Source organism: Lepidochelys kempii, chromosome 8 (genome assembly GCF_965140265.1).
Source record: "Lepidochelys kempii isolate rLepKem1 chromosome 8, rLepKem1.hap2, whole genome shotgun sequence".
NCBI lineage: Eukaryota > Metazoa > Chordata > Testudines > Cheloniidae > Lepidochelys > Lepidochelys kempii.
In genome coordinates, this window is record NC_133263.1 from 11,329,100 (window position 1) to 11,473,278 (window position 144,179).

The 144,179-nt window shown below is 43.3% G+C and overlaps 1 protein-coding gene and 1 long non-coding RNA gene across 5 annotated transcripts; one reads left to right on the plus strand and one right to left on the minus strand.

Annotated features, from left to right (window-relative positions):
• Positions 1-23,598: 23,598 nt before the first annotated feature.
• SLC25A48 (solute carrier family 25 member 48) lies at positions 23,599-72,440 on the minus strand. 4 transcript variants are annotated; one of them, XR_012160525.1, is made up of 11 exons: positions 72,213-72,440; positions 69,534-69,577; positions 62,454-62,525; positions 59,669-59,921; positions 50,287-50,535; positions 48,114-48,247; positions 42,888-43,017; positions 27,451-27,489; positions 27,308-27,334; positions 26,382-26,519; positions 23,599-23,818 (listed from the first exon to the last, which is right to left on the minus strand). XR_012160525.1 is itself a non-coding variant. In XM_073358148.1 (8 exons), exons 1-7 carry the CDS (start codon positions 72,256-72,258, stop codon positions 42,895-42,897), a joined length of 921 nt encoding a protein of 306 aa, XP_073214249.1. In that variant the 5' UTR covers positions 72,259-72,440; the 3' UTR covers positions 32,707-32,763; positions 42,888-42,894. The 4 variants fall into 4 exon arrangements, 1 of the variants encoding a protein (XP_073214249.1); XR_012160524.1 differs by having other exon boundaries at positions 42,766-43,017; XR_012160526.1 differs by lacking the exon at positions 69,534-69,577 and having other exon boundaries at positions 42,766-43,017.
• Positions 72,441-88,260: 15,820 nt separating this feature from the next.
• On the plus strand, positions 88,261-90,641 carry LOC140916489 (uncharacterized). Its single transcript, XR_012160527.1, has 3 exons — positions 88,261-88,409; positions 88,905-88,984; positions 90,114-90,641. It is a non-coding gene; the product is annotated as an uncharacterized lncRNA (long non-coding RNA).
• Positions 90,642-144,179: the final 53,538 nt, after the last annotated feature.

Consider the following 144,179-nt stretch of genomic DNA (forward strand, 5'->3'; position numbering starts at 1 on the left):
GTCAGAACTAGGGCTCCATTGTGCTGACCAAAATCTAAGTCCCTGTCATGAAGAGCTATATTGTAAGTATTTCACAAATACTACTGTAAATGCAATGACCAATTTTGTGTTGTCATTCTTTTCTTTACAGCAAAATAGTGAAGCTATTGTATGATTAGACAGTGCAGCTCTAATGGCTTGGAATTACCAAGGAGACTGAATGACAGTAATACCCTGGAAATGACAATAATAGCCTGGAAGTAGGTTAGCATGTCATGTTTGGTGGAGGCTTGCTAGCAACTCCACTAGGCAACAGCTGTTTTCAAGGGCATGTGACAAGAAGAAACCTGCTTTAGTAAACATGTAAGTTTCCAGATTTGTTTGTTTTTTTTTAAAAAAACATTTAAAAAAATAGCTGTAAACTGTCATTTAAATTTTTAACAGCTATTTTTTAAAAATGTCTTCCTTAATAGTTAAGAAAGAGCAGGGAGGAGGTTTGAGATGTTCAGATATTTTTAAATGCTATAGTCAGGCTTGTAAAAATGTATTAACATCTTCTAAAATTACTGACTCCATAAACAAACAGTAAGCATGATTTACTAAGCAAGTCATCTGAACTGTGGTACAACCATACAAACCATTCTTTCCCCCTTATTTGGTCTGTGAGTTCAATAGGTGGTATATTTCAAAATCATTTATTTATTATGTCAGACACTGAAAACATGCCTTCCAGAAAAATCTAATAATAGGTGCAGGTCAATAGCATTCACTGAATTGCAAAACAAAAAAAGACAAAGGACTGGTCACTCAGTGAAATATTAACACTGGCTGCAACTTTCTCTGTAAACAAGCAGCTCGAAGAAACATTTTAGCAGCTTTTAGTTTTTCTGAACACATACACATCTGATTTTTCCAAAGTAACCCCCTTGTTTCCTTTTCTATTAAAGAATACTAAAATATTCATCTGGCAAGTCATGGTACTTTAGTGGCAACACTGCTGGGAATCCTAGGGTACATAAGGCTCCTGAAACAGAAAGTTTATTTTTCTGTATTGCACCATCAGACTCTTAATGTTTAACAAATGATGTGCAGTAAAAGTGCCAAAACACTAACACATGGTGACACGAGGTTAAATGTAGGCTAAAAGTTGATGAGATTACTTGAATAGAAAAGATTATGACTGTCATTTTGAAAGAATGCTTGTCTCTAAGTTCAAAAGTGAAAAATATTAAGAAAATCAGATGTGGAATGTAGTTGAGATTTTCTATTTCTCTGTTATCCTGTATGCTGGGTATTAAATCTCTTAAGATCAGTGTATTTTAGTCTCTAAAAGAAAAGTAGGAGCCATCCTTCGTAATAATTCTGATTAATCTCTCTGCACATTAATTTTTAAATTGAGCTGTAGCTCACGAAAGCTTATGCTCAAATAAATTTGTTAGTCTCTAAGGTGCCACAAGTACTCCTTTTCTTTTTGCAGCTTCTGACAGGTTACTCTGCCCACTAATTATCCACAAGGTATGGGCTACTTGCTATTAAGACTAAATATGTTCTAATGATCATAGATATCAAAGTTGCCAGCAAGCTTAGAAGTTTTCTGCTGTGAAAAAAAATTGTCAAATATATAGTTGTCACTTTTGAAAAACAATTATATTCTCCAAATCAGAATATTTATCACACACACACGTCATGGATGACTTAGAAGTGACAAGTTACATACAGATGGCTCACACATACTTGAATTCTGATTAATACCTTTAAATAGGGGGAATACATAATATATACTTAGCTCCTGTGTCATCCCTAATATATTTACAACTATAATTAGCACCTTTAACTAATGGATGTCACTGCCACAAGAAAACACAAAAACATCAGGGCATGTATGGCAAAATCCTCCCCTGCGGATTAGTCCTGTGTAGAGAAGAAACTCATGAGGCCAGATCTTGCCTCTATTAATTCTTCTTTGCACAATTCCATATACACAAAGCTGATTTAAAGATGGCCTAGGTGGCCATCTGAGGATTGTATTTAAATAGGAACAACTCCTTGTGAGTTACTGCAGCCTGGAGTAATGTAGGTTATCTAGTTCATGCTGGGGATTGAACTCTGGCCCTCAGCAGCTCCAGAGATTTAGTGGGTAATAAAGATGGCCCACAGCTTGGTCAGACCCAAATATCAGTCCCTCAAAAGAAGGAATTTGAACGAGTGTTTTCATTAGTTTCCTGCTTTACTAACATCTGCTAAACATTATCAGATTTATCTTCCAATTAACTGGATTATGGAGAATCTTCTCAGAAATGTGTGTTACATTTCACCTAGTCCATGGGGAGAAACTACAGACCTGCCTCAAAACTTTATTTTGATAAATCCTTAACCAAAGCCATTTATCTAGCACAGTAACTCCATTTTGGACATCTGTAAAGTCACAGAATGAACAAAATTGAAAAGCCATAATCTTAGAAAATTTGAGAAATGGGAGATGCCAAAATCTTGGTTCATTTGAAACTACACTTGAGTCTGCTAGATTTTACAGTTTATCAGCACATCACCATAATGTTGTGGAATTAGTTTATTACCATGAATCTAACTCTTTTCTAGTCAAGCTCCACAAGCCTAGGCTAGATGTTTTCTAATTTGGGAAAGCTTAGTTTTTTGTTGTGATCCATTCTTCAAATCTTGCAGAAAGAGAGCCATATGTTAGGAAGGTTTCAGAGTAGCAGCCGTGTTAGTCTGTATTCGCAAAAAGAAAAGGAGTACTTGTGGCACCTTAGGACTAACCAATTTATTTGAGCATAAGCTTTCGTGAACTACAGCTCACTTCATCAGAAGGATCACCTTTCTAGGAGCAGATTTACACTGATGTTTGCAAACCAAACTTTATCTTCTAATTTTGCAGAGGAACCTGAATGCAGAATAATTTCTGTTCTGAACGGTCTTCAGCCTTGCTTTTTAATGCTACCCTCTCCTGTTCTCATTTGTCTTTTTTTTTTTTTTTTTGTACTAAATCTGCCCATTTATTTCTTTGTTCTCAGGATCTGAGCAACTTGTTGCTTAGGTGGATCCAATATCAATGCCTCTTCCTTGCTATCTTGTTGCATAAATTTCTGATCTTTCTTGGGTGGGTATACACATTAAACCTGCCACACTGGTAGGTTAATAGATAAATGACCCAGATATACCCAAAGCATTTGGTTCTGTTGTATATTTTCAGATGCAAATGTTTTTGAGCAGCTCTGAATTTTTCACAATACATCTTCCTATTCTTATTTTCTTAATGGGGAGAGAGAGGAGGGGAAAGCAAAACACACTGTAGGCCAGTTTCATTCCTTGCGCAAGTCCATTGACAGCAGAAGGATTGTGTAATATGCATGTTATCTTGTGTAACGTTGCAGCAGGCAACAAGCAATGGAAAGTTGTATATTATATAAATATTACTCATACAAGTTTGTTGGAGTACACACTTGCATGGCAGGTGTAAAGGAGCACACAAGGTGCAAGGCCATAAGGACAATCAGGCCCTTGGAGTTGTAGAGTACTGGTTGCAATTTAAAATCCATCTGAGTTCTAGAACTGTATACATTCAGAGCAATATCAATAACCTTTCAGTTGATATAAGCAATGTGGAGAAATATTTATTTATTTAACCTGCAAAAGTGGCATCATACCTTTATATACTATATGGCAATGTCCTTGTATTGATTTTGATAGAATTTGGTTGTTTCATAAGAGTGCACGTCTTTATTCTGGACTAAATACTCCTGATATCCTTAGTATGACAAAAGATTTGGAAAGTGGACACTGAGAACTTTCTGTTACTTGTTGGTAAGAGACAAATCAGTTTCTGGTGTTTTTTAAAATCTTTCCCCCACTCTGTCCAGTAAAACAATGTGGGCCCCAATTAAAACGAATAAAATATTCTGTAATATTTAGTCTTGTACTAACATCCTTTTAGTTATATCTTCCCATTGCATTTTTCTGTAGTGTTATTACAAACAATAGAAACTCCCTTTCTATCACAGAAGGAAGAGTAGGAAAGAAGGCAAAGTACAGTGACCAGTTGTCTCTGAAAAAACAGGGGTGTTTCTGTTGTCAGGACTTGTCCTTGTGTCACCATCAGTTTCACCAAGGACAGTTTTGCTGTGCTTTTTGTAACCTCTGCATACAGACTGCCTGCTAGCTGGGTCAGTGACATTGACAACAGGCCATCTGAGAATATATGCATATCAGGGACCTCCCCAGCAGGCCTGTTATATGCTGATACCTTGCCCTTTAGGGTAGAAGGGGGGTTGCTTAGCTGACGAGCAAGCATCATGTTCTTGTTCACCCCCCATGCACACCTCTTTGATGTCTACTATAAATATCCCCTTCATACTACTGTCCTCTCCTCCTGCTCCCTGACAAATGTTCTGTTTTTTCACAATCAAATCATAGAATATCAGGGCTGGAAGGGACCTCAGGAGGCAATCTAGTCCAACCCCTGCTCTAAGCAGGACCACTCCCCAAATCTGCTCCCCTAAAGGCAGCACATCTCTTGAAGAAGGAAGGGCAGCAACTTTTGGGCTCTGCAGTGTTTAACGGTTATGCCCCCTCCTGTAGCCAGGAGGCTGTCAGTCTCTTGTCCACAAGGGGAGCATGTGATGGAGATAACACTTCCGTAAGTGTTTTTAGCAGTTTTCCCTTCCTGTGGATTTGTCCATGTTGCCCAGAATTGATGCATGAACAAAAGAACCATTTTAGTAGTCTTGAATTGTCTAGGATATTCCATGGTACCTTTTCTTCACTAATTCAAATGTATGACCTCTTTTAACGAGAGAGGCATTTGTTCTCTCTCATTCATTTTTCTGTGCCATATCCAATGCCCTACAATTCTCTAAAATATTTAGATCAGTTAAGCTCGATTGCCCCATTACATCTAGTTTCTATATAGAAGCCTACCTAGTGAACAAACAACTCAGAACTAACTGACTTTCTACTATTTGAGATGTGGTTCCTTTGCACAGCACTCCAAAGAATGGATTATTGCTGCATGAATCCGCTCGGTTTGGTGTTACTTTAAGAAGTTGCAATAGCACCACTCTGTCACAAGAGGGAGCTCACATTACTCTAGTGCAGTGGTTCCCAAACTTTAACAACCCGCAAACCCCTTTCACTAAATTGTGAAATTTCGTGAACCCCCTCCTAAAAATGAATATTTCCTGGGGTTTAAGTTTAAATTCACTCAGCACTCTGTGGGGCTCCTGTTGCTGGACCCTGTTGACCGCCCTGGTCAACTGAGCTCCACTGAGCTCGGGCTGCAGGTCCTGCTGACTGCAGGGGCTCAGGCTGCCAGCCCCAACTGCCCAGCCCCACTCTCCCTGGGGCTCGGGCTGCTAGCCCCACGTTGAGCGCTGGGGTTCGGGCCACCGGCTCCCCTGCTGACGGGGGCAGGGCTCGGGCTGCCAGCCCCATCTGCCCTGCCCCAATCTCCCTGGGGCTCGGGCTGTCTGCCCTGCACCCGGGTCCTACCTGCTGCCTCCAATGCCCGGGGTCCTCTAGCTGCCATGAGTGAAATTTTTCTGGCGAACCCCCTATAACATTCTGCGAACCCAGTTTGGGAACCACTGCCCTAGTGACATCTCAAATAGTAGGAAATCAGTTCTATGAAAGCATCAGGTATTAGCTACTGCCAGAAGCAGGATAGCTAATACCTGATAGGATATTATCCTATCAAATACATTTATTCTTAAAAAATGGTAATTACAAATCGTATGCCATTGGTCCAATATCCTGCCTCTAGCAGTAGCCAACACCTGATGCTTTCCTAGAAAAACCCCAGCACCACTTACCAAATTTAGTGTGTCAATTCAATGGTACAATACTGGGTGTTTCAATTTCTAACCTAGGAACTTAAATGCCAGAAGCAGCATTAACTCCCTTCTACGCTTCCCCCACTACTGGAGAGGGTAGGTAGATCACAGCCACAAGGGACAATAACCCTAGAAAACAGAGCAGAAGGCAGGGCCCAGGACCCATAATATTAGTTCTGTTTTCCCTATGGATCTGCAGGTTGATCCTCTTTCCACACATCTTGTCTGCACATCTACCCCATTAGAGGTAAATATATCAGGGTGCAGAGTCAGAGTAACAGTAATCCAACAATCCCTGTCCAGCAGAGGAGTACCCCTAAAGGATGGCTCTAACCAACATAATTTAGAGCAGCCCATAGGTTCAGCCCCCAGTTAAGCCAAGGTTCACGTTTCACTCCCACCATGGATCCTCTGCTAAATTCAGTTTAGCTATGCCCTGAATATTGCCCAGAATTCCTAATATTATATTTTATCTCTAATTCTTCTTTATCACTATTAATTCTATGCATTAAAAAAGGAGAACAAAACATAAATAAAGGTCACCCTTCTCCCAGCTGCTAATGGCAGCTATGCTGGCTGGGTTTACTCTGTTTAGGGGACTTTTTTTGAAAATAAATAAAAATATGGTTCAAGCCCACACCCAGAGCCCTACTCCTACTTCTATCTCTGAGAAACTGAAATACAGCTTTCCTGGTCACCTTTCTAAGTGATTCTTTCCCACTTGTAAGAACTCAGAGTCCTTGGGGACATAGAATCAGAAGTATCTTTTATTTGGGGAAACGGGGAAAACTGTAAAAAGACATATGAGAACTCTCTCTCTCATATTCAGCAAGCTGAACAACCCAAATCAGTGCATCAGGAGTTAGGTCAACCCCAGTTCCAAATAATAATGGTCTGACTTACAGAGGTTCAGAATTTAGTCCCACCACAAAACCCACTCATGGGTACAGTTAGACTCAGTAACAGTTAAGGGGTAATTGGCCTCTGCCAGACTGCTCCAGTTCAGAAAGAACCACTCTGCCAGGTCCCACTCCACTGGGGCTGCCTGGTCCAGTTCTGTGATATCAGCTCTGATTCCACTGGTCTGGTGAATCAGGGTGAGGTGAAGTCAGTTTAAGCACTGCCACAGCAGGAGAGTGAGTTTGTGTGTGTGGGGGGCGGAGGGTGAGAAAACCTGGATTTGTGCTGGAAATGGCCCAACTTGATGATCACTTTAGATAAGCTATTACCAGCAGGACAGTGGGGTGGGAGGAGGTATTGTTTCATGATCTCTGTGTGTAATTAATGTCTGCTGCAGTTTCCACGGTATGCATCCGATGAAGTGAGCTGTAGCTCACGAAAGCTCATGCTCAAATAAATTGGTTAGTCTCTAAGGTGCCACAAGTACTCCTTTTCTCTTTCCACAATCTGTTGTATCACTGCATAGTCATCTAGGCTTTGCTGCTGACCCAGCCAGGCTTCACTGTGCAGTCATCTCTGCATGGCTGCTACCACTACTCCACTCCTGCAGATTCACTCCACACCAGGCACAGAATCTCCAGCTGGGGAACCCAGAGCAAAACAGGACCCTTCATCCGAGTCTCTGGTTCTCGGAATAGACCCCCTAGTCTCTGGGACAGAGCCTTCCCCTTCTGTATTAAGCTTGAGTTTTGTTGTTACCAAACCAAAGTCCACTACCTGGAAAGTCATGTTAACCCATTTACTCCAGAACACAAATTCCTTTGCTCTTTCATCAGAATAGTATTAATAATAGTTATTTATACAATCAGAACAAAACCCAAGCAAAGAAACAAAACTCAGTAGGTGGAATTACTGGTAAGCAACGTTATAACTGCTGTAAATGAAGGTAGCCCCGGCTGGTTTCTTCCTTTTTTCCCCTACAGAGGGAACAGAGAGTTCCCGCCCTGTCTTCTGGCTCTGGGGTTTATGGGAGTAAGAGAAGAAAGTTACACAAAACCAGTCTAATTAACAATGCCACACCTGCATGCCAATGTTTTCCTTAACTCCCTGTTTAAGTTTGTGACAAGACTGTGTAAACAAACTTGTGTCAATCTATTTTAAAAGCTTCTCTAATTCTGAAAGTCTGGGCTTCTTCCAGGAACACTAAATATAACAAAGTTGGTCCCCAAGCCAGGTGTGCAGTTGTAAACATGTCTCAAGCTGTTAGGACTCATCAGCATGGTACAGTAACCTGGAAATGTTAACAGACACACTCAGAAAAGGCCTGGAGATTAAAATCCTGTCTAACCTATAACTTTTAACTGAGTTTGAAACCATTCTAAGACATGGTCAACTCTAAACTTGGTTTGTGTCCTCAAACAAACACACCTAATGCTTGTTTTGCACTTGCTGGTGGCCTAGGCTAGCATGCAGGTGTCTTCCTGTAACAAGTTCAGCCCACTGTTTTTTGCAGTTTAGATAGGACCCCCTATCTTAGTGGCCTGGTTGGTACTTTTTGGATATGTGGAGGACACTCCAGAGTACATTGTCCCACAAGCTGCTGATGTTATTTTATGTGCTCCAGGGACTTTACTCTCTGATGAGGCAATATGAGATAGCTACTCAGATTTTTTCAATATACATTGATATAAGCATGATTAGTAAGCTAGGTGTGAATTCACAGTTATTACATGATCATGTTGTTTTGAAAAATAAAGTAAGAGAAGTACATTCATAAAACTCAACTGTGTTTCCAGGAGAGATTCTGATGAAAACAAAAAAAGGTTTCATTTTTACTGAAATTCTTCCAAAATTTTCAGATTTTCACTAAAAAACCCTGAAACTTGAAAATAGAGAAAGTTTTCAGCTCCTGAAAACCAGAACACTTTTAGTTTGGGGGTTTTTGATGAAAACATGAAAATTTAGTCAAAACTGACATTCTGATGAAAAAATATTTTTTGTCAAACACATGTTTAGAATGAAGTAATTCAATTAGCTCTAGTCACAAAACACAGTTGTACTTGCAGTGTTAGGGTATCTAAAGAGATACTTCCAGGTTAGATTGCTCTAGGTTAGTAATGAACCTTAACAGCTGTTTCAGTGAACACTCTTCCAATGTGAAAAGATACTTTACAAAACAACACTGGATATAGGGAATTATTAACAAAAATTTCGACATTCATTTAGATGTCAGTACTCAATATTCTCTCATGGATGTATCATAGCAATACTATCTAATGTAACAAAAAATTTAAGTTCACCTTGACTTCTTTATACATTTCAGTACTGTACTTAACAGCTGCATTTTTCATGTGCAAACAGACCCTCCACATATTCCCCCCTCTGTGCTTACTTTGTTCACCTCGTGCCAGTCACCATCATGTTAAGCTACACACCTCCAAAGGACATTAAGGTTGCAAAGTCAAGCACTCCAAAGTTAGGAAATGTCAGAATTAAGGTTGCCTGTGCAATCTTAATGCAGCCTCCTTGTGCATATGTATTATGGTACAGTCTCTGACTACATGATCACATACTGCTTTTTCCTGACAGCAGCCTAATGGTGACACTTGGAAATCTTGGGTTCCATTCCAGGCTCTGGAAGAAGTGTGGTCTAGTGGGCCCAGCCTCCTCTGCCTCTTCCTCCCAATCTTGACTTCTGCCCAGACCCCTCCAACCTGTCCCCATCCCAGTCCTGTCTTTTCCCTATCTCTGGATCCTTGTCCAAGTCCTACTCTCGTGACCCAGCCAGTCCCAGTCTCCCACTCCAGGCCTGCTGTCTTAATCCCAGTCCCCACCATTACTCCCAGTTTTCTCTCCTTCCCCATGTTCATTCCTAGTGTCTTGCCCCACTGGTCCCAGTTTGCCCCTCCTGTCCGGCCAGTCCCAATTCTCCCCACCCAGTTTCTCATCCAATCTATCTTTCCTCTCCAACCCACTGATTACTGTCTCAGTCTCCCCCCATTCCTAGCTACTTGTCCCAGTTTCTTTGCCCAGCCAGTCCCTATTCTGCCCCTGCACCACAACTCCTTCTCAGATCTCTCTCCACGCACCCCCATTCCCACCACACTGGTCTTAGTCCCAGTCTTTGTCCAACCAGTTCCAATCCACCTCCTTGCCCCACTCCCCCAGCTCCTTAACCAACCAGTCCCAGTGTTCCCAACCAGTCCCAGCCTTTCCCCAGCCCTGGCTCCTAGTCTCATTGTCCAACCAGTCCCACTCTCCCCATCCCAGCCACTAGGCCTAGTTTTCTTGTCCAACCAGCCCCAGCATCCACAACCCTTCCGGCTCCAATTTCCAGCCTCTCCCAATCAGCTCCCAGTCCCAACCTCTCCTCCCCCCCTTTAAATTCCTAATCCAAGCCTTCCCACTAGCTCCCAGCTCCCTTACCCAACTAGTCCCAGTCCCTCTTCCCACTTCAGCTCTAGTGTCACCAGACTCCTTGCCCCAATCTAGTTCTTTCTTTACCTCTGGTCCATCTTTTGTCCTCTCTGCATTCGAATCAGATGGGTTCTTCCTTCACGCTACTTGGCCAGCAAGTTGGGAAGTGTCACTAAGAACACAGTAGAGACAGGCTCTGATGAAAACAAAAACAGTTTCTGGACCAAGCCTGGAGCAGCAACTACTGGGAAAGTCCTTCTGAACCCTTGTGATACCTGAGCTGAAGCATGCTCAGTCACTCTCTGAGGGTAGCACGTGCACAGTTGAGCCACATATAGGAGCTATGAAGGAGGGATGAAGCCTGCTCAATGAGGACAGAATCTTTGGAGAGTTTAAATGCTAAATATCAAAGAAGTCTTTACTGGGCATGTGGGGCTACCATTTTTCAAAGGCCTATAACCTGGCCAAATTTGGGCAGATTTCCATGGAAATAAAGGCACAGCCTAGACATAAAGGCATCCGTCCCCCATCACATTTCAAGTCCCTGCTCCAAAGCATGAGGGCCCTACATCTGTTCAAGAAAGGTCAAGAATTTTTTTTTTTTAAACATGGGCAAAAAATGTTTTAGTCCCAAGCCTCATTCTTGGATATAGCTGAACCATTTGAGCTGAAATTTTCCAATAAATAATCAGCCTGAGGCAGACAACCAGCATGAGAAATTTCAGCCCAAATGCTTAAAGTTTTAAGCAACTGAAAACAGGGTCTTATAATGGGCCAACCTTAATAATAGGAGTGCTACCAGCCCTGCATATAATACCTAAACTCTGGTAACAAAGGTTTGGGGTATGCTTGTGTATGAATAGGATTCTTTTCTACATCATTTTACTTCTTCCTTAAGGGGCCTCATCATCCTCTTCTTGTTTATTCACACATTATTCCTTGACCATCTACAGATGTCCCTTTCTTTATATTTTTTTCTCCTTATTCTTCTTTTGCCCTTTTTTTGATATCATTGTCCCCCCTCTCACTTATTAAACCACTCCTGCTACTGGGCCTGTCTCTTTGTCTGTTCCATATGGTTGTCCTACCCTGAGCAATTGTTCTTACCATGAAGTATGTTCCATTGTCACTCTGGAAGAAAATTTAAGCATAATTTAATCCAGCACGGCAGGCATCTCCTACCACCCATCCCTGGAGAAATCTTTGAAGTTCCACCAGCTGGGGAAGTTACCTACTACAGGACAGGCCCAACAAAGAAAATAACAGAAACAACAGAAAATAATAACAAAATAACAGAAAAATAACAGAACACCACTAGCCATCACCTTCAGCCCCCAACTAAAACCTTTCCAATGCATCATCAAGGATCTACAACCTATCCTGAAGGACGACCCATCACTCTCACAGATCTTGGGAGACAGGCCAGTCCTTGCTTACAGACAGCCCCCCAACCTGAAGCAAATACTCACCAGCAACCACACACCACACAACAAAAACACTAACGCAGGAACCTATCCTTGCAACAAAGCCCGTTGCCAACTGTGTCCACATATCTATTCAGGGGACACCATCATAGGGCCTAATCACATCAGACACATCATCAGAGGCTCGTTCACCTGCACATCTACCAATGTGATATATGCCATCATGTGCAAGCAATGCCCCGCTGCCACGTACATTGGCCAAACTGGACAGTCTCTACATAAAAGAATAAATGGACACAAATCAGATGTCAAGAATTATAACATTCAAAAACCAGTTGGAGAACACTTCAATCTCTTTGGTCACTCGATTACAGACCTAAAAGTTGCAATTCTTCAACAAAAAAAACTTCAAAAACAGACTCCAAGGAGAGACTGCTGAATTGGAATTAATTTGCAAACAGGATACAATTAACTTAGGCTTGAATAAAGACTGGGAGTGGATGTGTCATTACACAAAGAAAAACTATTTCCCCTTGTTTATTTCCCCCCTACTGCTCTTGTCAACTGCTGGAAGTGGCCCACCTTGATTATCAATATAAAAGGTTCTCCCCGCTCCCCTGCTGGTAATAGCTCACCTTTCCTGATCACTCTTGTTACAGTCTGTATGGTAACACCCATTGTTTCATGTTCTCTGTGTATATAAAATCTCCCCACTATATTTTCCACTGTATGCATCCGATGAAGTGAGCTGTAGCTCACGAAAGCTTATGCTCTAATAAATTCGTTAGTCTCTAAGGTGCCACAAGTACTCCTTTTCTTTTTACTGGTTGTAGTGCTTTCCCTCCAATTTGCATGCATGGGGCTATTCTGGTAGCTGGGGATTGCTGGAGTGCATATCCTTTGCCCCCCACTCCCAACCCTGATGTAAACCCCACACTGTTCGACACCACTGGAAATTTCCCCTGTGCAGGGTGGATCCTCAGTTTTCCACTTAGGGCAATTTAAAGACATTTTGCACTATCAGAAAAAGTGGGTGTGGACAGGTTGTCCCTATGTCCTGGTATTTCCAGTTGCTGGAACAGTCTCTGGGGACCATTAGTTTATAGTAGTGTTGAGGCTTTTCTAATTTGTATTGAGGGACTGGCCTAGAAGCTGAGCCAGCCAAAGATTGTGTGTGGGGTGGAGGCACAAACAGCATCTTTGGGCCCTATGGTAAAGGACTGTAAATAGGTAATACAAATTAAAGGACCATCTGCACTTATCTTTCCCTTAGCAACTAACAAAGTTTACTTCTAATTGTATTGCTATTCTGACAAATGTCCTATGGCTTCCAGGAATGTTGCAATTTTCACAGTCTGATAGGATACTTTTTTTCCCCTGTTGTATTCTCCTCTTTTATTAATACGTGATTAAGGCTTTGGAAGCTTGCAAAGCAAAATCAGTTTGGTGGGAAATGCTTTTTCTGACACCATGGAACATCTATATAGCCAGATGACTGATTTATATCCTGCCTGAAGTCAAATAAAACAAAAAACTTATCTACTCTCCCACAGGGTGCTTATAAAGTCAGAAGTAGACTGATTATTATCTGTACCTCAAAAGTCATGATTTCCCTTAATATTTCACTCTATTATAATTCCATTGTATTGGGGAGGCAGGGGAAACTCCCATCACTCCTGGGTTTTTTGTTGACATAATATCTGGAAATGAATATTTGATATGAAAGATCACAGATGAAAAAAAAAACAATTATTGACTCAATAAACAAATCTAGCAAAGCTATTTTCCTGTGCAACCTGTTCCTGCTGGTATTCGTCCGCTTGCCTTTCAATTTGTGACAGTAAGATACTTTGCATTGTAAAACTACCAGAAGTTTAGCATTTCATTTACTCTGTGTGATGTTACCATTTTTTTCTAGATTACAGACTGATACAAGCTTAGTATTGTTTTCTTTCTTGATACAATACCAAATTTAAGACACCCAAAATTATACTAGTACTGAGAATATTTGTGTGTGTGCTTGTGTGGTTCAGTTTTTAATGCTGTGTATATTTCAGAAAAAAATTAACTCTGATGACAAAGATCAAGTGGGAAAGTGGTAGCATGAAGTGTTTAGTAGGATTTGCAACCTTTAAAGCTGATAGGGACCACCTGATGAAGGCAAGTAGGGTCCAGACCTGTCACTCTTCAATCAACAGCGAAGACTCGTCGCTGCTCCTCTGCTGAATATGCCTGTGCAAAGTGGGTGTGATCCCCTCTTGCAAAGAAGATAGTCCCTGTACTTAACATCACCTGCTGCTATATTACAGGATACCTTAAGCCTACTCACATCAACAGCCTCTACATCCTTGCAGGTATTGTTCCTCCTGATATACGCCAGGAAGCTGCTATTAAAGCACACAAGTCTGTGCACAGATCCAAGACATCCGCTATATGATATGATCACCAACGCTAAGTTGACTGAAATCACAACAAAGTTTTCTTGCTATCATTAAACCACTAACATTCTCACCCAAACAGACAAGGGTTCAATTATGAGAAACAAGAGTAGAAAACAATCTTGTTACCACTGGTGCAGATCAGCACTGGACGGCATGCTGTTGCCTTAATCAACTCTGCACTGAAGTTGGCTGGTCTAGAGAGGCAACATCATTGGCCACGATTCTTGTGACTGCAGAAGAGAGCCTCAAAATATGAAGCATCACCTGCTATGATAGATGATTGAGCGCAAATGCACTTCCAGTGACCTGGTGAAGTGCAACTTTCTTATGTTTGTGCTCTCTGATTGAAATGAATATGGGAAGGCAATGTTTAAAAGTGTTACTGGTTAGAATGCATCCGATGAAGTGAGCTGTAGCTCATGAAAGCTTATGCTCAAATAAATTGGTTAGTCTCTAAGGTGCCACAAGTACTCCTTTTCTTTTTACGAATACAGACTAACACGGCTGCTACTCTGAAATTGTCTGTTGCAGGACATTGTCTGTCTAGACAAGTAATCTTGTATGACAAGCATTTAGCCTACTTTACCCTGTTCCACTTCCTTTCAAGCAGAGAGTATAACATGACAGACTGTTTTAGTGAGATTACTAGATAAAGATATTGGAGATAACAGAAAATGTAACTTTGTTACAGTAACAAATGGATTACTGTATATGCAAAGCTTGTTTTCTTTTGGCAGCTATGCAGTGGTGGGGGGCAAATTGGCGAGAAAGAGAAGTACCACAGAGAAAGTAGAAGTTTCTCAGATCTGCACAAGAGAGGCAGGTAGGAATATCCATAGCTGTGAAGTAGAAGTGGAATACACTCCTGTACACAGAGGCTTAGAGCAGAGACAGCCTTCCCAACAGGGTTGTCTCCAGGCTTGCAAAGTGTCCCACTGACAGAGTGTTAGGATCTGCTGTGAAGGTGTAATTCTGCCACTGGGGAAGAAGCAGTGTGAGGACACAGGATTAGATTTTGTGCTGCATGCCTCAGAAGAGGCAACACTGAAGGCACAGCCCAGGAAGAATGGGTTATACTGGTAGGTGTCTGTACTCATCTTGGTTGTGTACCCATTGCAAATGCTGGAGATTTTGGTGGTTATTATTGCCCTTGCCATGAGTTGCACTATGATGCATCTGGCAGAATTAGAAAAGATCCTGCTCCATCCAACAAGTTCCATATTATGTATTTGCTTCTGATTACTTAGTTGTGGTTGGTTAAATAGCTGGACATTTGTCTGCTTCATCTTTTGCTGTATGAACATTGTGAAAAAGGGTTAATATTCTGGTGTGGTAAAAAACCTGAATGATTCTAAAAAATGTACCTAAGTCACTCTTATCAAGAAGTATGATTTAATGCTTCCCAATAAAGAATCAAACTGGAGGGGGGAGGAGGGGGAAAGAGCAGTGGCAAAGGGGACTTGACATCACCTTTGTGCTGCCTGGAAGCTGGATTGCTGTGGGAACCGAAACTGCCCAGCATAATTTACAGCAGGCTCCTCATACCTACCTATGGAAGCCTGGTGGTGCTCAGCACTATTCAGCTACACCCTTTATGTTCCCCTGTCATTTCTGGGCCTACTTCAGTCCTACACTACTCCTGTACTGTGAGAATTCTTTGGGGTTCCTTCAGGGCACCTGTACACAGAGTAGTGTATAGGGGCCAGAATCCACTCCAGAGTGTGTAGTTTGAAGTAGTGCATTTGAAGAGCCTGACATTTGAGTTTACCTATCTCAGTATGGAGGAATTTCTCAACTTTCATGAGCTCCGTCTGAAGGAGAAATAGCCTGGGTATCCAGCAAGGGTTAGCTTATTGTAAGTGATAATACCACCTTGTGTAAAATTGCTCCTATCACAATGGTGTCTTGAACCCAAATAAGATCACTGGTAAAATTTTCAGAAGTGCTTAAATGACTTTGGAGCCTAAGTCCCATTTTCCAAAGTGACTTAGGTGCTTGAGACTCTCTCTTTGAAAGTCACTTAGCTGTTTATGAAAATTTTACCCACAGCTCCATTATACAAAAACACAAAGTAAGAGTTTGTGTAACTCTTTTGTAAACTCACCTACCCAGATGAGTTTACAATCAAATCATTCAAAAAAAGACAGAGGATGGAGAAAAGGAAGTATTATCCCCATTTAATAGATGGGGAAGTCATATGCAGAGTGATCAAGTGACTTGCCCAGTGTCACACAAGAAATCTGTGCCAGAGTTAGGAATTTAACCTCAGTCTAATTTTTTCCTCATCAAATGCTTTAAGCACAAAATCATCCTCCCTTTCATAATTGCGGCGTATGACTAATATATTGCAAGCTGAGATGAAGGAAATGTATATCATAGAATATCAGGGTTGGAAGGGACCTCAGGAGGTCATCTACTCCAACCCCCTGCTCAAAGCAGGACCAATCCCTAATTTTTGCCCCAGATCCCTAAATGGCCCCCTCAAGGATTGAACTCACAACCCTGGGTTTAGCAGGATAATCTCAAAACACTTGAGCTATCCCTCCCCACAAAAGTAGTAGAAATCTTACAAAACAGACACATTTTGCAGATTGCTAAGTATTTTTCCTCCCTTTTTCCTCTCTCATTATGATGTTACAAAGGTAACTTTTCTTTGGATGCAGACTACATTCATCCATTGAATAAATCTGACAGTCAAAACTAAGCTTACCAGCTGTAGCTTGTGATAGGTACAGTTATTGTGAAATCATATGTCTGAGTTCTAATCAAAAGGGTTGTGGGACCAGAAGTGTCAGAGTGTATTCCCCCCCCCCACCTTTATTAAAATAAACAAGTTTTAATAGTGTATCTGCAATCTTATGATCCCAGAGATCTTCCAGTCATCTATAAAAGTGCATCATTGTTTTGATTTTACATTTGGTTTTATAGAACATGCACACAAAGTGCCACAATAACAGCGTGATGGAAATGTTAAAGCAGTTTAGATGTGCAACTGGAGATACATCCCAGGAATCCATGTATTAGCAGCTAGGTGAGCAATACGCAGCTCTGCTCAGGTTCTGACACTAGACTGGAGGCCTGATTTGCACGCTATCTGACAGCAGTGGAACTACTTATGTATTTAAAGTCAGATGCATGTTTAAATATCTTGCTGACTCAGGGCTTGATGGGTGAATTTGAAAGTGGTTAATTTGGACTAGAATCCAAACCATATGGATGCTTAGTTAAATGTAGCCAAAGCTGTTTGGTATAAAATGTATAGAACAAAGATTTTGTAACTTCCTGATTCCAGCTGTAGTGGGAATACCACAAGAAAAGAAAAAAGTCTCTGTTGTGGTATTTTGCTACTCTTCATCTTGCCTGAAACCCAAAGGCAAAGAAACCCAAAACACACACAAAAATACATTGCATCAAGAAGTGTACTTGATCTAAAGCGTATCCCATAAAATGCAAAATACATTTAACTAACTGTACAGGCATATCAAGTACATTTTTCTATCTGTAATTCCAGGCCTGTTTGGTCATGATTGGTATTTATTCCTGTACAATGAATAACTGAAGGATATCATTCCTGCCACCATGCTGCACTGGGTTCCCAGAGACATGCCCAACCTCACTACCAGGAGGCTTTATTTTGAAAGAAAAAGAAAAAAAAGGGGTGGGGGGGGACTATATCTGTGTATGGGACTCTAGGGCTAGTAAAGCCTCTGTAAGGCTCCAGCTGAGATGGTGAAGAACTGACTTCCAGGAGACTTTTCCAAGCTTCTTGAAACTCTGGAGGCCCTGGATCAGATTTGTGGTCCCACTCCACCTCTTTTGCTCCAATTTGAATACAGAGGGGGTCAGATTTCATCCCTCTCTCTCCTGTTTGGGATTCCCCAGTGGCTGGCAGTAAGGTGGCATAGCTGGTTCTTGGGTCACCTTCCCTCCTGCCCTTGATGAAAGGGTATGTTTGGGCTCGTGAGGTCTGCTGAGTGGAAGCTTGGTGCAGCAGAGAATCTGGCCCTAGTTCACCCTCAACTCATGCAGGATAGAAATAACTCACATGAAAGTCAATGGGAGTTATATCCTGAGAAGGAACAGGAGGGCTCTTGGTTGGAAGAGCAGAAAAGGCCACCTCAGACAAGGGCAGTTCTCCTAACTTGTGCCTAGGATCTGGTTCAAAGTTCAATGAACTCAAAAGGAGTCCTTCCATTGACTTCAATGGGGCATTGGATCAGAATGTAAGTTGTGTTAATTGCTACTTTTTTGTCCCTTAATGATAACTCTCTCTTTTTAAAAAAAACACACTGTTAGCATAAGGAACTCACTGCCAAAAGATATCATTGATGTGAAGGGCCAGATTGTTAAAGGTATTTAAACCCCCTAAAGATGCAGATTCCACTAGGTGCCTATCTGCATCTTTAGGCACCTGTAAACTTTTTAATATCTGACCTTAACAGCTCATGATTTAGAAAGGATTGGACATGTAAAAGAGGTAGTCAGCAGCTTTAGAGGATGTGGAGGAATTGGCTCTTCCTTCATACATAGTGGGAATGCCCTATGATAATAGTATTTGAGGAAAACAGACTGAGTTTAAGATGACTAAAAAGCTAAGCTACCAACAGACCCAATGGTGGTTCTGTCAGGTTACAGTCTAAAGGAGGTTATTGACTTGAGGAAGGGGTCATGGGATAGGTACACCTCATTAGGGGGTGTCAGATTGTGGGGGTTGTCAAAATGGCTATTTGGTGTCCCAAGTAGCCTGGATCTAGATGGTGGCCCTGCAGCTCAGGGAAGTATGGCCCAATGGCCAGAGTCAGTAAGGCTGTCCTTTGGTCAGGGCAGTATGGCCTCATGGCCCAAGTCTCTGCAGCAGACCTTCAGCTCAGGATAGTATGGCCTAATAACCAGAGTCAGTGGGGCTGTCCTGCAGTTCAGGGCAGCACAGCCTAATGGCCCAAGTGCATGTAAGGGACAAGTTGGCCCCTCCAGGCATCAGCTGCCCTGGTAGTGGGGCAGGCAGGGTAGGAGGACCCAGGCCCACCCTTCTCCACCAGGTCATGGCCCAGGGCTCTAGGGAACCAGCACTTCTATAATCAGCCTCATTCAGTCATCCAATACTACAGTTTTGTTCCCTTGGCTTACCCTACCCTACCCACTCTCCTTTCTTCCAGTGTTGGTAGTATCACAGCCTCCATTGTCTTTCCTTCGTCAGCCTCAGCAGTCAGCTGGAGGTCTTCTGGAGTCTCAACCCAGATGGCTTCTATGTCCTGGAGCTCTGGCAGTCTCCTGACAGGTGTCTCCAGCACACACATCAGCAGTCACCAATAGCCAGCCCAGACTGAGCTGAGCTACACGCTTTTATACTCTGGTGGTCCCAGTTGGAGCATGCTCAGCAGGGGCAAAGGGGCGTGGTTTGCTCAGCCCACAGAGTATGGTTAACACCTGCTGAATTGGTGTGGAGTAGATACAACCTGTCACAGAAGGACTCACTGGGTATGTCAACACTGCAGTTAAAAACCCACAGCTGGCCAGTGTCAGTTGACTCGGGGTCATGGGGCTCAGACTAAGGGTCTGTTTAATTGCACTGTAGATTTTTGGGCTCAGACCTCAGCCCAAGCCTGAATGACTAGATGGCAATTAAACAGCTCCTTAGCCTGAACCCCAGGAGACCGAGTTATTTGCCACAGGCAAGCCAAGGGTGTCTAATTGCAGCATAAACATACCCACTGATTACACACTTACTACTAGCAGCCTGTGTTCAATAGCTCATTTTTGGAAATGTACAGATTCCCCACAATATAGAGTCATGGAGGAATAAAGTACAGGAAGTCTTTTCAATGACCACCACCACCAGACATTATATCAGGACCCCATCAATTTTATAATGTCTGGTTACTTTTTTGGAACAGAATAAAGAGGTTGACCAGACACAAATGGATCTTTTAAATAAGGTAACAAATATGAGTTATGAATAAGATTTGTTAATACTTGTATTGAAAGTTCACGTATGTTAACAGTGAACACATAAAGGTAAAAAAAAACCCCGAAATACGGATAACTGAAGTGGCATTATTTTCCTGCAGAGTTACCGAAACTAAGCTGGATGTCACAAATGTCAACCAAATAAAGTCACAGGAAATGTGCCTTCTTTATTGAACTCCTGGGAAGCTTATATTCATAACTTTGTTAGACAGTAAAAATCAAGGACTCAGTAAAGACACTGGATTTATGGCTCATTGCAGTCTATAATCCATTAACACTCCTTTGTCGTACAACTGCAGAGATATTAACTGCCCATTTCACCTTCAATGGTCCCTTAGAATGTGTTAACTAATTTAGCTGTGACACAGAGTACCTTTCCCAGACTTGAAGAAGAGCTCTGTGTAAGCTCAAAAGTTTGTCTCTTTCACCAACAGAAGTTGATCCAGTATGAGATATTACCTCACCCACCTTGTCTTTAATTTTTTTTCTGGGGAGTCAACCATGCTTGGCAGTCCTGGGGGAAATCCACATAGTCCTGCTCCCATGGAGCCAGGAGGAGACCATGGGCAGTGTCCTACAAATGCCCTGAATCCCTTGGGACCACTTGCATGCAGAGAGACGTAATTAAAAAGATCTTAACGTGCATATACAATAGCTGCTTTAAAATCTGCTCCTCCAAAAAGCTCAATGTATGCTGACCCATATTAAAATCACTGCATTTGTTATGCACTGTCCCTGCAAGGATTTCAAACTGCTTTTCAAACAGTAAAAAGAAAAGGAGTACTTGTGGCACCTTAGAGACTAACAAATTTATTTGAGCATGGGCTTTCATGAGCTACAGCTCACTTCATCGGATGCATACCGTGGAAACTGCAGTAGACATTATATACACAGAGACCATGAAACAATACCCCCTCCCACCCCACTGTCCTGCTGGTAATAGCTTATCTAAAGTGATCATCAAGTTGGGCCATTTCCACTTGCTTTTTCCTACCCCCCCCCCCCCCCCAGACGTTCTGGTTAAACTTCGAGAGTGATCAGTTTGGATGAGCTATTGCCAGCAGGAGAGTGAGTTTATGTGTGTGTGTGTGTGTGTGTGTGTGTGTGTTCCCAGGAGTGAGGGGGGGGGGGGGTAGAAAGCCTGGATCTGTGCTGGAAATGACCCACCTTGATTACCATGCACATTGTAGGGAGAGTGGTCACTTTGGATGAGCTATTACCAGCAGGAGAGTGAGTTGGTGTATGTATGGGGGTGGGGGAGTGAGAAAACCTGGATTTGTGCTGGAAATGGCCCACCTTGATTATCATACACATTGTGAAGAGAGTGGTCACTTTGGATGGGCTATTACCAGCAGGAGAGTGAGTTTGTGTGGGGGGGGGGGCGGAGGGTGAGAAAACCTGGATTTGTGCTGGAAATGGCCCAACTTGATGATCACTTTAGATAAGCTATTACCAGCAGGACAGTGGGGTGGGAGGGGGTATTGTTTCATGGTCTCTGTGTGTATATAATGTCTACTGCAGTTTCCACGGTATGCATCCAATGAAGTGAGCTGTAGCTCGCGAAAGCTCATGCTCAAATAAATTGGTTAGTCTCTAAGGTGCCACAAGTACTCCTTTTCTTTTTGCAAAGACAGACTAACATGGCTGTTACTCTGAAACTTTTCAAACAGTGTTAAATAATTAAGTTTCATAACCCATCTGAAGTATGTAGTATTATCCACATGTTATAGATGAGCAAGCAAGGCACAGAGGTTACATTACTCACCCAAAGTTAAAGGGTGGGTAAATGGCAGCACTAGGCATAGTTCCCAGGAGCCTTGTCCCCCAGTCTTCTGATCTACCCACTATTCACACTCCAGCCTTCGGTACAGCATGCCATTTATACGTTACTGTGGAAAACTGATTTTTGTAAGTGCTTTGAGGAGTGAAGTTAGTGGAGCATTTCTTTAACAACTTCTGCAAAGAAGTGTTCTCTAATACAAGCAGTATCAGAGCAGCACATGATCAGCATATAAACAGAACAGCTTTACCACAGGTAAGAGTGTTTTTTCCCCTTGATTCCTTGGCCTTTGTCACAATCCCCCACACCGCCTTGCAGCTGGGTGCAGTAACGCAGGATTACCATCTCAGTTTCTTCTCTCAGGCTGCTTTAAAAACTCCACCACAAGTTCTCTTGCATCTGAGATTACCTCTGCCCAGGATCAGTTTATTATCCCACATAGTGCAAGTAGTCCTTGAAAGCCCAAGACAGTAAATTTGTCCCGTACATAGTGCACATAGTCTGTAAAATCCCAAAACACAGTCCAAAAACACACTTCACTTCATACCCCTGCTCCAGCATCTTCTGCCATACCCAGGATCTTCTTTGGTCCGTACCTGTTCTTTTACTAAAAGAAGCCACCCTAGACCTTCCAGATAGAGTCCTTCCCAGGCTTCTTTCTGATTTGCAAGCCTCTGCCTAGGAAAGGTCAGCACACTAGCCCCTCTGCTGTTTTCCTTACACTTCTGTTCTCAGCCTTCTCCAGGAATGCTGTGCCTCTAATTCTCTCCAGAGATCTTCACCCCAATCACAACTGTCTTCTTTTCATTTATTTACCCCAGATACCTGCTGTCTTAATCAGGTCAACCTGGGAAACACCTGTGCTGGTACAATCACTCCAGACACATTTCATGGAAAGGGACCAGCAACCCTGTGACAACTATCACAAACTTTAAAACTTATTATTTTACAGTTTCTTTTTTTAACTGAAATGTCACATGACATCTGCAGCACAGGTGTGCCAGGGTTTGCATCAGGTTGCTATTTTTGAATGTAAATAGTTTTATGACCTTCTTTTCACTGGAAATTCAGAAAACAACTCAAGTGGACATTTAAGTGAAAATCTGCAACAGGGCATAAAGGAATCTGCCACTGTCTTAAGTTTACACAGATAATATCATCAAAGAGTAGGACAATGATGCAGAAAGAAAACTTCAGTTTTCCACTTAAAATGGGAATTGAAAGTCTATGCCACCATCAAAGAGGGGAAAAAACTAATGGCACCTACTCTCCAAAGCTTATAATTGCCAATAACTTCACCCACTTAAGATGCTGAAAGGAGATATGAAAATTTAAAAAAATCACTGTGTTGTATAATAGGATCATCCCCCTTCTTTCTTGAGAGCTTTATTCATTAGTGAAATAGTGACAATGTTGACATTTAAGACATTGTTAGCATTCAGAGTTAACCCTGACTTAGTTGCATAGGCGAAGTTCACACCTCTCTGGACTATTGTTTCAGGCAGTCTGCGGTTTCAGACATCACTGTTGTAATAAGTTTACCTTTAATCAGTCTAATTACAGCCATAGGCTGCTCTAACTCATGATAGAGGATGATTCAGCCTCCGGACTGGAGAAGGTGGAAAAGTTATTTAGAACTACCTTTGCCTTCCCTCTCACCACCACCTTAGCTGTGCTGAACATTAGCTTGCGTTAGCTAAGGATCAAGGATTCTATTGATTTCAATGGAAGTTAGGAGCCTAAATAGTTTTGTGACTCTGTGCCCAAGCCTCCATATGACCAGACATAAATTCTTTTGTGCCACTGGAAAAAAAAAATTGTAAAAAAAGGATGATTGAAAGTCATTAGTGTTCATGTAAAATATAGTTTTATTGTTTTCAGCAAATTACTGTCTTTCATGTTTTATTTAGATAATAAATACAATAAATAACATTTTTTTCTCCTTTGTCATTTTTTCCCGCTTTTCTCCTTTTTCACTTGCTGAAAGGTTGTTTTGACGAGTGTTAAGAATTTCTCTATGTTCCCAGTGGAATTTGTGTGACAGTGTCCTTTACAGAACAGGAGCTGTGGTAGAAAAAAAAAAGGCAATTAAACAAACAACAAAAAATGGAAAGAAAAATAAAGTCCCTCCCTCAACATTGTGGTTTTAAGTGCTTAGGATCTGAATAAAGACCTGTGTGATAAGGGGGGTTGGGTTGAGGGTGTGGATGGTGATGGGTTCTGTCACAATGAATCACCTTAATTCTTTCCGCATCTCCCTAAGACCAGGTCTACACTACAGACCTATATAGGTATAGCTACATCGCTCAGGGGTGTGATAAATCCATACCCCTGACCGACGTAGTTTTACCAATCTAATTCCATGTGTAGACAGTGCTGTGTTGACAGGAAAGCTTCTCCCTTCGACATAGCTACTGCCTCTTGGAGAGGTAGATTAATTATGCTGACGGGAGAAGCTCTCCAGTTGGCGTAGTAAAGTCTTCACTAAAGCACTACAGTGGTGAAATGTCACCAGTGCACCAGTGAAACGTCACCACAGTGGTGAAATGTCACTGCGCTGCTGTAGAGCTTTACGTGAAGACAAATCCTAATTCTTCTGGCAGTTTCAGTGATTTGACCATTTCCTTAACTGATATGTCCGAGCCACTATTTTTGTCCTATGGATACCAGTGGATTTTTAAAAATTGTATTTATGCTGCTATATTGACGGTGAGCGTCAGACCAACATCTGGCTCATGACCACAAATCAAGTTCAAATCTTGAAATAATTTCTTTCCCTCAATCAATATCCTATGACAACTATGCTTTCTTCCGGATATCCAGGAAAAGCTATGAGCAGTCTAATTATTTTCACATTAGAACTGTTGGAACTATCGATTTAACCCAACAGAGTTTCCAGTATCCTTTTTTAATGCTGCACGTTACTTTTGGCTAAACTGCCATCGTTACCAGCTGAGAGACAAAACAGGTGCGCTGCTATAAGCGTGCTCGTGTAGCCAGTGTCTCTCTAAAGCTCTGTCTACGCTAGCACTTTTGTCGGTAAAACTTGCGTCGCTCAGGAGTGTGAAAAAACCCCCGCCCCTGACCAACGTGAGTTGCATTGACAGAAGCCCCTGTGTAGACAGCGCTGTGTTGGCAGGAGAGCTTTTCCCACCAACGTAGGCTACCGCCACTCATTGGGGGTGGTTTAATTATGCTGGCAGGAGAGCTCTCTCCCATCGGCATAAAGCAGCTATGTGGGAGATCTTACCGCAGCGCAGCTGCATCAGTACAGTTGTGCAGATGTAAGGTCCCTAGTGTAGACATAGCCTAACATCCAGGGACCAACACAGCTGCAACTACACGGCATACAGCTAAATACCAGATGGAACAGATTGTTGAGCATAAGTAGTTAACACATATTTCAAGGGACCATTCAAGGTGAAAAGTCATAGGGAGGAAAGGAAGGGGGGTGGGTGGAAAGCAGCTGTGGGGGAGCTGTTAATGGGTTGTAGATTGTTCTAATATAATGTTAACTTCACCTTGAATGGTCCCTTCAAATATGTATTAATACTCATGCTAAACTATCTGTTCCATCTTGTATTTAGCTGTGACACTCTGAGTAAGTTTCCCTGACCTGAAGAAGAGCTCTGCGTAAGCTTGAAAGCTTGTCTCTTACCAACAGAAGTTGGTCCAATAAAATATATTACCTCACTCACCTGGTCTCTCTAATATCCTGGGAATGACAGGGCTACTGCATATTGCTACCCGGTGTCATAAATTTCATATTGGCCAGCCTTCTACAGACAGAACAGTTGGCTCATGAATCCTAAGTCCCCAGAAAAGGGGAATTCAGGTGAACTTTTGTTTTTCCCTCTGTATACCCTTCACCTAGTACTAAAAATGCACAGACCTCATTGGGTGCATCTACGCAGCGAGTAGCAGCCCATGGCAGTTGACCCCGGTTGACAGACTCGTGCTCGTGCTAGGGTACTAAAAATATCTGTGTAGACATTTGGGCTCAGGCCAGAGCTTGGGCTCTGAAGCCTGGCCTGGAAAGCTGCACTGAATTGTTTTCAGCGCTCTAGTAATACTGCTCCTGATCATCCAGAAGTTGTCAGTTGAGCTGTCTAAGTGTAAATCAAAACCACAGCAAGTTTATTTTTTTCTTTACACATCAATACTTTAAAAAAGGATTTAAAAATCAAATTGCCAAATCAGCATTGAAATATATGCCCAAATTCTGGCAGGCAGCAGCTCCAGGGGTATCCCCAGAAACATGATTTGTCCTTTTAGGAGCCTGAAAAATCTATATAAAGGTCCATGCACATTGTTGAGTCAGGAGACACATGCTCTGATATGTGGATCATCTCCTGTCACATATCGGTGTCACTCCAGAACACCTTTCTGCACCTTCTGTCAACAAAGGACCATGTAAACTCCTCTCTGTGGTTTTGAAAGGAGCCAAAATAGGAGTTGCCAATTTTCACGCCTCTTTCCCACAGCTGGACACGTCTTAAAGTTGGGCACCTTTGCAAACAGTTTGCTATTGTCTGGCACAACAAATTTAGTCAAACACTTAATTATAAAATATTTAGGTTCAAAATCTCTTATGTAAAAGAAAGAAAATAATAAAAGAAATTTTTACATTGTTGCACTGTTTCTTCTGCAGTAACCAAAGCGATCGATGAACGTGACGAATCTTGTCCCTCACGTTGACACCAACTTGCAGTGTTTCATTCATTCTTTTAAATCCATCCACAAAGCATGACAATTCACAACCAGTCTGGTAAATGAAGAATGCATTATAGAAAACCTAATGCAGGCTGGATTACATTTACTTTAAACTATACTCATCACAAGAAAGGAGAAGTGCTAATTCATTAACATAGTGGAATGTCACAACTGAAGTAATTAAGGTTGCATTATATTGCACACTGACTGAAGAACTTTGGCTAGTTTTTAAAACAGAAAAGCATCCTATCTTTAGTAAGAAACCAGTGCCATATTTCACTTAAGACTTGGATACCTGAAAATTTAAAGATATATGGACTCAAACATAATCCAGGCTAAAATTAATTTTCTCAGCATATCTGGACATTTCAAAAATGTGGAGGCCTGGTGTTGCAGCTTAACCCTCACACCAGGAGTCTTGATCGCTAATCACTTAGCCTCTCTGCCCAGATTTACAAAGGTATTTAGACACCCCAACATTCAGATAGGCATCTGGTAGGATTTTCAAACGCATCTAATAGGGTAGGCACTTAACTGCTATTGAAATTGCAGATAGGAGCCTGTCTACATCTTTAGGTACCTAAATACATTTGTAAATCTGGCCCATAAAGAATTTATAACTGATTATGCACCTGATCCAGCTCCACTGACATTAGAAGAGCTATTTTTGCCATTTATTTCAGAGGAGGCAAGATCAAGCCTTATATGTTTCATTGTTGCTCATATATTAAGAAACTTCTTCACAAACTTTTAAAAATCAAACGAAACCAATTTCAACATGGAAACTGAACACTTTACACAGCTGCAGTATTTAAAGAAAAATCGGGCATATTTACTTACCCAAGAAATAGGGAGACATAAACATGACTGAAAATGAAAAGAATAATCATTACAATTCAGTATTACCAGCCTAGTAAATATTTTGCATACAAATTGCAATTTAATTTTGTAATCAATTTCAAAGGGAGAGTTCAGCCACTTACATCAGTCAGACTACAGTCGCAGGTTTCAAATTTTTCTTCCTAAAATGATAATGAGTGAAAGGTCCACAATTACTATCATTTTATAATTTGCAAATCTCTATTTTTACACAAAATACCAAATAATCACATCACTTACAAGTAGCTCATGCGTATTCCTAATAATCTCATCGACTTTGCAATACCCTTTTGCTTGCACATAGAGCAGGCCACAACAGAAGACTATGTATGACAGCATTCTGGTGTTCAAGTGCAATGCAATCTGATGGTTGACAGAAGAGCAGGCAGACGCGCCTTTAAATTGAGTCTTGCACAAAATTCCCTTTCTAATGGGGAAAAACCCTGCTACTAAACTGATACCAAGTGCCCACTATTTTTCCCTCTAAGTTTGGACTGCATTTGGAAGAATCAAATACGTAACTGAGTCACCTAGTGAAGTGGCTTTTCCTTCATGGTGGGGAAATTCATGAATGCTCCTCTGAAGTGATTAATTTTTATCATTGTTTTGTCAGACCACAGCAGGAAACACAAAGGTTGAAAAAAATCTTCCACAAAAGCATTTTTTTGTTCAGATGCGGATTTTGCCTCTCATTGTATTTCAAATCATGTATCATGAAAGCAAATATACAACAACGTTGCCCAATGCAAAGTGTCTGAGAAGACAGTACAGAGGCACACAGGCTGTGGCTTTTCCCCTCAGTCAAAGAACCTTTCTGTAAGAGGCAAAAAGGCTGCAGGATCTTGTTGACACCAACATGGCAGTAAAAAGGCCCAAGTCCTTTCTACAGGTTCCACAGGTAGAGTTGTATCCACAGTGAACTACAGCTGCAAAGCTTGTGAGTGCCTCCTTTGGGCACTTGAATCTGACCTCAGTTTCATGGGTGCAGAACTTTGACAGGATAGTCCCTTTTCTAGTCTCGGCCTGAGCAGGTAGGAAAAGTTGGATACAAAAACGTGACCAAACAGGGATTAGCCTGCAAATCCAGAACAATAGCAGAAGTTGTGAATCAGGCTGAGCCTAACAGGACCAAGGCTCCTGGGGCATAAAGACCCTTTCTTCAAACTGCACTCATTGGCAGTGCAAGAGTTAGTCCCCATCCCTTTTCCTTTATAGGTTTATATAGGTTTTTGAAGTTTCCCCCCTTCTGTTATGCAACGAGATCTTGAATCCTCCACTGGTCAGTCTGAGCGTACCCTGAGTGGAAATTTTCTGAAGATTGTCTTGAAAAGAAATTATCCACTTCCCATTTCACAGCTACACTTCTTGATTACAATGTAGACTGTCTCTTGAGGAAAGAGCTTTCTGTTTAGGAAGAGCAGTGGGTGTGCCTCTCTCTGTTTCTTTGGACAAAACTGCCCCACGCCAACGTTCAGTGGTGTTGGCCTGAAGTATAAATCCCTTAATAAAATTGGTGTCGTGTAACATTGGCAGGCTACTCAATGTCTCAGAGAGATGAAAAGGCTATTTCACAGGATTTCAAGCAGTAAAGTTGTCTGGGGGCTTTATTCTGGGTAATGTTCACGAGGGAATTGCTGTGGTGACAAACCCTGGCATGAACTATCAGTAACAACCTGGGAATTCTCCCACTGCTTTTCTGTGTTAAGGGAAGGCACATCCACTAGATTTTGCTTACTGGCAGCCAGATTTGGCCTTTTATCAGGGGATACCCTAGGTAATAAGTTTCATGCTTTCTTATGCAGTATTTAGCAGGGTTTGCTAGTAGGTCTACCTCTGTTAGGGATTGCAATATCGTTGCTATCTTCTGTAGATGAGTATCCAAGTCAACATGTTAGATCTCCATGTCATCAAGGTATGCAACATATATTGGTTATGAGGCTGAAGGATTTGATCCATCATTGGGGGAAATTTGCATGCTCCAGGAAAGCCAAATGGCATTGTCCAGAAGAGGAACTATTCACAGAGTGTGGAAAAAGCATGTTTCTCCCTGACTCCAGGGCAACAGGAGTCTGCCAATACCCTTCTGTGGGATCTAGCATAGTGACATAATGCATCTTTCCCAAGCTACCTAAAAATTCATCTTCACAGGACAGAGCGTATAAACTGAATGTGTACCCAGGACACAGAAGCAGGATGTTTCTGTGCATGGAATGGGATTATGTCCATGCCTGGATGGCACAAAGTCAGAACAAAAGAAAATAGCTGTTAAAAATGCAGTATTTTACTCTAGGTCAACGGGACTATAAATGGGTACCATCTGCAGTCCTGGCTGGTAAGCCCTCCTGGTGATTAAACAGCATGCACACTCTACCAGAGTACCCATACCAAGTATCTTTATTATTATTTCGTGCCTTAGGCTCCAGAGACAACACAGCATAGCAGCAGACGGAAAAGGCTTCCTTCCTGCACCCTGACACAGTCTTATTCTACTTGTGTTCTTCTCTGAGCTATCTAGCTGGTGACCTAATTACCTCATTAGCTCATCAGACTCTCTACAGGTGCAAGTGATCCCCACTAACCTTCCAAAACCAAGCAGTCTACCTAACTTCCTACTACTCTAACGACCCATTGCCCTGTTCTAAGTGACCAGGGTGCTGCCTCCGAAAAGGGGCTCTATTTACAGCTGCCAACAGCACCCTCTCACATACCTCTTCCCTTTCTGTGTTTTCTCTAGTTAGCTAGGACCCCCTTTCCACTGGGGCTCAGTTTTCCCCTGCCCATGCTCTGTCTTCCTTGTAGGGGCAACAAACCCTCACCACCTTAGTATGACTTTTTGTGGACCATCTGTGAGGGTCTTCCATTCTCCATCCACAGAATAAACACTGTTTAGAATAAACACTGTTTAGGTGTTTTGGCCCACAGGTCATGACACAATGGACATCCTGCAGTCTTTTGCCCGTGATCTATCCCATCCTTTTCAACGCTCACGGGGGCTCTTCCCCAGCCAGCACCTCACAGTCTGATGATCTATGTTTCCCCATAGATGTTAGGGATCTCTCATGCCTCTGGGCCTTCTAACTGGGGTATAGTGGGCTTGGCTTCCACTCTTTCTTTGGGTTGTCCTTCTACAAGGTGACCCTTGCTCCTTCACTCATGTCTCCTCCATTCTGGTGTTCTCCACCTGGGCTCTGCTCTCTCAGCCTTTTAATATCTGTTTAGGTTGTACTCTCTACAGCTTTTCCTCTGCTCTGGAGTTTCCTTCTTGGGCCCCACTTTCTTGGCCTGTTAGTATCTATCTAGGATTTACTTGTATCTCAACTTCTGCCATCCATTGAGGTTCCTTCCACAGGGCCTCCCTTCACCTACTTAAAGGGAATGGGTCCCAACCCTAAGACCATGGGATAAGGAAAAGTTTTCACAACTTCAACACTTTTTCACCTGAACCTCCCCATACCTCTCATGGGACTAAGTTCTTTTCTCCCCTTGTATGCACTCAATGACTAGAGTTTCTCCTTCCCATAACCACTGCTGTTCAACCAACCTGCTCCGCAGGAGCAAGCAGACAAATGCGAGCATAAACTGTTCTAAGATCATGGCATCCATGACTGCTTCCACATCCTGCCTCTTTAACCTCAGCCATTGGTTGGCTCAATCAGTCAACTTCTGCGTAAAGGTTCTAGGCCGTACCCCATTAGTCCACCTGGTGGCCCTAAATATCTGTCTGTACCTTGCAGCTGACAAGCCTGCATGGTCCAATATAGCAGCCTTTAACACACTGTAGTTCTTGGTGTTCTTCTTGCTTAACACCATGTAAGCAGCCTGGGCTTCTCCTGCCAGATAAGGGGCTAACCATAGGGCCCATAACCCTTTATCCCAGACTGGGCCAATAGCTGTTCTCTCAAAAGTCAGTAAGACTGCACTGGTGTCACCCCCAGGGCTCATTGTACAGAGCTGCAGCCCTGCCTCCGACTTCTGTTTCCCACAGCAGGACGTATCAAATTTTGTATGTGCTGCTGTACTGAGTCTCTGTCTTCACAAACTCTTAAAACGCTTGCTGGTGCTCTCCCTGGTGCTTGCCATCCCAGCCGTCTGCTGCAATGCCTGCAGCATCCTCTGCATCTCTTTCTGTTGCTCAGCTAGCCCCCGTATCAGCTCCTCCATCTTTTCCCGGGCTTAACCTGTCCTCATACAGGCCACCTCTCAAACCTTCCTGGCTTTAGCTGACAGGTGTATCACAGACAAGTGCCCATTTGCAAACAGGTTTCCCCTCCAGCCTGGAAACCCTGACTGGTAAGCCCTTCTGGTGACTAAACAGCACACATAGTCTACCAGGGTACCTTCATCAAGAGTCTTTATTATTATTTCTTCCTTAGGCTCCAGGTCTAACACAACATAGCTGCAGATTAAAGGGGCTCCTTCCTGCTCTCTGGATTAGTCTTTTATACTGCTTGCTTTCTTCTTCGAACTGTCCAGCTGGTGACCTAATCACCGCGTTAGCTCACCAGATTCCCACTAACCTTCCAAGCCCAACTTGCTCCTATTCTGACTACCTAGTGCCTGGTGTGTTCTCACTGTGGGCTGGCTCCCAAAAGGGGCTTTATTTATAGCTGCTAACAGTACCATGTCACAGGGACCAAGGCTGAATCGCTAGTCAGTGCTGGGTGTATGGCCAAACTTTAGTCCCACAACATTTGGTAAACCATAAAGAAAGGACACATGCTGCACTTTCGTTGTGGATTCAAAAGTAAAACCAGAAAACATCAGTGAGAATGAAAGGAAATGACCATCAGCATTGTCCTTCAAAGATACCCCAGCAGTAAAGGGTTCTGAAATGTTTTACACAATAAAGGCCCAGTCCTGCTCACAGTGAGGTCAATGGCAAAACTTCCATTTGGTGTCCATGGGTGCACAGCCTAGGTGAAACCGAAAAAGCTTGGTGTTTTCTAAAAAGCTGCGTGGTGGGGAAAATGACCTATTTTACCCTGAGCTTTTTGAGGAATATCTCCATTCATTTGCATAGAGAAAATGTACTCATCACTTCTAAAACTGCATCACACTGGAGGAGTGCATAGAGGATAAAAGAGACTTTCTCTTTTCATTTATGTACTCTCAAGAGAAACTTTATCTACCTAATCTGTAGCATTCAGTCACTCTGACAGCAGGAGGTGGGAGGCTCAGGTTAATCAGCAGGAAAACCTCAGAAATACACTGTGCACTGACAAAGATGGTTTCAAAAATGTTCAAAGAGTAATTACTTCAATTAGATTTTATTCATTGCATCCAACCTTCTTGTGTCAGGAGGGACACGGTAATGAGACTAGAGGTGAGTAAAAGGAGGAAGATAGAAGAGGATTCTGGAAGGTCTCGCTCCAAAAGGATTTCAGACAATATTTATGGTGTGCATTTCCTTTGTCCTCCTGTGAGAATGGGAGAGAACCATGGAGGATGAGCACTGCGGGTGAGAGAGAAAGAAAAATACACCTCACCGGCCAACTGAGCCACATGACTCCTCCCTTTAAACTGCACTTGTTGGGAGTGCCAGGACTGTCGCTACATCTTTTGTCTCTTTCTCCCCTTCTATTACGCCATGAGATCCTTGTCATGTCTGATTTACAGATAAATCTGGAGCAACTGCCATAGGTGCTGGAACTCGGGATGCTGCCACGCCCCCTGGCTTGAAGTAGTAATAACAACCCAAATACATGGTTTCCGCCTTTTAGCACCCCCACTATAAAAATTTTTCCAGCACCACTGGCAACTACAGTTAATTTACACCTTTATATATATATATATATATATATATATATATCTCAATCAAACGGGGTAGAAGCCCTTTGCTTTGTGTGTATATATATATATATATATATAAATCAAACGGGGTAGAAGCCCTTTGCTTTGTGTGTATATATATATATATCAAACGGGGTAGAAGCCCTTTGCTTTGTGTGTGAATATATATATATATATCAAACGGGGTAGAAGCCCTTTGCTTTGTGTGTATATATATATATATATATAAATCAAACGGGGTAGAAGCCCTTTGCTTTGTATATCATGTCTTCATCTATTTTGTTCCCTTGGCCTTTCTTTAAATAAAACATGCCAAAATATATTGAGGTATTAGAAATTTGTGGATTTCAACACAGAAAAGGAAAGTGAATTCAAAGTAAATTCAGCATTCAAGGCGCTGTGCTCATCCTGGCTTCTGTCTCTCACACGGCACCACCATTGTTTCCAGGATATCCCAAAATACAGAAGTAGCAGCAACATTATCAGTTACTTTTGTTTACACAATGGCATTTCTGGCAAACGCCATCATTAGCTAGCAGAGTGCAATGACAGGCAGGTTACAGACCTAGGTTCAATTTAGAGAGTAAGATTGGGATTTTTCAAAAGAACCCAAGAGAGTTAGGCATGCAAATCCTATTGAAATTCAGTGGGGACTGGGCACCTAACTCCCTTAGGCATCGTTGAAAATTCCAGCCCAAAGGTCTTTGATGTTCTGGCTTTATGTATCAACCCTACGCGATATATTTTTATGATGATGCACAGTAATATATGAATGTGTGCCACCATTAATATAGAGAATTTGTATGCCTAACATATCATGGGAAGTGAGCTTTTAGGCTTTGGATTGTGGATAATCAGGATAAGCGTCCGGACTTTTGAGTGCTTATCATTAAAGATAACCCATCACCAGGCTTCTAAGAATATTCTCATAATTCTTTCCCTGTTCAGTAGAAAGATTCCCTACAGATGGAAAACACCAAAATGACATGCTGTCTTGTTTTAAGTATCAAGAAAGTTTACGGTATACACTTATCAAGATGTTGCAGAGAGCATGCAATTTGCTAACCACAAATGGGACATGATAGTGTTGAATAGTTTACTTTTTCCGGAGATAAAGCTGCTTTGAACTTTTTTTCATTTAGCTGACGCCAACTCATGTGCCACCACCTTGCTGCAACTGTACGAATAAAAGCAACAAGCTACACAATGTTTCTCCACCAAAGTGTGACTCATACAGAACGAATGCTGAGATTGGCTGGGACTCAAAGTGACAAAAGCAAGAGGAGCCCAAGTAAAACTCCCACTCTGCCTTTATTTCTAGACAATGAAGTGAGAGCTTACTATGAAGAGCATCTCCAGTTCTAATCAGTCATGTCATGGTCACTGGAGAGATCCTTAGAACTGAAATAGTCTCTGTGGGTTTGGAGCCCGGAAGTCAATTACTAATGATTGTCAAATCGTTAGATATTATGAAGAAATAAATAACCATAGTACTTGAATTGGTCAGAAAAAAGAAGTGTGGGGTTTTATTCAGCAGAAAAGTTTGCCTTTTCATTGAAAAACTGACCTTCTCCAGGTTTCAGAGTAGCAGCCGTGTTAGTCTGTATTCACAAAAAGGAGTACTTGTGGCGACTAACCAATTTATTTGAGCGTAAGCTTTTGTGATGCTTATGCTCAAATAAATTGGTTAGTCTCTATGGTGCCACAAGTACTCCTTTTCTTTTTGACCTTCTCCAAATTTCTAAGTTCTGACAAAATTCAAAACATGTTCAAGGAAAACAGGGTGCTGAAGCCTGTTCTTTTCACAGGTGGGAGGGAGGAGGCAAATTCTGTTTTCCTTGAGAACAAACTGGTGAGGACACCATCGCATTTCCAGTTCCCAAAATACATTCAGATCTAAGTCATCCAGGTCTCACTTAACAGCACAGTAGAGGCCAGTGCAGTGACAGACCCTGAGGACAAGCAACATTGCAGGTGATCCTTTCTGCCCGTACAGCAGTCACAAGTCTGGTAACACTTGAGGCATTGCAAAGTATGAAGCCCTTGGAACAATTAGCTGGGTATTTTGTTGCAAGAGTATCTCACTCCCAACAGACTCTAGAAGCAGGGGAAAGCAGGAGTCACCAAACCTCACATTTTTTCTTATCTTTTAAGGTTTTCCTTTTATCATTTTTACTGCCAGCATCTGCTGTCACAGGAAGGAGTCCCGTGGTGGTGGAACCTGCTGTTCTCATGCCTGAACCTAGAGCCCAGATCACTCTAGTGATTAAACAGGATTAAACAGCTTTCATTTAGGAAGCTCACGTTCATCAGGCCCAGTTCTTACACTAATTTTGGCCCCTGTCATTAGAAATCTCTTTGTTGTCTTCAGAACCAGGATGTTGTGGTCCAGCTAGTTGTCCATGCATGGCCTTTTTCTCTATAACTCAAGAGCCTGTGTATATTATCTCTAGGAATTTGATGATCTATACTGAAGCCTTAATACCCCACCTGTACTGCAGGGTTTTGCTTTATTTTTTGGCTTAAAGAGTAAATTACATGTAAAAACCATTGAGTTGTTATTAAAAAAGACATTCCCATTCTGCAGGACATGTGGATCTTAATAAGTCTTTTGCTTCTCTAACTTTTGATTCTAGAGCTTTGTTAGCATATATAATTTCTGAAGAATTTCTTTGAAAATTGCAGTAATTGATACAATTTTCTCTAAGACTTGGATCCAGCATCCACTGAACACAATGGCAAAACTCCCGTTGTCTTAAAATGTACATATAACACATTTATTTAATTTGTATTCTGGGGAGATGGGGTATGTGCATGCTTGTCCTGTATAATTTTAACAATTAAGGTTTTTTTCCCACTTCTTACTCTGGAGTTCATTATTTTTTCCTGGAATGCACTTCTATTTTTCCTTTATGGTTACAAAAAGTCATTTGATGTTCTTAGCTCAAATCAGTGATACGTTAGAGATGATAAATCTCTCACGAAGCAGAGTGCTGTTTGCTACGAAACACCATGTCTGAATATTGAAAGAAATTGGGGAGACGACATTTCACTCAGAGTTGTAGGAAAAAAAACCCCATATCTTAATTTCTGACAGATAGATTATAGTCTGTGGTTTACAAGCAAAGTATAAAGATGTCATGGGAGAGAAGATCAAATATGAGACACATGGTAAATTAATTTTATCACACGGAATATTGGTTTATGTGGTGGTCTTGAAGATGCTAGAGATAAGAATGTAAATGGCATCATACTATAGTATCCATTGTTGAAGCTATTTCATTTTGGTTACATAATTTGAAGACAATGGGCCAGATTTTGGTCTTTACTATCGTATTTTTATACTGCTCTCTTGGAACAAAAGGGCCATCCAGCTGGCCTACATGAACAGCTGGGGATTCTTTAGATGTGGAAGAATCCCTGGCTGGTGCAGCGCCATCATAACTATGATTTTAACAGGATCTGTAAAAATCAGTAGGAGCCAAATTCAAAGGTGTGTAAGAAGGGAGTAAGTAGTGGGTAGGAGACAAAGTGAGTTTCCATAAGTGAATATCAGTAAGGAAATCTCAACGATTCTAAGTTGACATATGTAGTATGGCTATAAGAAAATGGAAATTACACTACATTAGATTGTGTCTAAACTCCCCTTTGATTTGGCCCGGTGCTTGGTCTGGCCCTACTGGACCAGCAGTAGCAGTTATCCCAGAAATACTGACCTTAGGTCAGTCCGGAGTACTGCCTTAGTCCTGTGGTGCACTTGGTAACAGAAAGAGATGTAGGTGCAGTGGGGAAGACATCCTATTGGCTAGCAAACAGGACAGTGCAGGACCCCAACAACTCAACAGGAATGGACTACTTTATGAGACTGTTTCAGAGGACTTTGGTTTAACAAAAGTTGAAATCCATTCCTAAGAGTGATTTTTTACTTCAAGTCCCAAGTGATGACTCGAGGTGAACTTTGGGGGCTAGTCTCCACTGCAGTCAATGGGAGTAGTACCAGTGACTTCCCTGGGAAAGGGATCAAGTCCATAGGTCCTGGATGTATCCAGCTACCGCATGGGAGTGCAAGGAGGGGCTGGGAGTTCATGAATCCCTCTCATGCTGTTGCATCCCTGCTCAACAGCTGGGGCCTGCTCCCCATGTGTACCAGCGAACTCCGTGAGGCATTATTTGTCCCAGCCACAGTAACTTTTTAAAAGACGGAGCCTTTAAATTAAATTTCCAGGTCATTAGGGAGCAATTTGGCCTTGCTCCTAGGATCTGTCGGAGATCAGGTCCTTAGTTCAAAAACACACTAAAACAAAGGATTTTTTCTCATTTTAAACAGAGGGGGGGAAACAGCAGCCTACGAAATTGAGCATCCTCAAGCCTCTGCATAAGAACTTCAAAAAGATCTTGTGAATGCTGATCTGCAAGTAGAGTTATAACTACCCGATGCCTCACCCATATCCTACCTTGCAGCCAGAAAAGCCTAACATGGTCAGGAGAAGATAGAAAAACAAGTATCTGGGAGATGTTATCATCCAGAGAAATTGCCAGTCGTAACGTCAAATACTGTAACTGGACTCATTTAAAAAGTGAGAACATTTCAGTCATGCGTTTTCTCTACCTCAGTCAACTACAACAACAATAGTAATATCTGAACCATTTTAAAAAAAACCAACTCACAACACGTTTTAAGCCCTTCATTCTTTATTACTTTGAAGACAGGTTTTAAACCTTTTCAGAGTCAGTCTCCATAGACTTGAAGGCCAGCAGGTACCATTATGATTATCTAGTCTGATCTCCATAACCAAGCCGTGGAACTTCACTCCCTAATTTCGGCCTCAAGCCCACCGCAGAACTGATGCATTGGCTGAGACTCAAAGCCAGACCTCCTGCATGGCCGACAAGAATTCTGTCACTGAACCACCAACGCTGCAAAAAGCCTGAGCAGCAAATCTGCGTGAAAGTGTCATGAAGCAACCTTGCAGTGTTTTGCTTAGTTTGTGGTTTTGTTAAACTCAAGCTAAGCTCATCAAAAGATTTGTCCAGTGCCAGCAAATGGTTCCATCAAACTGGGCCATGTTTTGATCAGACCTGTTTCCTGCACACCTGGTCAGCATTTTGAATGAAGCCAGGCAGAGTTCTGAGTGTTCTCAACTCTTTCAGCTGTTCTGTAATAAGCTGCCTTTTCCCGTTTCTTAAGGCAGGGTATGGCGCCATCATGTGGTCAGTGCTTTCACCTGTTTTATATTTTACTATTTTCCCCACCTCTTCTCTGTTTTATTATTTAACTTTCTCTCCCCCTCCTTCTTTGCCACTTAGGTAATATGCTACTATGTTTGATGGCCCATTCCTGCAGTCTTCTATTTAATGTGAGTTTGGCTGAGTAAGCACTGCAGGACCTATCTCAGTTTGGTTTGTACTGCTCCAAACAGAAATACACCAATAAAAATAACTGAGAGAAACCCATGTTGCTCTCAGTGCTGTATATGCAAGGAGCACTAGAAAGAATAAAGCAAAAGAACAAATGATTTCAAATACGCATTGATTAGCACTTTTACAAACGTTGTAATACAAGAAAATTCTATAGTGAGATTCTGTTCCCAAATCCCTCCAGCTCTCCTCCCATAGGCCCCACTCCAGCAAAGCATATAAATATTTGCTTAATTTTGTTTTAAACGTTTTTGCTGGATTGAGTCCTTCCCCTACAATAGCCCTAACATTTTAAAAATGCTAAGCAATCTCAGTGGACCTATGTCGTGGCCTAAAGTGCCTATTCCACTTGAGTTCGTTTTGTTTTTTAATTAAACAATATTATCCATATGCTAAAAGGCCTAAAGCCTTAACATCCCATCTGCCCTGTAGGAGATTTCCCATCATGCACTGGTTTCCAGGAGCACAGTTGGCTCCAGGATGTACCTTTCATAAACATGTAGAACCCCTTTGTGCCCACTTCCTCATGCACTTATTCAGACACTTTGTTCCACTGTAGGGTTGCCAACTTTCTAATGGCACAAAACCAAACTCCCCTTCCCCGAGACCCTACCCCCACTCATTCCACCCCCCTCCTTCTGTCGCTTGCTCTCTCCCACCCTCACGCACTTTCACCAGGCTGGGGCAGGGGGTTGGGTGCAGGAGGGGAGTGAGGGCTCCTGCTGGGGCTGCAGGCTCTGCAGATGAGGGCTTTGAGATGTGAGAGAGGGCTCTGGGCTGCCTTAGCCTTGGGCCCCTGTTGTGCCACTGACCGGATTTTAATGGCCCAGTCATCGGTGCTGATCAGAGCTGCCACAGTCCCTTTCTGACTGGGCATTCTGGTCAAAAACCGAATGCTTGGCAACCGTATTTCAGTGGGATTACTCACTTACTCAGCATGAAGAAGGGTGGCAGAATCAGGTCCTTAACTGATATTATGCATTACAAGAAACCCTAAGGCACAGTGAACAGATGTAATAACATTGCAGGTGTCAGGCAGTCTTGCTCTGCTTATATTTCTTAGCCCATAAAATTAAGTTCTATAATGCACTGGACCTGAGGCATGTTCCTATGTCATTTCTAACACAGCAATTCACATTTTTACACAAAAAATAATCAATAGATACACACATCTATTCTACAGAATGAAATGGAATCTCTAGATACATTTGGTACATTTTAAAAATTGTTTCATGTGATGTAAATTCTCTATATAACTAGGAGAATAATTGTTTGCTCTTGTTCTGTTTAATTTGGTCTATATTTTCATCTTTCCACAAAAAAGCTATGTCCCTAGAAATAAAGAGTTAAGGAAAGACCGTTTTCATTCTTTGCTCTCTGCAATTCCATGTGTCAGAGCTAATCACATGTTAATGTGTAAGCTGCTGGAAAGTGCAATTTTTGGTGCTCTCCTTCCAGCATCCAGCTTTGAGTTAATATTTAGGCCAGTGTTTCTCAAAACAGGGGCTGGTCTTCTGTGTCCAATCCTGGAGCAGTACTGGGAGAATGCTGGGGACGGGAGCAACCCTATCCAGCCATCCTTGGCTGAAATGGCCCCACAGGAATGACCAGTTACTGAGCCTTGGAGGGTGAAATAAAGGAGACAATAGGGAAATCTTGCAGGACAAACAAATGTGAAGGTTTTATTGGGATCCAGCAGTAAGAGTGGCCCCAGCCACATGGATCTGTGACTAGACTGATCGTGGAGACATTATTCCTCTGGTAGAGATGGCATGCTCAGAAATGGGGACAGCAGGCAGCATGTTCTGCTGGCTCATCCCCCTTTCCTCTGCTGAGGCTTGATCCTATGCTCATTGAAGCCGATAGTAAAGCTCCTACTGATCTAATGGTGCAAGATCTTGGGTCTAGTTTCTAAGTCTTCTGTGCTCCTTTGCTTTGTGCTGGGAAGAGAAGGGAAGTGTATTGGCCTATTCTTCTCTTTCCAGCATTTTAGCAAATAAAACCAAAGTCTGGCTGTTTAAGGCACAGATGCCATGCATGGCAGAACAATTCAGATACACAGTTCATAGTCAATCTTCCCATGACTTTCCATTTTAATTCATTCATGTTCCATTTTACACAGAATAGGCAAATAAATGACATATAATTTAGTTTTCATTGAAAGGAAATAATATTCCCAACTGTCCTTAGATGAGAACGATGTGTTTCAGAGTAGGTAATGTGGAGAGAATGACGCTTTAAATGTAATCAGTGATGGAAGGACTTTTGCTCAAAGGGCGCTTGTACCAGATGTATTTTGTTCTTCATTTATGGAAAACTGACTACTCTGGTTAATCTCAGCAGTAGCAAATGCGAGGCCCAAGAGCAGGCAGCAGATGAGCATCCTAGCCCAGAGAGCCACCTCCCAGTCTGGCTGGTCCTCAAGTGGGGTGAGACTTTGGCCTTGCTTCTACTCCTTTTTAGGCCTAGTGGTATAGGGACCCTCTTGGCCCCACTCCCATTTTGTCTTGGGCTCAAGGGGAAGGACCCAATCCAGTCTCAGGGCATAGGGAAAGCCTCCTAGAGCCCACATGCTTAGCAGCTCCTTTCTGGGTTTAGGGGGCGGGACATTTTGGCCCTGCACCTAGTCACTGTTCTTCTAATGTTGGAGAGAGGAACGGAGGGAGGCCTGCAACTCCCTGTTTCCTTCTTCTGGCTCGGTGGAGGGGAGTGGGAGCACCCTCCTGGCTGCTACTCCATTCCCTTCTCAGCTTGTCTGCAGGGGCCACAAGGAGGGGGAAATTCTAGGTAGAATTGCTCCTGTTGTTTCCCCCACCAAAAACTCATGGAGCAACTTGACGGAGGGGACCGAGGGGACTATACCTCAGAGCTCCCAACCTCTGCTCACCTAATGCACTGCCCTTCTGCCCACTATGCTTCTGGCCCCACAGCCCTTCCCCCTGGGGTTACAGGACCACAGTGGGCAGGACCGGCTCCAGGCACCAGCAAAGCAAGCACGTGCTTGGGGCAACACATTTCCAGGGGTGGCACATTCATAGGCGCTGACTTTACCCGGCCCCGGTGGGTGCTTGCGCCCCCCCCGCCCCTAGCCCTGCCTCAACTCTGCCCTTTCCCCGCCCCCATTCCAACCCCTTCCCCAAATCCCTGGCCCTGCCTCCTCCCACAGGCACACGCCGCCGCTTCTCCCCACGCGAAACAGCTGTTTCTCAGCAAGCCTGGGAGGGAGGGGTGAGAAGCGGAGCGGCAGCAGTGTGCTCAGGGGAGGAGGCAGAGGCGGAGGTGAGCTGGGGCGGGGAGCTGCTGGTGGGTGCAGAGCACCCACCAATTTTTCCCTGGGGGTGCTCCAGCTCCGGAGCACCCACCGAGTCGGCGCCTCTGGGCACGTTTCCGGGGGTGGCACATTTCTAGGAGCGGCATTCCGGCCAAAAAAGAGGGGGGCGGCCAAAAATGTTTTGCTTGGGGCAGCAAAAAACCTAGAGCTGGCCCTGGCACTGGGTCCTATTTACTCCCACCTGTCACCAGAAACCTTGCATCTGCCTCCACTTGCTAGGCTGCAACAGCTTGCACCAGACACCTGCCCCTTAGGAAAGATAGCATGAAGATTTTTTAAAAGTGTAAGCAAGGGCAGTTATGGTGATCCAAGTAAGCTAAAGGCTCAAGGGACGCAATAGACGAGACTGAGATCTGATATGAGAAGGTTCTGCGCCACGGATTTAAACGGGATTACAGCTACGCCCACTATGTTTGAAGCTGAGGCATATTTTAGAGCCAACCTTTTGGGTCTACTGGGAGCTTTGTCACCTTGACTAAGTCACTTAGGCCAAGATTTACAATGCTGGGTGGCTAAAGTTAGGCACCTAAATCCATATTTCGGCATCTTCGGGTACGTCTACACTGCAGCTGGGAGGGTCCTTCCCAGTATGGGTCGACAGGCCCCCGCTAGCTCAGCTGCAGCTAGCATGCTAAAAATAGCACTGTAGCCAGGATTAGCATGGGCAGAGGCTCACAGGGTCGGGGCGGCTTTGTACTCAGGCTATCCCAAGCTGCTGCTGTGTGACCCTAGACATGTCACTTAGTCTCTCTGCACATCAATTCACCATCTGTAAAATGGGGAAAATAGCCCTTCCCTACCTCACAGGGGTATCATGAGGATAAACACATACATGACTGTGAGAGGCTCAGATACTACGGGGAGGGGGCCACATAAGTACCTTAGATAGAGGGTTTTCAGGAGTTCTGGACAACCACAACTTCCACTGATTTCAGTGATGAGGTCTCTATTTTTAATAGCGTTGGTGGCTCTGAAATCAATAAAGATCTTTGTGAAGCTGACCTGGGTGTTAAGGATTGGTCTCAGCTTGGTCTCCTCTTAGTGCTTTGCGTGAAAGTTCATATCCAAGAAACATGGCTGCACTCATCGGGAATCCTCGCACTGCATTGACTGTGATGCCCCTAACAAAGACCTGTTCAGGAGGGGAAAAGATGACAGCAAAGGAATAGGTCAGATATTTTTCTGAAGGCAACACCAAGCTAAATCATTGGGAAATGTGAATAACAAAACATGGTAAATTGTGATCTGCTCATAGACATTTTGTGAGCTGGAGAAGTTAGTGCCTTAGTTCCTATGCTCATGCATCTGTGCATTTTCTGCCTGAGCACCAGAGAGTCAAAACACAATAGCAAGTTGCTAGTTTGACAGGGCTGCATACATACTCTGCTGCTTGTACAGAATGCCTTCCAAGCAGCAGTGAAAAGCAGGAGGTGGCTCTCAGAAGTTTCTTTTCCTGCATTAAGTAAAAAGTGGGCTAACTAATACATGTTTAAATCTTTGTGACCAGAAAACAGGAAATCTAAATCTTCTTCTTAATCACCCCTCTCTTATCTGTCTCTCCCTTCCTCTCTTGCACATGCATTGAAAACTATATTGAACGAGCTGAGAAAAAGAAAGGCAAGATTACAGGGCCGCTTGCCTTTGCAAATGAAGTGCTCAGAATTTATGGGCTAGTCTTCAGTTGCACCAGCGTTGTGTGTGAGACAACTGGGACTTGGGGAGAGAGAAGAGGAGGTGTTACAATGTGGATTCAGTCTCTGCTGCAAGCTGGAGAAGCCATAGGTCTCTTCCAAGGATAGCTGGAATGCCCCTCTCCTATTCTCAGGAGACATGAACACACCATCCACATAGCAGGGCAGGAGTAGGTGGCAGAGAACCAGCTACACTGGCTCTGTGGGGCTCCAGGAACATAGAGTCTCCTAGCCGGGCCCTGAATGCAGTCACTTATGACAGGGCAGTTCCCAGTTTCTCCTTTATGGCAGCTTTAAGGCCCTGACCCAACAAAGCACTTTAGCACATGCTTAAAATTTAAGCACATGAATAATCCCATTGACTTCTGCGGAGCCACTTGTGGGTTTAAGGTTAAGTACATACGTAGATGCTTTTCTGGATCAGGACCTATACCCCCTTGTCTTTGCTTTGGTCCAACTCAGCGCAAGTAGAATATTTTGTAGTTTTCTCTTCTGCTTTCACAAAACAATTTCCAATCCAAGGAAAAATGTTCAATTGTTCTGTGCCTTATTGAGAATTCGTTCACATGACTGTAGACCGGACTCAACAGCAATATTTCATATAGGCCAACACTTCCAAATCTGATTTCCTAAAGTCAGGGGCCTAAGTACATATTTAAGCATCTCTTTTATTTGGGTGACAAAATATGGATTTAGATACCCAGGTTTGATAATTTTGGTCATCATATTTTGAACTGATATGTGTTTCTGAGAGTGAAAAGGGCTTCATTTTTTGATTGCTTGAACAGTAAAGTGGAAAAGGGGTCATTGTATTAATAACAAACTTCTAGTGCTAACTTGTATCCTGTTTTAAAATTCTGCCATCCCACATAGCACTATTGCAGGGGTGGGCAAACTTTTTGGCCTGAGGGCCACATCAGGGTTGTGAAATGGTATGGAGGGCCGGGTAGGGAAGGCTGTGCCTCCGCAAACAGCCTGCGCTCCGCCCCTCCCACTTCCCGCCCCCTGACTACCCCCTCAGAACCTTCGACCCATCCAACTCCCCTCCCCTTGTCCTCTGACTGCCCCCTCCAAGGACCCCCCAGGACCCCATCTGCTATCCAACCCCCCCTTGCTCCCTGTCCCCCCACTCCCAGGACTCCCTGGGACTCCCTATGTAACCCCCTTGCTCCCTGTTTCCTACCGCCCCCCCCTCTCTGAACCTCCGCCCCATGCAACCGCCCCCATCCCCTGACTGCCCCCTGGGACCTTCTGCCCCTTATCCAACCTCCCGTCCCCCTACCCCCTTACCATGCCGCTCAGAGCAGCAGGACAGGCTTTTTGGAAAGCCTGGGAGATTGGTGGGCACAGCTGTGGGGGAGGGGAGACAGCGGGGGAGGGGCCGGGGGCTAGCCTCCATGGCCAGGAGCTCAGGGGCAGGGCAGGACAGTCCCGCGGGCCATAGTTTGCCCACCTCTGCACTATTGCACAGACCTCACTGTACTAAAAACCAATATCAACTTGATTTTACCAACACCCCATTTAACTAATTCCAGAATGTTTAGTGGAGTGTTTCAGTTAGCAAGCTACTAACAGAATCATATTATTAAATAAATTCACTGATAAAATTATCATTAATATCTAAATTTAGATTACTGAATTTTGGAATAGGAGTGGGGACCAAAATCATAAAATCATAGATTAGGGTAGGAAGAGACCTCAGGAGGTCAACTAGTCCAACCCCCCAGCTTGAAGCAGGACCAGCACCAACTAAATCATCCCAGCCAGGGCTTTGTGAAGCTGGGCCTTAAAAACCTCTAAGGATGGAGATTCCACCACCTCCCTAGGTAACCCATTCAGGTGCTTCACCATTCAGGTGCTTCACCAAAACAGTTTTTCCTAAGAGCCAACCTAGACCTCCCCCACTGCAACTTGAGACCATTGCTCCTTGTTCTGTCATCGGCCACCACTGAGAACAGCTCCATCCTCTTTGGAACCCCCCTTCAGGTAGTCGAAGGCTACTATCAAATTCCACCTCACTCTTTTCTTCTGCAGACTAAATAAACTCAGTTCCCTCAGCCTCCACTCAGAAGTCATGTACCACAACCCCCTAATCATTTTCGTTGCCCTCCGCTGGTCTCTCTCCAATTTGTCCACATCCTCTCTGTAGTGGGGGCCCCAAAACTGGACGCAATACTCCAGATGTGGCCTCACCACTGCCAAATAGAGGAGAATAATCACTTTCCTCGATCTGCTGGCAGTGCTCCTACTAATGCAGCCCAATATGGGGTTAGCCTTCTTGGCAACAAGGGCACACTGTTGACTCATATCCAGCTTCTCGTCCACTGTAATCCCCAGGTCCTTTTCTGCAGAACTGCCATTTAGCCAGTCGGTTCCCAGCTTGTAGCAGTGCATGGGATTCTTCTGTCCTTCGCGCAGGACTCTGCACTCTCCTTGTTGAACCAGATTTCTTTTAGCCTTATCCTCCAATTTGACTAGGTCACTCTGGATCTTATCCCTACCCTCCAGCGTATCTACTTCTCCCCACAACTTAGTGTCATCCGTGAATTTGCTGAGGGTGCAAACCATCCCATCATCCAGATAATTAATGAAGATGTTGGACCAAACAGGCTCCAGGAGAGACCCCTGGGGCACTCCGCTTGATACCGGCTACAAAATAAATGCATTTAAAAAATCCTTCAGTCCTTACAAAGGCAAAAATTAGAAAAGAAAAAAGGAATTTTGCCTGATTGTAGTCCAGTACTAGGAAGTCTAGCATTTAAAATTTTAAAAGCATTTTCTTTGAAATCCAGAAATTTGCTAATCAAATAAAAAGGCCTCAGGGAATAGAACCCAGCTTTACAAAGCTTGGAACAACTGATAGTCCCACGGTGCCACCAGGAGGCCAAGCAATAGTACACCCAGAGAGCAGTATGCAGAGTAGGCACTACAGGATGTACAGCCCAAGAGATTCAGAGTGACAATACCCTGTGGCCCTCTGAGTGGCCCAGCTCCTGCCCGGCAGCTACCGCCAATGGTGGTCAGACCTGAGCCCAGATGTAACCGCTAGGCCACACCACCTACTCCCCAGTCCCTTATGCCACTGAAATGTACGATAGAGTATCTGAACATGGTGGAGTTTGTACTATGGGGCGGGAGAGTTGTGTGTTTTGTTTTTTAGAGATGATGGAATTTTATATGACAAAGGTGTGACTCCTGTCCGCATTTTTTAAAAGTCACATTCAAGGACAAAGATAAATATCAACTGAGATTTACAGAGAAAGGCCTTAGGACTTGATCTTCTTATATTCAGAATGAACACGCAGGATACTGAGTGGGCAAAGGGGCCACAATTCCTTTTTGTACACTCTGAGGTTACTTGGGGTTTTAACAACCCTGTTCTATCTCCCCTAATATAAACATCCAAATCAGGGTTCGACATCTCCCAGCAATGCTCCATTACTTTGTTTTCACCCAATAGGACACTGACAGAAATAGGTTTTCCTTATGAAACTGTCCTTGTATTCAGCTCTCTGGTGGACCTGCAGATTCCCTCTCCTGGCACTAGAAGTGACAGCAGCACAACCATGACTGGCTGCAGACTCTGTACATTGAAATTTGGCCATCGAGGGTAGATGGGGTAAGATCAGAAAGACAAAATGCTGAACTCCTGCAGCCCTTATTCCTGTGACCGTCCAATCATTGTTTTACATGGTTACTTGCTGTATATTTGTCCATGCTCCATACTCCCCTGCATCATATGAGTGAGAATAAAAGGTGGAAACAGCCCTCATCTGGGAAAAGGATCAGACTCTGAGCTTCTGTGGCTGTTGGTCTGACCTACTAGCACGTTGCAAAAAGATGCCAAATATTTAGCGGCTGACAATTGAACATTTGCCAGTTATTTTTCTAATTGGTTATTTTTCCTCTCAGAAGTTGGAACTTAGCACTCTTTAGTTAAGAACTACATAATGTTTTGGTGAAGGCTTAAGATGCACATGGCATTCAAGTGTCAGAGACCATGACGCAATGTTCAGTCATCGTCGGTGTATAATACAGTAAACCCGTGGGCTTCATTCTCTGTCATTCTGATTTAACAGCTTTTTACACCCACTTCATCCTTGCGTGAAACGACTTTAGGTGCTAAAGGACATCAGAGAAACAGACCCATCAAATCTTATCCAAGAATAACTAAGTACATAATAATTCTGGGTGAAATCCTGGTCCTAGCGAAGTCAGTCGCAATGTTCCCATTGACTTTAATGGGGCCAGCATTTAACCTCATGATGAACAGCACTCTAGTCTCAATTAAACCTTTTAATTTCAATGGTGTTTCCCATGGAGTAAAGTACTACTCAAAATGGGTAGCAGAACCTGACCTTACATCATTTAAATCTTTGGTTCTTTAGGACATATTCTTGTCATCAATATTATGACTTGTAATTAATTGTACTGGCTTTAATGATTGATTGTCTAACTGCAGTTTGGATAACAGCCATTTCATTTTTCACTAAAGATTAATGCCTAGTAGCAATTTTTTTCTTGCAATACCACTTACTTTTAAGCCCTCACTATGGTAGCTCTGGGAGATGCAATCAATGACTCCTTTGTATTTGTTTAAATAAACCCCATCAGCTTGAAGTCGACTTTTCACAACATCCATCGGAGTAGCAGTCCCCCAGGAAATTGCTCCTAGAAATAAGGAAAAGAGAATTCCTTCTGTATACTGCTGCGATGCAACCGTGCTGCGGTGATTATGACTGGAGATATGTGGGTAATAATATAATCTCTGCTAGTGCATGCCTATACACACCCTTCCTTAACCCCAGCCTGCTACCCCCACTAATTCACCACTCACCTAGTGCATCCAGTTGGTGGCACTTCCAGGAAGGATGAATACACTGGAATGATAGTGTAAAGTAGCATTTCTGGCATCAACACGGCATTTCTGGGGGTAATGTACCACATTTCTGGACAAACTGTTTGAGGAACTGGTTGTCAGTGTAACACAGGTAAAGAGCAAGGCAGGTAACCAATTACAGGCAGATCAGAAGTGCCCCTGTGTGTGGGGATACTGCTGCAGTGCCCAGGACTAAGACTTGAGAAAGTATCACTTAGTACAAATTTGTGAAAAAAGGCTCTTCCCCGCCCCCAACCCCAAAACTTCCCAGGCTCCACAATCTACAAAAATGTACCCAATTTCTAAACAATTTAGGTTGCTAATAGAAGCAATTTAAAATAACTGGAATCCTGGGTGTATATTGAGAAAGAGGGCATTGGGTTAAGAAGGTGGGTGTGGATGAGGTACTGATTTAATCACATGGGGATGGACTGAATCTGAATCCTGTTGATTACTCCACAATCGGATGGGATGTTTTTCCTGGTTGCAAAGGTCAGTGGGGCTTACATCACTTATGACTGAGGTCTTCCAGCTACTCAGGATCTTGCTCACATATAGAAAACCTAGCCCTCTATTTGCTCCCTTTTTGCCTCTGGAATGTGATGTTTCCATGCTGAGAGATGTAATGGTTTGAGAAAGTCTCATGCATATTAATTCAGTATTATAATGAAACCTGTGGTCTTTCATGCCAGTGACTGTGTGATTGGGTTGTATGGGGGAGATGGATGGAAGGAGTGTGCCTAGAGCTGTGCCAATGTCCTGACATACTAGAGAATTTGTTCAAATCAACCAGTGCTCTGTTTGTCTGCAAGTGAAACAGAGCCAGTGAGTTGTAATCATTACCAAGGCTAATAAGTAACTGTCTTCATTTGGGATCCAGAGATTTAGGAATTATAAATAAACCATTAGCTCGTTTAAGGGCAATTTTGTATATCTAAACGTATATGTAAAAGTCGTACTGGCCAGTATAAACAGAGAAAGCAGGCTTCAGCCTCCAGCACTGAGACAAGATTAACAATGACTCCCTGAGTTTTGCGGCTTCTCCTGCTGTGGATGCATGTTTATCCTTATGAGGTACATACAGGGTAACATACTTCCTTCCAGGCTTATGGGCCATTCAAAAAGCTGAAAGGCAAGAGTGAATTGCAGTCCACTGACGCTGATACTAATTACACAGGCTTAGGGCCTGATGCAAAGCCCATTGACATCTGTGGGAGTCTTTCCAATTATTTCAGTGGGCTTTGGATCAGGCCTTTAGTGAGAAGAAAATAAAAACCTGAGGCTCTAATCTTGCAAGTAGTTATATAGGTGCTTAACTTTACCCACATGAGCAGTCCCACTGCACACAGACTGGGGCCTGATGTGAAATCCTGGCCCCATTGAAGTCAAAGACAAAATTCCAGTTGACTAGAAAGGGGCACGATTATATCCTGAGTTCATAAGTCACTGCTTCAAAAGTACAACATTAAAGCCTGAATCTCCAGGGTAATTCCACTGACTTCAACAACACTAGGCCCGATTTACGGCGATGTAAATGAGAAGAAAATAAGGCCTTAAAACACTGACATTTTATGATTCAGATTGATTTTTGCAGAAAATTATCCAATATACAGGTACATATATTGTGCCTAATATACAAAGACTAAACACAATAAAGAAATCTTACCCTGCCAATAAAATTAATGCTTTGGCTGTTCTGCTTTTTACTGGTTTTGGGTATGGCAAGGATCTGACTAATACTTACTAGTACGACTTCTATAACGTTTCTGAAGTTTAGATTAAGCTTCATGTTAATTTGTTTCCCAACCTTGTGAAACAAAAATGACCTTACCTGCTATACCTCCTGCTATCCACACAGAAGAGGGACTAGGAGATACGCATCCCTCAGGAGTAATCCAGCCACAGAGAAATGTATAAGGGATGAAGTATAGGCAATACCCAGGAACATCCCTCAGAAGCATTGCGCCGGCACCTCGGTATATTCCTGCTAAGCCCTCCTGCCGAAGGATTGAACTAACACAGTGAATTGGGCCTCTGTATGCGGGAAACCCAGTTGCCCTGTGCCTTAAGTTTATGTTTGCTGCAAAAACAGATACAAATCATTTTAACAACTGCACATACTTTGGGCATTCTCACATTTTAGTTTGTTTAACTTCCCTTATGTAGTTGCTCCTTTTAAAATTAATCCATTGAAGTCTTTTTCTCTTTATTATTTAAGTGAAACGTGAAAACAATCAGTGGGTAAAATTTTCAAAAGTGCCTAAGTGACTTAGGAACCTAAGTCTTGTGTTCAAAAGAGACTTAGGTATTCAGGGACAGATTTCAAATGTATTTAGACACCTAAAGATGCAGACAGGCATCTAGTAGGATTTTCAAAAATGCCTAAGCACGTTAGGTACCTATGTACCATTGACTTCAACCCCACTTTGCACCTGCTGACAAGTTTAGGCATCTAAATCTGGCTGTGAGACATAGGCAATTTTGACACCAAAGTGACTTTGGCATTTTTGAAAACGTTACCCAAATTTTTTAAATTAAAGCGAATATGTAAACTTCTTGTATTTTATATAGTATTGCTAATTAAATACCAAAAGCCCCCTTAATATTTTAATAACAGGACAGTTATTAAAGAAGCTGACAAAAGCCAGGAACTCCTAAGATGCAGAGTGCTTTGCCCTCATTTGTTTGTGTGTTTTTCATTAAGAATTCTTTCCCCAAAATCAGAAATCTGTTCTGTATTGGAGGTCAGCAATATAAATCTCACTGAATCTCTACCCAAAGAAATGGGCTCATTATTATGCTGGCCTAGGCTAACTTGTGCCTGCCTGTGGATATCCTGCCTTGGGTGTCATTTCCACCTGGTAAAAAAATGTATTCCCTTTGAAGTTTATTGCTACAGTTACCCCGGCAACTATTTTTCAAATATATTTTTAATGTCACCATTCATTCCACTTGTATGTAATGAACAGAGATTGTCAGGATACCAGATCTCTCTTGTGTGCAAACCTTTTGTGGATAAACACTAGAAATAAATTCTATAGGCAGTGATATAAAGTTACAGATGATAGATGCATCTCTCTGGTACATATACGTCAAATACTGGTATTCTAATAGAATGTTTATCATTCCCCCTAAGCTCTTCACCGTAGCTCTCTTTGGTAAGTATATGTATTTCCGTGAGATTCAGTGGAACCTCAGAGTTACAAACACCTGAGGAATGGAGGTTGTTCCTAACTTTGAACAAAACGTTATGGCCGCTCTTTCAAAAGTTTACAACTGAACGTCGACTTAATATAGCTCTGAAACTTTACAATGCGGAAGAAAAATGCTGCTTTTAACCATCTTAATTTAAATGAAACAAGCACAGAAACAGTTTCCTTACCTTACAAGTCTTGTTTTTAAACTTTCCCTTAATTTTTTTAGTAGTTTACATTTGACACAGGACTGTACTGTGCATTTTTATTTTTACTTTTTTGGTCTCTGCTGCTGCCTGTTTGCGTAATTCCGGGTCCAAATGAAGTGTGCACTTGACTAGTCAGTTTATAACTCTGGTGTTCATAACTCTGATATTCTACTGTATAAATACAGATATACTATCTCTCTCTCTCTCTGTCACACATCCTAATGAAATATATATACCAGTACATAGCAAAGAGAGAGACTGTGAAAAACTTATATTAAAGGAGTACTAGCAGCTAACAATAAAAATCTTAGTAGGACACTAATATTTGGCCTTTGAGTTCAGAACTCACTACTTACAATCAAAATCATTGTCAGACATGACAGCTTTCCAGGAGCTCAAGCTACACTTTTATTTTCTGTCTCAGCTGCCAGCATTAATGATGATTCCAAATAGCTTTTCATTGCAATAAATATATTAGGCCAAATTCTGATCTCTGATACACTGGTGTAATTGAACAACAGAGTCATTGATGTCATTGTAGTTACTCCAGATATACACTGGGGTCAGAGAGATCAGACTTTGGACATTCAACATGAGAGATTAGCTGAATCAATCTTCTAGTACATCTGAACCTGAATGTTTGCAAAGAAAAGTTGTGTCTATGTTGTTAGAGTCAGGAAACAATACATTGCTGGTTGTGGGCTTTTTTTCAAGTGTTCCTACAAGCTCAGCAAGAAGCAAAACTATTGCCTATTCTTCACATGTCTATTTGGGACCTTTTTCTTTGCATTTTATACAGTATGTCAGTCGTGGTCTGTCTCTCAGCCCATTACCAGTGGCCTTTGGTCTGGAGCAAAATTCAACAAGTTGAAAGAGAGAAAGATCACAAGAGAGTGAATTAAAAGACAATATTTTGGGTGCTGTTCCTATAAGAGGTTCTAGAAAATCCATTAAAAAATCCATTTTTAGAATGCCATGTTATTGCTGATTAACCCAGCTCACACTGGGGAACTAAACAAAAGAAGCCCATCTTCTAAAGAGCATTGTTTGTTACTACTGACTCAATCAGGCAGCTGACTGAAGTGACACAGCTGAACACCTGCCTCGAGTTAAAAACAGACAATCACAGGAATACAAAACAGAAAAGACCTGTGGTCTCACCCTGCCCACCTCCTGCTCGTCAGCAGTATGCCATAAAGCACATTTTCTATTAGTATTTTGTCCAAGCTAGTATTAAATGTCCCAAATGAATGGCCTTTAACCATCTCCTGTTGAAGTGGTTGAAACGATGGCAGCGCTATGTTCCAGAAAAAGTTATTTAAATCTCATTGTTTCATATGGGAGAGAATTCCACCACCTAGTGCATCTTGCTGTCAGGACGCTTTGCCTGATACCAGCTCAACTTTTCCCCTTCTGAATTTCATCTCATGAAGACTAGGAATGGTCTTAAGTGCCATGCTCTACATTGCTTAGTGTTTATACCCTTAGACATTTATAGGCGTAACAAATCCCTCCTTATTTAAGTAGCTCTTCTCTGAACTGCTTCTTGCTTGTCAAAATCACCTTGCAATGCCCAGAAAGCAATGCAATGAAGCTATACTGATTTACACCGGCAGGGGAGCGGGCTCAAGAGTTTAGGTGCAATTGTTCCAGATCCAGAGGGAGGAGGGGTCCTTTTGGCTGGCACTAGGACTTTCAGAGTCTGAATTCAGCGCTAACCAAATTTAACTTCAGGAAGCTGCTTAAAGAGGGTTCTGGTCTTAGAATTAAAGTAATGTTTCAGTGATTCCATATACCCAAAGGCATAAAGCCATTTTGACCAACAGTTACCTTCATATGAGAACCTGAAGCCTGAAATCAGATTCCTGATGTGAATTCAAACTTGCCCTTTAGAACACCTAGTTCACTAAGATAGCCCATTGGTCATTTGCCTCAGCTGCTTGCTTGAGCAAACATATCCCTATACCGTACAGTTCCACCATATCTTTGAGAGATGACTAACCTAATCTCAAAAACAACCGTGGGCCTGAAACCCAACATTTCCACATTGTTGACCTTACCAGGAAAAACATCAGACTCCATTTCTTAGCTTTTCATGCCTCAACCACATAGATAATATCACCTAGGCTAGTCAGGGGCATTTGCCATTATACTGTCATTTATAGCAAAGCATAATGTGATTAGTATAATCCACGACCATGGCTTTGATGTTAATTAATAGTTAGACTGTAAATATTTTAAGTACCACAGATAGCCGGAGTCATTGCTGGGCTCATGAAAATAATATTCAGTTTTCAAAAGCACCTCTATCTTTTCTCCTTTTTATCATCATTTGTATTTTGGTAATGCCGAGGCACCCTCATCATGGACCAGCACCCCATTGTGCCATGTGCTGTACAAATACAGAACAACAAAACAGTCCCTGACCCAGACCGCTTATTTTTGGTGCTCAAAAAGTTGCAGGACTTACAGTAGCTGAGTCTTGTACCTTTGCAGGTTTGCCCACCCTGCTGACAAAACGCCACCTCCCTAACACGGCAACCTCCTGGACATGGCAATAGGTTTCCTTTTATATAGAACGCTTGTGTCAGATGGAAAGTACCCACGTGATATCTTCCCCTAGTTATTCGCAGGTTAAAGGGCATGGCATTTTCTCTACTCCTCAATCACAGCCTCCTCTCTGGCCCATTCCTCTGCAGTTTGCTAGAGCAAGGGTGGTTACAGAAAAACACCATTGCTTTTTTGTTTGTTTTTTGTTACAAGGATTGAGTACTTATTTATTTGTCCTAACTCATCTGTCCAGAACTCTCAGACCCCTCCCCACAGCCCTTAGTCATTGACTTTGAAACCTTTATTTACTTGGACTGGGAAAAACAAGTAAAGAAAAAAGGAACAAACTGTTTCTATGTTTTTTATATATTTCTCTCCGCCTCTGCTCTCCCTCCTTCTCCTCTGTCACTCACACAATTTGGGGTCAAGGTGTAGGGCTCTCTTTTCGGGTATTCAGACCATGCACATTTTGATGAGAAACAGTTAACTCTTCGCTAACCAGGAGCATCTTTTAAACCTCTTTAGCCCCAGTTAAACATGTATCCTGTTAGAAAACACTTTGCTCCTTTATCTGGGGACGCAAAGTACAGCAAATGTTTTGCTCCTGGGCGCCTGCTCTATACACTACTGGAATATGCTCAAAATTATGATCTAACAAAAACCACAATTCTGCTCCCCTTCCAATACCAGCTACCCTCCAAATATGGAAGTAAGTCTTCAAAGAGACTTAGTCACTGCTTCTTACTGTGTATCAACAACCCTTATAATTAAGCTCCCCAAGTTTCTATCACAGTTTTGCCAGCATAAATAGAAACAACTCAAGAAAATAACCCTAGAAAATAACTCAAGTGTCCTTTGTATTTGCCTTCCCAAATCTCAGCAATCCTGTATTTGCAATGCCTCACATGCCAACTGGAACCATCCTGGAAATAGGCAGAATCTGGTCCAAGATTTTTAGAAATGAGCCAAGTTGTCATGGCTTTTATACCCAGTTATCTGTTGTCTCATCATTTCTGATATCTTCGTAATATTGCAGCAATGACAGATCTCAGCACCTCTGTGCTCTAAGGTATTAACTGGATTAGACATATGGTCTCACCATTCTTAAAGCATGCCTTCCCTCTCTGTGATGCATAAGGGTTTGGAATATAGCTTTTTCAGAACAGTAATGTAAAAATAATACAATGAAAGAGTCAAAAAACACCCACACAATGGGACTTGCACAGTCAGTGGCACTATGATTCCTAAGGACCCAAGGCCGAATTAATAGAGCTATTACAATTCCTACAGTGAGAATGGTACACCAAGAGCAGCAATTGTATTATCCTGGTATAGAACAATGAATTCTGGGAAGTAGGTAGCTGTTTTTCAAAGTTAAATCATTTTGGCAGTACTGCAGTCAATGGAAAGCCTCCAATGGACTGCCGATCAAGCCCTTAAGCAGTGTATTTCTATTGTGATTTTATTTCTCATAAAAAACATCATCAAGACATTCCCCTTTAACCTAAAAAATCTTCATTCAGTTTTACCTGCAGCTGCCTGCAGTGATGAAAGCTTCTGACCGTTGAAGGAATGAAAAAAGAGGTGGGAATCATATTTATAAATCATGTATAACCATAAATGCTTAAGCCTGTGGCAGGTTGCACATGGCAGCTTTTCAGGACCAGGCACATCATTATCACTGCTTTTGGTTTTAAGAACCAAAAAAGTTTCTATGTGTAAAGAGCTGAGGGGAGTGCCTGGGACTTTGTTCCATATTGGGGAGGGATGCCAGGCAAAACTGTGCTGTGTGGCTGTACTCCACTGATGGGCAAGTGGGAGAATTTGCTTTTTCACCAGATGGAGAAGTCTGTTTACAGATAAGCTCAGCCGCAATATTTTATGTTTGTGATGATCAACTGGCACAAGGTTTTGCTTTTGAAAACTTTGTGTAATGTTATATTTTGTAGAATACCATGAATGCCACGGGACTGAGTGAATAGTTTATGGGCAGAGGATTCAGATAGGTCCAAGGTTTCAAAGAGTGTCCTGCCTTGAAATAAGAACGGGTGAAGCCAAAGGAGTGGAAATAGTGCTAAAATTACTAACAACTACAATCTGAACAAGAAAAGATTCTAGGTTCATCAGTGCCTTAGGGCAGCAAGCAAAATTTAGTCTTGCCACCTCCCTCACACAGGAAAAACTGTGTCACTGATGTTCTTGGCAAGCGGGAGGATTCAGCAAATATGAGTTAATTTAGTTTTGATTCCCCATTGGACTTCTGTAAGAAAAGTTCTCTGACATGCACAGAAAAGTGGAACATCATTAAATTCAGTGGTGGTTAAAAATATTCCACTGGATAACAACCATAACCACTTTTTAAAAAAAGTATGTAAAACGGGGGGACTGCAAAAATCTTGTTAAGAACATAAGAATGGCCATACTGAGTCAGACCAAAGGTCCATCCAGCCCAGTATCCTGTCTACCAACAGTGGCCAATGCCAGGTGCCCCAGAGAGAGTGAACCTAACAGGTAATGATCAGTGATCTCCCTCCTGCCATCCATCGCCACCCTCTGACAAGGCTAGGGACACCATTCCTTACCCATCCTGGCTAATAGCCGTTAATGGACTTAACCTCCATGAATTTATGCAGTTCTCTTTTAAACCCTGTTATTGTCCTAGCCTTGACAGCCTCCTCGGGCAAGGAGTTCCATAGGTTGACTGTGTGCTGATTGAAGAACTACTTCCTTTTATTTGTTTTAAACCTGCTGCCCATTAATTTCATGTGGTGGCCCCTAGTTCTTATATTATGGGAACAAGTAAATAACTTTTCCTTATTCACTTGCTCCACACCACTCATGATTTTATATACCTCTATCATATCCCCCCTTAGTCTCCTCTTTTCCAAGCTGAAAAGTCCTAGCCTCTTTAGTCTCTCCTCATATGGGACCCATTCCAAACCCCTAATGATTTTAGTTGCCCTTTTTTTAACCTTTTCTAATGCCAGTGTATCTTTTTTGAGATGAGGGGACCACATCTGTAAACAGTATTCAAGATGTGGGCGCACCATGGATTTATATAAGGGCAAAAAGATATTCTCCATCTTATTCTCTATCCCTTTTTTAATGATTCCTAACATCTCGTTTGCTTTTTTGACTGCCGCTACAGACTGCATGGACGTCTTCAGAGAAGTATCCACGATGACTCCAAGTTCTTTCTCCATCATATTGTATGTATAGTTGGGGTTATTTTTTCCAATGTGCATTACTTTACATTTATCCACATGAAATTTCATTTGCCATTTTGTTGCCCAATCACTTAATTTTGTTGTAGCGGAGTTGGTCCCAGGATATTAGAGAGACAAGATGGGGGAGGTAATATCCATTCTCTCTCTCACCAACAGAAGTTGGTCTAATCAAAGATACTCCCTCACCCTCCTTGTCTCTCACAGATCTTGTTGGTGGTTGTGAGGGATTGTACTTAACTTCTGCAGGAATCTCACTCAGGAAAACTGGTTTGATTGGAAGTGTGTTGTACTCATTTTAAAATGCTCAGTGGTAGGACAATAGCACAATTTGCTACAGATGTGGATGTTCTGAGGCTCAGTCCTTCCACTGTAGGGTGGGTGTAACACCCATTGGGGCCAACAGACAGGAAATTCAGGCCCCCAGCATTGAACTGAGATGTCAAACCCTAAACCATGCATCTATTTTGTCTTCAGGAAAGCTGCTTTCCTACCGTCTCAGGCTGGAGTAAGTTTTCCTGAGAGAGGTGGGGTGGTGAAAAGGCACAAAGGACAAACTAAATTTGTTAAAAATGCAAAGTTAGTTCTTGCCCAAACTTCTAATGTAAAGGGGGTTTCTGTGGAGATAATTCACTAGGACTTTATTTTTAACAGTCAGATGCGATACCTCCCAATTTCATGTATTTGTCTCCTTTACAGACGGTGCGTGTCATCTTTATGAGTGCTCACCTTTGCGCCGACACTGCTCCTATTAACGACAATTTATCAGGGACTTCAACGGGAGCAGAGTTAGGCCAACAATGAGCACTTCCAAAAATCCCACCTTGAACTGCATTAAATGTGAACTAAATAACTGAGTGGGTGGCATGCTCTGGAGATACTTTGTATTGACCTAGCATGCAACACTTACCTAGTGACAGAACTGAATTAGAGATTTTTTTTACCCTGAGCGTTCTGTTTTCCTGTAGCCTAGATTCTAAATAACGTGCTTGAAAATGGAGAATTTTTTTAATCCACTTGATAAGCATAGTTGCTCTTCTTAACATTAATGGGAGTTATATGAACACAAAGGGTTTGAATATTCTATTGCTTTCTGCCCCCATAACTCCTATGGACATCAGAGGCAGTTTTAACGAAGGAACAAAGGATGAAAATGCCCATAAACTAGACTCCATCAATGTGTTCTTGTGTAGCAAATCTATAGGAAAAAAAAATCACTCTCAACAGTGTGGATCTTAATGATAAATGGTGAGAGGATACTACCATGAGCCAAATACTATAGTCCATCATCAGTGCTTATTCAGGGAAAATTGCAATTGAAGCTTGAGTAAAGACTGCAGGATTGGCTCACATTGTTCCACCTCCTGTTGGGTCACTTGTTCCACAAACAAACAAAAAATCAGACTATTACTGAAAAGAAAGTTTACCCTGTGTCTCAGGTGACTGTGCCTTTAATGCACTGTCTAATCCGTGGCTGATCACCTCTCCTTCAATGCCTGGCTGGTGCAACTGCTGCAAATTAAAATCTTTCTGGATTCATTGCAGTTTATGACAGGTTTCAGAGTAGCAGCCGGGTTAGTCTGTATTCGCAAAAAGAAAAGGAGTACTACTGGCACCTTAGAGACTAACCAATTTATTTGAGAATAAGCTTTCGTGAGCTACAGCTCACTTTAGTACTCCTTTTCTTATTGCAGTTTATGAGCATCTTATGGCATACAATTTAATTTAGGGACCATGGACCTGATTCTCTGTTGCCTTGCATCTGGCATAGTCATTTACATTGGTGCAAAGTGGTTGTAGAACATATCCATTGGTGTAAGGGCCTGATCCAGAGGCCACTGAAGTCAATGGGAGTCTTTTTACTGGTTCCAATGGCCTTTTGATCAGGCTCTGGGGGACTGGAGAATTCTAATTGGTAGAGTGTTTGCATTAGTGTCAATAAGCGCCATGGATGCAAAACAGTGGTGAATCCAGCCTTGAATCACAGATTCAATTAATCTGAATAAGGAGAAAAGACTGAAAAACAACCTTCTTACCTTTAATAAATGGCTGTGTCTGCATCTGTAGTCTTATCTTTATTAGGTCCACAGGACCACCAATTCCTACTGAGACAACCCCTGCTACCATGCTGGCAACAATCAAGTCTGAGAGTGCCGGGGCATGGTTAGAATCTCCATAGCGCTGCTGGCTAATAAACCTTTGAGTATTGCTGAAGACACCAAATGTCACCGAGCTGTAGACAGCAATGCTGGCCAATGGGAATGACATCCCTTTAAAGAATCCGACAACCTAACAGTGAAATAAAGCAAGAGTTAAAGGAGATGTATCAATTTGATTATTTTTCCTAGTTTGTCACACTTCACAGTAAACCTTAGAATTCCACAGTCCCTGTGTGACACATGACCAGAAAGTATCCTGCAGGCTAAATAACCGAAATTCAACCCTTAAAGACATATGGGTAGATATGTTTATGTTTTTGTGTTTTTACATATATATTGGTAGAGGTCAATAATGTAATCAAATAGTCACTGTCTATGCTGTATTCTTTGGTCCCTCTTTGGTGAGGGAACTTGTCAAAGGCTTTCTGGAAATCTAAGTACACTATGTCCACTGGATCCCCCTTGTCCACCTGTCTGTTGACTCCTTCAAAGAACTCTAATAGATTAGTAAGATTGGTAGAGCTTTTTTTATATGATGAATATGATTTTCATTAATCCTCATCATTTTTGACTTGGGTGTTTAGTTGGAAGCCTGAGGCTGGGTTACTTTAAGGTAACTGTGTTGTTGACTTCTGAGTAACCAGTGAGGTACATTAGAAGCTTTTTTGTGCTGGCTTGGTAAATCTAAGTATTGGAATATCCACCAGTTTTGGGGATTGTCTGCCCCATTCTTTGCATTTCACTCTAACTGAGTGACCTCAGCTGGCACCCCTGGGATTCTGGTCACGTCCTGCTATACTTGACTTTGCATATCTCCACTTCAATTCAGTTTCCCAGGAATTATAAATCTGCTTTTATACGGGGTAGGAAATTGATCTCTGAATACTTCTCTTGTCATTTTTTTAACCTATGTTTTCTTTGATCCCTTCATAGAGCTAATTGGATGTGAAATGTAATGCTCTAAGTAAATTCTCAACAATTCTTTAACTAATGTCATGTCAGGCTAGCTAGCTAGCTAGCTAAAACCCAAGATGGATGTCAGACTGAAAATGCGACAACTGAATAGCAGATGTTTCTTGGAGCAGAGCAGTTACACTTAGAAAATGGAAGTGAATTTAGGACACTAAGAAATTACTGTCAGTGCTTTTCACAGATTATACAGCATAAGGGAATATTCTTAATATAGCAAATCTGGAGACATAGGAAAATACTGTCAATATTTAGGGCCAAATTCTCTTCTGGTATCACTCCATTGGAGTCAATGGACGGATACCAGCAGAAAATTGTGCCTGTAAAACTTCAAGGAAGAGGTACTGGAGCTTGCAATATGGTGAACAGGGGAAGCTGAACCAGGCACAAGAAAAGAGACAGTCACGAGTAATGATATGTTAACTATGCTGTACATATAAAGCAGATGGTGGTGCACTATCAGTTCAGCATTATTAACCTTTCATGAGGTTGCCCCCTTCCCCCATGCATTGTTTGTCAAATTACACAGGTGGAAAACTTGCCCATTTTACCTAAGCCAATCTTGCCACGCTATTCAGTCTTCACTAAGGCAAAACTCCCATTAAAGTGGATTAGACAGCACAGTGAAGGTACAGCAGTGTACTACCCAGGGTAACCTTGTTTCTAATAATCATTTGGCTTAATGTTTACTGGGAGTTTTGCCCGAGTAAAGAATGTAGGATCGGACCATCAGTGTCATAAGACCTAAATCTGTGTCATGGTTATGAGCCAGTTTCTGTACTGATTTACACCCAGGCCATTCCATTCACTTCCATGTTGTCACAGGGGGACTAAGTCAACACAGAACTTGGCCCCAAATTACCTTCAACGGGCCTGGCTGGCTGTTCTAACAATTCAGAATCTGAACAAGAGGGCAGGACACCTTAGGGCTTGTCTACAGGGTGCAGTATGGCACACCAGGGTGGTGTGAATTCTAATGCACACCAATGTGTTGCATACTCACTGGCCCACGTAGACCTGACTGGCGCAAACTGAAAGCTCACTATCGTGCATTAAACCTAGTATTGTTTGAAACGTGGACTAGGGAACTTTTAGTGTATGTCAGACAGGTCTGCATGAGCCAGTGAGCGTGCAACATGTTGGCATGCATTAGAATTCATGCCTCCCCGGTGCGCATTAGCTCCCCATGTAGACAAGCATTTGGTTTAGGAACAACTTTGGATTTCTCCGTAAGAGTAACAAGAAAGGAGATTAGTCTGCTCCCAGTGAAGTCCAGGGAAGCTCTGTGAGTGAGGTCAATAGGAGCAGGATTGGGCATAAAGTCCACTTCTGTACTTCCAAAGTTTAGGCTCTAGGTCGGACCTGTGTCGAAAGAGGTTGTTTGCCCTCCCACTCACAAGCAGGTTTATTCTGGGAAAAACAGTGTTCCGGAAATAGAAAGGAAATTGAAAGTCATACAAGCCTGTGTCCTGCCCACTCAAAGGGGCCAAAAATCCTTAGGCACTTCTTTGAGGAGGAGGAGTCTCTCTTGTAGGTCAGGGTTAGCTGGGGCAGAGGAGATGGATGGATGCTTGCAGCTCTTCACGTAAGGGTTTTGAATGCTATTGCACTGAATGCATACTGTTTTGTAATCACTTTTAATATCTTTTTCATTTTCTATTCTGGCATGTTATAGACAAACCAAGGTACTTACACTTTCATTTCTGTACACGGTAAGGATACAATTAAGTGTATTTCCATATCCTTGTCCAGCTTGTAAGCGAGTCTGCAAAATATATTGATGAAGTGTAATTGAAACAATGCATTTTCAAGTCAGTGAAAGCGCATGCTATGCAAACAATGCACATTTTGATTTGACGGTCAATTATGGCTTTGCTCCTAGGACAAATGGGACAATACAGTAAATAAACATGCAGCAGCCCAGTTTGCACTGAGCTAGTGGCAGATCCAAACAGAACCTCAGAAGTTCGGGGCTCTTGGCTTCATCCAGAATCCGTGATTGTCACACTGGTATGAAATATGGAAAGGCAAGGCCTCCCAGCTCTGCACAGAATCATTAGCACATGTGTTATGCAGAATAATACCATTTGCAAAGGAGACTATTAGCTACCCAGGAATGCAGTGGATTCTCTGTTACCTGAAGTCTTTAAACCAAAATCAGATAGCTTTCTGAAAGATATACTCTACGTCAACAAGAAGTTATAGCTTTTATGTGGGAATCACTGGCTAAAATTCTATGGCAGAAGGACAGACTAGACCATAATCGTCCCTTCTGGCCTTAAATTCTATTAATCTAATGTAAGCGGAAGCTTGCCTATGATTTTAAGCCTTTTGTTATTAGACTTCAGGGAGTGTAGCAGGTAGTTCATCATTTATCATGTGTTCTCCTTTAAGTTAGTTGATATGCCTGAAAGAAACCTTGAATAGCAGGAAAACTTACCCTCTCCCCCAAAGTCCAAGTAAATGGCAGGAGAAGAAAATGAGTGCTAGGTTTCTGGAATTCAGACTCTCAACATATGTTAGGTCATGGCTCCATGGCTTCTACATAAGCATATGTGCTTGAATCGGTGCCACAAACCTTAAACCCCCTCCACCGGGGATTGTGGCCACTAGATCATAAATCCAATGGCCTTGCCCCATCTGCAACCTAACTCTCATTGCTGGTGGAGCTGGTGCAGAGCTTAGCTGCACTTTATGCAGGGTGTGCAGAGTACCTCACCTACTGCTCTTTAGCTGCCCATCCCTGCAGATCAGACCTGCAGCAGTTCTGTTGCGTAAGGTGCCTTCCATGGCCCTGACAGTGCTAGGTGAATTTCACGCTAGATGTCTAAACATTAAATTGAGCCAAGGCAATCATTCCAAGCCTCAGAAATATCTAACTTCTAATGAAAAAAAGGTGTTTTAGACATTGCTCCAAACCAAGAGGATTTGTTTCTGGAAAGAGATATTTATATGTTTTCTAAAAGGACCAACAGCAGTAATGAAACCCAGCACATTAACCATGACAAACCCTGTGTTGTTTAACAGACATTTCACCTCTCACATATATAGCTCATCCATCAAGCTGCTTTCATGTTTTTAATAGAAAAAAGTCATTGCAATCAACTGACAAATTTTCTTAGCTTGCAGGTTTATTTTAGGGGAAATTCAGTCCCTGTTTTTTATCCTAATATCAAGAGCACTGACCCCCTTTCCCCCTCTGTAAGTGGCTGCACAGAATGATGGCCTAAATGACCCTGTAGTGTTTGCATCCACCCCTTAAATCTGCAATGACATTTTCCCCCTTGTCATGACCCCTCTGCACAGCATGCCCTATCGCTAGCTATCTGCATCACCATATCTTGCCCCCAGCATATAGTCCCAGTGCAATAGTCTTTAGAATGGACACATCAGTAGGCGGTTGGTAGGATATCTCTGAATAACAGAACCCGGACAGTTTCCAAACTGTCTTTCAGAAAAGAACAGCCAGCTACCTATAACTGGTTTTAGTGGAGCTACACCATTTTACACCAGCTAAAGATCTGGCCCAATTGTTATTTACAACATATAGAAAATTGGAATGTGTGACACTGGCAAGTTCTTCAGTTGGAAGGAGGTTTGAAAAACAAGAAACAAAGGCTTACATGAAACATAAGGAATTTTGCGATTGGCCTCAGTAGGATCAAGATTTAACCATCACTAATGCTCTCTGACCTCTCTCTTGCAAACGGTGATTTCCCTCAGCCCAGCCTTCGATTTCCATTATTTAATTACATTTTTTTCATATACAGGAACCCCAGATTTGGCAAAACTCTTTTCCCCTTCTGCAGACTATTATCCATTTTCCTCCAATGCAAAACCTCCTCCCTCGTTACCTACTGCTTCATCTCCCCACTCCCTCTTCCTCTGATCATCATCACATTATGGCACTACACTAACAGCTGAGAAAGCAACGCATGCCATTTTCTCCAGATCAGGATAAAAGTTGCTTACGAAATAAGTATACACAACCATATCCCTACTCAACATCTACATCATTCCAGTTGCTCCAAAATCAGCATAGCTGGCAGCAGCATCCTCTCCCTCCAAGAATGAATGGGACATTTCATATTGCACCCAATTGCTTTAGCAAGCAGAAGTCCCCAGGTATTTTACTCTGGCTATATCAATAGCTATCTATGCTATATATTTAAGATGAATATTGAGAACTCACTGAAGGACATGCCACAGATGACCCATGGAGAGGAGTTTTCACGTTGAAAGCACGGAATGAGCTACTGCGGGAATCATCACTGGGATCCTAGCCCCAGAGGATGAGAGAGTAAACCCAAACTTTGCAGGTTTATCTAGAATACTGAGTGCCATTGCCATATGCCATCGTCTTGATGTATGGGACACGATGCACATAACTCCTCATGTAACAAAATGAGTCCGTGGAGGAATGGTCCATAATTTTTTTAAAAATGTGCAATCAAAGAGAAATATTTTCACCATCCTTTTTAAACACTCGCCATTCTAGAGGCAGGCGGCAGCTGCTGTTCATGTACCGCATATAGCAGGTCTCGATTTCAAAAAGACAGGCACAGAATTGCAGTTGTGTGGAGAGCGGCATACCCGAGTTGTGCATCCAGTTACCATCATGGCAGGAGTAACTCAGATATTTGCATAGATATGGGCCTGAATGGCTATTTGCAAGGGCAAGCCTTGCCCTTGCCATCATGGTTATTGCTTACTGTGACTCTGAATTCTTTCTTGTACGGATTTGCGTCCTTAACATGGGGTTTTTCCATTTCATCTCCTCAGGTTTGTTTTCTTTTCTTTTACACACTAACCAGGTTCCTAGAGGTTAAAGTTAATGCGTTTTGGAGTAACAAAGGACAATCTCTTCTCATCACAGAGAGTATTCTTTAACTAAACTGTCCTCTGCGTACTAACAGTGAGGGTTGAATTTTCTGCTGATATAATTCTATTGAAGTCAATGGATTTACACTAGTGGACAATTTGGTCCTGAATTTATTACACCAGTTTCCTTTGGAACTTATTCCTCCATATTACATTTTAATTTATGGCACAACAAGGATTTCAGACTTGAGTAGCCTTGCTACCCTCACAACCAACGATACCTCTTAGATTTTGCTATTCCAGGTTTACAGTATTGTATCTCCTATCCCGGATCCTTAAAATTCCACCGGTTGTTCCTTACAGAAACTCAGTGTCATTCAATAGCAGTCACTCTGCAGTGCAGGAAAGGTAGAATTTGAAACCTCTCACAGTGTAATGAGATTTTCTTCTGGAAATAAGGAGGGATAAGAGTATTCAGCAAAGCATCTTGTTACACTGAGGCTTTTCTGACTGACCCCAAGATCTGGGAGCGCATAGCTGGTATAAAGATCGCATTTGAGTGCAGGTCAGCCAGACTTGAGGATCAGGGCCATCATCATTGTATGCTTAAAATGCAGAACTGTTTTTATACACGGTAAAGGTTCATCATCGTGCATGAATGCAAAGAATCATATTTTCACTTGGAGGACTCTTACCTGCATGGCCAGTGTGTGAAACTGCCTTGTGATATATAAGAGAGAAGAATGCAAACTAATATCTGTGAATAAACAAATTCATTAATTAAAGCATTCCTCAAATGTTAGTCTGACTTGGGTAACTGCAGTGGCAAGTGAATACAACATTCAATGTGCTTCTCTCCACATGAGTGAGCCATGAAAGCACTGCAGGCATAGCAGTTAAACCTTATTCTGAATTGAAACAGACTCCAGTTCAAAATGACACTGATGGCATGCCCTTGAAGAAGCTGGATAAGTGTGTTCTACTGCTATAATGCATACAGTGGCTTATTAGAAATGAAAGCCACCTAAAACTGACAAAAGCAACAGTCACTAAAAATAAGCAGAGGCAAAGAAAAGCAACCAATGGCCCAACAGAGGTAACACAAGTGAAAGGGAATGTCCCAGCAAATGACTAGGGAGGGCTTTCTCTTTAACAGAGTCTCAGAATGGTCTTTTCTTTGGGTTCTAGTTTAGAACCCTGACTTTGGACAACCATAAGGAGATAGCTCGTGTAAGCTGCTCCTGCCAGCATGGAGAAGGATGTGAAGCCATTGGTTAGAATAAACAAAGTGAACAGATCAAAAGGGGATAATTGCTAATTTGAAGGTGCATGTGGAGTCCTCCCCTGACATGAGCATAGGAGCAGCTTTCTAGTTTATTCTCTGGTTTCATTAGTGAAATTGGCTTTTGTCTTGGAGAAGACCCAGCATCTCGAATCACATGCAAAAGCTGAGAACAGCAACAGTGCCTACTCAAGAAGGTTCTGGTGTATAAAGGGTAAAATGAAAGATGTGGAGTGAAAGGTGAATGAAGCTAAGACCATTTATAGACATGCCCTCATAATACAAGGGAAAAAACTTGCTTGGATTTTAGGGGATGGGGAAGGGAAAAAAACTGCTGAACCAAGTGTTTGGTTTGTTTGTCGAGAATTGCCATGCTGGTAACTTAATATACATGAAATAATGCATGTATTTACCCAAGTTTCTCAGCTCCCAGAAAGAGGAAACCTTCATTCCTTATTCCACTGGGCACTATGTTCATGGGTAAACACTGTTCAGGTGCTTACTTTTTAGTTCAATATTGGTTAGATTCCTTCCCACTCCAATTTGGAAAAGTAACAAAACTGCCTACTTGGTATTCCCAAACGACATCCAGAAGCAAATGTAACAGAGGTGTCAGCTTGACAGTTGTCTTTATAAGCACTGAAAAATGCACTACTTGTTACTTGGCAGCTCCTGAACAAACAGAACGCAAACACTCCCAACAACATACATTGCCCATGTCCATCACCCACACACTGTGATGACATCAAAGCCATATATTGCTGGACTTAAAGGAAGACACTTCTCTGGGATGTAAGCAAACAGTATTTCCAGAGGCATTCATAGACAACATAGCCAACACACAGTTCCTGCTGCACATACTCGGCTCTGAACATTGGCTTCCCAGTGTCATTTGTTAATTCACTGGCACTGCTTCTGCAGTCAGTGACACAGTTCAGTAGTCAGCACCATGCATCCCGGAAGAAACCCAAGTACCTCAAGCAACAATGATCCTCAGTCCGATGGTATCTAACTTCTTAATAAACACAAGATCAGCTCTTCTGGAGCAAGAGCACAAGGACTATAAGCTGAGATTCTTAAAGCCCTATTCCTGTTCATTTTCATCGCAATTTGGCTACCAAATCTCTTAGCTGGCTTTGAAAATAGCAGGAAAGTAAAATAAAATGTGCCATCATGTAGCCACATGTTGCACAGGTCCCTGCACAGGTTTGCAGGGGCTGGGCAGATGATGCAAGAAGCCTTCCTACCCAGCCTACTTCCCCACCACCACCCCTCCCAGCTCCATGCTCAGGGGCTTGATTCTTATTACACAGCACTGTGATTGCTGCAGGGTAATAGTGATATCAGCATTAGCCTCCCTGCAAAAGAGGAACCCTGGCCCCACTTCCCATTGCAGCATGTGTGAGAGGGACAATCTTCTTCAACCTGTAGAAAGGGTACCGCATAGGCCACTTTGGCCTACACTTCCCTCAGAGTTCTCAGAGCCACTGTTCTTGACCAACAAGCTATGTAATCCTCTCTCAGCCAATGGTGCTTCTCAGGACCTACTCGGCAGCTCATTGGACTATAGCAGTAACTGTGGTGCTCCATGAGTGCCTGACGCAGGCAGTTCATTTTGGATTCTTGACACAACCCTCCCCTGCCCAGTCACAACTCCTCCATGCAGTTGTGGAGATAGCCACCATGGAACATTTGATGAAAGGGCTTCAGAATCTTTGTGGTCTGATCATCCCCGCTGCAGAGCCACGGTATTTCTACTGGCTACTGGGCCTTGCACTGAGATACAAGTATAATGACCTCCATTAGGAGTCATCAGCAGGGTGGGAATCCTGGCCTAAAGCACAGGCCTCTTCCACTTGAGTTGAAGAAGTAAATCCACTAGCTAGCAACGGTATTTCTATACATCCACAGAGGGGGATGTATAACATACTTTGCCAGTGGAGAAGGAGAGGGAGTGGTATGTTCTTCTAAAGCTTCAATGATTAGAGTAAAATACTAACATGCCCCAACAGTTGTGTGTTCAACTCAACTAGCTTTATCTGTGTTAAAGACTATGCTGCCTTGTCTGCACTGCAGTATAAGAACCTGTTAACAAACATCTTCTAACACCACACCTGTAAATCCATCTAGAAAAAAAAAACAGATTTCTTTTGTAGGAAAGAGGATGATAGGAATGGCTATTGAATAACTGCAGCTCCTAGCTTCAGGATAGCTATATTTGTACTTTGTCCTTACAGTACTGCCAACTTTAGGAAAACCTTTAAAAAAATACCTCTTCAGCAAAGACAAATACAGCTTGCCTTTTGGCCTTTGTAAACTCAACCATTACACAGGTTGATAAAGTGTGTGCTGACTTTTTCAGTATGCGGAACATTATATAATGGGTAGTTTTCGCTTTCAGTTTTGATCCCATCCAGGGAATTTACCTGATAATCATATTTTCATATCTTCCTTTTGAAAGGTCTTTCAATAATTTTTCTGTGTTAAAATCAGAGGTGAGACAAAGAAAGAAAAATACAAGGAGAAATATCACTAAATGTGGGTGCATTTTCCTTAGGGGTTAAATTTATCCCTGGACAGGAAGCTAGTGTGTGGGTTGTTTGCTGACCCTCTGCAAACGGATGAATCTCACCATCTGTGTAAGTGAAAGTGCGCCTTAAAATATTTTACCTTTACTGTGTCCAGAGGATGCCCCACAATTACACTTGCAGCTCCTGGGGATTAAAATAAGGTCATTAGACAAAACACATTTGGGTGAGTCAACTAAAAGGAGAGACTTTTGTAACATTTACCCAATGAAACTCAAATCCGTGCCCTGTTACATAGGAGCTCCCCTCAGCCAATCAGAGCACTCGCCATCATTCTGCTCATTACTTAGTTGATGAAAATTTACACGTCAGTAGAACCTAAGGGTACACCTTGAAGCAATGATGTCAGTTGCAGAGCAGATGCACAGGGAGAACTGACATTCCCTTTGTGAGATGGAGCTAATAATCTGCTCCAGATCCCCAAGAGCCAACCCAGAGAGGTGGTGGTGGTGAGACCAGTTGACATGAAGGGCACTGTGAATGATTTATGGAGGATACTGCAGACCAGGGGCTGGAATAGCATATGTGGAGGGGCTGCGGTGCTGTCCCATGCACTGTCTGCAACATGGAGGACAGATTTTTATACTCAACCTCTGCACATGCAAAACCTATTTTCCCATGCAAAATCTATTTTCTCTTAACCAGGTTTTGTGTGCGTGCGTTTGAGGCTGCTTGTGAAAATCTCTGTCATTCAGTGGCGGGACAAGGGCGGTCTAGCCTAGTGATCAGAGCGGGTGTGAGACTTCATGGCTGGAGCAGATGTCAGGAACCAGCGATTAAGGTCAGAACTGGAGTCAGTAGTTGGAAGGTGGAGCCAAGAGTCAAGCTGAAGGTCAAGCACTCAATGCTGGAGCTGAGGGGTAAACCAGAGTCAGCAGTCAGAACCATGGATCAAACCAGAGGACAGTTCCTGGAAACCAGAGCCGAGGATTAAGCCGTAGTCAGAAACCAGAGGCATGGGTCAAACCGGATGCTAGGAATTGGATAGTAGAGCCAAGGGTCAAGCCAGAGTAAGTAGTCAGAAGCCAAAGCCATGGCTCAAGCTCAGGGTCAGTAACTGGAGCAAGCAGGGTAGCAGGCAGTCCAAAGGGGGTCCAAAGCAGGGGCAGGACAAAGGCTAGGCTGGGTGGAAAGCAGGAGCAGCAGGCATGGGGTGGCCATGAGCACTGAGCAGCCAGTAAGCTGCTGCTGCTGCGGGCCTAAGAGCAGGCTTGCTAGCTCCAGCAGCCCATCAGCTGGCATGGCCAATGGTGGCGAGGCCAATCAGGCAGCCTGCTGCAGGCCAGCTGTACTGATGAGGCTGCCTGGAGATTAGCTCTGGTGCAAGCCCTGGCTCCTGACAAATGGCTTCATAGTTAATTGATAGCTCTGTTGAGAATTGGAATATTACCATATTACTCAGTTGTGGGAAATCAGCTGCCGCCCTGCAATGCCCAGGAGAAACATTTCCATTATGGCCTATCAAAGGGAGAACAACAAGAAGTGGGAGGAGAGAAGCAAAGTGGGGGTAGAGAATAAGAATCTTTTAAAAACTGCTCCGGAAGCTTAGCTCAGCATCACACGCATTCGTGAATTTGATTTATGTGAGTATTGAGTACAATTGTGCATGAAAATTGCACACACAATTGGCAAATTTTATCCCTAACTGGCTATTTGCTCACCCAGTTTTCCTGCCCCATATATGCATGTTTTTGCAGTAGTAGACATGGGCAAATTAGCCAGAATAACATCACAACAGACACTCCAGTCTCCTCAGGCTTTGGAAATCAAGCCTCACCCTTTCTCTTGGTAATTTGGAAAAGATTCCAGTTTTTCCCAAATAAATGAGGACATTGACCCAAACTATTTAGTGGTCTCACACCCTTGTGTGGGGCCAATACAAAAGCCTCATGTGCTCTGTGTGGGCATTAAAAATCCACAACAGTAGCACTTTTTAACAGTAGCCACCTGCTCTTAGCCAAATTTTTTTTCTCTACCCTGTTGTGTTGTCCACCTGCCAGCTGTCTTCCAACCCAGTGATAGCTGCATTTTAGTGGTGCACTTTGGGATCTTTCTAGATAAAAGGAGCTCTCTAGAAGTGTAAGATACTTCTTCCTACACTTTCTAATTAAGATGGCACTTATTTTACAGAAGGCAAGAATCAATTCTTTCAGAAAACTGCCTGATCAATAATTCTAGTCTGATAGTGAGAATTGTCCTGATAATACTCTTACATCCTTATCAGGACGATCCACTCAGAACCAGATCTGTGCCTTTCATAAAAGGGTGTGGATTAATGGAGCCATCTGATTGGCTGGTGAGGATTGCCAGCTGTTTAAATATGAGGCTGTATGCACAGGGATCTGAACTCAATAGGCAAACACTAGAATGCCTTTATAAAACCATAGTCTTAAGTGTTGGGTTACAATATCATTTTACATATTTCTCAGCTAGAGACATTCAGCCTTGTAGATCATACACTTACTTCAGGAATGTGTAATGTAAAGATGACACCATAATGTCATATCCCACAGCTCATTGCATATTGATATCTTAGAACAGACAGATAAAACTGTGTGATGTTCTGTTACTGCTTAATTGAAACTATCCTCTCTGTACAAATGTGGCAAATGACACATACAAACACAGACAGGAATAAATGCACGCAACTTGATAAAAGCATCCATCACTAGACTTCATTTTTAAAAATGCACAAACACTTATCTATTTTTGGTAAATTTCTGGTGTTACTGTCCCAAAATATCCCACCAGTGTTACTTACCTCCTATCCAACCAGCTACAAAATCTTCTAATTGAAGACTGCCCATGTTTTAAAACTGCTGGACAATTCCTATTCAAATCGTTTCGTGGAAGTTTGCAATTCACAGTCAATTTCTTCAGCATGTGCTGTTGAGGACTGCTTGAATGTGTCTCTTTGACTCTGTTATGTAGAAAAGTGAATTCGACACCATGGGGTGTCCCAAAGGGATTGTAGTAAGAGTTTGTGTCTTTCACATGTTTCAGCAGAATTAAAACTGCAACAACTCTGACTCTAACCTCTCACACAGCCTGTCTCAAAGTGCCTCCAAAGCCCACTGTGACATCATTCCCCCAAACCTTAAAGGCACAGTACAACCAGAGCATAGGAATTTTCACACTTTTTTTTTCTTTTAGAGACAATGGGGAAGGTTACTGACTAAGTACAAACCATGCATTTATTGCAGGTCAAATTACTTTGTGTTCTAATTGTTCCTTTTGAAAGAAGAATCAGTAAAAGGGATTTTATGTTACTGGCAATAATGATAGTTGATGATAATTGCATTTGAAAAGGTAGGGCTTTTCCATAGGCATAATATTTTGAAAACATGAATTAATATGAAATTCCAGGTCTGGCATGCATGGAGTTAGGGCCATACTACGAACTACTTACTTATGTCGGTGAGCAGATCCTCACACAAGTCACAATATAACAACAACAACAATACCTAGCTCTTATATTGTGTTTTAGTCAGTAGATCTCAAAGAAAAGTTATCATTATTCCCATTTTGCAGATGGGGAAACTGAGGCTGAGAGATCTGCCCAGGTCATCTGCTGGGAACAGAACGTAAGTCTCCTCAGTCGCAACCCTCTGTGCTATCCACTAAGCCACACTGCCTCTCATGTGATACATAGCCGCATATGCGATCACAATATGAGTAAAGAGTTCATACTGTGGCCCTTGAATGCAAGGGAAAATGACTGTGGTCCTGAATGTCAACTGATGTAAATAAGAGTAACTCTACTGAGTTCAACACAGCTATGCTGAGAATCTGGTCATCTAAGTACAGACTAAGGCACATAGTATAGCTATCCTTGGGGAATTTGTACATCTGGGGCCTAATCTTGCCAACTTTTACTCATATGAGTGGACCTTACCCACACGAGTAGCCCTGTTGACTTCAATATTCCATACATGAAGCCAATGACACCATTCACACTTTAGGATTTGTCAACAGAGGGACATCCAGGAAAATGACTTAGTTAAACTTCATTAAATCCCTGTGTGGACACTGTTAATCAGAATTAAAGTGGCCTTAATTCTCAGTGACAATGTTCACACAGGGGTTTAATGTCATTTTACTAACCTACTTCAAATTCACACCTTTAATTCATGTGGATTAATTTTCCTGGCTGTCCCTATAGAAACCAGCTGTTAATGCCCTTGCATAAGGAATACCTATGTGAGTAAGGGTTTGTAGGATAGGGCCCCTACTTAAACCTAAACTTGTTGCTATTGAGGAACAAGAAAAATGGAACTTACTCCTATTCAGTCAACTTATAGCCAGGAAACTTTACTTAAGTACATTCAAAGCCAGGAACTACTGGGTTAGGATTGAGGTGCAATAGGTCTGATTAAACCAGTTGACTCTATGAACTCCCAAGTTAAAAAATTAGGCACCCTGAGCTATCATATCGTTCTGCTTGACTCTGTACAAGTGAGATCTAAAGAGATGACAAAAATGACAAAAACGAAGTGACTCTTCATGTACCGCTATTAAGTCCATGGGACGTTTTCTCAAGAGAGCACACCATGAGCCAGCCAGATGGTCCAGTGGGTGCGCCATGCCCTTGGTGGAGAGGGGCAAGAAAGTGAGAAAAAAGGGAATTTCCCAAAGGATTATCCCTCCCCCACTATCAAAAGTGTTCTACACAATGGGATACTTTGCACCATAATGGGTTAAATTTCCACTGGGACTAGGGCTGACTGGAAATTTTCCATCAAAACTGTTTTGATAGAAAAAAATTCTTTTGGACTAAATTAATTAATACAGAATGCCTGAAAATCAAAATATTGTGGCTTTCAACCAAAAATGTTCAATATTTAAATTTTCTCTGACCCCCCCCCCCACATTTTTCAACCAGCTCTAATAATAAATAAAATAAATAATAAAATAACAATAATAATAAAAATAATATAATGTATAAATGGATGCACATGGACTTTGTGTGTATTATTTTCATGAAGACCATTGAAAAATCTGGCCAAGTGGGATAACTATTCAGAAGGAGGGATGTATGGTGGATTCGCCACGTCTTCAATTTAACTTAATGGAGTCACACAGTTAAATTCCCCCACCACATTTTGAATAGTATCCCATTAAATGTGAAATATTTTTAAATGATTTTCATGTTACTGTAAAATAGAATTGCAGCCAGCTGTTATTCAGACTTCACTGTAAATAACTTGGATATAGTTCAGAAGGAGTTGGGAAGCTAGAACTGAAATGGAGGATGAGCTCAATTTCTGGAAATGTATCTCTGAACATAGTGGGTGCCAATCTGTTTGCAGTGAGCTGGGCAGTTGACAGCACTTGGAATAACTAGCTCCCAACAATGAATCAGATACTTCACTTTACTATTTCAAACCAGCGCTGGAAAAGGGCTGAGATACCTGACAAGGAGCTAATTATAAAGACTTGTAAAGTGGTAATCTATCAGCAAAAAGTTAGGAGGGGATTCAATGGGAAGAGTCATGGGAACTTGGAAGAGCCTTCATTTATATGACTAGGAGATGTGTGGGATTTTGTGGGATGTAAAGAAGCCTCCTTCCAGCCCTGGAAGGATCCATATATTTTCTATGGAGGTCATCTCTGTACTGTATGTGCCCAAACAGACTGGATACTTCAGTCCTGGCCCATGCTTTAATCATGATGGGGGCACATCAACAAGTGCAGCATGGGTTCCCAGGCTTACAATACAGGTTAAACTTGATTGGGCAAGTGTACAATATTTCTTTATTATGATCCATTACATTTCAGATACTCTGGTCCAGGATTAACTCCTCTTTGTATGTTAAGCTCTTTATAAAAGCATAACTGCAACCCCAATATTGCAAACAGATACACGGGTGCAAAGCCTTCAGCCTTCCCAGGGTCTACGGCATTGCATCTCTTTGCATGACTGGGACCTAAAAAAATTGATCAAGGCCAGTAGATTAAAAAAAAATGATATGAAGCTACAAAATGACTAAAAATGAATTTAACCAATGTGTAAATGAAGTAAACCAGACAGCATCATATGCAAAGACTACCAAGTAAATCCAGACTGTCTGAAGATACACCAGTGAAAAAGTGTGCCACAGATGTTAGCCTCCATCCGGTCAGTGTGGCCTTTATTCTTTGTTCCCCAAAGTCTACATTCACATTTAACCACATTAAAATGGATATTGTTTGTTGGCACCCAGTGTATCAAATGATCCCGATCACTCTGTATCAGTAACCTGTATCAGTTCTCTTCGTTATTTACCACCCCCCTCCCCAACTGCTTTGTCATCAGCACCGTTTATCAGTGATGAGTTTATGGTTTCCTCCAGATCTGTGTTAAAAATGCTAAATAGTGTAGGGTCCAGAACTGATCCCCGTGGGACACCACTAGACACACCCCTGCTCCATGATCATTCTTCACTTACAATCTAGGCACCACTGTTAACAGTCTCTGCAAAGGGCCAAGGACCAGACAGGCATGGAACCTGAGCTATCCTCTCACTCCCAGAGGTGGTGTCTCCAGGGTAGCCTTGAGGCACAGTGGCAGGGGTAGACCCCGGCCTGGGCTGTACCTGAGCTGTGAATAAACAGACTTGAGGGCTACCCGTTTAGCCTCTTTGACGTACAGTGAAATTCACTAGCCAGGCAAACTGATTTTACAAGCAGCTCTTTTATGAAACCCTGTTTACTCCAAAATGCTCCTGTGCCTCCAGCCTGAGAGTGGGAGACAGTGGGGTTTATGAAACCCCAAGACTAGTCCTCAAGTCCTTGGCCGCGGTAGGTAGATTAGCCCTCAGTTTATGAAGAGAGATGTAATGACACCAGCCAAACACGGGAGGAAAATTGAAAAGACATATTCAACCTAAACCAAAGATGAACTGAAAATAAAGGGCTGGGTTGGGTATTAGCCATCTGCCCAGAGTAAGGGCTGCACCATTATAGCATTATACCTCAGAGAAAGCTCTGATTCCTTCTGGACCACCCCCTAGCTCAAAGAGCTCCTGGCCCATTACAAGTCCCCCTTTGCCATCTCAGCTGCACTGACTGACACTATGGCCTCAGTCCTTTACCTGCTCTGCCCTTAATGGGTTCTGACTAGGATCCAAATGCACATTTTCTGTTCAGGATCAGCAATATGGATAAATGATGGTGTTTTGCTTAAGCATCAACTAAGATTTATCAACCTGGGTCAGGAAGCTTGTGAGACTTGACACACATCGGTGACTGCATTGAAAGACACTATTGTTCTCAGGGCACATCAGTTATATGGGGGAAGAGTTCACCCCAGTGGAATGGTACAGGGGCTTCCAGGGACATATTAAATCCCTCGCATGGTCAAAAAGACTTATTGCGTTACTTGGAAGGTGCATGGAGACCTGTGGCTGAAGATGTAGTGATGCATCACGAACCATAGGAAGTTATAAGGGGAATGGTCCTAATAACTGCATCATTTTGAGGCTCTGCAGTTTCAGTGGTAAAGATGCCATTACAGAGCTTGACCCCTGAAAAAGCTCAAACAGTAGGGGAGAATATTTAACCCCAAACAAAGCATTGCAGCCAGGGGTACTAGGACACGGCCATCTGCTGAAAGAAGCAGCAGCAGATCCTGGTTCTGCCTTTCACTAAAAAGAAAACCTAGTGCCTGCTGCCCATGCTCCATTGGGGCATTACATTTTTCAGAGAAGACACGTGATCAATTGGGAATGCTTGGTGGAAGCTATTAAAATTACTGGCATGTACGTACAGGAGCCCAGCCAATGCCCCTTTGGTACTGATGGGAGGAGGCAGGTGTTCTTCCTACTGCCTTGCTCCCTCAGTCAGAGGTTGAATTCTGCCCTGAAGGAGGCTTTATGCCCCTTATAATTCAGTTCATCCTATCGCACATGACTTGTTCCCCCTATAGATGCCAATTCCTTTTTAAAACCCTGCTGAGTTCTTGGCCTCAGTAATGTCTTGAGATATGGATCCCACTGTGTCATCAGTTTTCAGTTTGCTGCCTTTCAATTTCACCACATGTCCCCTGGTTCTTGCTTTATGAGAGAGGGTACATGGGAGTGCAAGATTCACCTTCACTCTGCCGCTTATTACATTGCATATCATATAGGGGACCCTTTTACTTGTTGCCTCTAATACCTAAAGAGTCCCAGGCTTTCCAATCTCTCTTCATATAGATTTTGCCCCTGCCCCTAATTATTTTTGTCACTCATGTATTTCTATGTGAGGGATCTTCAAAAGTGCCTAAGGTATTCAGTTACACAGGTCCCATTAACTTTTAATGGGCACCACGTGCCTAAATCACTCAGACAGTTTTTGACAATCCCACCCTATGTCCTTCTGGAGATAAGGTTTCCAGAACTGAAGACACTATTCCGGGGAGGGTGTCCCATTGGTTTATAAAATGGCACTACAGTATTTTTCATACAACATTCTACCCCATTCCTTACATGACCGAGCAATTCATTTGCTTTTTAGAGTTTTGCAGTGAGCTGTCCACAGGGGAATGCCTGGGTTTTTTCTCCTGATGGGTACAGTTAACTTAGAATTCAGCAATGTGTCTGAATAGCCATTGAGTTCAATAGGAGCAGGGGCAGGCCTAGAGTTGCTGTCCTTTGAATAGCTTGTTTACATGTACTAGTGCTAATCACATCACCCTAGATTTCGCATCCTTCCTAGCAATGTTCCTGCCAACAGAATTGCAAGAGAGCCACTGAATCAGGGCCAGAATATCTAGGTTACAATTGGGTACAGGGAGAAAGCCACCTGCATTCCCAATTGATTGCCAGTGAGGGCTCCAGATTATTCATTATTATCTGTGATACATGCCTGCAACTGCTTTATTATTAGATGATTCCTCTACATAACTAGGCACATCCATTAGCTTCATAACATCCATCATTACAACATTCATTCCTTCTGTAGTAATGTCCTCCATCAGTAGCATTTGGCTCCCTGTGGACAGAGTACAGTTTTCATACCTCAGCTGTTTTGATCGTGTGTTGAGTGGGGAAAGCATCTTTCCTTGTTGTTAAGCAGCACCAGGATTAAGAAATGACACAGAGAATCAGCATCATCATAGATCTAAGGTTTCTAATGAAAGTGGCAAGTGCTGACCCAGGGTCATCAGAGAACAGCAAGCTTTCCACAAATGTTGATAACTCTCCCCTTCCAACAAAGGAACTCGTACAACTCTGAAATAGAGCTACGGAGCCACATTCTGCCTTCGGTTGCCACAGTGCCATACTGATTTTCCAGTGTGTACACCAGTGCAAAATTAGGTCCACAGTATCCTTTACATTCAGAGTGCAGCTGACCAATGAGCCAACTGTCAGCGTAAGTGTCTCACAAGAAATTCCCACGCAGTGTCCGACAATCCATTCAGTGATAGGAGCTGCTCTGTCCAGAATGTCATGTAGGAAAAGTCTTGAGATATCGTAAAAATCCTGGACTTGATCCTTTTCCACAGCCAAAGGCTTTCCCAGTGCTAAGATTCTCATCAGAGAACAAGAGAAGCGATGACACCTTGAAAGGAACCCAGCAAGTTAGAATGCTCTTGCAAACTCCAAACAAACTGAAATCAATGCTTCCCAGTGACCTATGAAGGTGAAGAAATTTCCCAGGGGATGTGTGCCTGAGCAATGCTTTAACAAGCAGATGGCTCAAAAGACACTTCTTTCCAAAACATTGCAATATAAAGGCCAGGCCACCCTCAGTGAGTGATGACTGTTTCTCTCCACCTCTCTTCCCCACATCTGAGACATAACAGCGATTTATAAGATCCTCAATGAGCAGGAAGTTTCTTTGGCAGAGAAGGCTCAAAGGGCACGGAGTGAATTATGTGGCTATACTACTAATGAGCCTAAATGGAGCAGTTTGTTCAAAGGTATTAACTAGGCTCCAAGTTGTGATTGCAATCCCACTGAAACATTTCAACAGCAAATAATGCACAGTGCACGGCTCAGCGTACACCATGCCATTTCCCCATTCAGAAGCAAATTTCAATCCAGTGTTAGCACTACATTACTATGTTATTAGAGAAGACTGGGAGCTTCTTCAAAGAGGTGAATGTTTCACTCACAGAGCTAGCCACAGAAATATAACAGTGTGGAAAAGGCAAAGTTGGATCCATAGGGGAAAATTATTTTCCCAGATCAATATGACAGATCTTGAGTCCTCTAATCCCCTCTCCAGAAGTCCCACTGACAACCACAGGAGTCCCAGCCATGTCAGAAGAGAACCAGAGTAGAGCTGAGATCTACTTTCTGGATCAGAGAGCAGAATTTCACCTTATGACTGCAGCTGTTTACATGATCACAGCCTGTGAATTCCAAAAACCATCATTCAGACCCCTCATACACTTATTGGTATCCTTCCTAAGGACACTTGGACAGAAGGCTCTGCTTCAAGACCTGCATTGTCACCAATAGGATGCAGAGAGGATTGTGCTTCCGAAACCACTTTAACACCTAAATAAGGGCTCATGATTAAGTAGATGGACCAGGATAGAGTCTAGTTTGTACAACAAAATCTGGGGGAGGAACCTCTCTTTCTAAATACTCCACGCCATAGCAGGGACTCCTTGACAGCACAGATCTTCAAGAACTTAAACGAGCACAGGATATGCCCCACCAAGCTCATAGGGCTACACCCAACAAGATACTGAGCATTCTGGCCCTGATCCTGCAAATGACTTAAGCACATGCTTAATTGTAAGCATATAAGTAGCCTCGTTGACTTCAGTGTACTCTCAGAGTCAAGCACAAGTTGAAATGTGTTGCAGGACTAGGGCCAAAACACTCAGCATCTTGCAGGATCAGTCTCATAATTAGTAACTGGACATCAGGGTTACATAGCATTCTAAAGCCTACATTATGTGGTTAATGAAACTGAAGACACAGCTGTTGCTGATCTCTGCAGAGACAGTAGCAAAGATTATTGCTGAGACTAGAGAAAGCTTATACAGCATAAGCAGATATTTATACTACAGAGACAACATGACATGAAGTGTGACTATATTTGCTGGGCTTTTAATTTTTTTTTTTTACCTTAGTGTCCACTGTTTTATGCAGGCATGGTTTTAATCTGATTTACACTAGGCCAAGTCATAAGTAACTCAAATGAAGTCAACTGAGTTACACCAGTGTGAGTGAGAGAAGAATCTGACCTATAGGTAGGATTCGGTAGGTAAATGAAAAGGAATGATCATTTTATAGTTTGACAGAAGCAAACAATATACAATGAAGTTGAAGAGCATCTTGCATTTTCTGTACAGAGCTAGGTTCCACTCCAGTCTTAAGTGAAAGAACTGGAAGCAAAAGCTAGTACCTCAGGCTAATCATTGATCTTTGTAACAGGGTTATGCTCTCTGTCTCCAGGACCAAGGAAAGTAGCTGCAGCCCTTTGGCAGTCTGATGAACCATCTGTTCTTAAAGGTAAAATGCAAAGGTGTTTTTTAGAAAAAAGATGTTAAAGGTTTAAGAATTCTCTATATTCCCTCCAGATTAGGCACGGAGGGGAACACAGCAAACACTGATACATGCTCCATCATGCCCAAACAATTTTTATAGTGGGGGTGCTGAAAGCCATTGAACAAAACTGTAAATGGAAACCATTTCAAACCAGGGGGTGCAGCAGGACTCCCAGCACCTCTAGCTCCAGGACCTATGCACACACTTCAAGATTTTGGTTGGGAATAAAGCCCATCCTGCCTGCTTATAGGACCATAGATACTGTTTGAATAAGCTAATACCCTCAGACTTTTACTCCGACTATGGGCATTGTATACAGAAATTTGTTGTAGGGCAGCTTTCTAATATTTAGATTAGAAATCACTCTGGTGGAAAGGGCCAATGCAAAATCTATGCATTACTTAAGTCCCACTTACATCCTTAAGGAGTTTTAATGGGTACATAGGCCCTCTGCGTAGGATAATAAGGACCTATGACAGAAGAAAATCTGAAGCTAAGGGCATGGCTACACTTGCAGATGTAGAGCGCTTTGAGTTAAACCAGCCTTCGGAGAGCGCAGTCGGGAAAGTGCTGCAGTCCGACCACACTGACAGCTTCAAGCGCACTGGCATGGCCACATTTGTGGCACTTGCAGTGGCATTGGGAGTGGTGCATTATGGGCAGTTATCCCAGCATGCAGGTGGCTGCAACGTGCTTTTCAAATGGGGGGAGGGTGGAGTGTGACAGGGAGTGTGTTATGTGTATGTGGGGGAGAGAGAGTGGGTTTTTTGGGGGCTGAGAGCATGTCAGCATGCTGTCTTGTAAGTTCAGACAGCAGCAGACCCCCCACCCCTCCCACCTCGCTCTCTCTCACACTGCATTCCACACTAATGGTTGCTTTGTCTCAGAGCAGATAAGCAGCCGGCTGTCAGAAACTGAGCTTTCAAAGGACATTTCCGCATTCCTACAGCCGATTCCAAACAATGACAAGAGTGGCCACTTGATTTAAGGGGATTATGGGACATTTCCGGAGGCTGATCAGAGTGCAGTAAAGCAACAGCTCTTTCACACTGGTGCCGCGGCACTCCAGCGAGGGCTCATCAAATGTTATTCCACTCGCCGAGGTGGAGTACCAGCAGCGCTCTAGCCATGGAGTCAGAGCGCTCTATGTGCCTTGCCAGTGTGGACAGGTAGTGAGATAGTGCGCCCGGGGCTCCTTTATTCCTTTATTGGAAAAGAAGCCCTTGAGGAATTCCACCATGATTTCAACAATTTCCATCCCACCATCAACCTCAGCCGAGACCAATCCACACAAGCGGTCCATTTCCTGGACACTACTGTGCTAATAAGTGATGGTCACATAAACATCACCCTATACCGGAAGCCTACTGACCGCTATTCCTACCTACATGCCTCCAGCTTCCATCCAGGACACATCACATGATCCATTGTCTACAGCCAAGCTCTACGATACAACCGCATTTGCTCCAATCCCTCAGACAGAGACAAACTCCTACAAGATCTCTATCAAGCATTCTTAAAACTACAATACCCACCTGCTGAAGTGAAAAAACAGATTGACAGAGCCAGAAGAGTACACAGAAATCACCTACTACAGGACAGGCCCAACAAAGAAAATAACAGAACCACACTAGCCATCACCTTCAGCCTCCAACTAAAACCTCTCCAACGCATCTACAACCTATCCTGAAAAATGATACCTCACGCTCACAGATCTTGGGAGACAGACCAGTCCTCGCTTACAGACAGCCCGCCAACGTGAAGCAAATACTCACCAGCAACCACACACCACACAACAAAAACACTAACCCAGGAACGTATCCTTGCAACAAAGCCCAATGGCAGCTCTGTCCATATATTTATTCAAGTGACACCATCACTGGACCTAATCACATTAGCCATGCCATCAAGGGCTCGTTCACCTGCACATCCACCAATGTGATATATGCCATCATGTGCCAGCAATGCCCCTCTGCCATGTACATTGGCCAAACCGGAAAGTCTCTACGTAAAAGAATAAATGGACACAAATCTGACATCAGGAATCACAGCATTCAAAAACCGGTAGGAGAACACTTCAACCTCTCTGGCCACTCAGTAAAAGACTTAAGGGTGGCAATTTGCAACAGAAAAGCTTCAAAAACAGACTCCAAGGAGAAAATGCTGAGTTGGAATTAATATGCAAACTAGATACCATTAACTTGGGTTTGAACAGAGACTGGGAGTGGCTGGGTCATTAAACATATTGAATCTATTTCCACATGTTAAGTATCCTCACACCTTCTTGTCAACTGTCTAAATGGGCCATCTTGATTATCACTACAAAAGTTTTTTTTGTCCTGCTGATAATAGCTCATCTTAATTAATTTAGCCTCTTACAGTTTGTATGGCAAATTCCACCTTCTCCGTATGTATATAAATATCTTCTTACTATATGTTCCATTTAATGCATCCAATGAAGTGGGCTGTAGCCCACGAAAGCTTATGCTCTAATAAATTTGTTAGTCTCTAAGGTGCCACAAGTATTCCTGTTTCTTTATTGCACTGTAACTCGCAAGTATAGCCAAGCCTGAAGACATAAGTGGTATTTATCAGCATTAGAAACTACAATACATACTTTCTGTGTATATCTTATGACTTCTTATAACTTGGGTGTTTTCTTTTTTCTTTGCAAACCCCTTTGTGATTGAGCATCTTTTCCATTAGGCTGTTTATTTTTAGTACCAAAAAGTATTTGACAGATACTAATCAGAGTAGAAGAACCAGTATTTGAAACAGTGTCTAAAATAGTTGGATAAAGTCTGGGCAGACACTGCCATCTTGCAGAAATGGGATAAATGACTCATTAGAAAAGTCTGGTGAGTGGTTACTTACTGTGTAATTTGCAAAGGTTTAACTTATTCTCACATTATTTGTGAAACAACACAGCTGTTATATATACAATTATATCCAATATACACAATTATAAGGAAAAATGCACATGTGGAATTAATCTTTTTAATCCTTCTATCAAAGAAAGCAAATCATTTATCCTTTTATTTCAGCATACAATGGTTTATCTGGATCTATACAAGGCACTGTTTTTAGCCATTTTGATCATAAATAGCAACATACTAAGAACTCCCATTTCTTTTAGTATTTTCAATGATTATTTTTCCTTATCTCTAGGAGTATAAAATATCACTTTAGTCCTTCTACTCCTTCGTTCTGTGTATTCCTTTTATTCCTTGTTCGAATTTCTCCCTCATTTTCCTTCTAGACAAACAGGAGATTGAAAAAAATGGTGTTTTCCCTGGTCCATAAAACAATTATTGTCATTGTTTGGATTTTTTCTTTGATTCAATTTAACATATTGGGCCCAATTCTGCTCTCACATATAGTGGTATATCTCAGTAGTAACCCTACTGAAGTAATTAGAATTGCAGTGGTGTACGTGAGACCAGAATCAGTCCTATTGGCATAGTTTTGTGGCGATGCTTTAAAAAAAGTGATATCAAAACGCCAAGTTACCTTGAAATAATATGCAGCCAGTAAAAACCATTATTGTAATGTGTACAAAGAATAGGGCATAGAGTGGTTCTCAGACACAGAGAGAATTTGACTAGTGCTTTCTGCTGCGGATGCTCTATTAAACCATGCAAATGGTCAAAAAGCAAAAAGAAATTCACCTAGTGTAGACATCCAAAGATTTGTTTTTACAGCTGATATGTAAAGTCCAGCAGGGAATAAGAAAGGATGTCACTGTTAGGAAATTAATATAGAATCCAAAGACATTAGACCCTTCTTGTATACAGTACAATTGCATCACTTTAGAATCAAATCTGAATACTTTAATACAGTATAATTAAGAAGGGCCAGATTCTACCCTCACATCCTATCCCTTCCCATTAGGTTTGCACAGTGTGTGTGACAGCAGAAGTTATCCCTTAGCATTTATGTCAAATACAATAGGTCCTGGGGTGGATTTTTCATGGTGTTTTTTTTCATATTCTGGGTGTTTAGATTATTACAATGGATGCATAGGCAAACACAATACCCATTATGTGCTTAGCTACAATTCACACACAGCTTTGAACTTCAGAATCTGTTTATTGGAAGAGCAGTTGTCTGCCATGAAAACCAGGGCTATCCCCTGCTCTTACCATCTAATAACCCCCTGGAATCTTTAAGTTCTATCAGGACAGCCACTGGATATTGGCAGAAGGGATTTCACTTTAACATCTCATCCAAAGAAGACACTCAAGAGGAAATGTGGCTATTTTCAAACTGTGCTTTGTTTGACATGTATGCAAAAGAGCATGTACTACTCCTGGGGGAATTGTGCACCACTGTGCATGCACAGAATTTATGTCCCCCGCAGATTCCTTTGCTTCTCCACAGAAAAATGACTTTCTGTTGGGGAAACAAAAAGAAGCCACAAGAGCAATCATGCGACCCTCCCCAGAAGTATGTTTCAGGTGCCCGGGGCAGCTAGCAGAGAGATAAATCACTGTGGGCTAAGGGCCGGGATTGGGGAAGACCTGGCTGGTGGCTCCAACCCGGCACCGGACTCAGCTGCTAGCCCCAGCAGAAGTTGGTTATGGATTGCAGATATGATTCATTCATACTGCGACTATATCTATAATTCTACATCTATCTTTATCATAATAAGGGGTAATAAGCATGTAGATCAGCAACAGCATCTCCTTTCTCTCGTTGTGTGGGTGACGTCTATAGAATTGATATGTGTCCTCACTGATGAACACCTGAAAATACCGACTAATACTAGGAATCACATGGAGAGTCTGTCAAGCAGCAGCAGTGTAACAGAACTGACAGTAATGATCTGCCGAGTCCTAGACCCCCTAAACTCAGATACCTATCAGTCAGTCATGTGTGCATCACCCGCCACTCCTGCCACAGATCATGGCATTTAGCATTTCCAGTAATCAGCCATAGTGCACACTAGGCGCAAGTATCAGAACAGGCTTTGCTGCTCTCTATGCCAAGGGGTAATATGACAGGTATAAGAAGAAAGGATTTCTTTGTTTTAAAATAGGTGTCACCTATATTGCATATAGTTTAATTAAACTTATGGAAAGTAATGGATTGATCAAAGAGAGTAGATCTGCTGAAAGAATTTAAGAGCCATGACCCAGCTTCCTAACCTTAGTATCACTAATCTGTCAGCAAACTGCCATGATTGTGAGCATTTCTACTTCCTCCAGTTCCTTCATTTCAAGCCCTCCCTGCACCCCAAACCACTCATCCCCGGCCCCATCCCAGAGCCCGCACCCCAACCCAGAGACCTCACCCCCTCCAGCACCCCACCCCCAACCCAGCCCTGAGCCAGTACTCCCAGACCAGAGCCCGCACACCCTCCCAAACCCCTGCCTCAACCCACAACACTCTCCTGCACTCTGAATCCCTCGATCCCACCCCCGAGCCTGGAGCCCCCTTCTGCACCCCAAACTCCTCATCCCCAGCTCCACCCCCTCCCGCACCCCAACTCCATGCCCCAGCTTGGAGCTCCCTCCAAAACCCTGAACACCTCATTTTTGGCCCCACCCTGGATCCCACACCCCCAGTTAGAGCCCTCTCCGCACCCCAATCCCCTGCCCCAGCCCAGTGAAAGTGAGTGAAGGTGGGGGAAGAGCGAGCCACTGAGGGAGTGGGAATGTAGTGAGTGGGGGCAGGGCCTTGGGGAAGGGGGCAGAGCCTCAGGGAAGGGGCGGGGCTAGGGTGTTCGGTTTTGTGCAATTAGAAAGTTGACAACCCTACTCAGCTCCTTAAGGGATCAGGCCCTGGATGTGTGCTGTGTGTTCATATCGCTTCCCTGGGGACTTGATTCCACCGCACTGAAGTGAATGGGAATGATTCCAGTGTGAGTCCAGCAGGGTTGGGCCCTCAGTGATCGTGGGCTCTGGCTGGAAATGCTGTTTGTGTCTCCAGGGGAATCATTTATTTGAAGCACAGCTGTAAAACTTTCATTTTGTTTAAAAGACCACATTAAAATGTCTCTCCTCCCTGATCCTGCAGGGGGCACTGCAGTTCAATCTCGCTTGTGGGTCCAGTGTGAGTGTGAAACCATGTACAAGGACTCTTGGGCTGGAGTAGATGGGGAAGTTATTTGGCCTAGGAAGCATGGATGGGACATGGGTCACAGAATGGATGAAAAGGTGGGCACTGAAATGTGCAGAAGCAGGGGAGAAACACTTCAGGAGGGAGGACGGAACACTTGTATTCCTCAGCTCATAAAAGAAATAGAGTTGATAAGATTCTCTCCCCCTTCTCCCACAGAGAGACCTTCTCCCTCAGCAGTGTTTCAAATATTTGTTTTACTCTGCCTGCCACAGTCTCTTTGTGAATCTAGCCCTGAGTGACAAGGGTCCCGAATGATATATTGAATTTTTAAATGTAAGCACCCTGGACCCTCATTAAAAATCCACAGTGACATAGGATATTAACATGGTTCCTACTCAGCTGAGTTTCGTCCACGCTCTAGCAGTTCATCCAGCCCTTATAACATTCCATAAAGAATAAGTGGCCTTTTTCTGTTCTAACCAAGTAGCCCTCAATATGTCGCAAAGCTGCTGAAACCAGTCAGTGTTTTACTCAGACAAGTCCTGGACAATCTCTTCTTCAGCTGTTAGATTTGTGAAGGTCTTTTGGTTTGACATGGCCAAACTCAGCTATAGGAATGTCCGTCTGGTAGGTTGTTTGCCTGACACCAACACAGAAGGTCAGTCAGAACTGTATTGTAATAATCATTTGACTGTATCCCTCGTTGTTATCTTAGTGTTGGATTGACTTATGGACACCCTGATAAGGCTCATTCGGGGTGGAGACAGCCATGCTCTTCTTCTCCAGGAAGCAGAGCAGCCATGTAAACCTTGCTACTTATCTGATCTTTACAAAAGCAACTTTTGGCTGATTTAGTTGGGGATTGGTCCTGCTTTGAGCAGGGGTTGGACTAGATGACCTCCTGAGGTCCCTTCCAACCCTGATATTCTATGATTCTAACTTATTGTTGGGGCTCATTACAAGATAAAATTAGGCTTTGGCTTACTGATATCATACCAGATCCTCTCTAGAATTTAATGTTTTAGGAGCTGTTAAGAGTCGTTTTACTTCTTTAATAGCATTCTGGCCTTTGATATTCATCCATTTTCCATTGTAAAAGGCATTTTCTTCCTCTAATGAAAAATAAAACCAAGACTTTTTTCCTTCCATGTGATGCTGTGTCATCTCTTCTTTCTGTGCTCTTTTCCCTCTTTCAGTGCAGATAATGACGACTGACTGAGGGGTTTTGCCTATTATGGGAGGTTATTTTTAATCTAGTCTCATAGCTGAGGATGTTAGGGACCACTAGTTAGACGCATCCCACCCACTACTAAGGCAATTCTTTTTTAAATGTCACCTGCCTGAGAATTCCATTCACTGCCATGTACAAGAACATGTAGCCAAGAATATGGTCCTATGGGAACACTGTCTTCTGAGAACAAGTGCAGGTGAGTATTTTTCTCTTTTCTTCTCTGATCTCCGCTCCGATTTCCTATACTGATGGTAACTCAGCTGCTAAGGTCATTTCTGCGGTAGCTTTTAAAACCATTTCATTTCAGTATTAAATACCCCTCCTCCTTCTCTCCTCACAAACTCTTCAATGATTTTAAAATATGTTTTGCTTCCTTATAAATCTCTCCATGGTTTTGCTCCTGGTTGCTGTTGGATTTGCTTTAATCCTGCATTCATATTGAACAGGGCTTCAGATATCTCATGTCTGTGTCTCTGGCATGGGCTACCTCTAGGACTAACAGGGAGGTCGGTGCTTCTTAGCATTTGGCTTGATATGCGTGCAATTATTCGATGTCCAATTTGTGTGCATTCTGGTGACAGGTAGCAGACACAATTGGTGCACTTGTTTTAAATGGCCACAAGAGGCTGTTAAACCCTCATTATTTTTGACAGTGAAAATATTACAGAAGGAAATGCTATTATCTTTTCAGGATGAAAAAAACAACAATGTTGTATTTCAATCACCACTTCTCTGGATTTCTGCTTATACCCTTCAGGAAGAATAAGTCAGGTGCGTAAATCCAAAGCTGAATGAATTTCAGTTTATTGCTGGTATATGAGGAGTTGGGTTCAAGTAGAGAAGGGGAAATAGGAGAAAGGTTAAGAGTTCCAACCTAAAATGCTCTGTGCATATAGTACATTCATACAGGGTATGGAGGATCCAGTCAATAAAACTACACTCAAAGTTCTTGTTTACACAATCAAGGCGTTTCACTTGGAAAGAGGCAGAGAAGAAGGGTCAGAGGGAGGAGTGTTCCCTTTCAGGGGCTTTGCTAGAGAAAACAACAAAGGAGGCCTGGTTTTGGTTTTGAAAAGCCTCCTCAGCTTTGGAGAACCAAAGACAGGGGGATTTGGAGGAATTCCAATTTATCCAAAGTTCTGGGCAGGTGGGATAAAAGTCTGCCGTTTTGTTCCATCTCCGCTCTGCAACAGCAACGAGGCGTCCTTGTGGCACCTTAGAGACTAACACATGTATTTGGGTATAAGCTTTCGTGGGCTAGAACTCACTTCATCAGATGCATGGAGTGGAAAATACAGGAGCCGGTATAAATACATGAAAAGATGGGAGTTGCCTTACCAAGTGTGAGGTCAGTCTAACAAGACAATTCAGTTAACAATAGGATACCAAGGGAGGAAAAATAACTTTCATTACCACTACAAAAGATGAAGTTCTAGACCATGAAAGCTTGTGCCCAAATACATTTCTTAGTCTCTAAGGTGCCACAAGGACTCCGCGTTGTTTTTGCTGATACAGACTATCACAGCCACCACTCTGCTCTGCAACAGTGCCACATTCTGCTAGATGGAATCCCCAGGTATGGGAGTATCCTTTTGTGACCCTACGAGTCAGAGAGCAAGGGGCTCCCTGGTATGTAGCACTGAGTCTCAGCTGCCTGACAAGCTCAATGCACCCCACTCCCCTCCCCGCCCCCACACACACTGTTGTCATAATTACTTAGAAGATGTTTTGTAATATCTCATTGGAAAACCAGTAACTCACTGACCATTTGTAGTCTGGCATGACGTATGAACAGTTAACACACAAAGAGCTATGTAGATGTGCTAGAAATATGTGACTAAAATGTGTTTAAACTAAGCAGGTCAGGAAAAGTTGATAACCAGGTTTTTCTTACACAAAGGGTTGTGAATGCCCTGTCTACCTTGCGAGCCATGGACAATGGGGATACACCAGTAGTAAGCAAAGCAATCAGCTCCCAGGCAGAGGGGAAGACTGCATTTGCATTGTAAAATTTCAGCAGGAAACATCATATGAGAACTCACCAGGAGCGGGCGCTTTGATCAAGGTGGTGTCACCCCCTCCCACTCCCAGAAGAGACAGAAGACTGAATCCCCCAGGACACCTTCCTGGCTCTTGACACCAGGACAATGAATTTTGGGGGAATATATGGACCTGGAAAAAAGATGTTGGGTTATCCTTCACCTGAGGAGGCAAGGAAACAGAGAGCTTTGTGCTCTGTGTTGGATCCTGGCTGAAGACTGGCCAGCTGTGCTGGAAGAATGACTATGGTGAGAATGAAAACTACTTTGAACAAAAGATTCTAGTTTGTTAAGTTGGATTTTAGATTTAGAAGCATATTTGTACTTGTATCTATTTGTAACCATTTCTATCCCTGTTCCTTCTGCTTGGCATCATTTAAACCTGGGTTCTACCGTTAATAAACTTGTTATCCTTTTACAAGATCATCTCAGTGCTGTATATTAAACAAAAGGGTAAAATTCACAGCTAATCTAGCAGTCTGGGGTGCATTCTATCTGGTTGGAGGCAGCAAAGTCAATAGCTTTTGTGAGGGTCCAGTGAGAGGGACTGAACATAGCAGGGAGATGGTTTGGGGGAGATTTGGGACAGGAAGGGCTGTTAGTGTCTTCCGGCAAGGAGAAGCCAGGGTGAGGCTACAGTGCCGTGAACATGCTGCTGGTGTTAGGGTTCTGAGCCAAAGCTGCCCAGCACAGAAGCACCCAGGGTTATAGGGCAGGCAGTGACACTATCCCTGACGGGTCTGTGTGAACTACCCTAGCATCACACCTTTTTGAATGATCATGCTAGTGCTCAGAGGTATGATGGAGATGACACTTTACATTGGCTCTAAGGTGGGGTGGGGCTGAGGGAAGATTGTTGATAGCTGGTTTCTCTAACAGGGCGATCTGAGAGAGTTGCACTGGAAAAGGTCTCAGAGAAGACAGAGGAAATGCACTGCGACAGCTGTCACCGAACAGAGGGAATAAGGTCATGAAATATCATCCTAGAATAAAGCGATTGGGGAAAAAGCCAAAGCTCCCCTCTTTCTAGACCATCTAATATGGTGGTTCTTGGCTAGTGTTCATTTGAGAACCTTCCAAAATCTTAGTGTTGATGCTATGGTCCTTATCTTTCTTTTGAGCTACATATCCTCCACATGAAACCATTTGTGCTTTTAAAACAAATCAATGCCCAAATCCTCCCCAGGAATAGTTCAATAAACTCCGTACATTGCTGGTCACTGCTTCCTGGTCAATGAAAACGTTGGAACACAACATACAAAATTCACATCAAGGAATTAAGTCATACTGGTGTATTACACGTAATGACAAATAGAAATGCTAACTTCTTGTTTTATTAGGGATACACATGAGCTGTTTGCTAATATTCAGTCTATTTAAGCAGACAATATGTTTCCTACTTTGGGCAGACCCTGGACAACACATTTAAAATTGTTTGTCTGAAGACTGGATGAGTGGTAACTGCAAGTCACTTTTCCAGACAATAAAGATTCTATACTTTGATCTGGCCCCTTAGTGGCACAAATGGACTGGAAAAACCACTAGATCTCCCCAGCTTCTGTGTAGGCACCGTGTTGCATTGTTGGGCAAGGGTTGTGTATTGGATCAGGAGGGGAAATGGCTGCAGCGCTACGGCTCTTTGCCGCTGGCATAAAAGTTGTTTGGGGTCATAGTCAGCTAGGCTGCTCTAATCTACAGCAGGGCCAGGGCTGGCATAGAACCAACCCCAGAATCAAGGAGCTGCAACCCGTTCTTTTGTCGCCCATTCCAGGGCTGCAGCCAGCTAATATAACATACAGCCAGACTCTGTGCTTTAGATTTTGTTATTGTTTGTGGTACACCTAAATAATGTTTTCTGTGCCTTTCGAGTCTATTGAATCTCCTTAAGGAATATGATCCTGTTTTCTATTCCTTCTTATCCCACCACATTACTATAGTGATTGTTCAAGAAGAATTGTTTAGATTTTCTGTTTTGTTATTTTCTTCCTACCTCAGTTCCTTTTCACGCCAGCTCATTGTTGTGGGGTTTGTTGCCTTTTTTCTTTTAACTCCTTTGGAATGTCCAGCATTTTCCTTTCCTGTCTAATCTTCATAACAGAATTTCAAAAACAGCTGCACCCCATCAGGATTATCACAGGGTATGTAAAACTGAACACAAAGAGTACAAAAATGCTTGATGGCAGAGCCTCACTGTCCTCCAGGAAGTGACCTGCCAACCATCTGGGCTCCCTGGAGTTTCAGAGCTTAAAAACAGGCTTGAGTCTTCATTTGTAACACATCAGTGAGCCTGTTTGTTCTGTTTCAAAAAAACAAAGCTGTTTTGAATCATCACTACAGGATGATGGAAGCCAGCAAGTCTATCTCACCTAATCTGGTAGTTTCCTTTGTAACATCAGATACTATTATATCATTGCTTTACCACCCAGATTGAGGGTTTTCATTGTTCTAGATCAGGAGACAGCTGGGTCAGTGTGAGTTTCACTGCTCCTGTCTTCCCCCACAAAGGGCTCTGACACCTGTCATTTATTATATCAGCCACCACCCTCTACAGTCCCAAGCAATAATTATATTTACAGTGACATACAATCATCCCCTTTTGCTAGACAGAAGAGACCACTCCATACAGAGAGCTCCTTTTTTCTATGGCCCTGCTAGCCTCCCCCAGAGTCTCTCTCCTTCTGTCCCTCCTGTGCTTTTCTACTCTTGCAGTGAATGGGCTAATTAGCTCCTTAGCTTTTCCCAGCCCAGGCTGTTCTAGTAATTAGCCACTCCTTTCCCAGTCGGGCCCTTTCCAGGGGAGCTTATTGGATAAATTGATAAGGATGAGCACAAGAGAATATCACAAGCACATAGAGACAACATGAGAAAAGCTACAGTATAAAATCAGTTACATTCAGCAAGGGACATAAAAGACAATAAGAAGGTCTATAAATACGTTAGGAGAAAGAGACCGACAAAGGCAAGTGTAGGTCCACTACTGAGGAGGGATGGAGAGCTAATAATGGATGGTGCTGAGAACACTGAGGTATTCAATGACTATTTTGCATCCGTCTTCACTAAAAAAGGTTAATTGTGACTGAGGTGGTGATCCACAAAGGGATTCAAGCCCTGTGATGCTCAGCATCACAGAGCTTAACTTTTAGATGCCTAGAAAATCACAGGAATACACTACGTTCCACAAAGTCTGAGTTGGGCATCGAGGCTCCCAATACAATGAATAGGGAGACACTGAAATCTTAAATAGCGATTCACAAAAGCCAGCAGGGTAGGCGGGGAACTGCCTATGCTAGCCAGTAGGAGATGTTGCTGGGGAGGGGGTGCTAAGCCCCACCCCTCTCTTGGAGATAGGTGCCTAAATCCAGATTTCAGGGAGGCTCCTTGCACTGTTTAGCAATCCACAAACAGGAACCTGATGCCTGGAGTCAGATGGCTTAGGTTATTCAGGAGTGTCTTGTGGGAATGAGTTAGGTGCCTGTCTTTCTCCACACAATATGGGCAAAGGTGGATGCAATGCTCATCTTATAACCTATAGCCCAGTGGTTAGCGCACTCCCCTATGATGTGGGAGACCCAGGTTCAATTCCCCCCTCTCAGGCAGAGGTGGGGAGAAAGGATTTGAATGGGGCGGGGGTCTCCTACTGCTCAGAATCAGTGCTCTAACCATTAACTATGTGATATTCTGATGGGGGATGATACATCAGTCTGTCCTGTTGAAGCTGTTCCACTCTGGACAAACAATGAAAGAGTGATTGGAGAAGAGAGACTGGTCCTGGGATCTCCTACCTCCCAGGCTGAAGTCCTGGACTACAGAGTCATTCTCTCTGTCCCAAAGAGAGGGAGGCAGAAGGAGCCTAGAGGGAGATAGCAGTGTGCAGCCCCACAGGCTGAAACATGGGTGCCAAGGGAACTTTTCACTCTGAAAACTCAGGGACAAAGTGAGTTTAGGTGCATACAGGGTTTGATGGGAGTTTTGTGGATTGCAATGGAGCCAAAACTGGGACCTAGATGTCTACTCTAAACTCCAGACTTTGGTACCTAAGAATCTTTGTGGATCCCACTCCAGAAACTTAACCCAATTAATATTAACAAGGGGAAAGGAACAGATACCAGAACAGGGAAATAATAGCTTAGCGAATATTTAGATAAATTAGATGCATTCAAGTCAGCACAGCCTGAGAAAATTCATGCTAGGGTACTTAAGAAACTGGCAGAAATTATCTCAGAACCATTAGCAATTATCTTCAATAACTCGTAATGATGGATGAAGCCCCACAGGTCTGGAGAAGGCAAACATAGTACCTGTCTTTAAAAAGGAGAACAAAGAGGACCCAGGGAATTATAACCAGTCAGCCTAACCTAGATACCCAGAAAGATACTGGACCAAATTATTAACAATCAATTTGTAAGCACATAGAGGATAATAGGGTGATAATTAATAGCCGACATGGAGTTATCAAGACCAAATCATGCCAGACCAATCTAATTTCCTCCTTTGACAGGGTTACTGGCTTAGTGAATAGGAGGACGCAGTAGACATGATATATTTTGAATTTGGTAAGGCTTTTGACAGTCCCACACACATTTTTCACAAGGAAACTAGTGGAATATGGTCAAGATGAAACTAGCATATGGTGGGTACACAATTAGTTGAAAAATCATACTCAGAGTAATTATCAGAGGTTCACTATCAACTAGGAAGACATATCCAGTGGGGTCCTGCAGCAGTCTCTTCTGGGTCTGATATTAGTCTACGCTTTCATTAATGACTTAGATAATGGAGTGGAGAATGTGCTTATAAAATTTGCAGATGACACCAGCCAGGAGGGGTTGCAAGCACTTTGGAGGTCAGGATTAGAGTTCAAAATGACTGACAAATTGGAGGGTTTGTCTGGAATCAAGATGATATTCAATAAAGACAAGTGCAAAGTACTACCCTTAGGGAGGAAAATCAAATGCACAAATACAAAATGGACAATAACTGGCAGTATTGATGAAAAGGATCTGGGGGTTATAGTGGAAATGGAATATGAGCCAACAATGTGATGCAGCTGTGAAAAAGGCTGATATCATTTTGGGGTGTATTAACAGAAGTGTTGTATGTAAGATACGGGAGATAATTGTCCCACTCTACTCGGCACTGGTGAGGCCTCAGCTAGAGTACTGAGTCCAGTTTTGGGTGCCACACTTCAAGAAAGATGTGGACAAATTGGACAGATTTCAGAGGAGAGTAACAAACATGATAAAAGGTTGAGAAAACCTGACTTATAAGGAAAAGTTTTTTTAAAAATGAGGCATGTTTAGTATTAAGAAAAGACTACTGCACTTCTCTTCCCACAGGTTGCCCTTTGGTCTCCTTATTTCTCCTTCCTCCCCACTGTTAACAGTTAAGGTTTTCTTCTGCTCCCGGCCACTAGTGGATTACTGTCTGTATGCTATCTGGATTGCCAGCACAGTTGCTGACAGCATGTCAGCTAGCCAGCAACTCCCCTCTGGGGTCTCCTTGCCTGTCCTCCAACAGCTCTTCCTACGCAGTTCCCCTTGTACTCCACTTCCTTTCTCCCCTCCCTCACTGGATTCCATTTTTCCTCCCTTTTCCCAGGTTTACAAAACTGGGCATGTGTAATATTGAGAAAAGACGACTGAGGGGAACCTGATAAGAGTCTTCAAATATGTTAAGCGCTGTTATAAAGAGGACAGGGATCAATCATCCTGCATGTCCACTGAAGGTAGGACAAGAATAGACTTAATCAGCAGCAAGGGAGATGTAGGTTAGATATAAGAAAAAAAATTATCTAACTATAAGGATAGTTATGCATTGGAATAAGCTTCCGAGGGAGGTTATGGAATCTCTGTCATTAGAGATTTTTAAGGATAGGTTGGACAAACACCTGTCAGGGATGGTCTAGGTATATTTGGTCCTGCCTCAGCACCGGGGGCTAGACCAGATGACCTCTCAAGGTTCCTTCAAGCCCTACACTTGTATAGTTCCTAGAACAATCAGAAAGGAAGGAAACAATGCTAGTTTGGATTTAATATTAATTTTTTTTAGTAAGCAGCTTGAGTCTGATCCAGTGCCTACTGTCGTCAATGCAGTCTTTCTGTTCACTACAACAATCTTTGAATCAGGCTGTATTTGCAGATAAAATGCTTATCACATATTCCCATATGAGATCATTCTCACCTGAGCTGGACATTATTTGCCAAATTTTCAGAAATAGCTCCACCACATCACACACAGAAATATTTAATCGCAGGGGAATACACATTTACACCGCTAGTTATCCTTTGCAGAGGCACCCACACATGCACAAATTTTGGAGGTGCAATTTAGTGAGCTCGTTTTGAAAATCTGAGCATACAGCTCCAGTGTTTACAAATTAGCAGGTCACAGGCAAATAATAGACTGTATATTCCATGATCACCTACTGACTTCATTACAGTCACCGCACATACAGGATAACACTGGTGTAACTGCAATATTCTAATTCATGTGTGTGGCTTTGAGAGCACAATTCTAAACGGCAGCATAGCCAAAGGAACAAATGAGAGCCATGCTTATAAGGTGTTTTTTACATTTTTTGTCAAATAAGGAGAATATGCTTGTCACTTTTCCTATTGCAGAAGCTCATAAAATGTTACCCTGATATAGGAGGTGATCTTCCCCAAATAAATAAATGGAACTCAGAGTCTTAAATGGAAATAAATTAAGAAAATCAGAGACCAGAGCCAATTGGCTTGCTTCACTGTGTAGACAGAGGATCATGGTTTTCAAAACACAATGATTAATTTGTTTTCTTAGAGTAATTACCAATTAATCATTTGTCTAAAGAGGCAGTATTATGAATTAGTCATAAACAGACTTCAGCCCAATTATAAGGGCTCAATTAGATCATTTAAATGAATGTTTATTCTCCTAACAGCTCAGTGGAAATTTTTTTTGTTTTTTTAATCAAGTGAAAAACATACATCTAACTGGAAAATGGCACACATTTAAAATCCATAGCCTCAGACAATCTCTTAAATTCTACCTGGGCTCAATAATGTATCCATAGCTGACCTTGACCTCTCATAGTTGTCTTTTGCTTAAGCATTTAATCTTACGTCTCCATCGGAGTCTTTATTTCTAAAACTATATTTTGTTCCAGTTTTTTTTATGCTACCAGATGATTATGTCTGAAATAGACATTCTTCTATAGCACACCACATGGCAACATTAACAATCACTTGAAAATACAATGGCACATAATATGCAGGCTGTTTAGCAGAGTGTCCTGAAAGATGCTGCATAAAACATCAGCTGTACAGAGCGTACTAATACTTAGCAATTGAAAGAGTCCCATGGGGGTACATCTGCCAGATATAAATATTAATAAAAGTGAATTGTGAAAGGTAGATTAAGATTCACTAGTCATTATTATTATACAACATCAGGTGCTAGCTGGGCCGCTGGTTGGAATGAGACATTGTCATCTTGACCTATAACACAATTAATGAGGCTGTTGTAAGAAAACAAGATCTTCAAAGGGAAGGCTATGCACATTCATGCAAAATGAGATTTACTTGGGGACTGATCCAAAGCCACTGAGGTGAGTACTTTCCAGATCCCTCTGCTAGGAAGATAAGTATAACTATTTAACAGGAACTTTCTCCGGCGCAGCACTCCTTCCGCTTGATCCTGTAGTCAAGTCATAGTCCTATATTTACGGTATCAGCCTGTAGCCATCAAAATGATCTGTGGGAACACTTTCCAGGCAGGCTTTCCACACTCAGAATCCTTGTGTCCATGCCAGTGGATGCATAACATGAATGTGTATCAAGTCCCTAGGCTTTATTACAAGATTATGTAGGAGAAGGTAATAGAATGGGGGGAAGGATCCCTTGGTTAAAGATCTTGGACGAAATTTATTTGCACTGGTGTGACTCCCTTAACTTCAGTGGAGTTACTCTGGATTTATACCAATATCAATGAGTGCAGAACTTGGCCCACACACTAACAGTAACTACACTAGCTAGCAAACAGTTTTAGAAGGCCAAGCAGGTTTAGAAGCTTGGGTGTCTTGCTTCCTTATTTTTCATGTTTATTTTTTCCCTCTGATTCTCAGTAAAGTCCCAGATTCTGCACAGTACTCAAACACATCCTCAAATCCATCTCCATTCAGCAAAGCCCTGAAGCACATGCTGAATCGGGGCCTAAATTGGCAAATCTAGGGAAACCGAAGAGCAAAAAATATTGAATGAGAACAGCTCGCTCTGCAGGAAGGTTATTTAATTTAAATCCTCATATTAGTAGGTTCACTCAGCCCAGGTGTACATTCCAATATACATAAATACGAACAACATATTCAAATTGCATAATCCATTTAAAAAACTAAAACTGTTGAAATGGACTAGATGCTCGTACTTCAATCTGAACATTTACTGTACCACTTCAAGGCTTTTTTTTTAAATTATCATCCACCATAAGTAAAATTCTGAATGAAAGCCAAGTCACTTCATATTTAATGAATCATTTCTATTTCCCTATGTTACTGTGCAAAAAAGAAACCTGTTTAAGCCTCTTTATTTAATGCTGAGTTCTGTTCCTCTGTGATAAGTGCTATTTGCCAAAAGCTTAGTTTCCAACAGAGTTCAAAGTAAAGTTAAGTCATAGACATCAGCGTAATCAGGATTTCAGGGTTGGGAGAGAGCTTTATTAATTGTGGTCCCAGGGCAGTGCTTGCCACCACCGCAGTTAAATAGATGTATTTAGTTAGCTAACCTACTTCCTTGAACAGACAAAGTTTGATGGCGTTCAGTTTTAGATGGAAAGTACGTAAGTGTTCTCATTTTCACCTGATATGGAAATTTGGGGCCTGAGCCAAAGCTCATTGAAGTCAATGGGAGACTTTCTACTGACTTCAGTATACTTTCAATCAGGCCTTGAAGGACTGGAATGCTGTTCTCTGAATCTCATTCTTAAACAGCGCTCATTGAAGTCAAGGGGAGCCTTTCCATTGACTTCAATGTGCATTGTATCAGGGCCAACTTTCCCTCTGGGAAGTATGTAGATTAACAAAAATTGTGACAGTGTCCTTTCTTCCCTTCTGAATGAAGCCTAACATGAGTTATTGAGAGAGAATAAGCGCACTCACAATAAATCCCTGAAGAGACAGTAATGTTCATCACTGTTTTTTTTATTAAACGTAGTTTGTTCAGGCTTGTTTTAAGAATTAACTTTGTGGATTCATGAGATTAAAGGCTTAAATGAAATCAATGAAAATGACATGATGTGTATCAAAGTAATTGCTGCTTGGTTTGCAAACTCTAAAGGACCAGTTATTTGTGAAATACTGAGGGCTTAGAGCAATAATTATGGATTTTTCCAGTAAAAAGATGAAAGAAAGTACTACCACTACTCTAGGCTGAATTGAAATGTTTATCGTTCCCAACTGAATAGGACATTTCCTACAATAAGAAGCTGCATGATGCCCTCTCCAATGTAGCAATCCGATGTATGGAACAATTGGAAGAAAGTAATTTTGCTGGCTGTGTACAGGATAACTATGTGGAAAAGTAATATAATAATATATGCCTTAGAGACTGTAAAACAAATGAAAACTTCTAGCCCTGGCATCCATCCTTCCCTTTTTACCTCTGTGCAAAGCTGTATGGAAAATATATTAAAGTCATGAGTTTTGGTAGGCTCCATTGTACATATGGGAATATGTGATACACTATTTATTTGGTGATTGTCTTTAAATTAGATTTTTCTGATCCATAAAGGAAAAGCCTGTAATATACTAATCTCCCAAATCCTTGATTTCTAATGTTCATTTTTCAAATAAATCATGCTGTGCAGAGGAATGTGGAGTAGCTATTTTTGGACACACCTACTAGAAGGCCCAAGAAGGATTTGTTGCGCTGATATTATGTCGTCTAATTTTATTTAATCTGCTGGATTTATTGAAATGCAAAAATTAACCTTAATATTTTTAGAACAAATTTTAAGTGGTATGCCTATTTGCAAGCCCTATTTCTCTCCATGGTGTGCCACTTTTGCTGGTCTTTAGACCAGGGGCGGCTCTACCGATTTTGCCGCCCCAGGCAGTCGCCGCCGAATTGCTGCCATGCCCGGAAGAGCGATGGAGCTGCAGCTGAATTGCCGCTGTGGGACACGGACGGCCGCCCCATTCTGAATGCCGCCCCAGGCACCTGCTTGGAAAGCTGGTGCATGGAGCCAGCCCTGCTTTAGACAATCTCATGATATTTTCTACAGAACTCTCTCCTAGCAGCCAATTCCCAGCCCTCACTGTTTAAAGCAATGGAGGTTACCTGATAGGGCCTGGTTCAGTTCAACCATAGAGCAAAAGAGTTTCAACCTCCTGATTCATTATTGTGAAAGAGACAAAAATTGGACGAGATGTCTGAACAGTATCCATAAACAAATGTCTCCACTGTACCCGGTTAAAATGGAAATGAACAAAAAACAGATTGACGACCATATATGGTTGTCGATGAACTATTCTACTGAAGGGCTGGTGACCATGTGCTGTAGGTGTTCCTCATATAGAACATTAGGCATCTGAACTCAATTCACCTACCTTGTCTTCCCCTTTAGGGCAACTGCTTAGTCACTTTGTGCCATCAGAGCAATTCAAAGTAACCAGGTCAGGAGCCAAAGATCCTGCCGGCTGGCCAGCCAGCTTGCACAGAACTTTAATTTAATCCTTGTGCCCTTCTCCTCATAATATCGGGAAAAAGGAACAATACCCAAGTCTAACCTAAAGCTACTCATTTCTTACTAAAAATACTCCTGGAGCAAAGAGGAAATATTACCAAACCATCAGGTAACTTAGAAGCTTCCAGCTTCCCAGCACTCTGTTTCATGCTCACCAGGACAGTAGGAAACCTCATGATTACTCTAGACATGGAGACATAAACCTAAAAGGGAAGATGTGTCTTTCTTCTTTGATCATCAGGAGGAAATAAACTCCAGTGCCTACTCTAGCACAATGGGTTGCTGGTCTACGATGGGGGTTCCTAGGCTCTACAGTAATATAAATAATAATAATAGTTTGGTTCATTTAACTCCAGACATTTCAAGAGAGTTATTTGTGTATCTCAGTATTAATGATGTGATCTTTGAGAGGGTAAACGCTTAAAAGATGTATTCAGTTGCTGGAACAAACACAAACCTATGTTGAAAACAAAGGAGTCACTGGCATAGCAACAATGGAAAGAGACATAGTTGACCAGCTGTGTGAGGAGTCTAGACGAGGTGATATATCTGGCAGTGAGGAATATATATTGCAACACCCATGATTGCAGAGAAATATGGAAATGACCCATGTGGCCAGATCCTCATCTGATGTAAATGAATGAAGCTTCACTGAAATCGGTTGCCCTGAGTTTCTATGGCCTTGTTTGAGTTATTTCACCTGAACCACATCTATATCTTCCAGATTCACAATTTATTATAGATGTCTGGGCTTACATGTATGAGGGTAATCAAAAATTATTTTGTGACAGATTAAGCAGCTGAACAAGGCTACAAAATTGACTGACATACTAAAATCTTTGTAAATAAAACTTCATTTGAATATGAAATGCTTTCTTCTGTATGTGGCTTCAGTGAAAAAGAACAAAACATAACAGATGCTGTTTATACAAGGAGAGGCTCCTAGTGGTGGACAGGGAAAGTATATATAACTGTCATTACTGGCAATTATGTTTCTTCTCTTAGTGCAAGTGAAATCCTCCACATATCTTGGGTGAAAAGCTTATTCTTTCCCTTTCACTATCTCCAGTGGGCCCATATCTTACCACTCTTCTCCTTGCATTGACTATTATCTTAGTCTCTTTTGCTGCTGCTAACATCACTCATGGTTGGGTGTCAAGTACCTTGACCAATGATCAAATACGTCACATCCATAACCTGCCAGATCGCCACTAGGTCTGGAAAGGAGAAAGCTCAGGAGAATGAAAGTCTCTCCTTGAACAGGGATACTAAACACAAAGCTCAGATCACAGTGAAAGTAGTAGGTCAGTACATTGATGGAAGACGAAACAGTACCTTCCAAGTGAGCTGTTGACTGTCTTGAGCAATCCAAAGTGCTATTGGTGGATTCACTCTATTTCCTCTTTTGTAATTAGAGATTCTCAGGAGGCTTGTTCTGTACCCACTGTGTCATTCATCTCCCTTGGTGCTGAGTTATCACTTCTCCTTTGTTCAGATCTATCCACTCTGCTTTCCAGGGACTGAGTGCTTGACTCTGTCTCAACTATTGGTAGCAATGTAGGTTTGTTCTAATTGGTGGGTTGGCAGTTCTTAGATTCAAATCTTGCCCAGAATCTGGCCCAAGACTTTCTTCTCAGCAGTCTGAGGTTCTGAGTTGATCTTCAGTTATTTTGGGATTAGCAACAGAGAGAGCACAGCTTTAATCTTCCTCCTCCTCCTCCTCCTTCTCCATATTTCCTTGTTCTTGTTCACATTCCTCTGATTTCTCAAAATGCAGGCATGGTTGTTACACTTTCTCTCTCTGCTTCCTCTACAGATCTTTAAAAATAAGAGTTTTTCGTCTATAGTTCAGGGTTTGTTTTTTTTAATTAATGTTGATTTTCTCTGGCGTCATTGGCAGAGCTTTTGAGAGTTTCCCCTGGAACTTCTGCCCTGAATTGGATCACTTGCTGATGATGATGAGGGCAGATATTTATCTTTTGTTTTCAGCACACTGCACAGCTACCACTGAAATCCCACCTGCTTTTTCCTTTTCCTGCTGTTTCAGAGCCAACATCGTCCTGAGCTTCAGTGCTGGTAGAGAACCCATCATGTGGAGCTGGGCTCAGAAGGAGCTCTCCATATGTTCTGTAATATGGAAAATATCCAGTGGGAGAAAAAGGTTGATTCAGCCTTGATAGTCCATTGAGGAGCGAGATCTCAGAACCACAGTTTTCAGCAATGCTGTTGTTTAATAGAAGGGAGTCAGAGGGCTCAACACTAGGCATGGAAGAGATTGCTTCCTTCTCTGTCTCATAACTTTGTGGGATGCTCTGAAAGAAGCATATGGATGAACAAGATCTAAGGTCTGTAACTATGAAACGGGAATGGGAGTTTTGGGGTGATTTCACTCTTGGCTTTGTGCCTGCTTACATTAAGGGTGAATTTGGTCCATTATCTATGGTTGGCAAATTAGAATCTCCAAGGACATTCAGAGGGGGGGAAGAGTGTGGCTTACAATGGAGTTCTCAGGAGTTAAGGGGTGGAGACACCCAACTGCATGTTTATCATGAGATCTGTGAGAAAGTCCTGCATACCTACAGACAGCCACTGGGGAGGACTCCACAGGACATTGTGCTGCCACTGGTTCCTATCCCATGATTGGGCAATTTACAACTCACAGAGTGCTGGAGGGGCAGAGCAGGAGTAGATGGGATTTCCTGCTGGATGTTGCAGGCGTTGGCTGGGGGACATGCCACACAAGAGCTGTTGTCCCCAGCTTTTCCCCTAATGGATTGCTACTTCCCCCCACACACACACTTTCAGAGCCCCATTCATTACTGTGCTGGCACTGAAGGCATTTTCCTCTAGAAATATCTCTGTGTGTTTGGAGGTTGGAGGGAAGCATTAGCCTGAAACATCCTGGGTTTGATTGTGCTCAGCCCGGATGAAGGCTGCAAGGAGGGGAGAGGGCACAAGGAGCCTTCCACACGCCGTTGTGGAATTGCCATTTCTCTGCAATTGCATGCCATTGTGCAGGGACCAGGTACAATAACAGTACTTGGACTTCAGGGACACAAACACTCTGAGTCTAGCACCGTTGCAATGCAAGATTCACCAGAGGCAATGCAAGACCATGGCCTCACCTTGGCACCCCCTGAGGCCTAGTGCCCTCATAGTGAGTTCGTATGTGTGGTGGGGGGGATGGGGTCTCCTCTGCATAGTTCTGGGCCCAGGTGACCCTTGTTGCGCCCCATTTTACTCCTTTCTCCCCAGCGTAGCAGTCTCTGCTTTGTCTGCTTCTGCTCTGACTAGCTGGATTCACCTCAGCTTTACTCCACACCTGCCCTCTTACCATATTCTCCTCTGCTCTGTCCCCCTCATGTCCATGCCCTTCTCTTTTCTTTCCATTCAGCTTATCTGCACCTGAGTAAACCCACCCAGAAAAGTTGTGGAACCAACATGACATTTGCCACCATCACATTGTTCACTGTGCTTGTGTGTTATCCCACCCTGGCTCTATCTTATCTATTTAGATTGTACATTCTTCTGGGACTGTCTATTGCTTTGTTTGTACAGCACTTAGCACAAAGGGACCCCATTCTTTGTTGGCCTTTTGGAACTACCAGAATAAACATGATTAATAATAAAAATGACATGACACAGACCAACAGAGGTGACCCTTTGTGGGGGAGACATGCCCTGCACCCCTGTCAAGTGGTGGCACAGTAGCTAGACTACCCTGGCACTCCTGAAGACATTGCACCTGCCTCATGAGAATACACCCTCTGCACCTCTCCCTACTGCAACCATGACTTAAGGGACTGATCCTGTCCTATTGAAGTCAATGGGAGCACAATTTCTCTTGCAACTTACTTTATCACTGCAACCAACTGCAACCTCACAGACATCTCCTCTTTGTTCATTGCTCTCTGTGTTAGCCTCTTTTCCCTCTGCAGTAATGCTTAAGCCATCATGTAAAACTGGACTGCCAAAGTACTCTTCATATGACCTATAATATGGAAAATATCCAGTGGAAATAACTAAGTTGCTCAGGGTCTCATCTTCTCTTATAGTGTTAACTTTGCAGCCACCACTTCCTTCTCTTTTTTCTCTTCCTATGTCACCTTCTTTCACTTCTGCTCTGATAAGTAATGTGTCCAGTGACACTGGGTTGATAAAAAATTCCTCGTGTGTTCTGTAATACGGTAAATATTGAGGAGAGGAAACCAAGTCACTTGAGATTGACAGTTCATTGAAAAGCGAGAGCTCAGTATCAAAGTCCTCAGCACTGTCTTCAAATAACAACAGAAAGAACTTGGAGGCTTCTGAACGGTAAAATGGCAATATGGTTTCAAGGTTTCGCTCCAAACTTTGTTGCACCGACTGAAAGAAATATATGCATGATCAATAAACTGACAGGTTTGTAAGCACAGGTGAGACCTTATTAATTACAACTGGCATAATCTACAATCTACAGCTATCATCTATAATTATCTATGTATGGCCTAATTCATCATCCATCATCTACAGAGATATAGACCAAATCTGTAGACTGGATAGACCATTGGGCTCAACAGGTAGTGATCAATGGCTCAATATCAAGCTGGCAGCCGGTATCAAGCACAGTGCCCCAGGCATCGGTCCTGGGGCTGGTTTTGTTCAACATCTTCATTAATGATCTGGATGAAGGCATGGATTGCACCCTCAGCAAGTTCGCAGAGGACACTAAGCGGGGGGGAGGAGTAGATATGCTGGAGGGTAGGGATAGTGTCCAGAGTAACCTAGACAAATTGGAGGATTGGACCAAAAGAAATCTGATGACGTTCAACAAGGACAAGTTTTTTTTTAAAGGGGCATGACTCATGTGGCTAGTTTTTATGGGCCTCATGCAAGAAATAAGTCTTTTAAAGAGATCTGAATGAAGATAGGCTTGGAGTTATTTTCTTCCATGCTTTCCAAATGCATGGAATGACTCCCCAATCCCAATGAACTAACGGGGAATAGGAGAAGGAAACAACATTGAATGCTGAAGCTGGCAACTAAGGCAGAGAAGAAAGGTAAGGAGGACACGGCTGAAAACCAAAAAGGGTGAAATTGTGCGGGACCTGGAATGATAAACTTGATAGAAAGGGAGTGTAGTGGGGCAGTCATTCCGCTCCTGGGAGAAAGAGTAGGCTGATTGGGGAGGGGGCCACACCTAATCAGGCCACGGCAGACCTGATAAAAGGGCTAAGGGAGGAGTTGGGTCAGAGTCTACTGGGAGCAGGAGGGACATGGGGGCCTGAGGCAGGCGAGACACCAACCAGCAGAGGATGCTCCGAGAGCTGGAATTGTGCTAATTCCTGAGGCAAGCAGCAGGAGGCGCTGTGCCGGTGAGCAGCGGTCTGCTGCAAGTGGTAGAGAATGTGGGCATGGACGGTCACCCCTGATACAAGGGGCAGGGACAGGACTGGGACTATTGCCAAGAACGTGAGAAACTAGAGAAGGGGGTGATGGATCCCAGTTACACCAGGGCTTTCTTTGCAGAGGCCACTCATGCTATCCCTGGTTGGGGTTAAGGGTCAGCGCCCCAACAGAAGGGGGCTGATGAACCACCGGGGCAAAGAGGATCCCTGCTGCAAGGGATCCGGGAGACCCAAGAGGGACTCTGGGAGGTGCAGTGGGCCCTCCAGGAACAGTTGGGGTAACTGGCGGAAGGGCAGCGAGCCCTGCTAAGACTGCTGAGGCGAGAGTTCAGGAGGAACCGCTGAGAGCCTGAGGAGAAGCCCAGCACCAGGGCCTGGATGCTGGGTGTGGAACATGGGGTTTGTTACACCTGTGGGAGGTGGGGACATTTGAGAGGGGACTGTCCCTACTGGGTAGGGAGCAAGGAGCCTCACTCAGAATAGAGGAAGGGACAAGACCCTGGGAAGGCCCATTGGGTGAAGAAACCCAAGAGGGGATGGACATGTTGGGCCTATGGGCAGCGAGGGCACATATGGAGGGATGGCCCGAACCCAGGGAACATGGTCCAGGGAAGGCTAGGCCAAGGAAGGAGTGGAAAAGGCCTGAGGCCGGGAGGAGGCAAGGAGCTTCGTTCTTGTGCCAGGAGGGTGGCCATATTAGGAGACACTGCCCCTTCAAGGGACGAGAATGCAAGAAGAGATACCTAAGGACCTCAGGGGGTCGAAGGCCAGCAGGGTCGATGCTGCAGTGAGGGCAGTGGACCTACCAGGGAGCCAGGCCCAACAGAAGGTATCCAAGAAAGGTACTGGGACAGAGTGGGTCCAGCAAGAGGCCAGGACCCAGACTGTCACGGAGCAGGCCACAGTATGGACCCAGACCCTCAGGTTAGAGGGTCCAGGGCAGGCTAGCCTACATAATGCAGCTGGTGGCCACAGAACAGGCCCTCCGGACAGTGGAGGCGGAGCTGGAAAAGGCCAACAAGGAGAAGGAAGATATGGGGCTGCAGATGAAGGAAAGTGAAGAGAAGCGGGTGCGACTAGCAGGACATCTCCAGGTCGCACAGCCTAGGAGGTTCCCCTCCCCCGGGGTGTGGGATTTGGAGGGGGCGGGGGTAGCGGGGCAGTCACCCCGCTCCTGGGAGAAAGTGTAGGCTGATTGGGGAAGCAGCTACAACTGTGGCCACACCTAATCAGGCCACAGCAGGCCCTGATAAAAGGGCTAAGTGAGGAGCTGGGTCAGAGTCTCTCTCCGGCCTTGGAGGGGGAAAGGCCTAGCTGCCTGGGAACAGAGGGGAGCTGACACAGAGCAGTGCTGGGGAAAGACAAGAGGAGCTGAGGATCTCCAGCCTGGCAACTCCCCAGGCTGAGGCCTTGTTTAAGGCCTAAAGAGGTACCAGGGCTGAAGAGGTGCAGCCTGGGGATAGGCAGAGGCAGCTGGTCCTACCCCCTTGCCAGTGACGGGTGGCCATTACAGACTGCGGTTTGCTCCAGTGAGAGGGGGCTAGATGACAACTGGCAGTAGCCACTGAGGCAAGGTGGGCATAGGGGGAGGGAGTTCCCCTGGGAGGGGAGACCCAGAGTGTGGGGATTGCATGGGACAGAACCCTGAGGTAAGGGGCACCGGGTGCAGGAGGGACATTGGTCAGCAGGGAGCACTCCAAGAGCTAGAATTGAGCTAATTCCTGAAGCAACCAGCAGGAGGTGCCGTGCCGGTGAGCAGCAGTCTGCTACAGGGGGCCAGAGGAGTGATGTGGTCTGATAGTTGGGTGAAGAACAGTGTTTTAACTACTGTAGGCTGGATGGACTGGAAGAAGCATAGTAAATAGTACCTCATTTTTTCTTGACCATTCCCCTGTCTCCTCTCCAGTGTTCCATGGTAGGATCCCGTTTTTTTCTTGCCCACCAGCATAAAAAGAATGTTTTTTCAGTGCTGTTTGATTTGCCTGTCTGGCTTTGTTCACAGCCTGACTTAGTTCTTTCAATTCCTCCTCCTCTTCTATTTCCCGTAGCTGTTGAGTGGAAACAAGAAGATCAGTGAAGTGCACAGAGTACAAATCATTCCATGTTAGACTATGGATCTGGGCACTGAGGGCCTGACTTTCAGAATGGTACATGTACACTTCCACACTGAGATGTGCAAACCACTGTATGCTTTACTTATATGCACAATTACCCTGGCTGCATGCACAGCTCTGATATCTGTGCTTGATAATGACCACTTGGATGTGTAATTGAGCCTCTGTGTACATATATGAACTGCATGTGCAAATGCAATCATTTCTTTTGTGAATTCAGCATGCAACTGGACACACTTTTCTGCATTTTGAAAGTCTGGCCCCGATTTGTTCAAAACCATATTTTGTTTGGCTAATCTGGCCATTCTGGAGCCATCTCAGATCTGACTCAGCTTTCAAAAGTACATGAACTACGATTTTATCACCACAGGGAAAAAATGAAGTCCATGTGCCCTTTATATAGAGTAGGTGAAGGAAAAACTGATAAAGGAACAAGAGTAAAAAATTACCTATTTTAAACTGACAGGGTTTTTTAAATTAAAAAATACTAAAGACTTTAAATGCAAGGACAGCTAAAATTTGCAGCTTCTCCAAGGTTACTTTAAACTTTTCTACCTACTTAAGGAACTGAGTTTGGAGTCATCAAACAGTGTCCCATTCAGCTTTTTAATTAAGTTTAAATTCCAAATCATCTCATCTTCTTCTCAGGCACTGCTTAGTGGCACAAGATAAGAAATGTAATGTTTCCCGAACCAGCAACCAAGCTTCAGAAAGAAACCATCTTACCCCCAGCTTCACTGCCAATGTTGACAGACCTCTGGACTGCTTTGTACAAGAGGGATGGGCTGAAGAGATGGTATTTATTTCTGTTCTGGTTAAAAATGTTTACATTTTAGGTTAGGATACGGGTTTGAGTTCAGATACAACCCCTTATATCATGAGCTGCCCTTGTGAGATTCCAGCCCAAAATGATGGAAACTCTCACACAGGACCAGAATGAGTGAGATTTCTAACATCTCGGAAATCATGCCAAATCAGTAATTCTTGCAAGAGTTCTGCAAAATTTGGTGTTTTGATATTTGGACTGAATCTGAGGGAAAAAAAAAAAACCCTAGTGGGGGAAAAGGGGCCATTCTGGTTTTGAATCTTATCTGGAACTAAAACCATGGATACAGGGACATTAAGTGATTTGGATTTAAGGCTTTACTTTGGGCCCAACTCTAGTTTGCTCCTCTGCTTTCATTTGAAAAACAGACTAATTAGGTTCATCACTACTCTTTGGAGCTACCTAAGTTCCAGGTATCATATTACTATTATACATAAAGACATGCAGGAATATTTCATCACTAAAAACATTGCAAAGAATATTAATACACCTACGGTCTTCATAGAAGTGGCTGGTAACTTTTTTCTTCTTAGCTATGTTTGGTAGACTGTCGTTTTCTTATAATTCTTCATCCACACCAACTCTTAATTGGCTTTTTTCATCTCTCATTTGCTAGCAAAAGATTATTCTCCAAGGGCTTCTGTAAGCATCTTCAGGATATCCTACAAATAGTTCACACAGCGTGGCACAAACCCCATGACTTATTGCACCCGACTAAGCCCTGTGTGCTCCGGTGAGTCCCAGGACTGAAAAAAGGGGATATCTCATAAGAAATCTCTGAGGATCAAAGTGCCTGTTTTTATTTCTTTAAACAATCACTAATTATTATGTTTATAAACCCCGTCTCCAATCTATATCCATAAAAGGAAAATCAGTCAAGAGATCTTCAGGTCCACATGTTCAGCTTTCCCTGGCTGAGTTTATGCTCCAGCAAACACACCACCTTGGGAATTGTGTGGCAATTCTGAGATGACATCACAGAGACAGTGTTCTCTCTCTCCACGATGAACACATAATAAAGAGTTTGGGAGGATTTGTATGGGCATATCAGGCTACCAAACCTGAATAATCAGAAGGTGGCCCTCTGGATTCTCACACCATGCATCAGTATGAATAACTGAATAGTTAGATAATATTTTAGCCTAACACATTATTATTGCAAAGCCTCATCTAGGAGTATAAGGCCTGACTGAACTGATGCATACGCTGATGTCAATCAGGATGTCAAACATTCCAGTCAATAGAGTTGCACTCCTTGAAAGGATAATCAAGTCTACAGATTAGAGGAAGCTATTGAAACGAAATCCCTCCACTACGGTATACTGCTCTTATAGATCTGCACTGGTTACATATCTCCATAGGTGCTGGAACTAATGGTGGTGGGGGTGCAGTAGCTTACGGTTTGGTTGAATGGCTCTCAGTGCCCCCCACTATACAAATTGTTCCAGCACCACTGCATATCTCTTGAAACCAGGCAATGGTTCTAAAAGTTCTGCTGCCTTCAGGCCAAGAAATGTTCACCCTACCTGCCCACAGTCACCGACATAAACAGTAGTTACATATTTTCTTTCCCTAACATTTTTCCGCCCACAAAATCCAAAATGTCCAAAGTAAAGATTAGCCATATCTACTACATCTATTTATCTATAGTATTTTTAATATATATTTTAAGGGTATGATTTTCAAAAGCATCTAAGGGAGTTGGGTCCTTTTGAAAATTTCACTTTCAATTCCAAGTAAAATAAAGCACACACAGAACTTCATAGACACTGTTTACCAGTGGTGGGCACACAACATGGAAGAAACATGGGGCTGCCTTGTGCCACCCTATCACTAAATTATTTCCATCAATCATACCAGAAGAATGAATGCTACAGACAGAGATAAGACAAGGAAAACTTAAAGCATATGATACAAAACAGGAATAATCCAATGTCTGTATTTAAGGAAGTCTGAACATTTTAATTGGCCTGAAGAAATTGCCTAATATCTAAACAGAAAGAACTTCGATATTATGGACTCTTAACCTACCATTTCTTTTTTAAAAATAACCCCAACTATGCAAGTTAGCCCCTAAGTAATTTGATTTACATTTTAGCTCACTACATATCCTGCTAAAAAACTAGTTGGTCTTTCTTATTTACAATTATGAAGATGTAAAGTTAAGGGTGTTTCCATAACAACTCCCAAACAATCCTCCTGACCAATCTGATGCCAGTGAAGACCACTGTAATGAATAATTAAAAACAATAATAATAATACTTTTTCCATGTTGGTGTATCTCCTCCCTAGATTCACGGTGCTTGGAAAAGAAGACCCCCCAATTTGCAGATGGGGAAACCGAGGTATCCCAGTATATTTCTAAGGCATTACACATCATATGAGTAAGGGTGGTAGAATCTTTCCCTTAGGGGAGCAGAGAATAATAAATACAATAAAGTAAAAAAAGCCACATTAGTTTTACTTCATCCATTTTATTACGAATCTCTGGGGTGGCTGGGGAATGCCTGTTTCTTTTAAATCCTAGAGAAACAAACAGTGTGTTTTGCTGAGCTAGGTACTCACAGTCACTTAAAATAGAAATGCACAGAGGGTTTCCAGTGATCCACTAGGGGGTGTACAGAGTCACTGACATTTCACTCTTATACCATCATAGAACTATGATGTGAAACACTGGAATGCGTTACCTAGGGAGGTGGTAGAATCTCCTTCCTTAGAGGTTTTTAAGGTCAGGCTTGACAAAGCCCTGGCTGGGATGATTTAACTGGGAATTGGTCCTGCTTCGAGCAGGGGGTTGGACTAGATGACCTTCTGGGGTCCCTTCCAACCCTGATATTCTATGATTCTATGATTCTATTGTGTTAGAAGGGACCGCAAGTGTCATCTAGTCTAACCACCTGCCAAGATGCAGGATTTTGTTGTGTCTAAACTAGTGGTGGGCAACCTGTGGCCGGTCAGGGTAATCTGCTGGCAGGCCGTGAGACAGTTTGTTTACATTGACCATCTGCAGGCACAGCCGCCCACAGCTCCCAGTGGCTACGGTTCGCCATTCCCATCCAATGGGAGCTGTGAGAAGCCCGCAGGCCGCCCACCACTGGTCTAAACCATCCAAGAAAGTTGGCTCTCTGGCCTCCTTTTGAAACCTCCAGCGAAGGAGCTTCCCCTATCTCCCTAGGCAGTCTGTTCCATTGTCCTACTACTCTTACAGTTAGGAAGTTTTTCCATGTTACCTTTAAGTTTTATTTTATTATTAGCAAACTACAATCTATTGGCTTACAGATAAAATCATGCAGTCCTTATCCAGGCAAAACTCCATTTACCCTCGACTAAAGGTTGAGAACAACTGCATTCTGTCCCTTTAAATTTTCCCTGTGTGAGTGAATTGTAGTCCATCTTTTCAATTATTACAGACTTCAGGCTTTGGGCCAGGGGGAATATGGCAACAGAGCAATACATTTGCATAAAACTTTGATGTTAAAGTGGGTAACTTTGAGGGAGCAGCTATTTTAAAAATGCATTTTAGGAGAATTGCCACAGAATCCTCCTAAAATGTATTAAGAATCCAGGAAATGAAACCTACAATGATAATATGCTGTGGACTTTCCACTATAACATTAGGCAAATCTCTTTAGTCTAAGACCAAAATCTGCCTTCAGACATGTGCTCCTTTTAACTTCACATGCTCAATAGAAGAACCTGGCCCATAACAATGAATGGTAATTACAAAATTCAGAGTTATTAAGGCATCTTCCAGTGGAGGCAAAGGTTGGTCTTATTTAAACATTAATGCAAAGCTGGAAGTATGCCAGAAATATCACTTTCATTGTAGGCTATACCCTGCAGTCCTTACTCAGACAAAGCTTCCATTGAACTCAACAAGAGTTATTGCTTAATAAGAATCAAATAGAAACTGAGCGTGGGCTTCCAGGTTAGTCACTTACATCGTGGGCTAAATTCAAGTGTAACATTAGGGGATAAGAAGTGGGTGAAAGAGATAGGAACCAAACCAGCTGCTCTTGAATAGCAACAAGCTTCCCTAGCACCATGCAGCACATGGAGTCCAAGCCTAAGTGTATGTCTACACTACGAAATTAGGTCGATTTTATAGAAGTTGATTTTTAGAAATCAATTTTATACAGTCGATTGCGTCTGTCCCCACTAAGCGCATTAAGTCGGCGGAGTGCGTCCTCACTACCATGGCTAGCATCGACTTACGGAGCAGTGCACTGTGGGCAGCTATCCCACAGTTCCCACAGTCTCCGCCACTCTTTGGAATTCTGGGTTAAGTTCCCAATGCCTGATGGTGCAAAAACATTGTCGCGGGTGGTTTTGAGTACATGTCGTCTGTTGCCCCTCCCTCCATGAAAACAATGGCAGACAATCATTTCATGCCTTTTTTTCATGCAGATGCCATACCACAGCAAGCATAGAGCCCACTCAGCTCACTGTCACCACTACTGTTGTGTCCTGGGTGCTGCTGTCAGCAGATGGTGCAATACGACTGCTAACTGTCATCATCCACCGCTTCTGCGGCAGCTCTGCTCTCCTGCTCTTGTAAATGAGCTCAATCTCAATAGCAAATTTCTCCATGTTGCTTCCACTGCAACTCTGCTCTCCTAGTGCCATGAATCCACCTCGCAGGTCCTCTCATAGTTCTTTATAAATATCTATTCTCTCCTGCAGATGGCATACCATGGCAAGCACGGAGCCCGCTCAGCTCACCGCTGCTGTTGTGAGCGTTGTAAACACCTCACCCATTATCCTGGAGTATATGCGGAACCGGGGTAAGAGACGCCAGCACAAGGACAATTTTGATGAGGACATGGACACAGATGTTCCTGAAAGCACAGGCTGTGGCAATTTGGACATCATGGTGGCAGTGGAGCTGGTTGTTACAGTCGAATGCCAATTCTAGGCCCGGCAAACAAGCACAGACTGGTGGGACCGCATAGTGTTGCAGGTGTGGGATGATTCACAGTGGCTGCGAAACTTACGCATGTGTAAGGCCACTTTACTGCAACTCTGAGTTGCTTTCCCCCACCCTGAAGCGCAGGAATACCAAGATCCAAATAGCCAATATAATCACTGACGTTCTGTTATCAAGGGTAGTGACTCTGGGAAATGTGCAGGTCATAGTGGATGGCTTTGCTGCAATGGGTTTCCCTGACTATAGTGGGGTGATAGACGGAACGCATATCCCTATCTTGGCACCGGACCACCTTGCCAACCAGTACGTAAACTGCAAGGGGTACTTCTCAATGGTGCTTCAAGCACTGGTGGATCACAAGGGACGTTTCATCGACATTAACGTGGGATGGCTGGGAAAGGTGCATGATGCTCGCATCTTTAGGCACTTCGGGCTGTTCGATCGGCTGCAAGAAGGGACTTACTTCCCAGAACAGAAAATTACCTTTGGGGATGTTGAAATGCCAATAGTTAGCCTTGGGGACCCAGCCTTGCTCCCATGGCTCATGAAGCCATACACAGGCAGCCTGGACAGTAGTAAGGAGCAGTTCAACTATAGGCTGAGCAAGTGCAGAATAGTGGTAGAATGTGCCTTTGGACGTTTAAAAGCTCGCTGGTGCTGTTTGCTGACTAGGTCAGACCTCAGTGCAACCAACATTCCCATTGTTATTGCTGCTTGCTGTGTGCTCCACAATATCTGTGAGAGTAAGGGGGAGACGTTTATGGAGGGATGGGAGGTTGAGGCAAATCGCCTGGCATCCAATTTTGAGCAGCCAAACACCAGGGCAATTAGAAGAGCACAGCAAGGCATGCTGTGCATCAGAGTGGCTTTGAAAACCAGTTTCATGACTGGCCAAGCTTCGGTGTGACAGTTGTGTATATTTCTCCTTGATGCAAACCCGCCCCCTTTGTTGATTTTAATTCCCTGTAAGCCAACCACCCTCCCCCCTTTGAAATAAAGTACCTATTGTTTTGAAACCATGCATTCTTTCTTTATTAATTTTTTAAAAAGGGAGATAACTGACAAGGTAACCCGGTTGGGGTGGGGTGGAAGAAGAGGGAAGGACAAGGCCACATAGCTTATTGTAGCCACACTACAAATCAAACTGTTTGAATGACAGCCTTCTGTTGCTTGGGCCATCCTCTGTAGTGGAGTGGCTGGGTGCCCGGAGCCTCCCTCCCACATTCTTGGGCGTCTGGGTGAGGAGGATATGGAACTTGGCGAGGAGGTCAGGTAGTTGTACAATGGATGCAGTGGGGGTCTGTGCTCTTGTTGGCTTTCCTGCAGCTGCACCAGACACTTCACCATGCCCATTTGCTCCACCACTAGCCTTAGCATCGCATCCTGTCTCTGCTCTTCGCACTCACTTAATGCTTTCCTGGCCTCTACGTATTCAGCTGGGCCCTATCACTGTGGGAGGACTGCATGAGCTCAGAAAATATGTCATCGCGAGCGCGTTTTTTTTCGCCTTCTAATCTGCGATAACCTCAGGGATGGAGATGATAGGGGGAGCCTAGAAACATTTGCACCTGGGGGGAGATGAAAAGGGAGAGTAAAATTTAAGATGATACATTTCTGAGAACAAAAGGGAGACTCTTTCACAGTGAATCAAGCAATTCACAGCAGACAGCACGTGTGCTTTAGGTACAAGGTCGCATTTTGCCTTTTATATTGAGTGACTGCTGGTATGGTGACACATCACACACGGCTGGGCAACAGAATTTGGTTTCCATGCAGCCATGGTAAGGCAAAGGGTACGCGGGGTTGGCTTCTTATGCATAACATGTGGGAATGGTTTCAAACTGCAGCACCATCCTTTCCCATAGCAAGCAATGGGTTGGGTTTCACATTTAAAAGGAGGGGCTGTGGTTTTCGGGTGGATGTGCAGCACACACCTCCCTCCACACTACCGCGTGCTATTCTCCAGGATGATCCCTTTTAGCCAAGCACAAACAGGCCAGCATAATGGGGTCCTTTTACTGTTCCCTTACAAAAATTCCCCTATTTCAACCAGGTGACCATGAATGATATCACTCTCCTGAGGCTAACACAGAAAGATATAGATCGAATGTTGCTTGAATGAGACCAAAACCCAGGACCATTCGCTGCCATACTTTGTGCTGCAATGATTCCAGAATACTTTCAGAGTACCTCCAGGAGAGCTTAATGGAGATGTCCCTGGAGGATTTCCATTCCATCCCCAGACATGTGAACAGACTTTTCCAGGAGCTGTACTGGCCGCGAATGCATCCCAATTCTTCAGGGCAAATCAAACATTAAACACTATTGCTTTTAAACCTTGTACTGTAGTTACAAATGTGCACTCACCAGAGGTGCCTTCTCCAGCTTCAGGATCGGGGATCCCGCCTTTGGAGGGTATTGGCTCCAGGGTGATGAAAAAGTCCTGGCTGCCAGGGAGAACGGATTCACTGCTTGCCTGCTGCACATATTGCTCCTCCTCCTTTTCTTCCTCATCCACAAAATCCTCCTCCCAGTTGCGTGAGACTCCCCCCTTGCGGGTGTTCATGGACAGTGGTGGGGTAGTGGTAGGGTCCCCTCCTAGAATGGCATGCATCTGATCATAGAAGTTCCATGTATGGGGCTCTGACCCAGAGCAACTGTTTGCCTACTTTGTCTTTTGGTAGGCTTGCCTCAGCTCCTTAACTTTCACGCCCTGTGAGATTTTGGCAAATATATTTGCATTTTTTCTTTTTGATCGGAGTTCTGCCTGCACAGATGCTTCTCTCCATACAGCAATCGGATCCAGTGTCTCCCTTTCGGTCCATGCTAGAGCTCGTTTGCGATTCTGGGGGGACTGCATGGTTACATGTGCTGCTGAGTTCGCCATGCTGACCAAAGAGGAAATGAAATTCAAAAGTTTCTGGGGCTTTTCCTGTGTACCTGGCTAGTGCATCGGAATTCAAAGTGCTGTCCAGAGCGGTCACAATGAAGCACTCTGGCATAGCTCCCGGAGGCCAATACCGTCGGTTTGCGTCCACACTACCCCAAATTCAACCCTGCAAGGTCAATTTTAGCACTACTCCCCTCGCGGGGAGGAGTACAGAAGTCAATTTTAAGAGACCTTCAAGTCGACGGAACGGGGTTGGTTGTGTGGATGCATTCATTTTAAAAATTGACCTAAGGCAGCTAAATTCGACCTAACCCCGTAGTGTAGACCAGGCTTAAGAAATAGCTAGGGCCAGAAAAACTGGACAGACAACATGACTGGTGGTGGCTGTAGCTGAGGATTATATAGAGAAAAAATAGGGTAATTGCAAATTTTTGCAAATCAATTGCTGAGCTTCTGAGACAGAAAAAGGGTGAAGATGAACACAGACTCCAAGAGATGGGGCTGAATGATAGCTACTTCCCCACTGTAGCTGGGTGGTTACCCTCTCCTGCCTGTGGGGCTTAAAAGCCAGCCCTGGGAGAGAGCCAGGGCTGAGAGCAAGAAAAGCTAGACTGACTGGGGAAATGGCCGCAGCTGGGCCACGCCCCCATCAGGCCGCAGCTGGGCCTATAAAGGGGCTGCTAGGCTGAAGATTAGCCAGTCTCTCTCTGCATTTAGAGAGAGAAGGGCCTGGCTGCAGGGACCAGAGGGAGTACCTAGAGTGGAGCAGGGGAGCTCCGGCCTCGAAATCCCCAGGCTGTGAGGCCTAGAGTAGGGCCTATTAGGTACTAGGGTTGCAAGGGGGCAGCCCATGGGTAGACAGATGCAGCAGGTCCAAACCCCCTCGCCTGTGATGAGTGGCTGATACACTGCAGTCTGCCTGGGGAGCAGGGCTAAGCGATGACTGGCAGTAGCCAAGACTGAGGTGAGGTGGGGGTAGTGGGTGGGGGTTCCCCGGGGAGGGAAGACCCTCAGGGATTGTTGGGGTTTACTGCTAGGGGGCAGCACCCCAGTGGGAGGAGGCACCGGATCCTGGGAGGGACCAGGCCCAGTGGTAAGGTGGATCACCACATGGCAAAGGGTGCTCCAGAGGCTGACGAGCTAATTCCCAAGGACAACCAGCAGGAGGTGCTGCTGGGCTAGTCTGGCTCTATTACAAGTGGTGGAGAATGCGGGCACGTTTGGTCCACCTTATACTAGTGGCCGGGGCAAGGACAGTAGGACTGTGGCCCAGGAACAGAGAATGTGGAGAAGCAGAGGATGATGGATCCCAGTTACACCGGGGTCTGCTTTGCTGAGACTCTGGGTGTCATCCCAGGCTGGGCCCTGGGGTCAGTGCCCCAGAGGGAGGGGACTGATGTCCTGCAGGGCATCCGGGAGGTGCAGGAGGCCCTCCATCAACAGATGGCCCAGCTACCGAGGGAGCAGTGGGCCCTAGTGCAATTACTTCGGCGGGAGTTCGGAAGGAACTGCCGTGAGCCAGGAGGCCTAGGACGGGTATACCTATTATACCTGCTGGAGGCAGGGACATTTAAAGCAGGACCGTCCTTACTGGGATGGGGGCAGGGCGCCTCCCCCAGGGGATAGACAGGGGCAAACTCCCGAGGACAGTTCGCTGGGTGGGGAAGCCCAGGCAGCTGCCCACTTGTTGGGCCTGTGGGCAGAAGGGCCACAGGAGGTGGACGTGCCCAGGTCTGATGTGGAGGGTCCAGAACAGCCCCAGTAAGGGGACGGGACCCCATGTGGATCACAAGATGACCTGGGCAGCAAGGAGTCGGGGAACCTGAATTGGCTGCCAGGAAAGGAGCCACCTAAAGAAGGACTTCCCCCTTGGCGATGGGCAAACACAAAGGGAGATACCTGAGAGCCCGGGTGGGCTAAAAGTGGTGGCGGCACTCGGGGCTGGGGGAATCCCGTAAGGAGTCGGGACCCAGACCATCACTGGACCCAGACCATCCACAAGGAGACCCAGACCACGTGGGCCCCACAGGAGGCCGGGACCCAGGTGGGGGCGGAGAAGGTGGCTGTGGGAATCTAGACCCTAAGGGTAGAGGGCCTGGGGGACCCAGACCTGCGGGCCTGGCTAGAGACCACGGAGCTAGCACACAGACAGTCTGAGGCCCAGACCCGGGAGATGGCCCATGTCTGGGAGGCCTTGGAGACAAGGCGGGTGACCCTGGAGGGGCAGCCCTTGAAGGCCGGCTATGGGGGCCTGAAGACTTGAGCCTACCCCCAGGTGGGGGGATCTTGGTGGGAGGGGTGTGTGTAGCGGGGTGGTTACCCGCTCCTGCCCGGTGGGACATAAAAGTTAGCCCTGGGAGAGAGCCAGGGCTGAGAGCAAGAAAAGCTAGGCTGATTGGTGAAATGGCCGCAGCTGGGCCACGGCGCAATCGGCACCCTGTGGGAGGAGGCACCAGATCCTGGGAGGGACCAGGCCCAGTGGTAATGCAGATCACCAGACGGCAGAGGGTGCTCCAGAGGCTGACGAGCTAATTCCCAAGGACAACCAGCAGGAGGCGCTGCTGGGTAAGTCCAGCTCTATTACACCCAGACATAAACCCCCAGGAATTCAGAACCCTGAATTTGAACTCATGGCATTCACCTTAGCGAAGAGCCGTTTGGGTGGCCTGTGGCTGTAGCAGATCCTGAAGATCCACAGTCAATTCAGAGACTACGGCCCTCATCACAGGGGGCTTTCCTCTCTGACCAGTTTCCAGCAATAAAAGGTGAGTACAATACACTTGATCCTGCTAATGGAAGGAGCATACTGAGTTATTCAGATGCTGCGGTCAGTTATTTTTCTTTGAAACCTTTCAGCAAAGCAATAAGAAGATGGGACAAAGCCATTTTGATCCACAATGAGTCCTTTCCTCATAGAGGGCAGTTTAGCCGCAGCTCATAGCAAGGTGCAGTGCAGAGCTGCAATGATCCAGCAGGTGCCCAGGACCCATTCAGGTAGGCAGAATGCCTCTCAAAGTTCCTCAGCCATGCAGGGGATCTCAGCCTATGAGGAGGTCCTGCAAGGAAAAGAACATTGTGTTTCAATGTTAAAACCAGGCATGTTAGGCTGTGGCCAGAGGACTGCTGTGGGATCTCTGGTGGTGTAACAGCCCCCTGAGGCCCAATGTAATTTCAAGTAGTCCTGAGGCTGTTTTGACTTACAGTGGGGACCCAATCAGTTTCCCACAGTCCTGGTGAGTGGGAGAGTGTCTAGCCTCTGGCTTTCCCCCAAGATTCTGTGCCAAGCTCAGCTCAGGAAGGTCTTGAGTTTGCAGGCAAGCAGAGCAGCCCTGTGATCTGAACAGCAGCTCACAACCAGCCTGGAGGACATTGGACTCCATTATACTGGAAGTGGGAAGTTGGCTAGGATGCCAGGGTTATTTATGAGTCCTTCCAAGAGCTGCCATGGGATCTTTAACTTCCAAATATGGCAGCAATCAGTGAAGAACAAAAGGAACCTCAATGTAAGGTTTCTTCTAAGGATGTCCTCTTAGGAGGGCAGTAACCCCTAAAACAGGGAATGAGCGAAACTCCTTATATCTGAGGAACAAATCCACAGGCTCTTGGCTACGAAGGGAAGAGGGTGTGATCAAGTGAGTCATAGCAACACCTTTAAAAGAAAGGATAAAGTACAGAAGAAATATCAGAAAACTAACTTTTTGGAAACTGGTTTATAAGAATCACCGTGAAAACCTTTCATTACTGTACGTCAGCTAACAACACTCTCTTTGGTTCATAAACCAAGAAATATAAAAACAAGGAAGGAAGTGTGGGAACTTAACAAAAAAGAACTGTTGTGCCTTATAAGGAGATTTTTCAAAGCCATATATTGTGATTCTTTAAAAAACAATAGATTATTCCATGTAAATCATTCAGATTATAGAAAGTGACTAGGATTCCCTATGATTTCTGATTAACAAATAATCTATTTCCCTTCCTAAGTCACAGCTTATTGTTCATATTAAAATATCAACTTGTTCATATTTAAATGTTTAATTGTCAGACGTAATTTGGTGGAACAGCTCCTTGAAGAATTAGTTAAAAAGAAATACTCAGAAATGCCTGAGCAACAGAGAAATACAGAACACATTAGAAGCTCTCAAATAATATTTGATCTCTTTTTACTGAAATTCCAGAGCACTAATATACAAACATGATTTTGAGTAGACTGTGATATTATTCTTCCTGTTTATCATACTGGATGCAGCCTTGAAGTAGAATGTATTTTATTATAATGGGATTTCTCAGCTGCATCAGTAAGATATTTAGACTGCTAATGAAGTGTTCAGGGCTGGAAAAAAACTGCTTCATTGAAATTCACTGCCATGAAGATTTTGCTGTCAAGGCTGCTTATGCATATGTCTTAGTTTAATTTCACAAAATGACAGAGCTAATAGAAGTGGCAAGCAAACTAGAAAAATCATAAAAGGAAAAAAACCTCGTTAGCTGTTATCACTGCAATTCAGTAAGCATTTTCAGCTCTTACTTGTGTCCTGTGTCTCTGGAAGGTGCACTCCTTTGTAGAAGTGGTTTGTGAACTCTAATAAATATCATCAGTATGGAAAAATGCCTAAACAATTTACCAAAGTTTTCTCCATTGAAATTGACTTATGTGGATTGCAAGGCGTGGTTTGAGGTTTCCGGCAGATAATGTTTTAAAATAGAAATGTGACAGGGAATTGTACAGAAAAATAAGAAATAGCTGAATGATGAATAGGAAGGTATTGAAATCTAAAGAGACTCTTTATGCCTTAGGGGCTGTGAGTCTAATTAAACTCTCTGCCCAGTTGCTCCCATGGGGAAGCATCTGAGATGTATTCCATGAGCTCCCCCAACACAAAGGTTGGCATTGCATCATTCCCTTTTGCAGGCCTGACAAGGGGGAAGAGGGAATCCTGAATCCTCCTATATCCCTGCATAGCCACATAAGGGCAAGGCACAGTCTAACCCTAAATACATGTACACTGCACAATGCACTGGGGACCCTTTTGTGCTAGCTTTTGGGATATGGGTGTTTTTTTTCCTATACCTGCACACGGGCCTGAGCTTGCCTTTAGCTAGAAGAAACTACTATATTTGTTTTAAAAGTAAATTAGCATTGAAAAGCCATAATTCAATTTGCAGGAGGGAGGCAGTAGAGTTTGCAAGCTCAAGTTGTGAACCGAGAAGGGATTCCCCCAAAATTCTAATTACATGAGATTCATTCATCCCTACTTCACTCTGAATGTTCTGTCTGGGTGTTTTAAAAGCCAATCTATCTGGGTTGCTTTAGGTCCTACTTGGCAGTGCACTTTGTGTTTGATCTGAAGGCATCATCCCGATTACTGCAAGTGGGTTGTAAAATCTATTGAAATTTGCCTGAGGTTCAAGAGGTGAAATCACTAATAAAGACCTAATTATTAATATATGATAGAGGATGTTGCCAGCAAGTTGATTTACAGCACTTCATGTGAGGTGCAGAGTATGATTAAGACACTACGTGCTGAGTGTGGAATAAGTGACCAACCTACAATACCTATCTGGACAGACAGAATACCAGCCATTGTTTGTCTCTGCTCACTTAGGGTATGTCTACCTTGCAATTCAAAACCCACAGTTGGCCCCATGCTAGCTGACTCAGGTTCCCAGGGCTCAGACTAAGGGGGTGTTGATTTGCAGTGTAGATGTTTGGGTTTGGGCTCGGGTTGGAGCCCAGGATCTAGACCCTATGAGGTGCGAGGGACCCAGATCTGGGGGCTGCAGCCCAAGCCTGAACATATCTACTGCAGTTAAACAGCCCTGCAGGCCAAGCCCCACCAGCCAAAGTCACCTTGAACTGGGGTTTCTAATTGCAGTGTACACATACTATAGGAGCCTACTGCCACTTTATGCTCCTGAGTCCAACATTTAGGTGCCACAGGCATTCACAAAACCCCAGCTCAGCTGCTGCCTAACCCTGCAGGCACCTAAAAACTCCCTCAACACCTGCATTTTCACCATAAGCATCTGCACATGACCACAGATGCCTCAGTCCTGACCTGCCCAGCAGCTTGGCACCTCTATCATGCCAACGCCCCAACAGGAGCCTCAAATTAAGCATTGCCCCACCTATCTTGCCTGCATGCTCTGAGCAAGAAATGGCTTCTGTGCCTGACTCTAGGAGAGGGGTCCTGATCGTATCCCAAGGAGAGATGGGAGCCTCCCTTCGTCCCAGTCTTAGGCACCCAACTCCCTTTAAGAGGTGGGTTTAGGGCCCACCCCCTCCTTGGCATCTCCCCTTGACTAACTTAGGCAGCTCCCACCTCAGCGTGCTGGCTTTTCTGGATCCATTTCTTAGGCTCCAGTCTCTCCCCATGCATGGTATGAGGAGCCTTGAGGCCTAATTCAGGGTTTGTGGATTGCACTGGGTGGCTAGGCACCTAAATATTACATATTGCAACACTGAGTGTTACAACACCTAAGTCCCTTTGGGATTCTAGTGCTTAGCATCTGGTCCTGCTTCCAATGAAGTTAAGTTTTGCTATTCTGTTCAGTAGGAGCAGGGCCTGGCCTTTAAAGTGGACTTTGACCTTGAAAAAGAAATGAAGGAGGACTGCTGCATATGTACGTTTTTCATTAATCGGTGACCTAATCCGCTTAAGCTAATGAAAATACAGCTACATATTTTAAATGGTAGATTGTGGAAAAGACACTGCTGTTGTAATGTTGATTCACTACAAGCACATGGAGAATCTCAGGGCTGGTCTATGCTGTGCCATTGTAGTGTTTCTCGTGTAGTCATACCTTCAGGAGACACTGAGGTGATGAGCACCTATTGGGAGGCCGTGAGTGTAAAGTGTTGTTATTCGCTGTCATTATCATTCAGTATTTCTTCATTCTCTAGAAAGGATGGATGGGTATAATAATATTCCTCCAGCCAGGTACTACAGATTTCCATGACGTAGTCCCATTATTTAAACCAGGACAACTTTTATTATCTTACTGAAAAATCTGGATGTTCTGGTATCTTGTACTTGCCACATACACATTTTTAAGCATAGGTCATGCCACAACTTTGCCTTGTTATTGGTAATGGTCCTGGACACATTTTAATAGGAGGTAATGATTCTTAATTGCTCGTGAGATACCCATTGCTCAGAGGAAGGAAGGTTGTGAAGCTCCGCACAGACACAAACCAAAAATGAAGGGAAATAAATACTTCCTGAATAGAAATTCTACTTCCATTTAGGGCAATACGTATGGAGATGCATGTGTAACTCAAGGTCAGTGCATGCCCTAGCTGTTCTGCCCTATAGAATGAATGTTCCAAACATACATATTGAAGCTCTTCTTGGTGTTATTGACATGATTTAACACAGGGACCCCATCCTCAAACCTTACTCACGTGAGTACTACTCCTGTGTGAAATCTAACTGGGGTCTGAGGGATTATCACCATGAGTGAGGCTTTGCAGGTTGAGGCCCAAATGCATAACAGTAAGGTTGACAAATTGTCAATAAATGTATTAAACTATGAGAATTGCAAATACCTCTCCAGGCAGATGAGCCATACAACAATTTGTAACCAGTTTTCATTGGTATTTGCTATGGATCAGCAGCAGTTGACTGTATGAAGGTCTTAAAAGTGAATCCTGTCCTCAGTGGAAGCCCCTGAGGGCTTAATGTTATATAATGTTTGTATAATACACAATGCCTGAAAATGTTTTTTGAAGGTCCATTTAGAGCTTTCATCTAATTATTTCCTAATGTCCCTGTGTAGGCTGGTAACATACAACCCATTGTACTGATTTTGCAATGTTAACATCAGGTCAGTATAAACTTCTTCTTTTTTAATGGCAGATATCTGTGCCTTCCTGAGTTATTCTCCAGCATCCCTGGCGAATTTTATGACTGAGAACATCAAACCACAGGGACTTCCATTTCATTTTGGGTACAACCAATAAAAGATTATTCTACATGAAAGATGAAGACTAGTCCTCTATTACAGATGCCACCCACCTGCATCAAAGGGTGGGGGAACTTGATGGGGTGAGCGGTGAAAGGGGCACAGTCCCACTAGCAAGGGAGGGAGACATTCACCAAGGGACAATAGGTGGCTCCTCCCTCTGGGAGTCTCTGGCACCCACTGGACGGGTAGGGGAAAGGAGTGATGGCAGAGGACCAAGGAGATTTTTGCTTTCCTCACAGCACCTTCAAGCCACAGGGTGTTAAGTAGGAACACGCTACCCAACTGAGGTACTGGAGTGGAGGTGTTTATTTGTTGCAACTTGCAGCCTTGAGGTGACTGGTGGGAGGGGCCCAAAGGGTGAAGTGCCCCTCCCCAGGGTGAAGTGACCCAGCTGGCCTGGGCAGGGGGGAAGAAGGGGCAGGGCCAGAGCTAGAAGGGATGAGGCAGGGTAATGTGGGATGGGGAGGGGACAGGAAGAGCGGAGGTCCCGGGCTGGGGGCGGGGCAAAGTCACCCGGGGCGGGGTCACGTGGGTTAAAGTTTGATAAAAGCTGTGGTCTGCTGCTTAATTCCATGCATGTGTTGATCCTCATTTTGCAGCTGTGTCCAGATCCAGTGTAATCACATGTTATAGTAAAATCAACCTCTGTTACAAGCAGATGGCAAGAAACTACAGGCCATTCCAATAACATTGCGGGCAAATAGTCAAATGTTTTAACCGTGTGGTCTTGAGTGGGTGTCACATGCTACCACATTGTAATGGTGGTGTTTTTCCCAATGGAGAATCAGCCCTACAGCTCCACGAATGGGAGTGCAAGTTGTAATTACCCAATCATTTTATTAGCTTTGTAAGAAATAACCAACAGAACTTCCACTCGAGGGACAGGGCTGTAAAAGTACACTTGGAACCATAAAACTCTTTGGAAGTGCAAACAAAAAGCCTCTAAAAACCACCATGCTGGCCATGCCAAGGTCTTTAAAGCTGCCCAAGGGAGTGTGTCAGAGGTGGAAGGCAGTTTAGCTGAGAGTATTGTCATCCAGCAATCCCTGACCAGTGTAATGGGCCTTTACAACTCAACAGAAACTGGATCAGCCCTGAGGCTGCTGTAAGCTATGCTGGGGACCAAACCCCAGCTGCCCCAAGGAATCAGGGGAGCACAAAGGTCAACTGGCCTGATTAGAGTTTGTTTTAGCCCCATAAATTTTCATTAACATACACAATTTGAAAAGCATCAAATCTGGTGGTGGCAAGGGGCTGAGGAAGAGGGTGGATTATATATATTTTTAATTGCTTTTGGATTTAGCAACTCAGATCTGCTCATGAGTATCTTTGACAAGGAGCCTAAGCAGATGTTTCCATGAAGTGAAATGCTTAACTGAGGACCTGTGAGATTCTGCACCCCTCCCCAAATGTAATGAGTGCCAAATCCTGACTTCCCCTGTGTGCATGTATCTGGAGGAAACACACAGCTAGCCTCTTCTCCCACTCTTGTGGTCCTGCACAGGGACCCAAGCAGAATACCCACACTAGCGAACCCAAGTATGAGTGCCAGTACCCAGTGCACTGTGTTTTCCTAGTTGGCCGCAGCCCTTGAGACAATAGTCTGAGCCCTAGACCCTGCACAGCAGATGGACAACTGCATCTAGAAATAGAGGACTCACAACATTTGGAATCAGCCATGTGGCTTATTCTTCCAGGGTGGGAAAGGGGAAACCCCGTCCTCCTGAAGAAACAAATGGAGATGAACTCTGTGATTGGCTCCTCGAGCAGTTCAGAACTTCAGAATTTGGCCTTGTGAATCTACATCATTTTTCTATTGACCTTTCATCACACTTTGACCAGGCTTCTGAAACCATCCTTAAATCTTTAAAAGCTGGGGGCCTCCTTTGGATGCTTCTGCAACACGCTGATTGCCAGCAGTCAGATCCATGTGGAGCATTGTGCACTGAACTCACTGATGGCTGTGTTGATGCAAATGCAGACAACTAGTGTTGATGAAGAACACAGTGCAGAATCTACTTGAAGTGCTTTTTTTGTTTGAAAAGCTTAAAGCGTCTCATTATCATCAGGTTTCTTATGCACAGGAACTGGTGTTTCCATAAAATACTGCTGAAAAGCACAAAGCAACATCAAAGAACATTAATGCTTAACACAAATGCCGGGGTAAACATGCAAAACAAATTTGGGGACACTTGACTAAACATTCTGGGGCATGTCATGTTATGCTGGTTCTTTAATTCATCAAATATATATTCAGCTGTAGTATACACAAGTTGTAAGAGGACAATGCAGTGGATTTAAGAGAGACCTTGCAGATTCAAATGCAGTGATAAGCTCAGTGTTCTAATGATTGATTATAGCACTGATTAATTAAAAAGTCTGTAGGGGTTTTCATGCACAGAGACCCTTACTGTGCAAAGAAGTTGGTAAATATTCTTGGTTGCACCCAGTTTCTGCTCAGTATATCTGAGAAAGGAGGGGGCTGTCTGGGTGCCAGTTGGGGTTCCCTGAGAATTTGGATAGAGCCAGAAAAAGCTTAGAATAACCTAGGGGCTGCTCTAAATTTATCAGCTGGTAATGGCTCTGAAGGAACTGTCTACCAGCTGAGCACAGCCAGAATGTCACATCCTTCTTCCCCTAAACACCCCCTACCTTGGGATGAGGCAGAGGGGTGACATAAGAATTGTCTGGAGCATAAATATAAGGGGCCAGACTCACCGAAGCTGGTGCAGAGAAATGTGTATTGTACTTCCCAATGCCAGCCTGGCCTCCTGAGCCCTATGAACTAATGTTACTGCAGCTGCCCTTTCTGGGTTTTCTGCTGGGAGCTATCGTTTTAGTTTGCAGCTGGAAAAGGGCTGCTAAGACTATGTGCTGGCTCAGCACTTTTCCAGGCCATCCCCTTTCTTCTTGGTAGTACCGCCACTTTTTCGGCTGCTCTGGTTCACCAAGACACAATGGCAGAAGCTCACCCGGGCAATGCACCCAAAGGAGTTGGGAGAGGAGGAGCCAAAATCTTCCTCTCTGTTTTATTTAGACTTATTCCTCTCTTACATCCAAACCAAAATGACAATCCAAACCCTTCGCAGGTCCCCAGCACCTTCCATCTGAGAATCTCAATGTACGCTACTAACATTCTGCCTCACCTCACCGCTGTGAGGTGGGCATGTTTTATTACATTTCTGACTCATGCATTAATTCCCCTCCAGCGTCCTCCTTCTTACTAATTCATCTGCAATGCCAGCAGAAGGACTGCGAAGAAGGGACCCACAGCGCCAGCACATATTGTGCCTTTCAAACCCCTTTAGCTTGATGATCTTCAATTTACCATATAACAATTGCATGGCTGAGAATTTACTGGGGAAGGCTCATGGACAACGTGGCCATTTAAATCACCGCGTCAAGGAGTCGACTGGGTGAACTACAGAGAAACAGCAGTGGCAGGGAGGGGTTGCAGTTCAGTAGAACTTAAATTATTCAAACGGCTCTTTGGCTTGCAATAGTATTTTAGCCCCTCAGCTAGGGTCTAGCCCAGGGGTGGCCAACCAGTGGCTCCGGAGCCCCATGCGGCTCTTCAGACGTTAATATGCGGCTCCTTGTATAGGCACCGACTCCGGGGCTGGAGCTACAGGCGCCAGCTTTCCAAGGTGCCGGGGGGCGCTCACTGCTCAAGCCCTGGTTCTGCCACAGGCCCAGCCCCCACTCCACCCCTTCCTACCCCCTCCCCTGAGCCTGTCGTGCCCTCGCTTCTCCCCCCTCCCCCCCAGGGCCTCCTGCACGCCATGAAACAGCTGATCGGGAGGTGCGGGGAGGGAGGGAGAGGCGCTGATCATTGGGGCTGCCGGTGGGCAGGAGGAACTGGGAGCAGGGCGGGAGGGGGGCGGAGCTGATGGGGGACTGCTGACGTATTACTGTGGCTCTTTGGCAACGTATATTGGTAAATTTTGGCTCCTTCTCAGGCTCAGGTTGGCCACCCCTGGTCGAGCAGAGTTCAGGGTGCTATAGATCAGTTTTCCAGAGTCTGGGTATTTTCTTAGGTCTGGTCTACACTACAGACCTATATTGGTATAACTACGTCGCTCAAGGGTGTGAAAAATCCACACTGCTGAGTGAGATTGTTATAACAACGTAACCCCATATGGACAGCGCTAAGTCGGCAGGAGAGCTTCTCCCACCGACATAGCTACCATCTCTCGGGGAGGTGGATTAACTAACCGGATGGAAGAGCTCTCTTCCATCGGCTAGAGCATCTTCATTAAAGTGCTACAGCGGTGCAGCCGCACCGATGCAGCGTTTTAGGAGTAGACGTGCTGTTAGTGTCATGTGTTTATTTACACTATAAACAGACGTTGCTGAGCAGCAGTGGTCACAAACAGCACCCAGACAACCCCTGCTTTCAGGGCCTGCAGTCCAAACACCAGTACCCAACGCCCAGGGAGTAACTCTGCCCTGAGCATTGAATCTAGTTAGTGAGATGAAGGCAGAGAGAACACCGTCCAGCTATCTGATACAGCTTCCTTCAAAGGGGAATGGTATCGTAAAAAGCAAACACTACAGCATTTAACTGCTTTCATACTAATAAAGAGAACTTGGGTAACCATGTCATCTGGTGACTCCTGCCATTATAATATAGGCAGTAATTCATACTATTATAGGCAGGATGGCTAGCACTACCTATTATTAAGGTTGCCTGACATTTCCCATTATAAGATCCTGTTTTAAGTTGCTTACAACTTTGCCAAACTTTAATCATTTTAGTTGAAATTTTCCATGCTGAGTGTCTGCTTCACACTAAATTATTTTGGAAAATTTCAGCCGAAATGGTTCAGCCATTTCCAAGAACAAGACGGGGGCAAACTACATTGTATGGTCCAGGTTACAAAATTCTGGTTACCTTAAAAAAAAAAGAAGATCTAGCGCTTCCACGCTTTGGAGTGGGGACTTAACCCTGGGCAGGGAGTTGTGTTAAGCATGTGATGTTTGCTGTACCTGTGGAAATGAGCCCATATCTGGCCAAGTAATAAGCCATTGAAAACTTCCAGTTCGCATATGCTCAGTAGAGACTTGTTAGATTTTTAGCAGCTAAATTCCCACAGATTCCATCCACACTCAGCATGCTCCAACAGGACTTTCTCTGCAATCGCAGCTCTGGGCTGCGGACTGGGCCAAGTCCAGGTCTGGGCATCTGATCTGAGGGCAGGGAGCCTGTCCTTTATGTGTTCTCAACTAAACCATTGTTGGGCTCAGGCTGTCTGTAGGAGGAAGCTGTTTGATTGAAATACAGAGAAGAAAAGAACAGGACCTGGGAGGGGGCATTGGGAGTAGACTGGGACAAGGAACAAGGACTGGAAGTAAGTAGAGGGGAGAGGAAATCTGGCATTAGGAGCTGGGGTAGGAGAGGCTGAAACTGGCTGGGTAAGGAGACTGGGCCTGGGAGCAAGGGTAGGCCAACAGGTTGGGGGAGACTGAAATCAGATGAGAAACTGGGGTGGAGAGAAACTGACTGTCTGGGCAAGGAGACTGGGACTGAAAACCAATGAGGTGGGAGGGAGGAGGAGGAGGGGGAAAGGAGACAGATTTCATGAGGTGCTAGGGTGCAGGGGCAGAACTGGGACTGGCTGGGCAAAGAGACAGACAAGGAGCTGGCGGAGGGATGGACGGGACACGGAGATTGAACGCGGAGCACAGGAAGGGAGATTGGGACTGGGAGCCAGTGTGGACAGGGAATGTGCTCTGAGGCAGTGGGGGCTGGGCACAACTGGACACTAGCATGGGTGAAAGAGATACATCAGTTGATTTTCATCCCAAATGTTTTCATTTACCAAAATCCGTTTTTTGTTTGGTTTTTTTTTGTTTGGTTTGGTTTAAATGGTAAGAAAAGAACAAAAACAAAATGCTGATAATAATACCAACAATAATTTTGATACAAACCAAGGTAAACCTATTGGTTTAAAAATGGTGCAGAAAAAATTGCAAAAAGAGGAAAATATTGATAGGATTGACCATTTGCCCCCCCCCCCCAAAAAAAAACAAACATTTGCTGTTGAAAAAAGGACATTTTTTTTACCACAGAAACCTTTCATGACAAAATTTTCCCATCAGCTTGGGCAGATAATTGTCGCTTCCCACCCTGCATGCGGCTTGCAGGAGACACTGGGGGCCAGCTTTCAAACATGCCTTGGACTGGCCTAAACTAGCCTCATGCAGACAGCTGCGTGGCACTCCGTGTGGGAGGATGAAGGGCTGAGCTTGCTGGGTAAAGCAGAACGGGCCAAAATGTGGCTTTTTACTCGGCCAGTTGTATTTGCTTTTATCAGGAGGGACAGGCACCGTGTCTGCTTTGCGAAACTGGCCCACGGTTCACGGCAGCAGGAGCGGGAGCAGAGAGTCTGTATACTCGGCGGGCTGAATCATAGCTTAGTGATCAAAGCAGTGCTCATGCTAGCAACAGGGTGGGGCTGGAGAGGGCCAGAGCACGGGCTTTGAAAACCACTGGCAACAGAGACTGGCAGAGGATCATATTTCCTCTTAAAAACCAAGAGCAAGAATTAGGCAAGGGAATGGCCGTAGGACACAGTAAGGCAGCAACATTTCTAATCCCCCTCTCTGTTAGTGGAGTTTGTGCCTGTGGCTAATGACCAACCAGGGGTCAGGATTGATCCTGTGCTGGATTCTAACCTTTCATCTTCTTGGGCTCCAGACAGGCTGGTTTTCTAATAAGGACGGAGAAAGGGGAGGCAGGAGGCTACATTTAGCTCACAAAAAAACAGAGCTCGCAGCATTCGTCAGCTGCTCCGTCTTCTTTAAGCTTTGTCAGCAACTGCTGCCTGGCTTCCTCTTCCCTGAAGAAAAAGCGCGGCCACAATCACAAATGTCCCCCCCCCACCCCACGTCCTGTATTCTTTTGCTCGTTTGCCTGACAGAGCCCTGAATGGCTTAGGATCTGCCTCCCTGAGAGACTACCTCTCTTCTCTAGATACTGGCACCATAGTTGCCATCCTGGGAGGTGCTCAAGGTGGGCCATGCTCAGAGCTGCTAGCAGGGCACTGTCAGTGAGTAACTCTTGACTTTGAGCCTCACCCCACAGTTCCCACACAATTTGGTCCAATCTGCAAAGCCCTACATCCCCAGGTCCTAGGGAGCAGGGAGAATGGCAAGGACTGGTGCATGCCATGACAGGGCATTTCTTTGGTGATTGCTCTGGGTGGGTTATTTCTTGCTATAGGAATCGATATGCAATTGTTGGCCCCAGGCCTTTCCAGGGATCAGAGTGGTGGGGGGCGGGGGGGGGGAGGGGTAATGTGTGCGTCCTGCAGCCTTTTCCTCACCCAGTTTAGAGTTGCCTCCATCCCCTGCCCGGCCAAGTCCAACTACCTTCCCCCACGCAGATCCCAGACCTGCTGAGCACCCTCTGCAGGGCTCAAGAGGCTGTGGATGTAGATGGGAGAGGAGAGAGACCGCCTCACACAGGAAGCTCAGGGGCACATTCTGGCTCCGTGTCTTTTCTCTGCCTTTTGGGGAATCTAAGTCAGCAGTTTTAAAACACAAGTCAGAAAACACCCTGAGAGAAGAGCATCACCCAAAAGCCCTCCATGCTTCAGAAATGTCACAGGCATTGAATGTATGCAGTGTAGTTTTAGCCATATCGGTCCCAGGATATGAGAGAGCCAAGTGGGTGAGGTAATATTTTTTGTTGGTCCAACTTTTGTTGGTGCGAGAGACAAGCTTTCAAGCCACACAGTGCTCTTCTCCAGGCATTGTACGTGAGGGAGACCTTTAGTACAGCTCTGTCAGTCTTCTGGACTTAGCACTGTGAGCAAGGTTATCACATGACCAGAGGCAGATTATGCTTTTGTGGGGCACTGGGGCAAAGAAAATGGGGGCCTCTCCCCACCCCTTCTGCCTGCAGTCCCCCGCCACACACACACACACACCAGTGCTCTTGCCGGAGAGTGTGGTTGGGGCATGGGGGCTTGCCCCACTCCGCCTGCCTGGGCCTGAGTGCCGGGCAGGCAGGCAGGCCGGGCACGGGCCCTGTTGGCCCAGTCGCTAATTTGCCACTGCATATGACTATGTGGAACCTAAATCCTGACATCAAGGGTGTGCTGTAAAAAAGCCTTTATCAGGTAAATGAATGCCTGGTGGGCTGACTTGTGAAGCACAGGGCATTTCAAGCTACATGCCATTAAAAGGTATTGGGGATTGCCCCAGAATTTTAATTTCAGAGCAACCAAACCAATAGCAATAATGTATTCTTATTATGATTTTTGTTCTTTTACCCATTGCACATTCTGTATCTTTCCTGTTTCTAAGTTATTTCTAGAGCTGGTCAGAACATTTTCGGGGAAATGTAATTTTGTCCAAATATATTGTTTTGTTGAAGCCAAAATGTTTCATGGAGATGTATTTGTACCACAAAGTTTTCATTGGGAGGGTTTCTGAAGTCCAGGGCTCGCTGGTCACTTCTGCTGTGAGAGAGAGAGATGCAGGAACAGAGACAGACAGACAACTACAGAGAACAGCTCCATTTTGCAGAAAGGTTCAAAAGGATTTGTTTTCTTTGTAATGTGGAATGAAAACAAAATTTGAAACCTCAAAAATTGTCATAAAATGGAATTGTTGTCCTCCAGCCAGCTTGGTTCTTTTACAGGTTAGAGCATGATATATTGTATCAAACAAGAACAAGACCGAATGCAGGTTTCAGAGTAACAGCCGTGTTAGTCTGTATTCGCAAAAAGAAAAGGAGTACTTGTGGCACCTTAGAGACTAACCAAGATAAGCTATTACCAACAGGACAGTGGGGTGGGAGGAGGTATTGTTTCATATTCTCTGTGTGTATATAAAGTCTGCTGCAGTTTCCACGGTATGCATCCGATGAAGTGAGCTGTAGCTCACGAAAGCTCATGCTCAAATAAATTGGTTAGTCTCTAAGGTGCCACAAGACCGAATGCAGTAGTTCTCAAACTTTTGTACTGGTGACCCCTTCCACATAGGAAGCCTCTGGGTGAGACCCCCCTTATAAATTAAAAACACTTTTTATATATTTAACACCATTATAAATGCTGAAGGCAAAGCAGTGTTTGGGGTGGAGACTGACAACTTGCGACCCTCCCATGTAATAACCTCACAACCCCCTGAAGGGTCCCAACCCCCAGTTTGAGAACCCCTGACCTAATGGAACATAAGCATCACAATGAGACTAACATGGACACTAGAAAACAGAACGAACATGAAATGTGAAAAAACACATTGGCAGTTGGTGTCATAAGCCCTGTTTAAATCAAAAGTCTAATTCTGGTTTCACACTGACTGGCAGAAGAGAGACTAACTCTTCTCTCTTAGTTAGAGAGACTTAGTTAGTTAGAGACTAACTCTTCTCTAACTGTATGTGTGCACGAAACAGGTTACCTTTAAGAAATATTATGAAAACCTTGAATAGACCTAAGCAAATAGCCCCTAGGAAGGTATTTTATCATTCTGTGAGCAGTAAAATTAGGACTCGAGGGAAGCAGGGCCTGACCTGATGTATGCTTTCTGCATAAAACGAAATGATCAGCATACTTGTCTACTGGGAGATCATTTTCTCTTTCATGGAAGAAGGGGGATTATGTAATTTGTACACCTGTGCGGTGTGATGAGGGACTAAAAAAGATAAATGGTGGAAAGCTGCTAAGATAAGAATAAATAGATCTGAACTGGCTCAATTAGTTTCAATAATAAGGAGGATCACCACACTTTGAAAGGGACATGCTCATGGCTAGCAGGCTCAAAAGGAGGCCCATTATCATCACTTCGGTTTGCAAGCATGCTCATGGAGTGATGTGTATATTGTACCTATCTATAGGGCAGTGTTTCTCAGCCTGTGGGTCATGACCCTCAGCAGGGTCACAAAAGACAACTGGGGATGCGTGTCATGAGGAGTTGAAAATCTTAGTACAATCTGAGGCAAAGAAAACTTCATTCACCCACTCCCCACACTTCCTTACGCTTTATGGGCAAGTATTCTCTATCAACCTCTACACACACACACACTATAGACCTCACATTAGCACTGATACATTTTTATTCTTAATGTAAGGTAGGTTGTTTTTTTTTTTTTACTTTGAAGAAGGGGTCGTCAAACAAAGAAGGTTAAGAAACACAGCTATAGGGTAGGAAAGGTAGGAGAGCATCACCAGCTATTTTCACCCTTCTTCCCTCTATCTGCTTACGTGGCCCTCATCCCCAATAACATCTTAATGTTTTTCTGTCAGTAATGGCTTTTGTTCTCATTTTGGGGAAATATCTCAATTTGAAAGGTGGGGAACTGAAGTACAGGGTAGATTAAGTGACTTGCCCCAGTTCACATAGGAAGTCTGAGGCTAACCTGGGAATTAAACTGAGGTCTCTTGAACCCCAGTCCAGACAGTCTTCACTAAGCCATCCACCTCCTCCATCCTTCCTTAAAGCATACAGATTTCTCTTGCGTACCCAGAAGATTCAGGAGTGATGGTACTTCCAGGATCTTCCACTGGGGCATCACAATCACAAACTGATACCTCACCTCGATCATGGATCTCTGCCCATCTGACACAATCTGGGCTGATTGTGGGCTGGACTTTAGCATCAATAAATAACATGTCTAGGTCATGCACCAGCATCCTTGTTTTGCATTAGCTTAAAGCTTTGAAAATTATGCCTCTGAAAACATTTTCCTGGTTTAATTGGATAATTGACCTACAGTTAGATCTGCTGCTTGTTAAAGAATCACAGGCTAAGATTTTCAAAAGCAAGTGCCTAAAATTATGATTTTAGTCCATATTTTGATTCCTACCTTAATGCCCAGATTTTCAAAAATGCTGAGCACACAGTAACTTGCATTTACATCAGTGGGGGCTCCTGGAAGTTCACCCTTTTTGAAAATCAGGTAAAAAGACAGCTTTACTAGCTTATGGTATCATCTCCATCTTCTGAGTGCCCTATGACAGCAAGCCACTCCAAAGGGACAGCTGAGGTCTTTACCCAACAGAGCAAGTTGGACAAGAGGCAAGCACATCATATCACCATCAGTGATCATGCAGTAGGCATGCTCCACCTCTCTGATAAAGAGTTCGGAAAGGCACTGCACTTCACTAAGGCACAGAGCTCTACAGACTACTGCATTTGGACTGGGAAGGCATCTTAGGTTCTGGTCAACCATCTCCCAGACCGGCTCTTACACTGTTTTTACATCACCACCATTTCATTCACTTAAATGGAGACACTGCTGATTTACGTCCATGTCACTGTAGCAGAGTCAGCATTGATATTTGTTATGCCATCTCAGTTTATATGATAGACTCTTTTTGAAGGTACATGGTTACAGCCGGAGATAGGGCAAATAAAGCACAAAAATGCACCATGAATATTCAGCCACATCTTAATTGCTTCCTCTGTTTTTGCCCTGCCTTTGTGTTTGCTTTCATGTGGTGGAATGATCCAAGAAACAGAACTTTAAGCTCCCACACACAAATACCCATAGAAAGCCATTTTTAAATTAATTTCTATGGACTTTTGCCCTAGAAATCTGATCATAATGGTTACATCCTCCCAGACAGGCTACAGAAAAAATGCCATGTGACTTATGAGACTAACCAGAACTCAGCAGCACAGATCACCATAGAGTTTTTGAATAGTAAGTAAATTAAATAAACAAAGAAAATGCACTGAATAAGTTTCAATAAATAAATGAGAACATTTCACAAAATCATGTTCTGTTTGCAGATAAAGTTGTGTTGGCTACACAATCACTTTAAAGGGCATGATTTTAAAAGGGCATATGCCAGATAGAGGTGAGCAAATCAGGGGTAGTATTAGGTTTACAAACGTTTAGAGTTGAGTTTTGTTTTGTTTTGTTTGTTTGTGGGGGGAATTTTGGGGAGTGAAAGGGAAGGGGTTTGGTTTTGAAATACCAAATATAAATATGGATCACAGAAGGCTCTTTCTAGTTCAAGGGAGAAGGTAAATATTTCCAGCATTAGCCCATGTCATAAAGACTGATCAGTCAGTTTTCAGTGTCATAAATACAAAATAAGGAAATGTTTGGCTCTGGGTCCCAAAGCTGGAAGTGTGTACATGGAGCTCCGAAAAATGTCCATGTATATAATGCCATGAATATATTCCAGATAAGAACCTGGGTAGTTTCAGGCTATTCTCATCCTTGTGCCAACTTATAACAATGAAAAAAATTGAGATTTTCATCTACCTACCTGATAGTAATGCAAGTTTGATAGCACTTCTCATCAGTAAGGGGCACAGGTAACTCATTGAAAGCACAGTCACAGCCACCTAATAAGGACTGGAGAAAAGCAACCACATAAAGAAATTTCAAAATAACAAAAACTTACAAATTGCACAACAAAATAATAGCAGCAGCTTCTCAGTTGCATAAATGGAATCACGGCAGAGAACTGTAGCCTTTAATTTTGTTCATATTAAATCATAAGTATTAATGTGTGATTTGGAAGGTATTTGCCCTTTGGATAGTCATATTTTTGTTCTGAGCTTCAAAAATATAAATTACAGTAATTTCAAGCCCAGGCTTACATTTTACTTCAATGACGTAAATGAGCTTCAAACTTTCAAACACTAGCTGTCCCTTACAGCAAGAGGTAGCAATTACATAAAACTCTTTTATTGCAAGAGGGTATTTTCTGCCCTTTATGTTTATGTGCCCCAGGTGAAGCAATATAAGCAAACTAGTTCTCATGATTGTGTTAATAATGGAAACTACATTTAGGAAGTTTGCAGGATTAAAACTATAAACTTTTCTTTTTATTTGTAGGGTGTCAAACCTTTCCAATCTGAGACAGAAGTATAGCTGTGGAAGGAGGAAAGAAAGTTTTCTGAGAAGCCAGCATCCGCAGCCTCTGTCAAATGCATGAGCAGTTGCAACAGGAGTGCAGTCAAAGGAGAAACACTGGAAAAATAAGGCTAGAAATGAAATTTATTCTGCATTGTTGGTGAATATTAGACACGCAGAATCAAATTAATTCGTGGTATAACTCCACTGAAGTCAACTGGAATGAAACTGATCTATAATATGTATGTGTATATGTCTTCCCAGCATGCTACTGCTGTACAGCAAATATCTGTAATTATCTGCTAACAAAGCTTGTGTTGCATGCTTGAGCATAATGAACGATGACAGCCCAGGAGTATTGCCAGCTCATGGAGTTACTTCTTTAACCCTTTAACTCAAGCAGTAGAGGTCTGTGCTGTGTATTTGAAAGCCCTGGTTTTAAACTCTGATGGTAGTTCAGGCAGGGAGTCAACTCGTTACAGTTACGTTTGATATAATTCCTTTGTTTTTCAATGTCCTGTCTCTCTGTCCCCTCCAAAGATAATAACGATGTTAACAGAGTTGGGCTAAGGTTCAAAGCCAAACACAAAAAATTCAGGAAACAGCAGAATTAAGGTTGCCTGGAGGCTGCTCTAAAGTTGCTGAATCAACCACCAATAGGGGTGGAACTGCTCAGAAAGCCACCTGTGTCCCTCCCTCACTGCTGGGCTGAAAGCAGCTCAGACACATCGGAGACTCTGGCCCATACTGTATAAATATATGGATTGCTTTTCATAAATTTCTGTATAATGATAATACATATAGCTGTTCAGAGGAGGACAATTCTATCTCATAGAAACTTCTGAGGTTTTGAAATTTTTCTCTTGTTCTCTATTCAGAACAGAGGTTTTCATCCCAGATCACTCTGAATTAAGTAGATCAGGGACTTGAACCTGTGGCTTACATGTCTCAGGCTAGTGCCCTAAGCACCAGCCTATAAAGTGAGAGAGTTGCTTTCTTTTTCTCTCTCACCTGCTCCCTTCCCTCCCCTTCCATTATACATGACCAGAGACCCCTCCACCCCAGAAAAAAGTGACCAAAATTTTCATCAAACCCAGTATGTTTCAACAAACCAGTTCTAGTAATATCCTATCAGAATTGGCATCCATACAGATGAAGGTATTCTGTCCCCTGCAGGTATGTGACATGTTTTTCCAGTAACAGGAAACTTGAGCTTAGTCATATGGATTGATTTCAGAACATTGTCATCTAGAGACGGTCCCATACTAAACCCTAGATCCAAACACTCCTAAGGTTCGGGGAGGTTTGGATTTGGATCTGGATCTGGATCCAGACTTTGTGGCCCGGGTCCTTTTCTCCCATTAACGCTTACCTGCATCTTTTGCCAAGCCAAGATTGGAGGTTATCTTTAACAGGAATTGTATTACAGGCAGACCTGTAAAACCAGGCTTCAGTTGGACCAGGATTTGTCCCTGTATGCACTGCCATCACTTGAGTTGAAAGCTCTCAAATATGATGGGAAAGGGTGAAGTGTAAATATTACAAAATGTTTACACAGGTGTCAGGTGTGTGATGCAGGTGTGGTGTTTGAATGGATCCTGGAGCATAAAGTCAAAATCAGAGTTTCATCAGAATTACTGAACGCATGAAAAAAAGAAGGATTTTGATTTAACTCGTCTCCTTTGTTTGATAATTTGACTAAGGGGAAAATCTAACTTCAAAGGAATCACTTGCACAGCTGATGACATTTAGGAAGGAAAGGAAAAACGTTGCTTTTTTAAGAGACTTACAAATGTCATCTGTGTTCATGGGTGCAATTTTTCATGAAAAAAGATCTCTCTCCCAGAAACAACATATGGACCATGCAATGTAGGAGTTACTATGGTAACTAGCCTTTTAAATGTGAATATGCCAACCAAATGAATGTATTCATTTTGGCCCGGGGTCTATATTAATTTATAAGTCCCATCTTTCTAACATTTTTTTTCTTTTTCTATAAAATATGCCTAATAGATGCTTTAGAGATTGGCTGCCTGTGCTGCCTTGTGGACTCCTGCATACTTTGCAACAGAAAGATAAAAATATTGCAAGTGAAGGTCACTTGCACATGGAGGGAAAGCTAACTTAACTCACTCAGAATAGGGGCATTAAGCATAAAAGTACAATTACAGAATCAGAATGATTTAAGCTCCAAGGTAGGAATACAGCTGAGGTGACATTTGGGTTCAATAAAATGTTATATATTAAAAAACAATAGCAGCTTCCAAAGCTGAATAAAGAATACTGACCTAGAGAGATCTATCTTGAGGAACCCATTAATGCCTTTGTTTCTGAATGGGAAACAGCCCCACAACAATGTACAATGCACATCTCTGGTCAGACTCGAGCTCTGACTCCAAGAACTCTTACAATGTAAACTACTGTTTCTGAAAAGGTTTATACCTAGTTCTTCTCTCACGGATGCCAGTTTTAAAGTGTGATCCTGACTTCTGCCTCTACAGAAGTCTGATCCTGCTCCCATCAAACTCAATGGAAGTTTTACTCATGACTTCAATGGAAGGAGGATTGCACTCCAAAAAAGAGGAAAAACGGACTTGTTACTTTTTTGTTTCACTTTGTTTTAATTCACAGTGACCTGAAAAAAAATACATGTGGGTTTGTATTATTTTGTACTTCTTCAGGATGTATGAAGGGATCCTGAAAAATGTTGTTTCTCATCCACCATTTTTTCCCTCCAACCATTAGAAATAACAGGACTTCCTTGTTTTTTTCTGGAGAACTCCTTGGAGGGTCACCAAAAGGGGGATCACGAGTCACAGGAAACTGAAAGCTCTGCAGTTAAGAGGGGAAATTGCAGGAGGTGGGGAGGGGGTTTAATCTGACTGTTTAAAACACTTTGGTTGGTTGGTTTTTGGTAATGCCTACTTCACTCAAATACTGAAACAAATTGCGGAGAAGCTCTCTCTCTGAAAAACTGAACTCCCCAGCTAGTTCAGACCAGGGCAGAGAAAGCTCCCACTCCATTTCTTTAGTCCTCCAGTGATCTCAGTGACCTTGGATACACTTATTATTGTTTACATTATGTTAGCGCCTAGAGGACACAGCCAGAATGAGATCTTTATTGTGCTAGGCATAGTCCAAACACAGAGTGAGAAAAAGTTCCTGTTGCAGGGATCTTACAATGTAAATAGACAATATAGACAAAGAGTGGGAGGAAGAAAGTATTACTATTCCCATCTTACAGAGGAGGAACTGAGGTAGAAGGAGATGTAAGTGACTTGCTTAAGGACCCACTAGAATTCAGTGGTAGAGCCAGGAACTGAACCCCCATCTCTTGACCAAACATATAGCATGCATGCATCCATAAACCTACACGTCTCTTTTCTGGCTCCTTCCTCTGGCAGATATTAAGAGTTAACTTTCATGCTTAACATACACGTGCTCATGTAGCACTGAAAGGCTTTCCAGCTGATACAAAGTGGGAACACTGGAACTGAACCATTTCCACTGCATTCAGGCCTCTCCCCTGGCACAGAACAGGGGGACAGGATTTGTCCCATAGGTATCTATTGACATTATGAATGGCAACTGTTAGGCACAGAGTTAGTGTGGGCACTAGAACCAGAGGAAATACCCAATTTGTCTGTGAGATCTGTTGCTTTCAGGTAATTCATCACACCGTGAGTCTGTTTCACGTCAAGCTCTGAAAAACATAACAAAATGCCAGAGTAAAGCAATACTGTGTAAGACATCAAAGGTCAAGATGTGCCCAAACTTAGAACTGCTGAGAGCAAAGTTTGACAATGAGAGTAAAAGCTCTGACTTAACTTGTTATGGAAATCAATGTGAACTGGAACCGTTTGTCCCAATGTCACATGCTCTGTATGTCACAGATTTCAAAGAACCATTTTCTGTTTCTGAAGTTCTATTCTTACATTACAAAACAAAACATTGACATTAAAGCCAGACATTGCTAGTCTGTTGAGCATAAAATATTTCCATTTGCATGTGCAGGGAGGAATAGATTCTTTGGTGGATGGGTTACTTTGAAATGTTCTTGCTTGCAAAATTTTGCCTACAGCATCCTAGTTTACAGCATTAGAGTTCTTACACTTGCCTTCAAGTTCTCCTCTCTTCTTATTCACTTACAGAGAGCTTATCAGTACCTGCTATACATTTCTACCCTTTTCCTTCTGTCACTTGTTCCAGGAACACTAATATGATATTTTGCATTTATTCCCATTTAATTTTCAGTATTCCATCTTCTTGAGCAGGAATTCCCTTGGTCAGGGTCAAGTACAATTCCAGTCAAGGACACTCCTATCCCTACAGTGCCCCCCAAAATGTGGGAAGGAGGCAGAGGGTTGGCCCACCACCATCACATGCCAGCGTACAGTATTTTCCACTTTGTGTAGGGGGTAGCTATGTGCCTGTACCCCTTATCCCAGGGAACTCCAAGAGACATTCTTCTCCCACTAGCCAGAATACCTCAGTGCTCCATCGAGAGTGGTGAAAACTCCACACAGCTCCTTGCTCTGGGCAAGGTCAGTCTGCATGATCTAGCCCTGTGAGAGCTCAGAAAGCTATTAATGGAATTTTTTTATTTATTTCTAATCATTAATACTCCAAAGCACTTTCTAAAGTAAATAGTCAGAAAGGAAGGTTATAGATGGAGGGTAAAAATCAGTAATTCTAGGTCTGTCCAGTCATTAGTGACATTCTTTATTAATTTATCATTATTAATTATTATTATTATTATTATTATACCTAGAGGCCCCAACCATGACTAGGGTCCCATTTTTAAGTGGATGTTACTAGACTCGGGAAGTTAATAAAAAAATAAATGATAAATTAAGGTACAATACACAGCAGATCGGCCTTCTGAGAGGACCTGCACTGATCTTCAAATACATTCTTCGACTGAATTTTTTCATCTGTTTGCCCCAACTTCTTTCTGCATATGGCTCCTGTTATTGTCAGTGGGAGATGTGTTTGTGCACACTGGGGCAGAATTTAGCTGCCTCTTTGCTCCGGAAGACTCAGTGTCCCTGTTGTATAAACCAGGCCCCTTCCATTGAAGGAGTGTCCTGGCCAAAGAAATACGTTCACATTTGCCTTTTCAAAATATATCATTTCAAATGTCAACAGTGTGTCCTCAAGCATCCCTGAGATGTTTTATGATCATTCTCCCTCCCAACTGTTATTTTCTTTCTCGGTGTAATGACAGGCTACAGTACATTCCTTGCAAAGAAATTTAAATATAGGCTAATAAATGTGTGTATGCTGTTTTCATCCACCTCCTTTAACAAGCATCTGCAAAACATTCATTCTTTTACTTTTTCAACTTGAGCTGAGTACTTGGTGAAATGATCTCTGACTTGTGTGTGTGAGAGAGAGAGAATCATCAAAATGTTCCCCAAATGTTCCTCTTCAATAAAATTATTTTAAAATAATACACATTTACATTGAACTGTAAATCTACAGAACATGGATAAAAACACATTCCTAGCCCCCCAGGAACCTTTCTTCTCAATGGGAGCCTAAAGCTCTCTTTTCCCAGCTACTCTATGGCAGAGCTGCTCATAAAGACGTGGAATGATTTTTTTCTCTTGTGGGCAAAGGATATATTTGCTCTGTCAGTGGAATTAATTAATCTTTGTGCAGAGAGCTAGCACAAGGCCGAGGAACTATCTAAGTCTCACTTGAGCCAAGGGCCTGAATGGGTACATAGCCCCTTTAATGGCCCTCCATCCAAGAATGAATTTCACCATTTGTGAGCAAATATGGTTGAATTAATTTTGTTCTAACAAAAAAAGAAGATCACCTTCAAACAGCGGCCAAGTCCAGAAAATCTCGGTCCAAAAGGTGGATGTTTCAAATGGGTAGGAGCAAATGAAAACAGGGGCTTAGAATGGAAACCGTTCTGCACCCTTAACTAATGCACTCCCACTACACCCAGTTTATATTAATTTGATAAATTATCCTCCATATGCCAAATACAGACCATGGCCTTTTTATTCACTCACAAAGTGGCCTGACAGCATTTCATATCTATTTTTCATAAATCCACTACATTTGCAATGAAGCCAATAAGCGAACGTTCAAAACCACTTGTTGCTATTAGGACACACCTTGGCTTCACAGCCTCCTTCAGTTTCAATTCAAGTTTCCCAGGGGACTTTAATCTAGCACAATTAGCTACAGTGCTGCTATTACTGCTGCAATAATAAGGGGAGGGAGGGACGGGACTGGCCCCATTTCCATTACAACCACCTATTTCCA

What these genes read in the sequence shown, in the direction of transcription:
- SLC25A48 (XM_073358148.1), bottom strand. Translation starts at nt 72,258, where the DNA reads ATGGGCAGTCTTCAATTAGAAGATTTTGTAGCTGGTTGGATAGGAG. An exon ending in TGTAGCTGGTTGGATAGGAG is followed by an intron (nt 69,578 to 72,212) that starts GTAAGTAACACT and finishes TTTAATCCCCAG; the next exon opens with GAGCTGCAAGTGTAATTGTG. An exon ending in CCGTGTACAGAAATGAAAGT is followed by an intron (nt 59,922 to 62,453) that starts GTAAGTACCTTG and finishes TTTCACTGTTAG; the next exon opens with GTTGTCGGATTCTTTAAAGG.